The sequence below is a fragment of the Tyto alba genome, unplaced genomic scaffold (assembly GCF_018691265.1).
Source record: "Tyto alba isolate M040663 unplaced genomic scaffold, T.alba_DEE_v4.0 Super-Scaffold_8, whole genome shotgun sequence".
Lineage (NCBI taxonomy): Eukaryota > Metazoa > Chordata > Aves > Strigiformes > Tytonidae > Tyto > Tyto alba.
In genome coordinates this window covers 2,388,113-2,522,125 of record NW_024881329.1, presented here as the reverse complement: position 1 = coordinate 2,522,125, position 134,013 = coordinate 2,388,113, and the positions used below count along the sequence as shown (strand labels likewise).

Here is a 134,013-nt window from a genome sequence, read left to right as displayed (position 1 = left end):
GCCATTAATATGCTAAGGAGGTTTTTTAGACATTTTTATTACTTAGTAGAGATGTAGCAAATAAATAGAAATACACAGTATAAAGAAACATACTGTTTTGTTTCTGCTGAACAGTCTCAGTGTAATTACTTCCTTTTTCCTGTTGGGTTTCAGTCTGGGCTCCTGTGAAGAAATGGTAAAAAAAGCATATTAATTTCCATGTCCTGTATCTGAACTTTTCAAACAAAGCATTTAGATAGGATCAAAGGACACAGATACATCTTTGTAATACAAAACGGAGAGCCCCTTACCACATCAGAAAAAATCATACAGGCCCCCCCTGAAAGGTAAAATGTAATTGTAGAAAGAGACATTGTATTATAAATACACAGAGTTTGAAATCCAAATAACATTTCATGTATATCTGCTTTCTTTGTTTCCCTTAAAACTCACTATAAGGGTTTCTAATGAGTGGATCACAGCCCTTATTTCACTGCTGCACTATATATCACTAATATGTGAAACAATTACAAGAAGAATTCACAAAATATAAGAGAGCCATTTATTAAAATTGCTATGTAATATCTAGGTAATAATAAGAAAAGGCACAGAACTGGTTAAAAGAAACAAGGGACTTAGAGTTTGATTCGATAATGACTGCACATATTTATATGCCCATTTCTTTAGTACCTAAGCATAGGGTCTTTTCTTCCGGAGCAAATCTAAAGCCTCCGTCAGGGATCGAGATTTGCTTTACAGCTGGATGCAAGAAGGTATCTCTGAGTGAGAATACAAGGGCCCATAGTATGAGCAGTAACACAGGAGAAGTAACCCAAAGAACTAGGTTTCCTGTTCTACCCCTCTTCTCACTCTGATATGGTTCAAACTCACATCTTCTTTGCACAGAACCTTAGGAATCATACTGTAAGTCTATTTGACCAAGGGTTCTTCCTACCCCCACCTGAAGCTGACACACGGTGCTGAAGACAGTGGGACGGTAACAAAGGAGGGAAAAATAGGTCATGATCATGTGACCACATGATTAGTGCACTCAGCTACATCAAAAATGTCCTATTGTGTCTTGCTTCAAGGATTACTTTTGTACCTTGAGTTAAATGGCTACTGGGTCAGCTACATGAACTGTTTTCCAGATGAGTTCACCTTTTCTCTATCATGACTCCCTATGTTTTTAATTCCTTTTCATGCATGGCCCAGCAATACCATACCAGAGGAGGTATTGGCATAGACTTTTGAGAGATGACAAATATTGACCCGAACACTTTCATGCCTAGAAAAAAGACTGACCCTGAACTCCTAGATTGGTGCCTCTAAGCTCTTGTCTTTTATAAGTAAATATGGCAGGCATTCCCTGTAAAAGAAAAATGGCTACAACTTTATTTTGTGAAGGACTGAATCAGGTCAACATGTGATAACTGTGCTTGGAACATGTTGACTAGCATGCACCTATAACCTGCCAAGTCTAAATCCTCAAAGGATTTAGGTGCTGAAATTACTAATATCTGAATCCTGACCAGGATTATGTGAATGAGCACTCTAGGTGTCTAGAGAATTTCTCAGATAGGAACTCCCTATGTAATTTAGACCTAAATTAAGCCCCTTTTTTCCTTATACATTAGGTGGGAAGAGTCCGCTGACTCAGAGCTGGATCCATAACACCCATCTTACTGAACAGGGAATTGGTGGAAGAGGGGGAAATGATGAAGTCAGGGGTGTGCCATAAACCTCAGTCCCCTTTGGTGCTTACATTCCTTGCTGAGCATTTCCTCCACTTAAGAACCTCTGCTTAAGATACCTCCTCCACTTAAGAACCTCCACTTAAGATACCTCCATGAAAGCTGGACAACTACCTTTGCCTTAAAAGTTACTGGATTAGGAGCACCATTTTTAAAAATTATTTTTCTAATATAACTTCTGTCTGTGCCCACCACGTAAGCGGGTTGAGTACTTGATCCCAGAGCTGATGGATTCCTGTCTGAAGGGGTTCAAGCCCTCACTCCCAAAGAAGTCCCCAAGAGTCTACGGGCTTTGCGTAAGAGGGTTCTGGGCAGCCTCACCATAACTGGAAGTTGCTGCAGTATCTGCAGTTTCCTTCAGACCCAAGCTTTTAATTCTTTTCTCTTTATGCATGACCACTAGCATTGTACAAAGCAGTAACTTAGGACAGAGTTTAACCATTAACCACTACTTGTTAGTCTTTCAGTATCACAGATAATATTATTAGGTAAACATGTTCATATAATTATAATTGATACTGATCAAGTGAGAAAAATGCCTCTGTAAGTCTTAATAATAGGTCAGAATTTACTCTCACCCAACACATCTATAGGAATCTCAACAGGCATAGAATCATAGAATGTTTGTTTAGTCTGGCATGAGAACCTTTGTAACAGAGAAAAATAGTACATACATGTATTTTGGTCTGTTAATTTTTCTCAAGGAAACAGCAGGGGCTTTTCTTTACTTAGTAAACACATCATTCCCAAGGAAATTCTAGCTGCACGGGTTTATTTAGCAATTGCACAATGTCATATTGTTGACCATTATAAAAATAAGTGTCTCTCAGTTGTAAGAATAGTCAAGATAATTTACTATTTCACAGTTTGGGAACTGACATAATTATTAAGACTATTTCTGGATGCATCTTGCTATGTCTGTATCCAGCTGCCAATCAACATATGCAATTACCATTATGACCAATTTATAAAAGTTAATATTTGACCCAAAATATCAAGTCAGGCACAGAATATCTGTGGAGATGGCATGGGATTGGTCCAATATTCTTTAGTCACTTAGGACATCTGAAAATATTTTCCATGGATTGTGATTCGAATAAAGAGGAGCTTGCTGGACACTGTCTAACCACTATTCATTTTCCAAAGCAATTTATCAGATTAGTATAGCACAGCACAAAAAACTTTCTTGTTCAATGAATGGCTGAAGATACTTTTGACTGACATTGCATAACTCTAAATGTAAGCTTATATTCTAAGTGACTTGTATTTTGTGCTTAAATGAACTTGATAGTATTTTAGTGTTTATTTCACAATCTAAAATTGTATTTGCACTTGTCAGTATTTTGAAAATAATATGATAATGATAATGAAAATGATAAAATAAATTAACATAGGCAATCTGAAGATTTAAAAATGTTAGCTGACAGGGCAGTAACTACTGTACATGAATGGGACTGACTTAGCAAGTTTGTACTCATGCAAATAATTTCAGTTTGAGTGATCCCATTGAATTAATAGGGCTACTCATATTAATAAAAACAGCCAAGATCAGACCTGTATGATAAAAGATTCACAGGAGAAAAAAAAAACATACAAAATGATGGATTGCATGTGTCACATATATCTCCCAGTCTTGCTCATGGTCAATATCAGTAATTTATATAAATATTTTGCATAGGGTATTATCAATGCACAGTCAGTTACTGAAAATCATTACCTCAAGAATATTCCCTTCTAGTCTCTTTTGCAAAATAAGTTGCAAGAAATCTCGAATCTGGTATTAGCTCCTGGTAGGTGACAAAATACTGTAAAGGATTGACCAGTGGTCTGATCTAGCAACTGGAAAAAATAGTGGTTTAAATTCAGTAAAAACCATAACATTCATAATCAATCCTAATACAAAATGCAACGGGAATAAAATGCTTTTGTAAGGCATAAGCAATGCTGAAAACCTGACATTTTAAGACATAAATAATGGTTCTTTTTGATTTGATCTTCAAGGCTACCTTCCAAATGTAGTTACATGCAGTAGTTTGAGGCAATATTAAATTAAATCAGTGTAGTTAATAGAAAGACATTAAATATTTAATGAAAATTGAAAAGAAAAATACAAAGAAATCTTGTTTAAATGCAACCATCTGTTAAGTGAAACAATACAATGCATGTAGTGGTTTAAAATATATTACTAGACCTAAACAGAGTATTTTTTTCTTTTCCCAATAAAAAAGAGAACTTCTTACCTATTTGATGGATACAGCAAACTGCTAACAGGAAAGCCCATTTTGGTACCCATATCCTCCTGCCAAACCCCATCTTGAGTGGAGTCTGGCACAAGGATGACGGGTCTAAAGTTGGTCAGGAGGAGTAGTTCACCTGTGCTCTGTCAGTCCTATATAGTAGGTGACTTTGGCTTCAGTCCCAGATTGATTCAGAGAGTCTAGAAAGGTGGGGTTTGGGGGATTTTAGCAAATGAACAGGTAAACAGAGGATGCTTTTCCTTTCTCAGAAACTGGCCAATGGTATTTGCATTTTGGGAGGAGTATATACATATACGTTAGTGTATTTTGTTAACGTTCAGTCTAATAAAGAAACATAACATGACTGCAAATAACATACAACTCCTCCTCCACAAATAACAGGTCCTGGAACAAATTTGATTTGGTGTTGCTTTAGAGTTAGGCAGGTGGCATGCAAGTAACTATCCTAAGTTTTTCAATACTTTAACTGATGCCAAGCAGCTCTTTTGCAAAAACTCCACTGATTTCTGAAGTCTGAGGAGATGTGGATTATTTCATATGTGGGGACCCAGCATTAGGAAGTCATTCTGTGCCTGTTAGGGAAGCTAATCTTCTTGTGAAAAGAACAGTCTAATAACCTTCAAGAGTCCTGCACTACCACCCAGTCACACTGAGTGTATGCCATGGAAACCCTTCTGTGTGGCATTGACAAGCGTTAGGCACCTATCTGAGGAACATTAAGCCAGCTTCACCTAGACTGTATCCTACATTTATTAGAGACGGGCCTAAACCTGGAAATCTGTTTCTGAATTCTCTGCAAAATATGATTTTGCCTTCTTGTAGAAAATAGGAAGACTAATTTAATACAGCACTGGCTTTGTAGGAGAAAAAAAATGTTAGATTGATTATGGCCTGCGAGCATGATCACATTGTTTCAGTATTATTTCTGTGTAATTCCATTTACATCCATAACTACAAATTAGAGAAACAGGCAATGAATCAGGCTTGTAATGCCAGTAAATGTTTAATGTACTTTTTACCTGAATATTAGCTTTTTGGAATTATACTGGATTATCATTTTTAAAGTAGGAATAAATGTATACTTCAGTAAACACAAACATTATTGTTACTTTGTGTCACTTTATATAATTTTTTAGTTTGGCATCGGAAATAGGTAGGATGAGTTGCTCTGGGAAGACTTCTGACTCTTTCCAAGGTCTATAGACTTGACTTTATTATCGTAAAAGATGGACAAAAATGTCCAAAGTTAGTGAAAGCATTCTTTTAAAGCTGCTAGGTTTGGAAAATACGATGCACAGTCCAGCACTTAGTGTACACATAACGTTCGCCCTCAGTTCATCCTTCTGCCAGTTTACAGGAGTGAAAGCAGATGATGGATCAAAAAATCTTCATCATAAGAAATAGAATGAGAGCTGCTGCTCAGTGGGGGATTTAGCAAGAGGCACCTGGGTGATACGATTGGAGTGGGGGATCCACAGGAGAAGGAGAAAAAAAAAATATATGTGTACTAGGATACACAGAGATGTAGGAAGGACTTGCTTTGTGTAAAATAGGACAGTACTATCTTTTGCATATGTGGTAAGAGTCAGTTCAGCAGTCTCTACCGATGTTTGTCATTTCTGCTGAATCAGGGAAAAGAGACAAAGTTGAGAGGTGTCCTAATTGTAAAATTGTGATCACAGCTGGATGCCTGATTCCCTTGGGTTCTTATAAAAATCCTACCCCACAATTATAAATTTTTAAATATTTCCATGAAAGAATAGGACAGTGTAATACAATATTCCATTCAGGTGTTACTGAAGGGTGTAATTTTTAAAAAATTTATTTCAGTTCAGCCCTTATTTCCATTTTTGTTTAGCATTAAGTATATTAGATCCTCACTCATTTAGTATTATAAAATAAACAAAAAGGAGTTCCTTTATTAAGTGTTATCTGGATTTGAGTTTTGGACTGAAATCAGTGGTATCTTACTATGGCAAAGTTGGGGTACTTAAGTCAACCTATTAGTCTGCTATAGTATAAGACATGTTCTCTGTCAAAATATCCAGGATGTTTAATGAAGTTACATCTTCATAATCACTAGTAAGCTGTTTACACACACTAGATCTATATCTTCATGCTTCAGCAGACCAGGAGAAAGGAAAAGACTGGATTTCCTGCCCATAGAACATTGTTTTATTCTGTGCCAATACTCATAATGAATATAAATTCATCTGTACATAGAGAAGGCAAATGATATCTTGTTTACGTGACCAGTTAGCTGTATTAAATAAATATACACTAGTTTCACTTAAGCAATTAAACAAGCCACCCAAGAAACTAGGCTTTCAGCAAGTAATGTGCATATACCTTTAGCAGTGGGCTACATATAAGGGTCAGAAGTAGCAGGGCTTCCTTCCCTTCTCAGTTGCACCCACCTCTACTTGAGGGGAATAACAGAATACTAGGATCTTCTTGTGTTAATTTAAAACATTTTGAGAGAATTTCTTGTTTCTCATTGGGTATAATAGGGCAAAGGACTACTGCTAGAGGGAGGACTTTTCTGAGGGGCAATTAGTGCTTTTGAGATTCATCTGGTGAAGGGTGAGGAGGATGTCTGTACCTAGGATGACTAGGTATGTCAGTGGGGTCAAGGCTGTTTCTTCCTTTGTGTCTCCTTCATGTCTCTTTTACTGGAGTTAAGCTAAGCAGGGTGTTAATATCAAACACTTCTTTCTTCTAAGACAGTTTTTAGTTTTCACTCATTATAACTCTTTGTGACTACAGCAACGCATGTCAAACTTGAATATGCTACTTCACTAAGCATTTACCAGCACACAGTATTATATATCTGCTGCGAAGGTTGTCCTAGTTGTATCTGCGGGTGTTCTTCAAAAGACATCGCTCAGATATTTTTCTCAAAACTTTATATGTTCTGGAGTTGTTATGATTGCTACTGCTCAGACTGAGTTTTTTGATCTCCAGGGAGCAGACGCATTCAAATGATGTTCCAGCATTCAGCTTATTCAAGCCCACAGCCTCTTTCTCTCCCTCCGTCTCCACCACAAGGAGTGGGTAAAATTGGTAATAACTAAACAGGCACAAAAGAAATTCAGGTCTCTCTGTTAGGTGGCTTATTTTGAATGGAAGTTTTGAAAGTTATCAGACTATGAGATTGCTGGGGGAATCATATCTGTTAAAGAGAGTATCACAGAACCCGGAAGGGTTTAAGTAAACATGTTCATTGGTTACGTGGGTTGTTGCTCCAAGTGGCTTTTGTAGATTAAAAAAAAAAAAAAAGAGTAGTTGGAGAACTTTTGAGATTCTCAGAAGTTACAGTGAAAGCAGTCTACCTACGTAGGTAAGGAGGAGCAAGCACTTCAGTTGTATGAGGGGGAAGAAACCCCAGAATCAAGTTTTGAAGTATTTTAATAACAGAAACTTAAGCAGCTGTCTTTATTGCTAATGTACACCAGGAATCCACTAAGGGACCACAGTTTCGGTATTGCCTGGCACTACAACAAAGCACTTTTGTTTGCAGGAGAGAATGTTCAGGGAGGTGTTGAAAGCATTTTTGTTTCTTTCCTGCATTTTTGTCTTATTTTCTCAGTTTTAATGCTGTGTGAAACCCAGAACCTTATCTTGACATCTCAGCATCAAATAACATGGAAATTAATTTTGAGTAGGTCTGTGGAGTAGATACAAACCAGCTCATTTTATAGGAAGTTATTGGAAATTAAATGCAACAGCCAAGAATCTGCCTGCCAAATATTCTTCTGACTCTTATTTTGATGTTGTATCAAAAATCTGTACCAATGGACTGGTCAGTAAAAGCACCTTTGAATCTGATATATGTGTCATTTGACTCATAATTCTGACAATGTATATAATCTCTCCAATTCTACCATTTCTTCTTGGTTTCTTGCATAGGAGTAGGGACAAAATTTGAGGCACTGATTGTACCAATTTAATGTAAAATTTCAAATGCCAGATAAAATCTGTATATCATATATACTATAAATACCATAATTATAATGTGAAAGTAGATCATATAATATGATGATGGCAAAAGCAGGCATTCAGAAGTTAGGAAATGGTAGTATTAAGGCTATTAATGAGACCAAAATCCATCTGCCTTCTGTGTTCAAATTGCAGCTCCACTAGTGTTGAGAACTACTTCCTCAGAAGTGTGATAAACCAGAGGTAGCTGGGACCCGGGTAAAGCTGCATTGTGCCTCAGATCTGTGAAGGTCTTGCTTGCCATGTGAACTGGGAAAATGAATGAATAGTTGGATTGGTCAGCGAAGAGAATATTTATTGTGGTCTGGAAAGTAATGTAAAGTAATGACAGTCTACAATTAACGTAAACCAAGCTGGCATTAACTTAAGCAGGGGATCCGGCACACCCTTTCCACCTAGCTCTGTAGAGGTTTAATTGCTCTTCTTGGCTTGTCCTGCTTGTGCTTTTCTCACCTTTTTCTGATAGCCTCAACTGTTCTTTCCTTCCATCAGTCTACAGGTGACTCACCAGGGTTTTGCTTCCCAGCCCTACCCAGAGATTCTCACTCACTCTCTACCCTTTTTTCAACGGTCTGTTAACTTCCCCCTAATAAATATGTGTGCTGCCACTGTGGAAGAAAATGATGGACACACTCTGGCCATAGATTTCTTTCCCTGGTTCTTGGAAGAGATGATGCAGTCTGTTTTCTGTTTAGTAAAAAGTCACACCATTTGAGAAATCTTGGAGGTTTCTCCATGGAAAACAAAGCTGCACACAACCTCATGGTGAAAATCATGAGAGAGTGTTAAACTCTTACACTGAATGGCAGATGAGCTCTGTGATGTGTATGGCTGTTATGGCTTTTTAGTTTGTTACAGTAACTTTAGAATTGGTCATGTAAGGTACTACTGAATGTGGAAGAAAACTCTGGCTGTGGAGATTAGATTATCAAAATGGCAAACAAGTGAAAGCTAAGACTAGTGAAGGTTGTAAAAATTAAGTAATTTGCATCATTTGTCAGTGACATTAGTCATAGTTCATTAATTACAGAGTGACACATTAAGTGCACAGTTGTGCTGTCTGCCCTTTTCTTGATTCTGTTTTAAAGGATTTGGAAGAGGAACCTGTAACTGGTACCTTGAACTGTTGGCAGGCTCTTGCTCTGCTCACCTTAACTAAGAGGAATGTAAGATGCAAGAAAAATAATTTAAACTCATGTCTAACACCTTGGCAACAGTGGTTTTTGCGCATTTCAAATTGAATTAATGAAATGCGGTCATTCATGTTATGGTTTTCAAATGCAATAGCTCTTCTTAAGTGCACTGTTTGCTTGACTTCTATGTGGTCAGTATATAACCCAGATGAACTCAACACCTTCTTTCTCATTGCAATTCTCACTCCTGGGCTTTAAGTATGTGAGTATTCAGTTGTACCGGCTGAATCATTTTTTTATCTAACTTCCATCCTTTAAAAATACTTGGAAAAACTTTTAATAGCTTTGCTGCCAGAAAACTGACACGCCTTGTCTTATGTCAGTAATTTTGATTGTTGGGTGCTATTTTTTTAAGTTGGGAAAATGTATGTATGTATGTGGTTAATAATTTTTACCAGATGTAATGTCCTTATATTCATCGTGCACTTAATTCAGCTGAAAGCATAACTTTTCCATTGTACAAGTTGTCTGAAAAATCAGCTGGTAGATTTTTCACCTTCACTATTTACTCGGTTTTCACAGTGTTAAGATGGTGTTTATAGCTCTCATTTGTTTTGTCTGGCTGGATTTCAGTTTTCTCTTCTGCACAGTGCTGAGCATGCCTTTCTGGACTAATATCACCACTGATGCTTTGTTACTTGTTTGACGTTCTCTGTCCTACATGTTATTGTGCTTTTGCCTTTCCTGTGCATCTTTTCTTCATTTCATAAATTGCTTATTCTGTGGATATTAATGACATACATGAACGAAATCTGGCTTTTTGGATCCTTGATGGGAGACTTAGATATAGTTCTTTTTTTCCTTTGTTTTTCTTTGCCACAAGCTTGGCATAATTATTTCTCCTGGCCTGGTAATTTCATGTAGCCCTTCATTTTAATGATTCTTCTTCAAATGCACTCTCAAGTTTTCATTTGCATTTCTTTGTCTACTTCATAATCTGCTGTTGAACAGATTTTGGAGTAATTTTCCTTGTATTGTGAGGCTTTCTCAGTGATACTTGATGGGTCATTTCTGCATCTGTTCCACAAAAAACTGTTCAGATTTGAGTATGCTCATAAGTGTTGCATATATCCTCAACTTGACTAAGTTTATGCACATATTGGTAGGTAACTTTAAGTTCAGTTTGAAGACTGTATGTGGGGACCAGGCTCTAAGTTTAACTCCTGTCTGCCGTGCTGGCTGACTAGAGGCTGAGTCTGAACTTCTGCCTAAGGAGTCAAGATTATCATCCCTTCTTGTCTGGCATACTCTTCAGGTTAATGGAAGTTACCTGGCATCCATCCTGAGCAGATAATGCAATGAGTCAGTTTTCAGTTCATGGCTCTTCTGCTCCCTCTTTCTCTCTCTATTATTAATAGAGAGTGTGAGACAAATTGCAAGTTGAGAAAAGTCTTACGCCGACTAACTTCTGGAATAGCCCAATTTGAAAATAAAAGCTCAACATAGATAGTTTGTTGTGGGCTACCAAGCGTGCAGCAGTGTCCATCTATTTTGGGATGGCTGATGATAATGGTCAGTGTGGATGACCACAGTGGTTCCTCCTGCTGCTCTCCTCTGTGACATCCTGTTCTACCCCATTAGTTCCCAAGAAGATCAAACCCACCTAAAGCAGAACTGCTGCTATCTCCTTTCCCCCTGCACTGGCTGCACATGCCAAATCCCTCATTTGCTCCAGCCTTGGCACTCTTATGACCCCCACAGCAAACCAGGTCAGTGAATGACCTGGTTCCAAAATTTAATTGCCCTTTTGTGCAAGATTATCCATCATGAGTTTCATTCTTTTCTAAAGTTTTGACAGTTATATAAATCAATCATTTTTTGTGGTTTATGATCTATTGTTTCTCCAAATTCTTGGGTACATGAACTGAAAACACACCTTTTATAAATAACATATTTGCAGACTGAAATTTTTTGGAGGGAGCTTTTAGGACTTCATACAAGTCCGCCTTGTCGTCTTGTACCACATCTAGGTACTGCAGGACCACCTATAAGACTTTTTCCTTTCTACTAATTCTGTTTCAGTCTTCCTTTTCCTTACTTATTCCTATTTAAATTTCAGAGCTCCTCTTTAATGTTTAAAAATCACCATAAGATTGTTAAACGTGCTTCTGTCTGCTCAGGGACAGGCAATCAGTGTTCTAGTTTAACTCCTTTTTCTATATATAGTCATCTTTCATCAAATGCTTCCTAAAAGTAGGATTTTTGGAATCCCTAGGCATTGTACTGTACATAAGACATTACAAGGGCTGTGTTATCCATGGAGGACAGAGGCTGTGAACTGTGTAACTGTGGCTACATTACCCTGTTAAAATGCTCTTCGTATGTTATCTGTTAAAACACTAGTAAGTACTAGACATTCAAAACATGGTCCAGCCTGGTGGTGCGTACAGCAGCTGCTCTCTGAGTAGGTTCTGCAGCCAATAGACAGAATAAAAGAGGCAAAGAAAGGATGTAAATTTGGTGGGTTTTCTCTTTCCCCAGTCTGATCAGACAAAGCAGCCAGGCAGGAATAAGGGTAAGCTAGCTTCTGCTTTCCACAGACTGCAGCATCATCCTTTATTTTAAGACCAAGCAAGAATTATGGGACAGCGAAATGCTGCCTGCCACAGCTGGGGTAGGTAAAGCAGTTGAACTGAGTTTCAAACCCCTTGCAACTCATTCAAAGTACTTAGGAAAGAAAAGCTGGGTATTTCTGCTTATGTCTCAGTATGAACATGGATAGGACACAATTCACAGTACGAATCTTGATGTTTCTGTGACTGCGCTGTTTGAGTGCTTCTAGCTGCAGCAAAAGGTTTCAGAGTAACAGACCTGTATTAATTACTGTTATCTTTTTACTGCTGAAGTGAGTTTTAATTTTATGTATTGTTCTTTACAAACAGAAAGAACGTGCAAAACAAGTTGCACTTGGTTTAAATTAATTGCCATTCTGCATATGGTATTTAAGGGCCAGTCAAAGCAGAATGTTGATGGATCTCATGCAGTCAGGCTTTGCTCTGGGAGAGGCTGCGGTTCACCCATTCTATTTATTATTTGCACATCAAAACCTTTTGGTGTAGGCACCTATATGCATGCTGCTCTGTTAGTTTAGCATAATGAATATATTGCAAATGCTGAAAGAGATGATCCTGATAGTTGTAAGGGTTTTTTTTTCTTCACTTCTGGTTTCAGATTCCCAAAGACAATTTAAAATGAACTTCTCATTTCTGTGGCATACATCTGTAAAGAAGAAGAGAGTCTCCACAACTTTAGCAATTTTATTTCATCCAAACTCAACTGTATTTTAGAACCACATTCAATAATGGTGCTGACTGGTCTGTAGAGACATTTCAAAGAACAGTAAAAAATATTCTTGCAGCTTTCTGAACATAATGAGCAAGGTTTTGATCCCATTTACATTCTTGTATGTCATAGACAAAAGTACTCAGGTACCCTGCTTACAGATAAGAAGCTTGAGAATCAGATTAAATGCAGATAGTGTGGTATTAAAGTGGTTTAGTGAAGACAGAAGGTTATACAGTGCTGAAGAGGTGGTCTGAGATCCTGAAGGTCATCATCCAAATACCTGCCCATCACAGGTTCTTTATGAAACTCATCTCACTGCACATAATATTTCTTCAATTTTGTTGGTTAAGGTGTGAACTGTTTGGATCCTATGTAGGAAGGGTAGACTTTAATATGAAAACTAATCCCTGGGAATAAAAATCTTGCTTTCATCTCATTGTTGAGCCTGTTGGTTTTCTGTTAGGAAACAGCAGGCAATGGTATGAAGGGCTACACACTGCTGTGAGTTTTCTCCACCACTCTATTTTTTCTTTTCTGATGTGTTTCTATGCACCTCAGCTGCATACTCTGCAGCAGCCCTCTTTCCTTTGCCTAACTCTGCACTCCTACTGTTACCTACAGACTGCAAACAGCCTCCTCTGCCACTCCAAGTTATTTGTACTCACCTAAATGGCCTTCCAACTTCCTCTTAAACTCAGCCTGTACTGCCTGCAACACCACTACTTGCACTGCAGTATTCACCCTGCCCATTGCTTCATAAACACCTCCACAAAAGAGCATCTCATGCTGTCTGACTCTTACTGGGCATAAGATCCTTGAATATATGCTTGCTGTGTACTCCTGAAGCAGCCTCTCTTCTCAGTCACTGTTTCTGGCTGTAGAAGCATGTCTTACACTTCTGAAAGGAGGGAATGGAAAGAGGTATAATATGGGTATTAAAGAAGAGGAAATAAAAGGAAGGAAATTGCAGAAGCAGGAGTACAGTTCTCTTCCATAAAAGACATGTCTTCCAGCTCTGGTAACAGCAATTCCCAGTTGCAGTTTATTGTAGCTCAAGTAACTACTCAAACCTCTTAACGCTATTCTTTTGATAACATCTAAGTCATAAGTAAATACCAAAGCAGCTTATTAAATAGCACTGCATATAGAAGTGCTTGAAATTTCCCATCATAATGAAAAAAGGAGGATACAGATCTTTTCATTACATGTTTCTTAGGGTATCCTATACTATCCTGAGATAGTGTAGCTCATTGTCTAGGCAGAGCATAACATTTAAATTCATACACCCAGTGCTTAAGACTAAGTTGAAGTATTTTAAACAACCTGTCAAGCTCTCCCAACCCATCTGTTGATGGGGTAGGTAAAACAGTTGAACTGTCTCAAAACCCTTGTAACTCATTCAAAGTAATTAGGAAAAAAAATCTGGGTATTTCTGCTTGTTTATGAACGTGGATAGGACACAATTAACAATAAGAATCTTGATGTATATTACAAGTTATTCGAAAAGATATAAAAATAAATTTGCTTTAATTCAGAATCAAAGTAGTGGTGTGATCATTGGCAGAAGTCTGGTGGGGCTACAGTCTGTTACAGAAGTGACTATGGCAGTCTGCTGAGAGTCAGTAGTCATTGGTTTTATTTTCAACTTTGTGATTTCCTTGCAGAATGACAATGTGCAAAATTCCTCTGTGTGTCTGATTTCCCTTCTATCTTTTGCATGGCTAAAATAATTTTATTATACAAGTCTCAAGAAGGAACTAACAAATTCTACATTCACATACTAGTATGATAGCAACTTGATGCTGGTTGTTACTGGATTAAAAAACCCTAATTATTGAAAATTACTAATTAAAAATGCTAACTCTTTCACAGATTTTGGTGTGCAGAGGGCAGGAATGGGATCTTCCACCTGCAATGACTTTGTTGCATTTGGCACTAGGAGCAAATTAAAATGTCTTTCAGGATGTCCTAGTCTGAGCAAAGGAACTAGTCATCTCTTGTTCCAGTCATGGAAGCCATGTTTCACCTCCTGCTTTGACTGTATTGAGTAATGCTTAGATGAAGCCAAACATCTGCTCCACCATGTCCTTCTATACATGGAAGCATATGCAATGCCTTGCATCTCTCCTTTGTGGTTCACAGGTCAGTATCACAGCAGCCCTTAGTTTGGTACAGTGGTTCCATGGCATTTCAAACAATAATTTCAAAGTAACATTTAAAGTTTCAAGTCACAAACTTGTACAACTCAAGGACTTTCTAGGCACATTTTATACATTTGAGAGATAAATTAACTTATTTTCTGATCCCTTACAAGTTCATAGAGACTTTTTCCATTGTATTCAGTTTGAACATAATCATGTCAACAGTGAGGGAACCTTTTGGGAGTCTTGTATGTAATAAAACATATTGTTGGATTAACATCAGACACACCTTAGTTGTAAAGGTTAAGGTGGTCTCAACCACAGAGCATGTTGTATGTACACCCTGGACAATACACTGGGTTTTTCCATTTTGTGCTACTTTGCTCCTACCAGAAGCAACATCAAAGACAAATAGGACTTTTGGAAAGAATTTCCAGTTTGACCACTCATGAAATAACTGAATGAGCTCATTATGTACGTCAGAGACATCAGCTGTACCCTCTGTTTCTAGAATTATTTGCTAGGTTATTTGTGGATCAAATTTATATGAAAGTTCTGAATGGAGGAAAACCTTTGATATGTTATATTTTGAAATCAGGATAGGATAGGATAGGATAGGATAGGATAGGATAGGATAGGATAGGATAGGATAGGATAGGATAGGATAGGATAGGATAGGATAGGATAGGATAGGATAGGATAGGATAGGAAACTCTCATGGTTGTTCTTTTGGGTGTACCTGCTAACTAGTCACTATTCTTGCTAATATTTGCTCATAAAGAGAAAGGAGTGTAAGTATATTTATGCTTGCAATTTAGCCAGTTCTACACTAAAACTTATTATAAAAATAATTTTCCTCTGACCTTTTTTATTCAATGGCCCTTGAATGTTAATGTTGGGAAGTTGTTCCTGTGGGTTTACATGCAGGCTTACACTATCTGAATTGATTTAGTGAAGAACACCTTGGGAAAAGAACTGTCTTCAGGTATTTTTTCTGTGGTCCAGAGATCCAGATGATGAAAGTGATGACAAAGATCTATGCAAATTCATATTTTTCTTAAATCATGCTAGTTTGTTAAAATGTAAATATTTGCACTTATATTTTAGTGATTAACATTAGATATCTTCTCTTCTTCACAGTTGGGTAAGAATTTAATATATGTAGAACATGATTCACTGTCCACCAAAATCAATGAGGAGTCTTCTATGGAAACTCATACAAATTTTATTAATCCTTTAATAATATATACTTTGATAATGATTGTATCCTTTCACATACTGGTGTACTAAGTGGACAAAATGCTTTCTATCACAAGACAATGTATAATGCATAATCGTGGAAGCTAAATGACTGCTTATCTACTGACATGAATTATTATCTTGAGCCATCAGTTATACATTAGCTAGATTGACCTACTCTAGTTTTGATTTGTTCCTGAATCTTTATTGTATTTTTACCTTATAGCACTGCCAGATGTGATTATACAACATTTTCCATGATAAGATCCTTTTTCCAATTGCTATTACTTTGTCAAGCTTTTAATCATTTAGCTAATATTTCACAGACTTTTGATCTATTTGTGCCAAGTATTTTCGGAAGGAGGAGGTGGAAATATTTCAATCTGAATAATCCAGCTGTTCAGAATGTGTCAAGTGAATAAATTGCTTGATATATAATTTAACAAATCAATGTGATGCAGTTTAAGGGAATTTGGGAGGATCTCAGTTCTTTTTAAGAAGCATGTCTTGACAACTACACTTGAAAAGCAAAACACCGTTCATTAGAATTTACCGGAATTCAAGTTGTTCATACAACTGCTGATGCCATCCCAGGGTGTTACGTTTAACTCAGAGAGATCCCAGTATTTCTATTGTATGGTAAAGCATTTAATGGATGCCAAATCAAACTCTTAACCTCTCTGTAATTCAGCAGAAAAGTAAATTAGGTACTGGGAAATAGAATCAAACCTTTCTGACAATCACGTGTTTGCTTTGCTAATATATTGGAGGGTGTTTTCCCCCAACGTAAAACAAGAAAAATAGGTAGGTTGGTGTTGGTTTTATCTAGATGAGAACTACTTCCACTCTGTTCATTTAATATAAGAATGACCACAGTAAATGAGAGGAGATGTCCATCCAACTCAATACTCTATCCGTGTCAGTGGCCAACATAGAGTGTCAAGGAAAGAGTTGAACAAGAACAAAGTGATAATTCTGAAGAATACCCTCCTATACTCCACAAATATGTGGCTCAGGGAATCCTGTTTTGATGGCATTTGGTTCACTATCTCTATGACTTTGTTGTTGTTGTTGTTGTTTTTGCTGTTGTTATTAAGTTAAAAGGGCATATGGATCACGTTTGCAGTATGGAGATCATGTCAGTATGGAGAAGCAGCAAACTTAAAATAGAGGTTAAAAGACCTCGAAGACTGACAAATTTAACTCCCTTCATGACTTTCTGTTGCAGCTCAGCTGTTGTCAGCATATGAGCTTCCTCTATACTGCCTCTTTTCTTTTTGCCCTTTGCAGTTCCTGCTACTGAACTACAAGTGTGAGAGCTTCCTCTTACAGAAGCCAAAGGGAAATGGAAAGTGAAGCACTAGCTGGGTGAGAGTGGAGAGGAAGAAAGTGGGACTTGGGGATCATAAAAGAAGAATAGCTAAAAAGAATGAATGAGGAGACAGAATGCAGAGAGGTGTTAGAGAGAAGTGGGTATGTATAGATGAGTGAGGAATCGAGAATGTGCATGAGATATCAAGTGAAAAAAATGAGTGGGATAATGTAACTATCTGTACCTCCAGGTAGGAGGTAAACTAAATTAAACACAACTAAGGATACTGGCTTGTCTTTGAATGAAAGAGTTAAACAGCTTGATATAAAGAATTCCTTTCTGTAGTGTTCTGGGCAAGCCATGGAAAGGACGTCATGCTTCTGAATTTTATTTGTCTTAGAGGTGGTGTGCGGACATCCTTGTATCTCAGAGTCTCCTTTAAATGTCATTGTTTGCCAGAGTGTCAGAAAAGTTTTGATCCCTCCGCTCTGTTTGATGACTACTGTCCTGAAACTAGCAGAGTAGGGGTCACACTAGTACAGAAATAACCAACAAAATCCCACTTTCAAGCAGTTGTCTGTTTCCTTTAAGCTTCATAAATAGGACAGGTAACCTTAGGTGACTATTACTGTTCTCTCTCCTCTTCCGTGTCTTTATATTACCTTTTATCTCTAAGGATTCTCGTGTTTCATGTTTGTACAGCACAGCAGAGAGTAATTCTATGCCATTCTACTACAAGCACCACCATGGTTTAATAAATATCTAGATAAATAATAATAGGACAATGCAGAGAGATGTAAACAAAATCAAACTGTAATCTAGTTTGGCAAAGCATGTATGTGCGTATTTCAAATAATTGATTCAGACCACAGTATATTATAGTGCCTAACACAGGAAAATCCTGGTCTGTGTGAGTGGGGTTCTTAACTGTTAGCGTAACACCAATACCAAAGCATTTAGTTTATTCTGAAACGCATACATTCTTAAACTACCTTTCTGAATAAATATGTGGAATGGGAAATTAAATGGAGTCTGACTTTACAGACGTAAGTAATCCCACTTGTTCCAACACAGCTATTTGTGAGATTAGAGCTTCATAAATTTTCAAGCATGGTGCTGATTTGACAGCTAAGAACCAGTACCCCACAGCCCTATAATGGAAATGTTCTTAATGAAATGTAGTTAGAAAATTAGAAAAAAACAACAGACAATGGAGGGGAAAAAACAAAGGGAGAGAGGAGAGAGAGTAGGATTATCCTTTCCTCGTTACTCCTTTCCTCCTATAAAGGAATGTTACTCATCTTTTGCATGATTTTTACATAAATATTTCAACCAGTCCTTGTTCTGTGTTCCTGTAGCCTTCACATGGCTTCGAAACAGGGTGTCTTGATTACTTATATTGATCTTTTTATCAGAGATTACATTTTTGATGAGGATTTACTTTATCTACCAGCAATTATTTTACAAGGCTCTGATCTGTCAGCATGCACATTGTGTTGGGGTACAGCCAAGACCATGCCTCAATGACATTTTTAGGAACAAGGTTGAAGGTGACACAACTCATCTACAATGGCAGGCTCTGTCTTGACTGTTTGCTCTTTATGGACTCAGTTTGTGTGACGTGTGTTAAATATCTAAGCCTTTGTCAAAATGAATAAGAGATTTATTATCAGGGATAAAATGATAGCTACTCCCAACCTTTGCAGAACTCAACAGTAAAGCAGTTTTTCCAGTTAGAGGGAGGACTTTGTCTGCTACCACCAACTAATGATGTCACACACATGGATAGAAGTAGAGGATCCTGAAGCAACCTACCATGAAACCAGATTGAGTAAAACAAGCAACCACCATCGCCCAAAACACACTGACGTTAATACCAGAAAGACCAATTTTTTCTGCTGTGAACAATCCCTCAAGACCCAGGAGACTTGCTGGGGAGTCTTCAGAGGTAAAATACTGAGTGCTTGTTTAGAATTTGTTTATGCGGTTGTTGGATATGTATATGTTTTATATGCAGTGTAGAGACGGCATGCTCTACCTCAAGTAAAAAAAAAATACACCAGTACAGCTAGTGGGAGTGAGTCTTGCAAGTCCCTTTTACTTCTAGCAACATACACATATTACAGTAGTAGTACTAATTGTTTAGAGTGTCTATAGTGGAATAGAAGTATATGGAGAAAGCAAGCCTTGAAACATACCACTGAAACAATGCAAGATTTTTCTTCTAGTATCAATTCAAATGTCACATGCTTTCCTGAAGCTGACTGTGGGCCAATTCTGTCCTGACTATGCAAATCCAGTCCTCCTGGCTTCAGATGAATGGGCTAGGAGAGTAGGATTTGGCTGGTTTTCACCAGGTCTGTAGGTAGACTTATCTAAGAAATAACTCTCCGATGGCAAAATATTTAGTCATCTTTTTGGAAGCTGACTGAAGAGTTTCTGTGCCAAAAAAGCCTGTCTAATTTTTCTAATTATGCTAGTTGATCCAAAAAAACATTATCTCTATCTACAATCTTTATATCACCTGTGAACTTCTTTTGAGAGAGAGAAGGCTGGATAAACTTCAGAGGAGTAGTAGAAGTTCAGAGTAATAGCACAAGTAGCTCCAGATTAATTACTGAAAATAAGATGAAAAAATTTGGTTGAAATCACAAACAACAATAGACAACAAATCCACACTTTCCCTGTAAATATTTTCCCTTTGGGATCCTTGTGCACTAACCACAGAAAGTACTCTTAACATGAGAGTTCATCTATATGTATATCAAAACAGATTGCCTAACACAGCTGAAATGTTTGAGTTACATCCTAGATGACACACAACATTTTGGGAGAAAGGAACAAAGTAGCCTGTTGCCTCAAGCAAAACACTTTGTTTGCTATTGTATTGTATAAAAGTTCAAGTTTGACAAGATAGACCAGTGATCTTCTATGAAACTGCTGATAGATGAGTAAATCAAATGCACAGCTGGCAAACTTCCTGTGTAATTCTGAAAGAGGCTAGCTGTATTTCCTGGAGACTAGTAACAGTTCCTTCAGAAAAGTGAAAGTTTATGGATTTCATTTAAAATATAAATACACATCATTATTTAAAAGATAATATGCTTAAAATATGTATTTTGAAACTTTAAGAAAACATGTCAGTAAACGGAATTAAACAGTCAGTAGCCTATATTACGTAACAGAGGGAATGCAATATAATCATTAGTACAAATATGCATTAAGCTTCATGATACAATGGATATTAAGAATGAAACAAAGAATAAATAACAAGACAGACATAGCCTCAAGAAATATAAGCAAAAGATAGAATTACTTGTTCAGTAAGGTGGCAAACAGGTTGTCTTTACATACATTGTGCTCTTTCCTTGTAAGTGACCTGTTTCGTGTTAAGAGTTACTACTTTTGCAGTCAGGATACCAGAATTCATTGGCATGGCACATCAGATTCCCATCAGTGCCAGAACGCAGTTTGGCACACCTTAGAGAAAGGATATGTACTGCTTTGAGCCTTCCCTGTATTGCCCTGGTTCAGTCCATTGTCTAAATCAACAGAGCCCTCAGTCTTGCCTGAAGGCCAAGTGAACAGAACAGAGATGCGCACAAGGCAGAGACAGGGGAGCATTTGTGAAAGCACACATGGCTGTAAAATGCAGTACCTATGCAACTTTGCAGTGCCAGTCAACGAGGGTCAACCAGCAAAGCTTGTGGATAAAAACAAAGAGGCTGGAAAAAGGACATATATTCAAAAAAACAGCCAGAGGCATTTTTCGCTCTCTTCTCTTTAAAACCTGTAAAGAAGTTAAAACCATACAAAATCCAAGTGATGTTAGAAACTGGACTTTATGTAGAATGGCGGGGTAGGTTACTTTGTTCACCTGTGCATACATACTGTGTATTTTGTACCACCTGTATAAATACTGAGTGGTGTGTGCTTTGCCATGGAGGATACAGGAGGGAGGCAGGACATTGCCGTGCCCGGGTTGCAGGGGCCAAGGGAAGCTGGCCCTGGGGTGCAGCAGGGTCAGGGCAGCCCAACCGGGGTCTGGGGGTACTGGGGGGCAGGTTGCCACCAGAGCTTTTCCACCCTTTACATGTAATCTCGTGTATCAGTTAAGAGGTGATCTTGCTGAGCTGGATTTAGCTTGTGCTCCACTAAGTGGTTTCAGGGTGGAAAGACTGTGATTTTGTTTGGGGTGCCGGTTTGCATGAGGGGATGAGATTGTTCACCCCAAATTCCTGTCAGAAAAAAAAGGAAAAAAGAAGGGACAATTCAAAGAAAGGGGAAAAAAAATCCCAGACCTTTCGGGCACAGTTTTGGTTGCTATCCCAGGGGCAGAAGTGTGGCAAACTTACCAAGCCCTCTCAGAATAGGTTTCCCGAAGAGGTAGGAGTACCGAAGAGGCAGGTACGTACCTCGCTGCCGCTCTCCTGAAGAAGTGGTGATGGCGGTGACGTGCGATCCCCGGAGCTGTGGGCGCCCCGCGGGTGTGGTGCAGGGTGCTGCCCAGCCAGAGCCCGGCACACCCCGGGCGGGGGGCTGCAATGAGGCAGACTGTGCCCTTCAGCCCCCTCCAAGGGCTGTGCTTTCTCTGGGAGGCGGGTGATGCCTCGCATTTAGGCGGGCATCTCCCTGGCAGCGGCTTCACCCAGCCCGGCTGACAGCCAGGGAGCGCAGCAGGCCTCGGGCCGGCCATCTTCGCTGCGCGGTGCCAAGGCGCTTCCTGCCCTGGGCCTGTGGGTTTAAGATGGCGTACTTGAAGGCCACTTAGGGAAGAGGGGTCCTCCCTCTGTTGTATTTCTCCATATTTCTCAGGAGGGCATTCCTGGAGCTCAGTGAGTTTTGGATCAAGCCCTGGGAAGGACACAACCTCCTTCTGCCCAGCCCCTCACGGCTTCTGTGCTGCCACCTTTTTGCAGCATTATCTTCAACAGTTTGTGACAGCCATGGTGACGTTTTGAGTGTGGAAGACTCTCTGAAAGGAAGGCAGTGGGTGATTTTTCTTTTCCCTCCCTCCCTAGATGTTCTTACATCATGGATGAACAGGTTGTGGCACATCCAGATAAATATGTTTCATACTGTACTGTTTACTTTGAGCCCTTATAAAAGGAGGTTTCAAAAAGCCATGTGGGGCACAGTATGGTTTGATTCTTTATGATTTAATGGCATTTGTGACTAAATTATGTGTGAGAAGTTATTTGTAATGTTTTGCATTAATTCTGTCTTTGACATAAGCTTTTAAAAAACACATTCACCAGGACTGAAGCAATTTGCTACTGTTGCAACGACTAAATGGAAGAAGGATGGTAAACCTCATGCTCTGCTTTGTGTTTGATTCCCAGCATATGAAGGCCTGATGGTCCTGCTCTGTGTGCTAGAAAAATCATGGAATAACACTGCTGTGACCATGCCAGAATGAGTGAACCAAGACAGGAGAAAGTCTCTCTCTCTGGTAACTTTTGTGTATTTATTTGTTTCTAACTCTTGTGCGTTGCTCAAATGTGCTTCCTCAGTTTGGTATGTGAGGTGTGCTTAACGAGACATTTGTCATGTTTGGTAATTTTTTCAGTTTGGATGGATGAACTGCAAAAATGAGTCTCCAAGTCATTTTCATAGTTTCCTGAAAACCTCAGAGATTAGTCACAGTGCATATTTGTATTTTCCTGTGAGGTAAATTGAGATCCTGATAATGTCATGTCCACTGTAGTTATGTCGGTGTAATACTGACAGGTTTTTCTGTGTCCCTTCAAGTGCAGACTAGCTTTGGCTTTGTGGTTTAGGATTGCTGTTTTGTGTGAATTTCTTCTTTGGGAGTGCAAAAATGTCTTCTTTGATACTGAGGCAAAAGTGCTCATGAGCTTTGTGAGACTCGCAGGAGTTGAGCAGACTTGAACTATTATTCACCCTGTCCCTGCAGTGTACTCTGATCCTGGAGAGCTGAGAAGGGGCAGGTTAGAGTGGATCACATAGTCTTTTGATCAGCTGAAATGTTCCTTGTGCCAACAAAGTGGCTGATGATTTAAATCAATTTTATGGTGGAGTTGTGTCACTGGAGAACTTGTAGGAGTTTAACTACAAACAAAGGTTTGAACCAGATTTTTGCACAAATAAATCTCTGCATTCGATATATAAAGGCAATCTGTGTTCCCTCTGCTACCTGGCTTTTTGGTGATCCCACAGAAGTCTTCTCTCTTTTTCAGGGTGTGATTCAGCAGTGACTGTGCTGGTTTTTTGTAGGCCTTGGTTGCCCACTGCTATGGAAGTACTTCCTTTCATGGGTGAGTTCTTGCACTGGTGGAAAGGCACATGTAAATCCGTGTGGTCTGGTGGCTGACCAAATTTCATATGCTTTTTGGCAGCATTTCTCCTTTTTCCTCAAGCCCACTGTTCCTCTCACAAAAATAGCAACACAGAGGAATTCTTCAGGAAAGAATTTAAGAGCAGATCCCATAAATCAGTGCCAGACTAACATGGTAAGGGGCTATTATCCGTCTATGTAAAAAGCTAGATTTTGTGAATTTTCTGCTAAATGTTTGTATTCTGCTGGAAAGCTTGCTTCAGTAATGCCTTTTCTTCAGGACCTCTAGCTCTCTAGGTTGAAAAAAAATTACAGGGTACCCTGTTATTTCTCACTAGTAATTACTCTGAATTAACAGGCTGCGTGTGTGAAGCCTCTGGTGTTAATCATTTCAGACTGAAGATAAAAGATGAGAGGTAGGATTATTGATGTATTTGTCCTATATATATGTATTTGCTGGTCTTTACACACACAGACACACACAGACACATATAAATAAATACAGGATCTATAATGATGTAATATACTTTTACAGTGACTAAAAAACTTGTTTTTCTTTCATAAAATCCCAGTGTATATTGGAAATCTGAGAATAGTTTAGACTGAAAAATTACTTCTGTTGGAATCTCAACTGAGATTGAAAGACTGTTTGTTGAAATACTGCTCATTAAAAATCCTGCCTATGATTACTGAGGGATGAATTATATTGATCCCATAACTTCCTTGCTGAAGGTAAAGGTTTTTTACATGTCTCTGTGAGATCAAGTGTGCTGTGACACCTTCTCTATTGTGAATGCTATGCAACAGCACCTTGCCATGAGGTATGTGATTCAGTATAGTTTTGCATTATCTTCAGTCAACACAAATTTAGTGCAATTATAATGATCATTTCCTGTAATATAGCAGGTATCTGAATAATGGACCTGAATTTCCATTAGAATGAGGTTATAAAGCACGAAATCATTAATAGCAGAGCAAGTGCTAGAACCGCATCAGGCAGAATAATCTCATTCTCCAGAATATGGAGCAACCACCAGTGAAAACTAGTAACGGCCATGGGGATATCTTTATGGTTAGACTGGTGCAAGTGCAGAAGCAATGATTTAGTCTCAGGATTAGCTACTAGACTCATGAAGTTGTCTGCAGAATTTTGTGAGACTTAGTGCATGAGATATCTATGATTGTTCATGCTTAATGGCTCAGTTTTTGACTGCCTTGGCAGACTTCACTTTCTTAAAACAGAGGAAGGCAAAAGTGGTATTTTATTTGCACTCATGGCTGTAACAGCAGGAGAGGAGTTAGCAGACAGAGTAAGTTTCTATTTAAAAGTTATTAACTATGTGAATAAATGTTAGTAATAACAATTACCATAACAGTGGTGATGGTTCCTGATAACCAAATTGTATGGTTCATTATAACCATTTGCTGGTTTCTTATAACCAAATTGTAATTATAAATAAGATTTATAATGAATGACAAAAGAAATCTGAGACTCAAGAAGGAAGATAATTTTTGAAACAGTAAGGAGCAAAAGAATATGTCACAGTCACGAACACTGCATCATTTGCAAAAATGTACTTTCTGTGCATTTATAATTTTTTTATTATTACGTTATTAATGTTCAACTAGAACTAGTCTCCTGTTCTGTTATAAAACTCTGTTTGAATTTGGCTGGTTGCAACAGAGCTGCTCTTTTTTTGCAACAGTAGAATAAAACCTACTGAAGAGGAAGAAAGCTCCCTGCTTTGAGTTGGGTTTTGTTATTATCAAGTGTAGTTTCCAGTCTTGAATTGTCTTTTATCAGTCCTGCTCCTGGATTGTTCCACAGACAATCCCAAGTCTTTCTATAACTGTTTTCAGAACGTGATGTGGCTTAAAAGCTGGTGGTTGTGCTCTAGCTGTCAAATGAATTACCTGAAGTGGACTCCTAGGCAGTAAATCTTAATAGACACGTAATTTCAGGTTATATTTGATATGTTACTGATAATTAAAAGCATATCTGAAAAGTGATTAGTAGTGATTTGTTGTTTACACTGCAGAATTTTAAAATGCTGTGTGAAGAAGGGGAAAAAGTAAGCTGGTCATGCAGTAGTTAGGCTACATAACAGGAGTCTTGAGTGAAGAGCAAGTGTACAAATGCCCAAGGAAGGACTGCTGAGAGCCAATATTGAAATTAGACCCTGAAACCTTTGAATGTTTTTTGTACAGCTGGAATAAATTCTGTCATAAGTGAATGATTTCTCTGCTACAATTTATTTGTGTTCCAAAGATGATTACATGAGGAAAAAAAAAATCAGTGATGTATAAACAAGTCTTGGTATGTTGTGTGGATGCCTGTGGATTCAAGAGTAAGTTAAGAGCAAAGTTTATCTTAATGATTTGAAAGCAAGGCAGTAGTTACTTTTATCTTAATGATTTGAAAGCAAGGCAGTAGTTACTATGTGGCTCACTTCGAAGTGCCTTGAAAGAAACCCTCGGGGCAAAACCCTTTTCATACAGGCTTGTAAACTGTGAGCCTAGAGCCCTCTAGTGTTAGCGGTGCTGTAATATACGTTAAATATCTACACTAGTATAGTTCAATGTGACCTGCACAGTATTCTGATCTGTGTCAATAGAGAGCTACCAAGCCAATCACTTTCTTCCACCTAATTGTTTATTGACTTTATTATATACCTACGGTTTAAAAAATTGGCAATTTATTTTTGAGAGAGATAACTGATCTCATTCATCCCAATTTTTAGAAACATTTACTTTGGAGCTATTACCCAGACTGTGTCAGCAATAACTCAGAGCAAAGACAGATACTGTGTCAAGGAAAATTGAGGAACCTAGTCTACTACATCCACTGCAACTCCCTGATTTTCACTTGTTCCGTGTCTTGTTTCAGGGAGTCCCTGCAAGTCCTTCCACTTGCTTTTTCATGCTCAAATTAAGTTGTCTCCTGTTCTCCCTTTCTTGAGTTGAGGGTTCCCACTTGCTCTTTCCCAGCACTGGGACACTGATCCTTCCTTCTCCAAGGCAGGGTCTCCAGTACATCCTCAGCTACAGGTTCTGCATGCATCTATGGTTTGCCTTGGCTTGTGTTTCCCTCCTTTGTTTCCTTGCCTTCCTATCTTCCCATGCCAGGACCAAAGTCTGTCCATTCCTTTGCTTCTCTCTTTTTTTTTTTTTCTTCTTTTTTCCTTATGTCACTAAACTCTAGATTGGTTATCACCTCTCAGTCTTACCATGTGCCACATATGATGTGTTTCTCATTCCCTTCTTCTTCATCATATTAGTTTTCCCTCTTTCAGTGAGTTGTATGAAGTAGCTGGAAGTACAGACTTAATACAGAGTTTTCCAGGGTAGAACATAGCTGCTCGGATGTTGAGATACAGGCTTTGCATGGAAAAACAACTAATGATCTTGAAGCAACATTCAGAGAATCTGAACATTCAGAGAATCTGTTTTTTTCACAGGGTTTACCCATGGACAAGAAGCTGTTCTGGACCAAAGAAGTGTTTAATAACTGATTTTATGTTATAGACAATCTCTTTTCCCTTCTGCAGAATAAATGGGAGAAGAATAATTTCCTAGCACGCCTGGGAAGGACAGAGCATCTGTCACTTGCTGGACCAATCATGAATTCAGTAGTAATGCTGCATGGGGAAGCCTGGTGGGTTAGGTAGAAAGGAGGGAACAGAGCAGTATGAGCCTGGGGCCTCACTGAGAAGCAGAAGATCCTAGGGACTGGAAAAACTAGAGTGAAGTAACAATTTGTCAACAGGAAGCAGGGAGGAGGTAGGGATTTTTGCCAGTGAAAAGTATGACCTTACTAGTGATCCTCGGGGATAACACAGTGCTCACCTCTGAGTGGGGGAGTATAGGGATTGTTATTGTTCTGTGAAAGAGAAACAGGTGAGAAAGCAGCCTAAGCTGCTGTGGGGCACCCACAGAACGCTGATGATGTTGTGCTGTTACTCTCTCTACTGAGCTGTCCAAACCATAAGCTAGGAGAAAGGTCATAACTTTTAATTTTTTACTGTTTCCCCTACTGATCCTAAAGCAGTCATATATAAATTGTGTAAAACATGTTGCTTGGTGTTATACAATCTACAGTCAGATCTGTGGTGGCTGGTTCAAAGTATAGTGTAACTAAAGCTGCGTAGTAACCTGTCAAAATTTGTAGATTTACAACAGTGCAATTTCGGGTTTGAGATTTATGTATGTAGCAGTGGGCTCTAAAATATGAGACTAACTGGTTTGGAATATTTTGGATAGTTTCTGTATGTCAGTTAAAGGACTTTCAAAGCTACAAAATATGTACAGGCTCAAATATGTGCTTGCTTACTGGAAGCTCAGTAATTGATAGCATCTGAAGTGATGTCCTTGGAACACTTCCAGTATTTGCTTTTGAGTGTTGTTTAAAGCAGTATGAAAGCTCTGTAGGGCATTAGGTACCACAGTCTAGATTGACTTTTGACCTGGAGCTATTCAGAAATGGCTTTAGTGGGATGGGAAGCAAATATTTTACAGGGCCAGCAACTCTCATGTGAGGAATTCAGTGAAAATTCAAAGAAGACATGCTGTAAAATGCTTAAAATTTATTCATAATCATTTTTCATAAGGAACAAAAATAAAACAATATTCCAAAATAAGACAGGAGAAAATATACCACACCCAGATAACATGACTAAGAAATGTGATAACATTAATTCTGAAAGAAATGACCCAAGAAATCAATTTTCCAAACCCAAAATAAATAGCAGTGGTTCAACTTTTTAAAGTTTCCTAGGAACGAATTTACATATATTATTATTATTATTATTATTATTATTATTATTATTATTATTATTATTATTATTATTATTATTATTATTATTATTATTATTATTATTATTATTATTATTATTATTATTATTATTATTAACTTCTGTTTAAAAAAATCCTTCATATGCCCCTGTTGGCAAAAAAAAAAATATATATATATATATACTTCTGTAAACAGTTAACCACAAACAAAAAAATGTCCATATTTTCATACAGTTACTATGCTGATGGTGTTATGTAAACAAAGAGTAGTGTGCAGCAGCTTCTCATGATAAGATTTCTTTCTTTTTCTCACAAGAATATATAAGGAAATATGCCCATCATAAATTGTTCAAAACATGGAAGTTTACAGTTTTGAGAAGGTATGGCTTTCATCAGTCCAAGTTTTCCTTAATGCAAAAAGAAAAATAAAGTAACAGAGAGGTACAGTTTTCCTTGGGTTTTGATTGTTTGTTTGTTTTCTGGACTTTAGCTTTTGATTTGTATCAATGAACTGAAATGAAAATGTATAATAAAGGTCAGTCTACGTCAATGGAAATATTAGATAGTGTCAAGTGTCTATATTATGCCACCACAGGCAAGCTTCAAGTCAGAAAAGAATGCTGTTCGCATAATAAACTTTGTGCAAGCGTAAATCCAGTTCTCAGTGTTATGGTACAGCACTTCTCAGAAGACAAACAAACAAACAAAAAATGTCAAAATGACCTTATGCTCTACGTCTCAAGGTGTAAAAGAAAAGACATGAAAAACAATGGGAGATATATTGGTAATGAAAACTGAAATAATGTAGACAGATATATTGAGTTTGTATGTAGAAAATGTCATCCAAAATTTTAGCTGCTTTTGACATTTTGGTATTTTTCAGTCTTTTTTTTAGTCTTATGTTCAACCCTTGTTTGACGACTTCTTTCTAGTTCTAATTTTTGATGTTCACTTGTTCCTGAGAGGTCTTTATCCCTTTTACTGTCTGTTGCATGATGTCTTGGGGAATGCAATCAGCACTCACACAGCTGCATTTCTCCACATAGGTGTATGTGTGGTCAAGGTGGGTTCCATCACTGCATGTCAGAGTCACCTTTCTTTGGCTGGTCTTGATTTCCTGACAACATGAGCATTTGTGTTCCATCATGTTCGCCTCTGGAGAATATCTGATCGCAAAACCAACAAAATAGAAAGATTCAGAAATTATGTGAAAAATACCACTGTCCCTCCCACTCATTACTAACTATAACCAGAAGTAGTCGTGTTTACATGCGGGACTATTGTTTAGTATTACCATTCTTACATAATTGTGGTGAAACATAAGTATGTTGCTCCTCATTGTAAAAATGGGTGGACCTAGCTCTTCATTAAGGCATAGAAAAAGTAAATTAATTAATCCAGATCATTTAATAAGCCAGTCCAAAATGAGAAAATATTGAGAACAAATAATCTAATTTTTACATGGGCAAAATCAAAACTTGGGTCTATTCACTATGAAACTGAACAGACTGTTAAAACACTGTGAGTCTTGAGGTAATTAAGCTATATCATGTCTGTTAAAAACTCTAGTTAGCACAATGGAAAGATCTGGTGGCTGGGTGAATGTTGGACGTGCTGGAAAGTCACTTGGGATTTGCTTTATGTAACTAGTGTAAAGAGTAGAAGACAAGAGACCACAATTATTGTTTATACCACTTACCGTGCGTAAGCATCACAGCTGCCTTCACAGTATGTCATCTCAACAGGTGCAGGAGATACACATCCATTGTATTTGATGACAGTAGCAGTACTGTGCTTCATACAACCTGAGGTTGTCACAAACCAAGGGAAAATAGGTTAAAATCGATATGCATAGAAAAATGATTGACAGTTTGTAGTAGAAAACTGAGATGGATGAAGCTGAAATAGGAAATTAGGTCACAGTGCATTTCTCTTTTAGTTGCAAAGGGCAAATGATGACTCTTGCTGCTTGTGTTATCAATGAATTAAAAATTCCCTTTTGCTTATGCAACTTCGGTGCAGGATGCAGAAATAAAGAGCAGTATTGTGGCAACTGTTCAATGCACACACATCCCAGGACTGGCTTCACTTCCTTCCTTAAAGAGAACGTATCTATGGAAGTTGGACAATAGTCACAGTCCTCTCCCTCCCACACACAGGCTAACATGTGACAGCAGGGGACAGGAAAGTTCACCGTAGCCACCTATTCCAAAGCCCTTTGAGTGTGTGCTGGAAATGTTCTACTCTTTTTCCACCTGTTTCCTTTCTCACCCCAGTGTAAGGCAGCCGTCCCAAACTTGGACTGTTCACCTCACCTGTCTATACATCCACCATGCAGGATGGACTAATATACCTAACAGGGCACATATTATCATTACTTACTCTTCAGATTTGTTTGGCACTCTTTACAGCAGCCATCGTCAGAAAGCTTGATGTCATCCTTGAATGGGAAAACAGAAAAAGAAAACTCAGGTTTCATAGCTGCATACTAAAACAGAGACTTTCTCTGCTTCCTAAATTTGTCTGGCACCAGAAAGTTTTTTGCATTGACATGAAATCTACTTTCAAGCAAGGCTAAATATTAAGGTCACATATCTATTTCAATATTAGTAAGAGTTCTTTGAAAGCTGACATTGAGGGGGATGGGAACTGCTTTGCTGCCATCAGAGTTCAGTAGTAAAATTTCAGAAATAAACTTGTAGCACATGTGGGATATTTTGAGTGACCAATGTCAGTACAGGTGAAGGATTATATCAGGCAGGGTAACACAATTAGTGAAATAACTGACTCCCCAGATGTGTGGGGCTGGTTCTAATCTACCCTGAGCTGTATTAAGTTGAATGATGTTGTCAACTGAAGTAGCTTATTTTCCTGCACCTTTACTCTCAATAAGTGAACTCTAAAAAATAATTTATAATCTTAAATATTTAGGGAATAAAAATCCCATTGGTTTTCAATAAGTTTATTGCTATGGGTCACCTGACACTTTTAGGAATCCAAAACATTATGCTGCACCCTTTTTTCTAGTGCCTGATCCTCAATGAGGATTGATATATCCCCCATTTTAATCTTGATTTATTTTTCTGAAATGAAATTTGATGGGAACCAGATTCAGAGAGGATAAAATGAGAGCTACATCTGGTGTGATGCTTCTGCTGGGTATTTTCCTTGGACACAATGATCCTTCTATCACCAGTGTTAGCCACTGTAAGCTTTTCAAACATGAGAACTGGTAGAAGAGTACTTACTGGATGACAGTCATCAGGGTTAAAGTCAGGACAGCTTTTCTGTAAGATGACTGGAATGAACTGGTCATCATATTTTTCACATGTGTAAGTTGTACAGTTATCACCAGGTACGTTCCAGAATTCTCCAACCTGAAACAAAAATTCAGTTAAAATTAAACTGAACATAAAAATGAAACACACACCCTCCCTCTCCCCTCCCAATATCTTAGCATTGCTGGATACTGTGATTTGGTTATTCCAAACAATCTCCTTGAATTTGAGCTGGTAGTTACTTGTCATATTCTCATACTCCTCTAAGTCTTTTTCATTAACCAAGTGAAGAGGCTGCATTTTGATCTGGATATGGACATGCTTTTTGTGTGAACAGGATAAGTATGTGGACTCATTTGGAAAGATTAAGTTGTGTTTCAATGGTTTTGTCTTCAGAATTTATGGGTATGTCTATTTGGATCCATGGCAGAATTTCTGCTGGCTTCACTGGCTCATCCTGTCCTACAGCTCTCAACTAACTTGAGATTGGTCGGGTGGAGCAGAAGACTGCCTCCACGGATAAAACTACCCTCTAAGTAAAATGGGTGTTATATTTTCAGAACTGAAGGCAAATAAGGGCCCATTGCTTTCACCTGTGTATTTTTCTATGTTGATTTCTGAAAGCTATTGCTCAGTATCACAATTTCTTCCAGAAATCTTACTTAGAACTGGAATTTCATGGCTCAGGGAACTGTTCAAGCTGTGTGACAGTCCATTCCCTGCCTGAATAAGCGTTTGTCTAACATGAGAAAAGGTGCAGTAAAGAAACATGACAAAGACAAGGAGAGGAAAGAGTGAAAAGACTAGCAGAGTTCACAAAAAATGAACTAAACCAGGGATAGTTACTTTGAGCACGTGTGTAGTGTTGTCCCCCACAGTCACTACACAAGCCACTGCCTTGCAGATGCCGCAGCACTGTCCAGGTTTCTCTGTATACTTATAACCCTGGTTTGGAAGAAATAGAAAATGAGATTGAGTCAGGACACTGACCTTAACTGGTGGATATTTGAGCTGAGTGGGGTTACTAACTACTAATTACTAATTACTAACAGCAAAGCAGCACTCACCGCCGGGCAGTGTGTGTCACAGATAACAGGCTCGCACTTGACAGTAGCATGGTGAGGGTTTGAGTAAGAGGATTCAGAGCAGGTGCATTCTTCACAGGGGCCTGATGGAACAGCAGCTCCAGGCTAGGGGAAGTCAGGAAAAAAGTCATTATTAGTCAGTAAAAGCAAGTTACTTTGTTACGTACATCGCAGATAATACAAAGCTGAACTATGTATGGGCTAAGGTATCCTTAAATACAATTTTGGTTGTTTTATTTAAGCAGAGTTTCTGTTGTGTGTGATATCAATTTTGGAATTAAATTCTGCTCATGCAGAAAGGCGAGTAGGAAATAGTGTTGCTTGTAAGGAGGGGGTGATATGCTGATCTCAATTAAGTAATTAATAATGTTTTATCTCAGGCCTTTCTGCAAAATGTGGTCTATGGCAGAAGCCTCAAAAACACTGCATTGTGAACCTATGTGAAGGTGTATTGTTATAGTGAGTTACTCTGTGTACTTACTGCATAGTAGGTTTCATTGACTACACAGCCATGCCCTGTAAAGAAAGAAGAAAGGTGGTGTCATAAAGGTGTAAGTTTTAAGAAGCAGAAGCATGTGAAAAAATTGCTGCTTTGTTGTCCCAGTATGGTAACACAAATAATTTGCATCTTTCTCTTTTAAGGTTTTTATATTCACAAACTTAGAAAAATATAGCTGTGAATAACACATGAAGAAGGTGCATAGTACTTACTGCATTCAAAGGTAGGACAGCATTTTCCAGGCTGCAGAATTGTGACTACTTCCTGTCCCTCTAAGCACTGGGGGGTGACCTCAGGGCAGAGGCTAGTGTTGCAGTCTAATGTAAGAAAATATAGAAAATAATGGACTCAGAATTTTAAAATGAAAATAATTTTATTTTGCATGAACTTCATAAGTTTTCCCATGGGGCAAATACAGTTTTGTTTACACAAGCTAGTACAATGACTAATTCAGTATATTTGCCCAGCTATTTTTAAAGTGAATGTGCTTTTCTATAACCTTTGCAAAGCAAAGCAAATCATTGTCTGAGAATAGAGTGGTGATTGCTGCAAAGAGATACTTCCAAAGTGAAATTTGTACCAGTTGGGAAATCTGATGACTCTCAGAGGTTGAGGAACATTCTTGTGCAATTTTTAAATGTTCAAGACCTTTTTTTTAAGATAAATATTTTTTTTTTCATACTGGTCTTTGAAACCAGAAACGCTCATAATATTTTTTGAATATTTTTTCAGGGTGCTGGCAGCATTAAAGACTTTCAGTGTTAAAATATAGGGCATTTCCTGTTACTTCTATGTGTCTAACTATGTAAAATATTTTAATCTTTAAATTTGATCTCTTCAGGCATCTAGTAAATGCTCTGCAAGAAGGTCCTAAGTGGGATGATGGAGAAAAGCATTATGAAATCAATGCAAAGTATTAAAAAAAATGAGAAGTTATTGCTGCAGTTCCCCGAAAGAAATATAATATATTCCCATGATAAAGAACTTAGTACTTACAGCACTCAGTCCTGGTACAGCATGGATCTTCTGGTATCTGTATCTGAACAGGCACGTAACCTGGCTCATCGCAAAATACTTGCTGTGTCACAGAACACTGGTGTTTTGTACAGTGCACTTTAAGGGTATTTTTGTCACAGACACATTCCTGGCAATCTTTTGTCCATTTTTCCCCTGGCTATGTAAAAAAGAAAAAGAAAAAAGAGGAAGAAAAATTATATAAAAATTCAAACAAAAACAATTCTATTTACTTCTAGTTAACTTATTCATGGATACAGTGATACCTGATTATATCAGCCTTTACAAATTTCTAGCATTTTAATATTTTATAAGAAATCCTCAAACTGAAGCTAATTATGGAAAGATACTGGAGACCACTGAAGGTTCTGAGCTTTTTGACACAGCTATCACTTTATCAGTAGTGTTACTATGAGGGATACAAGAGGTCTAAAGGAGGAGTGATGGAGGATGCATTTTTGAAAAAAGAAAATATCATACCTCATGCTCGTTTGCACATTAGGGTACAGAGAGAAATTTCTACAATTTGTATGCAGCTGAGGGACTAAAAATTCAGAGTGCTAATGTTATCAGCAACAGGTAAACTTTGTTATACATCTGTCCCTTCATCTCTATTAATTTTAGTGAGCCAAATTTTTGGAAATAAAAGAAGCACATATGCCGAAGTTCCACTACTACCTTCTATCTCTTTTTATTTCTTTTTTTTGTTTGTTTGGGTTTTTTTGTTTGTTTCAGTATATGAGGTGATGATTATTGAAAGAACATCCATCAATTACCATTAAATTTTTTAGGGAATAATGTGGTTTCTGCTCTGGCACTCATAATTATTTTTAACACTAAGAGGGAATGAATATTTGAAAAAAAACTAAAGTCTCCCCCAACCTAAGCAAGGCTTTATTTTTGTGTGCTTCACTTGTCTGTACTTGATAAACCACACTGGTTGTGATACTCACCAATCTGGATACTCCATTTGGTTCTCTACAAGCTGGAAAAAAAAAAAAAAAAAAAGATGGAGATTTGCACCACTGAAAACTGACGTAAAGGAGTAAATTTTTGCAGTTTCAAATAGAAATACCATGAAGATAAAACAAGAAAATAGATATGAAGGCTAGTTCTGAAATGTAGGCTTCTACTATCTTGGTAGGTCCCATGTAAGAAAGGAATACAAAAAAATTATAATATCGATTATTACTTGATTTTTAAATGTGGAGACTAAAGGAACTTAAACGAGGTTAATCTGCCCATCATCTGACCATGTAGAAGGTGGCAATAGAACACAGGCCTCCTAGCAGTCCTGATCTCCCTTTATTCCCCAAACTAACTACAGATTACTTACAGCATTCAGAGACACAGATGTTGCTGTCTACACTCAGGAGTGTCTTTCCTTCAGGACAGAAACATCCTTCAGTTACTCCATAGCCAGGAAGTTCAACAGAGCTAGAGTGGGAGGAATGTATGTATTTGAGTATAATGGTTTTGCAGTGAAGCAGGAGAGAGAGCAGCATATGTAGGTCACCATGTCAGATACAAGGGAGACAAAAAATTTACATTTTTTGAAGTGCAACAGGAAGTGCATATTCATAGAGCTGGTTGATATTTATAAATCATGAATAAATTATCCAAATTCACAAGACATTTTATTATGATCTCCATTTGCTAAGGAAAGTAGATAGGTAAAAATAGAAAAAAAATAAAAATATAAGAAGGTGTTTTGGAGTGGGTTTTTGTTTTTCCATACCTTGGGTCACAGACAGCAGGGTTAATGGGCCCACATGGCTTGTATATTGTGCTTTCTGGACAGTTGTATGCTGTATGAAAAAGAAGAAAAAATAAAAAATTGACAGATGCATTTTTTGCAGCAAAAATGACTACAGCTTTGCCTTCTTCATCTGCAGCTTCTGTGAGTAAGGAAGTCGCTGTATTTTTGTAGACAGTAGTCAATTGTTAGATGTAAAAGGTGTTTACAGAATAAAACACTAATTACTACCATTTCTCACACACATTTTTGAGTTTTGCAATACTTACGGCATGTATTGTTGGTCTTTCCTCTCCAGTCAATGCAGACACCTCTAGCAGCACACTCTGTAGCATATATCTCCAAACTGGAGCACTGCACAGATACATCATCTATGCGACATCCATCGAAAACACAGCCTTTGAAAAATGGTTCTGGTGGTATCACAGCATGGCATTCTGCAAAAATCCTGCAGACAGAAAAGAAACCAAACCCTTTTATGTTAACCAGTCATTGTATAAAATTTGTTCCTCTCAGACAGCACTTTCCAGCTAATGGCAAGTGACTCTCTGCTTCAGGAAGGAATGTATTACAAGATACAAAACCCTAAGAGTGGACAATAATCTGGGAGATAGATTCAGGAAAGGAAAGGTTACGGAACTTGAAGCTCCATTTTTTTTCTAGAGAGGCTAATGATCACAGTATTTCTGTATGCGTATACAACTTTTCCTTAGTCTGACACCAGCAATTTAATGAAAAAGACATCTTCATCAGATTGAGGAAAAAAGGGATGATAAAAGTAGCAGAGAGATAGAAAAATTTCACATAAAAATATCTCATAACTTCTTAGACTCTACAGCAAGCATATGTAAGAGGGCCTTTATAAGTGAGCCAGCTGGAAAAAAGCTTTTGTCACAGCTCACACAAGCATAGGAAATACTGAAGAAGACAAGCCTTTGTGGTTTTAGAGCTCCATGTTTTACATAAAATGTACAAAGAATGAAGGACACTTTTTGGCTGAGAAGTTTCTATCTGCTTTGTTAGCCTGGTTGGTAACCATGTTCTTTATGGTTTGTACCGAAAGCCCACTTCAAATTTAGAGTTCAGTCTTTACTTAATAGTGTAACTAAGAGTGAGTGAGCATACCCTGGAAGGTGGGGAGGGAGAAAGATAGCATAAATCTGTGTGGTTGCAATCCAGGGAGTATGGATTTTAGCGTTTGTTGCATCCCTGATTTTCTGACTTCACCTCTTCTTGCTCAGTTATCTTTGTCATGCATGTTGCTAAAAAAGAGCCATTTCTTTTGCAAAGACCTTTTACTATATATAAATATATATCCTGTCACTAAGCTGACATTTTCAGCTATTATCATGTGCTTGGACTATAGTTGTTACTCTTTTTATAAGATACTGAGATAGTTTTGTCTAGAAAGAGTGAATTCATTCAGGTTTTTTTCCTTACTTGCTCCAGATTAGCTTGCAGAGTGGAGGTATTTCACACTGAGGCTTTGGTGAAGGTGTGGTTACAGCTGGTGGTATTGGTACTCCATGGCATGATGTGTCATTGCCAACGATCCAGTGATGAGCCATTTCGGGACAGGAAGAAATGATCTTACCACTCGGTAAGCGGCATTCATCTAATTCATTATTTGTACATGTTCCTGGAAGAGACAAACTATGTAAGTCTCATAAGCCACACCAGAGATGCACAATAATACACTGTTGTGCTGATATCATGTTTAGACGTGATATGCACATGAAATGTATAAGGTGTCTTGTTTCATAGGGAGTGCTTTCTTTACAGTTCTATGATCTTTAATTTTGGTTAGGGAGAAACAAGCAAAACTAAAAACCTATCACCAAAGAAAAAAATGAAATATGAAAGATGAAATATTGAGTTTTTGATCCTACAGAAGTTGAAGAGCAGATGTCTTGGTTTTGGCTGGGATAGATGTATTTTTTCTTCTTAGTAGCTAGAATAGAGCTGTGCTTTGGATTCACTATGGGGTTTGGTATGAGAAGAATGCTGATAACACACTGATGTTTTCAGTTGTTGCTGAGATATCAAGGACTTTCCAACTCCTCATGTTCTGCCCGTGCACAGGTGCACAAGAAGCTGGGAGGGAGCATGGCCAGAGCACCAGACCCAAATTGGCCAGTGAAATATTCCATATCATGTAATGTCGTGCTCAGTATAAAAATATGGGTCAGCTGTGAAGGGGGGGCCTCTCTCTTGCTTCTGGGATTGTGATTGTGGGATCTTGGTATTTCGGGATTGCTGACTGGGAACGAGCTGGGTATTGGTCAGCGGGTGGTGAGCAATTGCCCATTTTTCCTTTCTATTATTGTTATTGTTTTATTACAATTATTAAACTGTTCTTATCTCAACCTATGAGTCTCCCTTCACGCCTTCAATTCCCTCCCCCATGCCTCAGGTGGGGGGAGGGCAAGCAAGCGTCTGTGTGGTGTTTGGCTGCTAGCTGGGTCCAAACCATGACAAGAGAACTGTTTTTCATTTCCATTTTTCTGATGTTTAAAAATTTCTGTCAATCATGAGACTGCATAGCCAGAGTGGGTGAGAATAACCACGGCAGGGCAGAGAAAGAGTCCCACCTCCAATTAGTGCATCTGTCTTACCACACTGTCCTTCGGTGTTGTTGCCAAATTTGCTGTATGGGAGTTTCACAGAGAAAATCAACCCACTAAAGGTGATGGTTGCACCAATCTCTGGTATTTCAACAATCATGTTGATGCCAAGTGTGGAGAAAGAGATGCCATCTTTTTTGAAGCCTGGTTTGACAATCTTTTGATTGAAGTACATCTGAATACAGGGTTAAAAGACCCACAACTTCAGAATAAGCACTGGTTCTGTCTGATTGTTTTAAATACTGTATTTTCTAAACTTCATAACCATGCATAACTCCATATTGTTGTGCATCACATCCAATGCCCACTGTCATTGCAATAACAGCATAGAAACACATTAATATCTCAGCTTCTATTTATATATTGCTATAGTATGGTAATAATCTCAGTAGCCTCTACGTACCATGGTTGTGCACAGTGTATGCTAATGCACAGCATTCTAAATCCAGGTATTTTCTTTATGACCCTCATAATTTTGTTTACTGTAAACATTGTTCATATGAAAATGAATTGTAGTTTCATTTAACTACAGCAATATTCCTGCCATTTTTTACATAATACCTTTACTGCAAAATCACATTGTCCCTATACTACATGTTGCTTGGCACTGGAAGAGTTGACTGAATTCAAAATGAAGTCAAATGTCCCTGGTGCCAGTTTTTTGTAGCGGTCATATTTATCTGTTAATCTAAGCTGTTCCATTTGCAGTGTGTATCTTATATGAGCTGAAGAAAGTGGACCTATTTGCTGAGTAAATTTTTGTCAGGAATGATTCTGCAACTTTCTTATTGAATTGGGATAAAGAAAGAGTTAAAACCGTCAGTTACTGTTTTCTTTCACAGGGAATCACTGGATTAGGTGTTTCAGCAAGCTGTAGGTAAGAACTTGGCTGGATCTGTAGGGGGACAATGCATGTTGATACAAACTTTTCCTCCCACCTCTTTGTGTTCTCTGGTCAACTAATGAATTCCCCAGTGTAATAGTGGGACTGACTTTTTGTTTTCACTGGCTTGCCAGCACTAGTTTAGGATCATGAAGGTGAAGTGACACCCCCAGTCACCCATTTTATTCAGCTCTACCTCTGTTCTCAACAGGGAATTGAGGGGGAATCATGTCATGGCTTTGGTGCCTGAAGTTCCCTATGCAGAGGAAGCAGTCCCTAGTCATCCAGCTGATAAGGGTTCCACACCCATCTTCACCATGAGAGAATAATCACGCTTGTGATTTGCATTTGTGTTTCTGCATAATGTGTTTGTTTACATAAGCGAATGGCACAATGCACTAGATTTCATGAAACATGAATCAAGCAGCAGTGTAAGCATTCTTTCAGTCTCCTCTCTCCACCAACTGTATTAGTCTGTTTCCTAGTGTTATTTATATATACACATACATGTATGTAATATATTCATATCTGCATAGTGTTAAGCTGTTTCTGACATTTTGTTCTTAGAAACTGGTGCAAAATTTTTTTCCTAATTATACCTTCTGCCCTCATCAACTCCGTGATAAGATATTCTAACAGACTGTATTTCAACTGAAAATGGGGAAGGCCTATGGAACTTATTTCTTTTTTGCAAAACTAGATAAATAAAAAAAGTGTATTTACCACATTGGTCATCACACCATTCAGGAGTTTACGGGTCAACACCACTTCTGCAGATTTGTAGAAAATAATAATGGATTTAGGGCAGGAAAGTCCATCTCTTGCATCACAGTAATAATTGTCTATATAAACACGGAAGTTGTCATATTTAGGCACAATCTGTTTCACCAAGACGTAAGTGCAGTTTTCAAGGAAAGTATAGTAGATTCCATCAAAAGTAATATAATGAGGATCACCCCATCCACTGCACACACCTGGTAGAGAGAAAATATTTAGAAGATTAGCAGGAAATTTAATGTAGAAGAAAGAACTTAGAAACTGAAATCAATGTACTACAATTCATAGAGCAAACCTAAGAAAACAAAATGCCTGTATAATCTGTGCAAAGTATTGCTTTTTTTAAAAAAGTTTATTCCGTAATTTACTGGTGCTTACATTGACATTCATAGTGGTAACAGCAGCCATCTTCATCAGGTACCAGAATTGCTGGATATTTATTTGCACAGGTAATTTCCTTTACAGGTGGGCAGCGTGTTGGAACTACATCTACCTTGTTGTCTCCCTTACAGATGACTTCGGTACAGTTGGATAATTTGTGACTTTGTCCAGGCTGTAAAATGAACAAAAATTGCTGTCACTGGAGTATGTAAATAGATATGAACTTCACTCATAGTTATAGTTTAATGTTATATTTTTTGCACTAATGGTGGTGTTTGGAAAGGAAATTAATACGCGTTACTTCTCTTCAATTTGTGGTACTAATGCTTTCTAATATTGACTAGAGGTATTCATATTTCTAACAATGATATGCAGGATCAGAAGCTGTTTTATTTTCCAAATCTGAAGTAAAGACTGAAATGAAAATCTTCACTGATAGTACAAATTTGCCAATATTCTTTTTCAGTGATAAAAGGAGATGGAAACCTAAATTCCAGATATTTCCTCTGCATGAAGACCTCCTCTGAGGTTTGGGAGGATAGGTCTTAGGTTAAGGGAACTGATGTCCTTTATGCTAGCCATGTATGCCGTATTTTACTGTCAGCACAGAGAGTCACTATTGAAAAATAAAAAAAAAAAAGAATGTGTGCGGAAGTACATGTAAGAGGGCAGGAGAACATAAAAAGAAACAAGCCTCCACCGTAGCTTATATTTTTCTGTTTTGTGAACAAAAAAAATGCACAAGAAAACTTCCTATATTACATCAGTAAGAAGGTTAGTTATTTATGCATTGTAGTGCATTAGAAAGCGTTTAAATAGAACTGGACTCATTAGAAAAGATAGCTTGGTAGCTTGGTTCACAATATGAAAAAAAAATTATAAAGAGTCAAGGGCAAATTTTATCTCATGTATATTGTCTATCACTACCAACACTTCTACTGGCAATCTGCACATATAAGGCTTAAAGACTGAAAATGTTACTTTCTGGTATCAGCCTAACATTAGTGTTATTTCAACAATCAAAATGTAACACAGAAATTACATACCTGTAGGGGAGGATAAGTAGGTGAAACACAACCGTGAAAAATACTGCTGGAAGTCGTAGGTAGAGGAACTGATGTTGTTAGCGTAGAAAATTGAGGGGAAGTACTGGGTACAGGAGTAGTAACATTACAATGTACAGTGTATCGTTCAACTGTACATGTGGAGCTACAGATGGCATAAAATCTACATCCATCACTATCCATTCTGTCATAAATCACATCACCTGAGTAACAAAAAAAAAAAAAAAAAAAGAGTGAGGTAAAAGGAAAAAGAAAGTAAAAATTCAAAATCCGAGGACACAATTCAAAATATCCAAGAAAAACATGTGAACATATTGAAAAAAAAACTAAAGAAAAAGTGACAAAAACTAAGCATTAATAAGAGACATATAGAAGGATAATATCATGTACACTAACCAGGTGAAAAAATAGCATCGCCAACTTTGCAGAAACATGGTGTTGATACAGGGGTAGAGGAAGTGCTGGTGCAACAAGGTTCCGATGTAGTAGTAACGGTGGTAAAGCTGGTGGTGGTGGGCAGGGGGCTGGCGGTCGGGCAGTTCTCGTTGGGGACGCAGCAGAGGACGCGGATCTTGTAGTTGAGGCACATCTTGAATTTGCCGCTCTGGTCCTGGTTCCTGCAGACGAGTCCGAAGTGGACGTCGCACTGCACGACCTGTCCGACCTGTTGGATGGAAACGTCGGGGAAGTCCTCCGCCCGGCACTCGATTTCCTTTGGCTGCTGGCAGACTTCCTTGCCGGCGGCCCGGATGTGCTGGTAGGTTTCGAAGTCTCCCTGGTCGGGCCCGGAGGCGGGGAAGTCGACGTCGAACCACTCGCTCCAGGAGCAGACTTCGGGCTCACAGGCGGTGGTGGACTGGGTGGTGGTGGAGCTCACGCTGGGAGAGTAGACGGGAGCTGTCGGCGTGGGGCTGGTGGTGCTGGTGGAGGTTTGGAGGGTGGTTTCCGAGGAGGTGGGCAGCGTGGTGGTGGGCCGGGTGGTGGAGGTGGAGGTGGTGACGGTGGTGACGGTGGTGGAGGTCGGCGTTCTGCGCGTGGTGACGGTGGTGGGGCTGGTGGTGGTGGGCAGGGGGCTGGCGGTCGGGCAGTTCTCGTTGGGGACGCAGCAGAGGACGCGGATCTTGTAGTTGAGGCACATCTTGAATTTGCCGCTCTGGTCCTGGTTCCTGCAGACGAGTCCGAAGTGGACGTCGCACTGCACGACCTGTCCGACCTGTTGGATGGAAACGTCGGGGAAGTCCTCCGCCCGGCACTCGATTTCCTTTGGCTGCTGGCAGACTTCCTTGCCGGCGGCCCGGATGTGCTGGTAGGTTTCGAAGTCTCCCTGGTCGGGCCCGGAGGCGGGGAAGTCGACGTCGAACCACTCGCTCCAGGAGCAGACTTCGGGCTCACAGGCGGTGGTGGACTGGGTGGTGGTGGAGCTCACGCTGGGAGAGTAGACGGGAGCTGTCGGCGTGGGGCTGGTGGTGCTGGTGGAGGTTTGGAGGGTGGTTTCCGAGGAGGTGGGCAGCGTGGTGGTGGGCCGGGTGGTGGAGGTGGAGGTGGTGACGGTGGTGACGGTGGTGGAGGTCGGCGTTCTGCGCGTGGTGACGGTGGTGGGGCTGGTGGTGGTGGGCAGGGGGCTGGCGGTCGGGCAGTTCTCGTTGGGGACGCAGCAGAGGACGCGGATCTTGTAGTTGAGGCACATCTTGAATTTGCCGCTCTGGTCCTGGTTCCTGCAGACGAGTCCGAAGTGGACGTCGCACTGCACGACCTGTCCGACCTGTTGGATGGAAACGTCGGGGAAGTCCTCCGCCCGGCACTCGATTTCCTTTGGCTGCTGGCAGACTTCCTTGCCGGCGGCCCGGATGTGCTGGTAGGTTTCGAAGTCTCCCTGGTCGGGCCCGGAGGCGGGGAAGTCGACGTCGAACCACTCGCTCCAGGAGCAGACTTCGGGCTCACAGGCGGTGGTGGACTGGGTGGTGGTGGAGCTCACGCTGGGAGAGTAGACGGGAGCTGTCGGCGTGGGGCTGGTGGTGCTGGTGGAGGTTTGGAGGGTGGTTTCCGAGGAGGTGGGCAGCGTGGTGGTGGGCCGGGTGGTGGAGGTGGAGGTGGTGACGGTGGTGACGGTGGTGGAGGTCGGCGTTCTGCGCGTGGTGACGGTGGTGGGGCTGGTGGTGGTGGGCAGGGGGCTGGCGGTCGGGCAGTTCTCGTTGGGGACGCAGCAGAGGACGCGGATCTTGTAGTTGAGGCACATCTTGAATTTGCCGCTCTGGTCCTGGTTCCTGCAGACGAGTCCGAAGTGGACGTCGCACTGCACGACCTGTCCGACCTGTTGGATGGAAACGTCGGGGAAGTCCTCCGCCCGGCACTCGATTTCCTTTGGCTGCTGGCAGACTTCCTTGCCGGCGGCCCGGATGTGCTGGTAGGTTTCGAAGTCTCCCTGGTCGGGCCCGGAGGCGGGGAAGTCGACGTCGAACCACTCGCTCCAGGAGCAGACTTCGGGCTCACAGGCGGTGGTGGACTGGGTGGTGGTGGAGCTCACGCTGGGAGAGTAGACGGGAGCTGTCGGCGTGGGGCTGGTGGTGCTGGTGGAGGTTTGGAGGGTGGTTTCCGAGGAGGTGGGCAGCGTGGTGGTGGGCCGGGTGGTGGAGGTGGAGGTGGTGACGGTGGTGACGGTGGTGGAGGTCGGCGTTCTGCGCGTGGTGACGGTGGTGGGGCTGGTGGTGGTGGGCAGGGGGCTGGCGGTCGGGCAGTTCTCGTTGGGGACGCAGCAGAGGACGCGGATCTTGTAGTTGAGGCACATCTTGAATTTGCCGCTCTGGTCCTGGTTCCTGCAGACGAGTCCGAAGTGGACGTCGCACTGCACGACCTGTCCGACCTGTTGGATGGAAACGTCGGGGAAGTCCTCCGCCCGGCACTCGATTTCCTTTGGCTGCTGGCAGACTTCCTTGCCGGCGGCCCGGATGTGCTGGTAGGTTTCGAAGTCTCCCTGGTCGGGCCCGGAGGCGGGGAAGTCGACGTCGAACCACTCGCTCCAGGAGCAGACTTCGGGCTCACAGGCGGTGGTGGACTGGGTGGTGGTGGAGCTCACGCTGGGAGAGTAGACGGGAGCTGTCGGCGTGGGGCTGGTGGTGCTGGTGGAGGTTTGGAGGGTGGTTTCCGAGGAGGTGGGCAGCGTGGTGGTGGGCCGGGTGGTGGAGGTGGAGGTGGTGACGGTGGTGACGGTGGTGGAGGTCGGCGTTCTGCGCGTGGTGACGGTGGTGGGGCTGGTGGTGGTGGGCAGGGGGCTGGCGGTCGGGCAGTTCTCGTTGGGGACGCAGCAGAGGACGCGGATCTTGTAGTTGAGGCACATCTTGAATTTGCCGCTCTGGTCCTGGTTCCTGCAGACGAGTCCGAAGTGGACGTCGCACTGCACGACCTGTCCGACCTGTTGGATGGAAACGTCGGGGAAGTCCTCCGCCCGGCACTCGATTTCCTTTGGCTGCTGGCAGACTTCCTTGCCGGCGGCCCGGATGTGCTGGTAGGTTTCGAAGTCTCCCTGGTCGGGCCCGGAGGCGGGGAAGTCGACGTCGAACCACTCGCTCCAGGAGCAGACTTCGGGCTCACAGGCGGTGGTGGACTGGGTGGTGGTGGAGCTCACGCTGGGAGAGTAGACGGGAGCTGTCGGCGTGGGGCTGGTGGTGCTGGTGGAGGTTTGGAGGGTGGTTTCCGAGGAGGTGGGCAGCGTGGTGGTGGGCCGGGTGGTGGAGGTGGAGGTGGTGACGGTGGTGACGGTGGTGGAGGTCGGCGTTCTGCGCGTGGTGACGGTGGTGGGGCTGGTGGTGGTGGGCAGGGGGCTGGCGGTCGGGCAGTTCTCGTTGGGGACGCAGCAGAGGACGCGGATCTTGTAGTTGAGGCACATCTTGAATTTGCCGCTCTGGTCCTGGTTCCTGCAGACGAGTCCGAAGTGGACGTCGCACTGCACGACCTGTCCGACCTGTTGGATGGAAACGTCGGGGAAGTCCTCCGCCCGGCACTCGATTTCCTTTGGCTGCTGGCAGACTTCCTTGCCGGCGGCCCGGATGTGCTGGTAGGTTTCGAAGTCTCCCTGGTCGGGCCCGGAGGCGGGGAAGTCGACGTCGAACCACTCGCTCCAGGAGCAGACTTCGGGCTCACAGGCGGTGGTGGACTGGGTGGTGGTGGAGCTCACGCTGGGAGAGTAGACGGGAGCTGTCGGCGTGGGGCTGGTGGTGCTGGTGGAGGTTTGGAGGGTGGTTTCCGAGGAGGTGGGCAGCGTGGTGGTGGGCCGGGTGGTGGAGGTGGAGGTGGTGACGGTGGTGACGGTGGTGGAGGTCGGCGTTCTGCGCGTGGTGACGGTGGTGGGGCTGGTGGTGGTGGGCAGGGGGCTGGCGGTCGGGCAGTTCTCGTTGGGGACGCAGCAGAGGACGCGGATCTTGTAGTTGAGGCACATCTTGAATTTGCCGCTCTGGTCCTGGTTCCTGCAGACGAGTCCGAAGTGGACGTCGCACTGCACGACCTGTCCGACCTGTTGGATGGAAACGTCGGGGAAGTCCTCCGCCCGGCACTCGATTTCCTTTGGCTGCTGGCAGACTTCCTTGCCGGCGGCCCGGATGTGCTGGTAGGTTTCGAAGTCTCCCTGGTCGGGCCCGGAGGCGGGGAAGTCGACGTCGAACCACTCGCTCCAGGAGCAGACTTCGGGCTCACAGGCGGTGGTGGACTGGGTGGTGGTGGAGCTCACGCTGGGAGAGTAGACGGGAGCTGTCGGCGTGGGGCTGGTGGTGCTGGTGGAGGTTTGGAGGGTGGTTTCCGAGGAGGTGGGCAGCGTGGTGGTGGGCCGGGTGGTGGAGGTGGAGGTGGTGACGGTGGTGACGGTGGTGGAGGTCGGCGTTCTGCGCGTGGTGACGGTGGTGGGCTGGTGGTGGTGGGCAGGGGGCTGGCGGTCGGGCAGTTCTCGTTGGGGACGCAGCAGAGGACGCGGATCTTGTAGTTGAGGCACATCTTGAATTTGCCGCTCTGGTCCTGGTTCCTGCAGACGAGTCCGAAGTGGACGTCGCACTGCACGACCTGTCCGACCTGTTGGATGGAAACGTCGGGGAAGTCCTCCGCCCGGCACTCGATTTCCTTTGGCTGCTGGCAGACTTCCTTGCCGGCGGCCCGGATGTGCTGGTAGGTTTCGAAGTCTCCCTGGTCGGGCCCGGAGGCGGGGAAGTCGACGTCGAACCACTCGCTCCAGGAGCAGACTTCGGGCTCACAGGCGGTGGTGGACTGGGTGGTGGTGGAGCTCACGCTGGGAGAGTAGACGGGAGCTGTCGGCGTGGGGCTGGTGGTGCTGGTGGAGGTTTGGAGGGTGGTTTCCGAGGAGGTGGGCAGCGTGGTGGTGGGCCGGGTGGTGGAGGTGGAGGTGGTGACGGTGGTGACGGTGGTGGAGGTCGGCGTTCTGCGCGTGGTGACGGTGGTGGGGCTGGTGGTGGTGGGCAGGGGGCTGGCGGTCGGGCAGTTCTCGTTGGGGACGCAGCAGAGGACGCGGATCTTGTAGTTGAGGCACATCTTGAATTTGCCGCTCTGGTCCTGGTTCCTGCAGACGAGTCCGAAGTGGACGTCGCACTGCACGACCTGTCCGACCTGTTGGATGGAAACGTCGGGGAAGTCCTCCGCCCGGCACTCGATTTCCTTTGGCTGCTGGCAGACTTCCTTGCCGGCGGCCCGGATGTGCTGGTAGGTTTCGAAGTCTCCCTGGTCGGGCCCGGAGGCGGGGAAGTCGACGTCGAACCACTCGCTCCAGGAGCAGACTTCGGGCTCACAGGCGGTGGTGGACTGGGTGGTGGTGGAGCTCACGCTGGGAGAGTAGACGGGAGCTGTCGGCGTGGGGCTGGTGGTGCTGGTGGAGGTTTGGAGGGTGGTTTCCGAGGAGGTGGGCAGCGTGGTGGTGGGCCGGGTGGTGGAGGTGGAGGTGGTGACGGTGGTGACGGTGGTGGAGGTCGGCGTTCTGCGCGTGGTGACGGTGGTGGGGCTGGTGGTGGTGGGCAGGGGGCTGGCGGTCGGGCAGTTCTCGTTGGGGACGCAGCAGAGGACGCGGATCTTGTAGTTGAGGCACATCTTGAATTTGCCGCTCTGGTCCTGGTTCCTGCAGACGAGTCCGAAGTGGACGTCGCACTGCACGACCTGTCCGACCTGTTGGATGGAAACGTCGGGGAAGTCCTCCGCCGGCACTCGATTTCCTTTGGCTGCTGCTGGCAGACTTCCTTGCCGGCGGCCCGGATGTGCTGGTAGGTTTCGAAGTCTCCCTGGTCGGGCCCGGAGGCGGGGAAGTCGACGTCGAACCACTCGCTCCAGGAGCAGACTTCGGGCTCACAGGCGGTGGTGGACTGGGTGGTGGTGGAGCTCACGCTGGGAGAGTAGACGGGAGCTGTCGGCGTGGGGCTGGTGGTGCTGGTGGAGGTTTGGAGGGTGGTTTCCGAGGAGGTGGGCAGCGTGGTGGTGGGCCGGGTGGTGGAGGTGGAGGTGGTGACGGTGGTGACGGTGGTGGAGGTCGGCGTTCTGCGCGTGGTGACGGTGGTGGGGCTGGTGGTGGTGGGCAGGGGGCTGGCGGTCGGGCAGTCTCGTTGGGGACGCAGCAGAGGACGCGGATCTTGTAGTTGAGGCACATCTTGAATTTGCCGCTCTGGTCCTGGTTCCTGCAGACGAGTCCGAAGTGGACGTCGCACTGCACGACCTGTCCGACCTGTTGGATGGAAACGTCGGGGAAGTCCTCCGCCCGGCACTCGATTTCCTTTGGCTGCTGGCAGACTTCCTTGCCGGCGGCCCGGATGTGCTGGTAGGTTTCGAAGTCTCCCTGGTCGGGCCCGGAGGCGGGGAAGTCGACGTCGAACCACTCGCTCCAGGAGCAGACTTCGGGCTCACAGGCGGTGGTGGACTGGGTGGTGGTGGAGCTCACGCTGGGAGAGTAGACGGGAGCTGTCGGCGTGGGGCTGGTGGTGCTGGTGGAGGTTTGGAGGGTGGTTTCCGAGGAGGTGGGCAGCGTGGTGGTGGGCCGGGTGGTGGAGGTGGAGGTGGTGACGGTGGTGACGGTGGTGGAGGTCGGCGTTCTGCGCGTGGTGACGGTGGTGGGGCTGGTGGTGGTGGGCAGGGGCTGGCGGTCGGGCAGTTCCTCGTTGGGGACGCAGCAGAGGACGCGGATCTTGTAGTTGAGGCACATCTTGAATTTGCCGCTCTGGTCCTGGTTCCTGCAGACGAGTCCGAAGTGGACGTCGCACTGCACGACCTGTCCGACCTGTTGGATGGAAACGTCGGGGAAGTCCTCCGCCCGGCACTCGATTTCCTTTGGCTGCTGGCAGACTTCCTTGCCGGCGGCCCGGATGTGCTGGTAGGTTTCGAAGTCTCCCTGGTCGGCCCGGAGGCGGGGAAGTCGACGTCGAACCACTCGCTCCAGGAGCAGACTTCGGGCTCACAGGCGGTGGTGGACTGGGTGGTGGTGGAGCTCACGCTGGGAGAGTAGACGGGAGCTGTCGGCGTGGGGCTGGTGGTGCTGGTGGAGGTTTGGAGGGTGGTTTCCGAGGAGGTGGGCAGCGTGGTGGTGGGCCGGGTGGTGGAGGTGGAGTGGTGACGGTGGTGACGGTGGTGGAGGTCGGCGTTCTGCGCGTGGTGACGGTGGTGGGGCTGGTGGTGGTGGGCAGGGGGCTGGCGGTCGGGCAGTTCTCGTTGGGGACGCAGCAGAGGACGCGGATCTTGTAGTTGAGGCACATCTTGAATTTGCCGCTCTGGTCCTGGTTCCTGCAGACGAGTCCGAAGTGGACGTCGCACTGCACGACCTGTCCGACCTGTTGGATGGAAACGTCGGGGAAGTCCTCCGCCCGGCACTCGATTTCCTTTGGCTGCTGGCAGACTTCCTTGCCGGCGGCCCGGATGTGCTGGTAGGTTTCGAAGTCTCCCTGGTCGGGCCCGGAGGCGGGGAAGTCGACGTCGAACCACTCGCTCCAGGAGCAGACTTCGGGCTCACAGGCGGTGGTGGACTGGGTGGTGGTGGAGCTCACGCTGGGAGAGTACGGGAGCTGTCGGCGTGGGGCTGGTGGTGCTGGTGGAGGTTTGGAGGGTGGTTTCCGAGGAGGTGGGCAGCGTGGTGGTGGGCCGGGTGGTGGAGGTGGAGGTGGTGACGGTGGTGACGGTGGTGGAGGTCGGCGTTCTGCGCGTGGTGACGGTGGTGGGGCTGGTGGTGGTGGGCAGGGGGCTGGCGGTCGGGCAGTTCTCGTTGGGACGCAGCAGAGGACGCGGATCTTGTAGTTGAGGCACATCTTGAATTTGCCGCTCTGGTCCTGGTTCCTGCAGACGAGTCCGAAGTGGACGTCGCACTGCACGACCTGTCCGACCTGTTGGATGGAAACGTCGGGGAAGTCCTCCGCCCGGCACTCGATTTCCTTTGGCTGCTGGCAGACTTCCTTGCCGGCGGCCCGGATGTGCTGGTAGGTTTCGAAGTCTCCCTGGTCGGGCCCGGAGGCGGGGAAGTCGACGTCGAACCACTCGCTCCAGGAGCAGACTTCGGGCTCACAGGCGGTGGTGGACTGGGTGGTGGTGGAGCTCACGCTGGGAGAGTAGACGGGAGCTGTCGGCGTGGGGCTGGTGGTGCTGGTGGAGGTTTGGAGGGTGGTTTCCGAGGAGGTGGGCAGCGTGGTGGTGGGCCGGGTGGTGGAGGTGGAGGTGGTGACGGTGGTGACGGTGGTGGAGGTCGGCGTTCTGCGCGTGGTGACGGTGGTGGGGCTGGTGGTGGTGGGCAGGGGGCTGGCGGTCGGGCAGTTCTCGTTGGGGACGCAGCAGAGGACGCGGATCTTGTAGTTGAGGCACATCTTGAATTTGCCGCTCTGGTCCTGGTTCCTGCAGACGAGTCCGAAGTGGACGTCGCACTGCACGACCTGTCCGACCTGTTGGATGGAAACGTCGGGGAAGTCCTCCGCCCGGCACTCGATTTCCTTTGGCTGCTGGCAGACTTCCTTGCCGGCGGCCCGGATGTGCTGGTAGGTTTCGAAGTCTCCCTGGTCGGGCCCGGAGGCGGGGAAGTCGACGTCGAACCACTCGCTCCAGGAGCAGACTTCGGGCTCACAGGCGGTGGTGGACTGGGTGGTGGTGGAGCTCACGCTGGGAGAGTAGACGGGAGCTGTCGGCGTGGGGCTGGTGGTGCTGGTGGAGGTTTGGAGGGTGGTTTCCGAGGAGGTGGGCAGCGTGGTGGTGGGCCGGGTGGTGGAGGTGGAGGTGGTGACGGTGGTGACGGTGGTGGAGGTCGGCGTTCTGCGCGTGGTGACGGTGGTGGGGCTGGTGGTGGTGGGCAGGGGGCTGGCGGTCGGGCAGTTCTCGTTGGGGACGCAGCAGAGGACGCGGATCTTGTAGTTGAGGCACATCTTGAATTTGCCGCTCTGGTCCTGGTTCCTGCAGACGAGTCCGAAGTGGACGTCGCACTGCACGACCTGTCCGACCTGTTGGATGGAAACGTCGGGGAAGTCCTCCGCCCGGCACTCGATTTCCTTTGGCTGCTGGCAGACTTCCTTGCCGGCGGCCCGGATGTGCTGGTAGGTTTCGAAGTCTCCCTGGTCGGGCCCGGAGGCGGGGAAGTCGACGTCGAACCACTCGCTCCAGGAGCAGACTTCGGGCTCACAGGCGGTGGTGGACTGGGTGGTGGTGGAGCTCACGCTGGGAGAGTAGACGGGAGCTGTCGGCGTGGGGCTGGTGGTGCTGGTGGAGGTTTGGAGGGTGGTTTCCGAGGAGGTGGGCAGCGTGGTGGTGGGCCGGGTGGTGGAGGTGGAGGTGGTGACGGTGGTGACGGTGGTGGAGGTCGGCGTTCTGCGCGTGGTGACGGTGGTGGGGCTGGTGGTGGTGGGCAGGGGGCTGGCGGTCGGGCAGTTCTCGTTGGGGACGCAGCAGAGGACGCGGATCTTGTAGTTGAGGCACATCTTGAATTTGCCGCTCTGGTCCTGGTTCCTGCAGACGAGTCCGAAGTGGACGTCGCACTGCACGACCTGTCCGACCTGTTGGATGGAAACGTCGGGGAAGTCCTCCGCCCGGCACTCGATTTCCTTTGGCTGCTGGCAGACTTCCTTGCCGGCGGCCCGGATGTGCTGGTAGGTTTCGAAGTCTCCCTGGTCGGGCCCGGAGGCGGGGAAGTCGACGTCGAACCACTCGCTCCAGGAGCAGACTTCGGGCTCACAGGCGGTGGTGGACTGGGTGGTGGTGGAGCTCACGCTGGGAGAGTAGACGGGAGCTGTCGGCGTGGGGCTGGTGGTGCTGGTGGAGGTTTGGAGGGTGGTTTCCGAGGAGGTGGGCAGCGTGGTGGTGGGCCGGGTGGTGGAGGTGGAGGTGGTGACGGTGGTGACGGTGGTGGAGGTCGGCGTTCTGCGCGTGGTGACGGTGGTGGGGCTGTGTGGTGGGCAGGGGGCTGGCGGTCGGGCAGTTCTCGTTGGGGACGCAGCAGAGGACGCGGATCTTGTAGTTGAGGCACATCTTGAATTTGCCGCTCTGGTCCTGGTTCCTGCAGACGAGTCCGAAGTGGACGTCGCACTGCACGACCTGTCCGACCTGTTGGATGGAAACGTCGGGGAAGTCCTCCGCCCGGCACTCGATTTCCTTTGGCTGCTGGCAGACTTCCTTGCCGGCGGCCCGGATGTGCTGGTAGGTTTCGAAGTCTCCCTGGTCGGGCCCGGAGGCGGGGAAGTCGACGTCGAACCACTCGCTCCAGGAGCAGACTTCGGGCTCACAGGCGGTGGTGGACTGGGTGGTGGTGGAGCTCACGCTGGGAGAGTAGACGGGAGCTGTCGGCGTGGGGCTGGTGGTGCTGGTGGAGGTTTGGAGGGTGGTTTCCGAGGAGGTGGGCAGCGTGGTGGTGGGCCGGGTGGTGGAGGTGGAGGTGGTGACGGTGGTGACGGTGGTGGAGGTCGGCGTTCTGCGCGTGGTGACGGTGGTGGGGTGGTGGTGGTGGGCAGGGGGCTGGCGGTCGGGCAGTTCTCGTTGGGGACGCAGCAGAGGACGCGGATCTTGTAGTTGAGGCACATCTTGAATTTGCCGCTCTGGTCCTGGTTCCTGCAGACGAGTCCGAAGTGGACGTCGCACTGCACGACCTGTCCGACCTGTTGGATGGAAACGTCGGGGAAGTCCTCCGCCCGGCACTCGATTTCCTTTGGCTGCTGGCAGACTTCCTTGCCGGCGGCCCGGATGTGCTGGTAGGTTTCGAAGTCTCCCTGGTCGGGCCCGGAGGCGGGGAAGTCGACGTCGAACCACTCGCTCCAGGAGCAGACTTCGGGCTCACAGGCGGTGGTGGACTGGGTGGTGGTGGAGCTCACGCTGGGAGAGTAGACGGGAGCTGTCGGCGTGGGGCTGGTGGTGCTGGTGGAGGTTTGGAGGGTGGTTTCCGAGGAGGTGGGCAGCGTGGTGGTGGGCCGGTGGTGGAGGTGGAGGTGGTGACGGTGGTGACGGTGGTGGAGGTCGGCGTTCTGCGCGTGGTGACGGTGGTGGGGCTGGTGGTGGTGGGCAGGGGGCTGGCGGTCGGGCAGTTCTCGTTGGGACGCAGCAGAGGACGCGGATCTTGTAGTTGAGGCACATCTTGAATTTGCCGCTCTGGTCCTGGTTCCTGCAGACGAGTCCGAAGTGGACGTCGCACTGCACGACCTGTCCGACCTGTTGGATGGAAACGTCGGGGAAGTCCTCCGCCCGGCACTCGATTTCCTTTGGCTGCTGGCAGACTTCCTTGCCGGCGGCCCGGATGTGCTGGTAGGTTTCGAAGTCTCCCTGGTCGGGCCCGGAGGCGGGGAAGTCGACGTCGAACCACTCGCTCCAGGAGCAGACTTCGGGCTCACAGGCGGTGGTGGACTGGGTGGTGGTGGAGCTCACGCTGGGAGAGTAGACGGGAGCTGTCGGCGTGGGGCTGGTGGTGCTGGTGGAGGTTTGGAGGGTGGTTTCCGAGGAGGTGGGCAGCGTGGTGGTGGGCCGGGTGGTGGAGGTGGAGGTGGTGACGGTGGTGACGGTGGTGGAGGTCGGCGTTCTGCGCGTGGTGACGGTGGTGGGGCTGGTGGTGGTGGGCAGGGGGCTGGCGGTCGGGCAGTTCTCGTTGGGGACGCAGCAGAGGACGCGGATCTTGTAGTTGAGGCACATCTTGAATTTGCCGCTCTGGTCCTGGTTCCTGCAGACGAGTCCGAAGTGGACGTCGCACTGCACGACCTGTCCGACCTGTTGGATGGAAACGTCGGGGAAGTCCTCCGCCCGGCACTCGATTTCCTTTGGCTGCTGGCAGACTTCCTTGCCGGCGGCCCGGATGTGCTGGTAGGTTTCGAAGTCTCCCTGGTCGGGCCCGGAGGCGGGGAAGTCGACGTCGAACCACTCGCTCCAGGAGCAGACTTCGGGCTCACAGGCGGTGGTGGACTGGGTGGTGGTGGAGCTCACGCTGGGAGAGTAGACGGGAGCTGTCGGCGTGGGGCTGGTGGTGCTGGTGGAGGTTTGGAGGGTGGTTTCCGAGGAGGTGGGCAGCGTGGTGGTGGGCCGGGTGGTGGAGGTGGAGGTGGTGACGGTGGTGACGGTGGTGGAGGTCGGCGTTCTGCGCGTGGTGACGGTGGTGGGGCTGGTGGTGGTGGGCAGGGGGCTGGCGGTCGGCAGTTCTCGTTGGGGACGCAGCAGAGGACGCGGATCTTGTAGTTGAGGCACATCTTGAATTTGCCGCTCTGGTCCTGGTTCCTGCAGACGAGTCCGAAGTGGACGTCGCACTGCACGACCTGTCCGACCTGTTGGATGGAAACGTCGGGAAGTCCTCCGCCCGGCACTCGATTTCCTTTGGCTGCTGGCAGACTTCCTTGCCGGCGGCCCGGATGTGCTGGTAGGTTTCGAAGTCTCCCTGGTCGGGCCCGGAGGCGGGGAAGTCGACGTCGAACCACTCGCTCCAGGAGCAGACTTCGGGCTCACAGGCGGTGGTGGACTGGGTGGTGGTGGAGCTCACGCTGGGAGAGTAGACGGGAGCTGTCGGCGTGGGGCTGGTGGTGCTGGTGGAGGTTTGGAGGGTGGTTTCCGAGGAGGTGGGCAGCGTGGTGGTGGGCCGGGTGGTGGAGGTGGAGGTGGTGACGGTGGTGACGGTGGTGGAGGTCGGCGTTCTGCGCGTGGTGACGGTGGTGGGGCTGGTGGTGGTGGGCAGGGGGCTGGCGGTCGGGCAGTTCTCGTTGGGGACGCAGCAGAGGACGCGGATCTTGTAGTTGAGGCACATCTTGAATTTGCCGCTCTGGTCCTGGTTCCTGCAGACGAGTCCGAAGTGGACGTCGCACTGCACGACCTGTCCGACCTGTTGGATGGAAACGTCGGGGAAGTCCTCCGCCCGGCACTCGATTTCCTTTGGCTGCTGGCAGACTTCCTTGCCGGCGGCCCGGATGTGCTGGTAGGTTTCGAAGTCTCCCTGGTCGGGCCCGGAGGCGGGGAAGTCGACGTCGAACCACTCGCTCCAGGAGCAGACTTCGGGCTCACAGGCGGTGGTGGACTGGGTGGTGGTGGAGCTCACGCTGGGAGAGTAGACGGGAGCTGTCGGCGTGGGGCTGGTGGTGCTGGTGGAGGTTTGGAGGGTGGTTTCCGAGGAGGTGGGCAGCGTGGTGGTGGGCCGGGTGGTGGAGGTGGAGGTGGTGACGGTGGTGACGGTGGTGGAGGTCGGCGTTCTGCGCGTGGTGACGGTGGTGGGGCTGGTGGTGGTGGGCAGGGGGCTGGCGGTCGGGCAGTTCTCGTTGGGGACGCAGCAGAGGACGCGGATCTTGTAGTTGAGGCACATCTTGAATTTGCCGCTCTGGTCCTGGTTCCTGCAGACGAGTCCGAAGTGGACGTCGCACTGCACGACCTGTCCGACCTGTTGGATGGAAACGTCGGGGAAGTCCTCCGCCCGGCACTCGATTTCCTTTGGCTGCTGGCAGACTTCCTTGCCGGCGGCCCGGATGTGCTGGTAGGTTTCGAAGTCTCCCTGGTCGGGCCCGGAGGCGGGGAAGTCGACGTCGAACCACTCGCTCCAGGAGCAGACTTCGGGCTCACAGGCGTGGTGGACTGGGTGGTGGTGGAGCTCACGCTGGGAGAGTAGACGGGAGCTGTCGGCGTGGGGCTGGTGGTGCTGGTGGAGGTTTGGAGGGTGGTTTCCGAGGAGGTGGGCAGCGTGGTGGTGGGCCGGGTGGTGGAGGTGGAGGTGGTGACGGTGGTGACGGTGGTGGAGGTCGGCGTTCTGCGCGTGGTGACGGTGGTGGGGCTGGTGGTGGTGGGCAGGGGGCTGGCGGTCGGGCAGTTCTCGTTGGGGACGCAGCAGAGGACGCGGATCTTGTAGTTGAGGCACATCTTGAATTTGCCGCTCTGGTCCTGGTTCCTGCAGACGAGTCCGAAGTGGACGTCGCACTGCACGACCTGTCCGACCTGTTGGATGGAAACGTCGGGGAAGTCCTCCGCCCGGCACTCGATTTCCTTTGGCTGCTGGCAGACTTCCTTGCCGGCGGCCCGGATGTGCTGGTAGGTTTCGAAGTCTCCCTGGTCGGGCCCGGAGGCGGGAAGTCGACGTCGAACCACTCGCTCCAGGAGCAGACTTCGGGCTCACAGGCGGTGGTGGACTGGGTGGTGGTGGAGCTCACGCTGGGAGAGTAGACGGGAGCTGTCGGCGTGGGGCTGGTGGTGCTGGTGGAGGTTTGGAGGGTGGTTTCCGAGGAGGTGGGCAGCGTGGTGGTGGGCCGGGTGGTGGAGGTGGAGGTGACGGTGGTGACGGTGGTGGAGGTCGGCGTTCTGCGCGTGGTGACGGTGGTGGGGCTGGTGGTGGTGGGCAGGGGGCTGGCGGTCGGGCAGTCTCGTTGGGGACGCAGCAGAGGACGCGGATCTTGTAGTTGAGGCACATCTTGAATTTGCCGCTCTGGTCCTGGTTCCTGCAGACGAGTCCGAAGTGGACGTCGCACTGCACGACCTGTCCGACCTGTTGGATGGAAACGTCGGGGAAGTCCTCCGCCCGGCACTCGATTTCCTTTGGCTGCTGGCAGACTTCCTTGCCGGCGGCCCGGATGTGCTGGTAGGTTTCGAAGTCTCCCTGGTCGGGCCCGGAGGCGGGGAAGTCGACGTCGAACCACTCGCTCCAGGAGCAGACTTCGGGCTCACAGGCGGTGGTGGACTGGGTGGTGGTGGAGCTCACGCTGGGAGAGTAGACGGGAGCTGTCGGCGTGGGGCTGGTGGTGCTGGTGGAGGTTTGGAGGGTGGTTTCCGAGGAGGTGGGCAGCGTGGTGGTGGGCCGGGTGGTGGAGGTGGAGGTGGTGACGGTGGTGACGGTGGTGGAGGTCGGCGTTCTGCGCGTGGTGACGGTGGTGGGGCTGGTGGTGGTGGGCAGGGGGCTGGCGGTCGGGCAGTTCTCGTTGGGACGCAGCAGAGGACGCGGATCTTGTAGTTGAGGCACATCTTGAATTTGCCGCTCTGGTCCTGGTTCCTGCAGACGAGTCCGAAGTGGACGTCGCACTGCACGACCTGTCCGACCTGTTGGATGGAAACGTCGGGGAAGTCCTCCGCCCGGCACTCGATTTCCTTTGGCTGCTGGCAGACTTCCTTGCCGGCGGCCCGGATGTGCTGGTAGGTTTCGAAGTCTCCCTGGTCGGGCCCGGAGGCGGGGAAGTCGACGTCGAACCACTCGCTCCAGGAGCAGACTTCGGGCTCACAGGCGGTGGTGGACTGGGTGGTGGTGGAGCTCACGCTGGGAGAGTAGACGGGAGCTGTCGGCGTGGGGCTGGTGGTGCTGGTGGAGGTTTGGAGGGTGGTTTCCGAGGAGGTGGGCAGCGTGGTGGTGGGCCGGGTGGTGGAGGTGGAGGTGGTGACGGTGGTGACGGTGGTGGAGGTCGGCGTTCTGCGCGTGGTGACGGTGGTGGGGCTGGTGGTGGTGGGCAGGGGGCTGGCGGTCGGGCAGTTCTCGTTGGGGACGCAGCAGAGGACGCGGATCTTGTAGTTGAGGCACATCTTGAATTTGCCGCTCTGGTCCTGGTTCCTGCAGACGAGTCCGAAGTGGACGTCGCACTGCACGACCTGTCCGACCTGTTGGATGGAAACGTCGGGGAAGTCCTCCGCCCGGCACTCGATTTCCTTTGGCTGCTGGCAGACTTCCTTGCCGGCGGCCCGGATGTGCTGGTAGGTTTCGAAGTCTCCCTGGTCGGGCCCGGAGGCGGGGAAGTCGACGTCGAACCACTCGCTCCAGGAGCAGACTTCGGGCTCACAGGCGGTGGTGGACTGGGTGGTGGTGGAGCTCACGCTGGGAGAGTAGACGGGAGCTGTCGGCGTGGGGCTGGTGGTGCTGGTGGAGGTTTGGAGGGTGGTTTCCGAGGAGGTGGGCAGCGTGGTGGTGGGCCGGGTGGTGGAGGTGGAGGTGGTGACGGTGGTGACGGTGGTGGAGGTCGGCGTTCTGCGCGTGGTGACGGTGGTGGGGCTGGTGGTGGTGGGCAGGGGGCTGGCGGTCGGGCAGTTCTCGTTGGGGACGCAGCAGAGGACGCGGATCTTGTAGTTGAGGCACATCTTGAATTTGCCGCTCTGGTCCTGGTTCCTGCAGACGAGTCCGAAGTGGACGTCGCACTGCACGACCTGTCCGACCTGTTGGATGGAAACGTCGGGGAAGTCCTCCGCCCGGCACTCGATTTCCTTTGGCTGCTGGCAGACTTCCTTGCCGGCGGCCCGGATGTGCTGGTAGGTTTCGAAGTCTCCCTGGTCGGGCCCGGAGGCGGGGAAGTCGACGTCGAACCACTCGCTCCAGGAGCAGACTTCGGGCTCACAGGCGGTGGTGGACTGGGTGGTGGTGGAGCTCACGCTGGGAGAGTAGACGGGAGCTGTCGGCGTGGGGCTGGTGGTGCTGGTGGAGGTTTGGAGGGTGGTTTCCGAGGAGGTGGGCAGCGTGGTGGTGGGCCGGGTGGTGGAGGTGGAGGTGGTGACGGTGGTGACGGTGGTGGAGGTCGGCGTTCTGCGCGTGGTGACGGTGGTGGGGCTGGTGGTGGTGGGCAGGGGGCTGGCGGTCGGGCAGTTCTCGTTGGGGACGCAGCAGAGGACGCGGATCTTGTAGTTGAGGCACATCTTGAATTTGCCGCTCTGGTCCTGGTTCCTGCAGACGAGTCCGAAGTGGACGTCGCACTGCACGACCTGTCCGACCTGTTGGATGGAAACGTCGGGGAAGTCCTCCGCCCGGCACTCGATTTCCTTTGGCTGCTGGCAGACTTCCTTGCCGGCGGCCCGGATGTGCTGGTAGGTTTCGAAGTCTCCCTGGTCGGGCCCGGAGGCGGGGAAGTCGACGTCGAACCACTCGCTCCAGGAGCAGACTTCGGGCTCACAGGCGGTGGTGGACTGGGTGGTGGTGGAGCTCACGCTGGGAGAGTAGACGGGAGCTGTCGGCGTGGGGCTGGTGGTGCTGGTGAGGTTTGGAGGGTGGTTTCCGAGGAGGTGGGCAGCGTGGTGGTGGGCCGGGTGGTGGAGGTGGAGGTGGTGACGGTGGTGACGGTGGTGGAGGTCGGCGTTCTGCGCGTGGTGACGGTGGTGGGGCTGGTGGTGGTGGGCAGGGGGCTGGCGGTCGGGCAGTCCTCGTTGGGGACGCAGCAGAGGACGCGGATCTTGTAGTTGAGGCACATCTTGAATTTGCCGCTCTGGTCCTGGTTCCTGCAGACGAGTCCGAAGTGGACGTCGCACTGCACGACCTGTCCGACCTGTTGGATGGAAACGTCGGGGAAGTCCTCCGCCCGGCACTCGATTTCCTTTGGCTGCTGGCAGACTTCCTTGCCGGCGGCCCGGATGTGCTGGTAGGTTTCGAAGTCTCCCTGGTCGGGCCCGGAGGCGGGGAAGTCGACGTCGAACCACTCGCTCCAGGAGCAGACTTCGGGCTCACAGGCGGTGGTGGACTGGGTGGTGGTGGAGCTCACGCTGGGAGAGTAGACGGGAGCTGTCGGCGTGGGGCTGGTGGTGCTGGTGGAGGTTTGGAGGGTGGTTTCCGAGGAGGTGGGCAGCGTGGTGGTGGGCCGGGTGGTGGAGGTGGAGGTGGTGACGGTGGTGACGGTGGTGGAGGTCGGCGTTCTGCGCGTGGTGACGGTGGTGGGGCTGGTGGTGGTGGGCAGGGGGCTGGCGGTCGGGCAGTCCTCGTTGGGGACGCAGCAGAGGACGCGGATCTTGTAGTTGAGGCACATCTTGAATTTGCCGCTCTGGTCCTGGTTCCTGCAGACGAGTCCGAAGTGGACGTCGCACTGCACGACCTGTCCGACCTGTTGGATGGAAACGTCGGGGAAGTCCTCCGCCCGGCACTCGATTTCCTTTGGCTGCTGGCAGACTTCCTTGCCGGCGGCCCGGATGTGCTGGTAGGTTTCGAAGTCTCCCTGGTCGGGCCCGGAGGCGGGGAAGTCGACGTCGAACCACTCGCTCCAGGAGCAGACTTCGGGCTCACAGGCGGTGGTGGACTGGGTGGTGGTGGAGCTCACGCTGGGAGAGTAGACGGGAGCTGTCGGCGTGGGGCTGGTGGTGCTGGTGGAGGTTTGGAGGGTGGTTTCCGAGGAGGTGGGCAGCGTGGTGGTGGGCCGGGTGGTGGAGGTGGAGGTGGTGACGGTGGTGACGGTGGTGGAGGTCGGCGTTCTGCGCGTGGTGACGGTGGTGGGGCTGGTGGTGGTGGGCAGGGGGCTGGCGGTCGGGCAGTTCTCGTTGGGGACGCAGCAGAGGACGCGGATCTTGTAGTTGAGGCACATCTTGAATTTGCCGCTCTGGTCCTGGTTCCTGCAGACGAGTCCGAAGTGGACGTCGCACTGCACGACCTGTCCGACCTGTTGGATGGAAACGTCGGGGAAGTCCTCCGCCCGGCACTCGATTTCCTTTGGCTGCTGGCAGACTTCCTTGCCGGCGGCCCGGATGTGCTGGTAGGTTTCGAAGTCTCCCTGGTCGGGCCCGGAGGCGGGGAAGTCGACGTCGAACCACTCGCTCCAGGAGCAGACTTCGGGCTCACAGGCGGTGGTGGACTGGGTGGTGGTGGAGCTCACGCTGGGAGAGTAGACGGGAGCTGTCGGCGTGGGGCTGGTGGTGCTGGTGGAGGTTTGGAGGGTGGTTTCCGAGGAGGTGGGCAGCGTGGTGGTGGGCCGGGTGGTGGAGGTGGAGGTGGTGACGGTGGTGACGGTGGTGGAGGTCGGCGTTCTGCGCGTGGTGACGGTGGTGGGGCTGGTGGTGGTGGGCAGGGGGCTGGCGGTCGGGCAGTTCTCGTTGGGAACGCAGCAGAGGACGCGGATCTTGTAGTTGAGGCACATCTTGAATTTGCCGCTCTGGTCCTGGTTCCTGCAGACGAGTCCGAAGTGGACGTCGCACTGCACGACCTGTCCGACCTGTTGGATGGAAACGTCGGGGAAGTCCTCCGCCCGGCACTCGATTTCCTTTGGCTGCTGGCAGACTTCCTTGCCGGCGGCCCGGATGTGCTGGTAGGTTTCGAAGTCTCCCTGGTCGGGCCCGGAGGCGGGGAAGTCGACGTCGAACCACTCGCTCCAGGAGCAGACTTCGGGCTCACAGGCGGTGGTGGACTGGGTGGTGGTGGAGCTCACGCTGGGAGAGTAGACGGGAGCTGTCGGCGTGGGGCTGGTGGTGCTGGTGGAGGTTTGGAGGGTGGTTTCCGAGGAGGTGGGCAGCGTGGTGGTGGGCCGGGTGGTGGAGGTGGAGGTGGTGACGGTGGTGACGGTGGTGGAGGTCGGCGTTCTGCGCGTGGTGACGGTGGTGGGGCTGGTGGTGGTGGGCAGGGGGCTGGCGGTCGGGCAGTTCTCGTTGGGGACGCAGCAGAGGACGCGGATCTTGTAGTTGAGGCACATCTTGAATTTGCCGCTCTGGTCCTGGTTCCTGCAGACGAGTCCGAAGTGGACGTCGCACTGCACGACCTGTCCGACCTGTTGGATGGAAACGTCGGGGAAGTCCTCCGCCCGGCACTCGATTTCCTTTGGCTGCTGGCAGACTTCCTTGCCGGCGGCCCGGATGTGCTGGTAGGTTTCGAAGTCTCCCTGGTCGGGCCCGGAGGCGGGGAAGTCGACGTCGAACCACTCGCTCCAGGAGCAGACTTCGGGCTCACAGGCGGTGGTGGACTGGGTGGTGGTGGAGCTCATGCTGGGAGAGTAGACGGGAGCTGTCGGCGTGGGGCTGGTGGTGCTGGTGGAGGTTTGGAGGGTGGTTTCCGAGGAGGTGGGCAGCGTGGTGGTGGGCCGGGTGGTGGAGGTGGAGGTGGTGACGGTGGTGACGGTGGTGGAGGTCGGCGTTCTGCGCGTGGTGACGGTGGTGGGGCTGGTGGTGGTGGGCAGGGGGCTGGCGGTCGGGCAGTTCTCGTTGGGGACGCAGCAGAGGACGCGGATCTTGTAGTTGAGGCACATCTTGAATTTGCCGCTCTGGTCCTGGTTCCTGCAGACGAGTCCGAAGTGGACGTCGCACTGCACGACCTGTCCGACCTGTTGGATGGAAACGTCGGGGAAGTCCTCCGCCCGGCACTCGATTTCCTTTGGCTGCTGGCAGACTTCCTTGCCGGCGGCCCGGATGTGCTGGTAGGTTTCGAAGTCTCCCTGGTCGGGCCCGGAGGCGGGGAAGTCGACGTCAAACCACTCGCTCCAGGAGCAGACTTCGGGCTCACAGGCGGTGGTGGACTGGGTAGTGGTGAATGTGCTAGTGGGCTGTTGTGTTTTGGTCGTCAGTGTTGTAGGGATTGAGGCTGTTGTTGTCTCTGTTTTAATCTGTGTTTGTGTCGTTGGTTCTGATGTTGTTCCTTTGTGAATATGTTCTGTTTCTGGTGGAGGTGCTGGTATTGTAGTTGTTTTATGTTTCGTTTGTAGTTCTGGTGTTGTCGATTCTTCTGTGGATGTTGTACTTTGCGTTGAAAAAGTCGTGGTTGTTTCTGCTTTTTTTGTTGTAGTATGTGGTGCTGTACTCGGCTGGCACGGTACTGTTATATTTGTACAACATTTAAATCTTATTTCATAGTTGTAGCAGATAGGTGGTAATTGGTCTTTATTGTAGCATATCAACCCTTCTTCTGTGTTACATATTATTTCTTGCTCCAGGAGGGGATATGGCACATCAGGGAACCTTACTGCTCTGCATTCAACTTCTTTTCTGTTTTCACAGACTTTGTATCCCTTTTTTCTAATGTTCTGAACTGTATCAAAATCTCCATCATCATATCCAGACCCTGGATAACTGACATCATACCACATTGACCAGTAACATTCTTCTTCAATGCAAAGAGCAGTTGTTGATGGAGAAGTGGTTACAGGTGTTGACACTTCATTTGTGGTTGTGGTTGTTTCTTTAGTAGATGAAGTTGTGTATGTTGTACTTTCAGAAGTTGTAGTAACTGGTGATGTTGGAATGGTTGAAAATGATGTAATTTCTACAGTTGGACTTGATGTTTCTGTGCTCTTAGCTGCAGTTGTGATTGGTGTTGATGTGCTGGACTGTGTTGTGGAAGAGCATGGTACAAAAACACAGCATAAGATTCTGATTTCATAATTGTAGCACATTGTTGAAATTTGATCTCTGTTGTAACATATAAGCCCAGCTGTTGTACTACATTCTACTATTTGGCCAAGTTCTTTCAGTGGTATGTTAGGGAATTTCTCTGCTCTGCACTGAACAGCCCGTGGATCTTTACAGACTTCATATCCTTTAGCTCTCAAATCATCAAAGGTTTCAAAATCTCCACCATCATAACCAGGGGTTTGCAGACTCCCGTCATACCATTCTGACCACTCACAGACTTCATGAACACATACTGATGTAGTTGGTGACACTGTGAAAACAAAAGAGACCATGAAAGTTAGAATAAATTCCCATGGATATTCTACTTTTTGCTATATTAAATGGACTGAAAATTTTCCTAAAGTCATTTACTTGCCTTGTTAGCCCGTAGTGCATCAGTTTAGTGTACTTATAATTCCATATGAAATAGAACAGCAAATCCATCACTCGGCAATTTAATGTACTAACATACTTGGAAATGTAACTGGAAAATCTTTTACAAAGTGCTGAAATAATTCTTGGGCATAATTTATACACATTGGAGAAAAAAAAAAAAAACCACCTCACATTTTTTTTTGCATTTGATTCAGCGTAACTGCTTGGCTTGTATCTTGTTTCAATATTTACTAGTCTCTATGGAATGTAAAAGCCTGATTCAAAGCCAGTGGAAAGAATAACTTTTAGTCTATCCATCAAGATTCTTAGGTACATTTTTCTTCCAAATGAGTTGACTCCTCATGTAATGTGCTGCATTGTCTTTGCTCCTCCATTTGAAATAAAAGATATCCGGTGCAGCGGTATTAGCACCCCTACACTTTGTGCTTTATCTCTGGTCTTAAGAAACTATTTATTGGTTGGGGACCAGTCCATAAGCTTTTGCAGGTGAATTTTCATTGTGAAATGGCTGGAAAATGGCTAATGAATTCCAGCAGTGCTAATTGTTTCTGTGATTTCAAAACCTATAATTCTAAATTTTATACTAAATACTTGTTTCATTAAACAACTTGTGCCCATAGTATTTATAGATTACCAACCTGAAGAATGCTGAATTCTAGAAATGAAAATTTCAGTATCTCAGTGCCCATATCTGAGCAATCCACTTAGTACTGCAATTATAAATACTGTGAACTCTATCAGGAATTTTACAGAAAGCAATAATTCTGTACTTTAATAGGAAAAATAATGAATTATTCATTCAGTAAAGATTATTCCAGTATAGAAATAGTTACAATTACAGATAATAAATCTGATGCTGTTTTTTAATCATTCACTATGAAGATAAACAAAATAATAGTATCAAACCTGTGTGCAGTTGTTTTCATTTTGGTGTTTCACAAGTGGTTTACTTTCTATGTCTAGTTCCTTGTATCTGTTTGATTACCAAACACTGACTGAAACCAAATGCTAATAACAAATGAGACTTACTGACATTTATTTTGTGGTTCTCTTAATTCACTTATGTTGTCATTGTGGGCATGGTTTTATAGCTGTATTGTACTCACTAATGAGCAGAACCTGCTCTTAGGGGCTATAAAGGTTGTACCTGTGGAAGCAGTGGCAGGTGGTGTAGTGCTGAAGTGAAACGTTGTTGTTGTTGTTGTGGGTGATGTTGAGGTTGGGCATTCATAGACAACCCTCTGAATTGTTCCATTGGGACCACAGGTTGCAACAATACACCCTCCTGTGCCATCTGTAGTATTGTAGATCACATCCTTATAGTTGTATTTCTTTCCCTCATAAATGCAGACACATTCTGTAAATCAAAAGAGAGTGTTATTCCTTGGTAACCAAAACACAGAGTAGAGTACCTCAGATACATCCTATTCAGATAAAAACAACTTTGTCAACATACCATATTCATCATATTTGCATTTTTTGCCATGAATTGTGCATTCACTGGAAAAGAGAAAGAAGGAAATTATGAATGTGAATATATTGGTTCATGACATAATTTTATTGTTTCAATTTTTTCTAATGATCCTTTACTATTCATTGTGTGTTTAAATGTAGAAAGACCCTATCTTCTCTGAGTTAGATATTTAGTTCTGTTGTACACATTCAGGCTAGGTAGGATCACTCCGTTTTCTGGCAAGAAAGGCAACTCTTCTATGCCAACATACTAAATGTGCAATATGGTTACCGGTGCTTTTGGGGGCTGGGCAAAGATGTGGGGAGGGGTGATTTGAAATGTTCTTATCTCCCTAGATAGGTATGCTTATTTTGGGGAAGGGAAAGTGCAGTAAATCTATCATTTGAGAAAAGATTATTGTATTATGGATGTTGAGGTTGTCTACACAGAGAATCTCTATCAGCCTTCCTAAAGGCACAAGAATGCATTCTGTTTTTAAAGGGAATTTATCTATTATCTGTTAAGAAATGAATCTCGATATTTTTATTAACTAAGGGCATCTGTACGCTGCATAAATTTAAGTAAATATAGATAGGTACTTAGCAAGTTAAGTTTAGTGCAGTTAATGACATAGATGATGTATACAAAGCTGTCTATGAACTGCAAAACATGCCATGAAAGTTGGGTTAGTTCTGATGGGCTTTGCCATTCTGACTGCATTGCTTACAGTATTCAAGTGTAGCTACTTTAAAGGTATCTTAGGACATTCGTTAACTGCTTCACAGCTGATTCTGCTAACTTTCTGCTATTTGGTAGTGCTGAGTAGCACTTGTCCCAACATGTCATCAGTTCTGAGAGAATGTGTGGGAATACTTGCTGACTGTTTCAAATATGCAAGTACCAGTGTAATAACAGAAACAAGCTGAAAATAATGAGGATTAGTTGCCCACTACCTTCTAAATAGCTTTACATAATGATTTTAGGGATATCTTAAAAAAAAATTCTCAGACTATTGCCATAGCTATTATTATTTGGGTTTACTTAATAATGATAATAATAATTTAAAAGTACTGTAATAAGGATATGGAATAAATAGTAAATTAATCTCTATATGGTAAAATGTTTCACCATGTCATCATTTAAGTTCCAGGAAATGGAAGAAAATTAGACATTATTCAGCAGCCTATGACTGGCCTAGTTCCTGATGGCAAACAAAAAAAATAATGGATGATGAATTATGTTCCACAACTTTAAACTCAATGTTTAAAAATCTTTGTTAATCCTACCATGATTGACAATTCTGATTTGAAGGCATCTGCATTCCTGGTTTGTAATTTTTTCCATTTTCATAACAACCACAATTAGAAACACAAGTCATGGTTTCTTCATCAAAATAGGGCTTATTCTTTGGACATTGTGGATAGCAGCCTACAATAAAAAATTAGAATTATGTTGACACTAGGCCTTGCACAAGTAGAAGCAACCCTATAATCTGCTTACATCTGTTTTCCCCAAATTATCCTATATGGTAAGTGGAATTTCAGGCTCTGTTACTGCTATTCCTTTGATTGCACAGTAAGCTTTGGAGCATTTGTCCTCATCTTCACTTCAAATAAATTCATGATTCATTATGGAGTAAGATACTAATTAGAAAATCACTCTCTATAATTTCTAATATAAACATGTCATATACTGAGTAATATAAATTCTATTAATCATATTGCATTTTAACTTTTATAAGTTGAATGAGATATGCATAATTATGTTTACCTTCTAAACCTCTCAACTCATGAAGGCATTTCCCACTTGGATTATTGCAGGTCTTCATACAAGGGGCTCCACATGGCTTGTAGTGCCACTCACATTCCCCTTGTGGGTTGTAGTAATCGCAGAACAGAGCTAGAAGAAGGAGAAATGACAGAAGACCTTTGATCATTTTGCTCTACAGTCCTTCAGTTTTGTTGGGTAAAAATCCCGTGTCATCAGCATCATTGCATAGGTAGTAGACAGTATATTGTCTTATTTCTAATTTAGTGCAATTGTTACACTTCTACCACCATTTGACACCAATAAAGTTATAAAGCATAGAACAGAGTTACATACTAATCATGAAAAATCACTGATTTTAGCTAATATGCATTAGTATTCATTTACACTGAGATGGATGCAGACAGGTGGGAGGATAATATATTATAGTTCACCAGTTGTGTATCATGACTGGTGAGTAAATCAGACACTAATGACACCACTGGTAAAGTTATTATCAATGGTTTCATTTTAAGAAGATAGATTGGCTTCCAGTGACTTACCCAACTTGTTTTGTGTTTATTTTTTGATACTTTTAGAATACAACAGTTTCTCTTACAGACACAATTTTACCATTCTTTCTTTAATTGTTCTACTTCTTTTTCTTATTTTCTTCTCTATTTTCTTTCCCTCTGGACCCCTTCAAAAAATAGTAGGGTGAAACTCACGACAAATGGCTGGGGTTCTCCATGAAATGCAGATGTCCAGCTCATTGCACGCTTGAGCATAGGCAGCTACTGCTGTACAGAAACATTCACAGTCTCCTCCAGTGTCACAGGCACAAGCATCATCCACGCATGCTTGATAATATTCATTTGGTTCAACCTGTTGGAGAAAACATTTGAGTTTTCATGCACTTGTCCTCTTTGAAAAGGCATTCCCTGTCCTAAAAAAGTTGAATAAAATATCTGAAACTGACAACTCTGTGAGAGAAAGATAAGAAAGGAAGAAACCATGAGAATGCTTTGAAAAATCAAGATGAAAATGTAGAATAAAGCTGTTACTAATAAGTTGTAATGCTAAGAACTATTTGATGTTGAAGATACACTTGCAGATAGAATATTGTTACATTACTACAAGCTAGCACACAGTCATATATGTCAGGTGGCTGATATTTATATTAGTAGAAAATTATGCCCTTAGAAAATAAACATATCCTGAGATTTATTTGTGATTTTCCTTTCTATTAAAAAACCCCAACGATTGATTTCTTTAGTGTACTAGTTCAAGTCACAACCTGAGAAAATGAAAATACTGTCTATGCATTCTCGCTGGAACTTGGTCTGATTTCACCTTGTCATGCTTGTATTGTAGTGTATTTTTCAGCTATCTCACATAAAAATTAATGTAATTACTGGCTTATGAGAATTTAAGCCTGAAGTTTTTGTCATACCTGGGAGTGACACTTTGCAAACACGTCACTGGTAATGATGCTACATTGTTTCTGTGCCCAGGCTTTCCTGTATGGGTTTGCAGTGCATGGATCCTTGGTACGATTGGCATTTGGGCAACTAGAAGACACTTTCCAGCTATTGGCAAACTCTAGCACATTTCCGACCACAGACTGACTGCGAGTAGTGAAGTCATTATTTCCATTGCCATCATAGTTTCCACAAAGTCCACAAACATGTCCCTGCATGGGGATAGACAGAAAATGACAAAGATCAGTAAGGTACAGTTTCTCAGTACCTGTGAGTAACGGACCTCAGGGTGAATCTTATTTGAAATTATATGGGCCTCTTCAGTAACAGTCTTGGACAATTTGATAAAATACCTTTCATGAAGAGATGTCTCTAACTTGTTCTTATGAAGGATAAAGATCAGAAGCAGAATAGACTTGTGGTTTTTGTTCTTAGTATCGAGCAAATTAGTTTTACCTAATCCTGAAAATACTTCCTCAGTGAGGGCTTTTCAAGAAGAAAGCTACTGTTGTAGTTGCTATTATGCCATTGCTGAATAACACAATTTAAGGAAAATGTGTAGTACACAAGCTAAGTCAACACTACATGGATAATAATACACAATTGCTGCTCTTTCAGTCTTCCAGTTACAGCCTAAATTTCCATTTTCTCCTTTGAGAGATAACTTTAATATGTTTCAGAAATAACTTTATCCAGGATTTGTATTTTAAAATGTACCTGAAAGCTGGGACTAAGTTTAATGAATATACTGGTTTTCTTGTCCCACATGAGTATCAGGCCAACAGTAGTGTCAACCACCAGGTAGATGCCCATGGAACGGATTTGGAATGGCATTTTTCCTCCAGGTGTCCTCTGGATGACATCAGAGTGTCCATCACTCAGTACCAGCTCATAGTTCTAGGACAGGAAAAGAAAATGTTAGAGGCCAATTTAAAAAGTCATCCATTAGGTACAGTTTTATATATTGCCAGTAACTGTTATTGAAATAATAGCTCTATTATCAACAACATGATTCTATTCAACAACCATACGTTAAAAATTTCTCTTTAGAATTCCATCCTTTGCTTTCTCTAGCAGAGAGCAGAATCGTTAGCAGTGAGCAGAGAAGTGCAGTAATATTTTCACTGTCTTGGAGGACACGTCTGTGATGCTGTCTATCTGGGACAGCTTTTTCTGTCCTTCTGCACATTAGGCCCGGGGTACAACTTATTAAAGAAAATACTTACTCCTAGGAAAACTTTAATAGACTTAGAGCAGGTGGTTCCTGTAGTGCCACATGGAATGTTCTCTGTGATGACTCTGAAGGTTCCCTGATTCATACTTTGTTGACCACAGTAGTTCTGAAACGGGGGAATGATATTCAGTGTTAACTATGCTACGTGGTCATATGTAAAGTGCAAGATCATTTGATAATGCAAAAATCTGGGAAGGACTCTGTTACCTGGACCAGAACATATTCACAGTCTCCTTCAAAATCAAAGCGTTTGCCATCAAAGGTTGTGTAATGCCCATCGCCATAAACAGAACAGGTTTCCAGGCAAGGCTCCTCAGAGCAGTGCCATTTTCTGTTTCTACATGTGCTATGTAAGACAAAAGGCACTCCAAATGTAAAAACCAGATATAAACATAATATTGCTATATGTACATTCCTACATGTACATCAATCTGATTTTAAAATGTGTTAAGCCTATAATGAAAATTAAGGTTTGCTTATTCTCAGAAATGCAGCATAGCTCAAGAGCCTTTGGGATTTACCCAAAGTCTGTGTTATTGCATGATGTCATGAATAATTTGGGTTAGAAAATACTTTAAATATTTCATATTTCCAAATCTTGTTGTTTGTATTGAAATGTAGGGATTGCTTGTGAGGAAAAGCTTTCTTGACTCAAATGAATATGACAGCATCCAAACCATATTGTTCTCCTGACCATTTCCAACTTCAGTGCTGTGTGCCATTGTATAAAATAGACAGAGCTTGGTTTTTAGGTACTAAATCAATCATCTTATGTAGGATTCCTTCCTATCGATCTTGATACTGCTAGAGTCAAATGCTGTAGTTCATCTTGAGCTTAAACTATTCCCTTTCAGATGCTTGAAAATAATAATTTTCAATATGCTCTTACCAGTTGTTACAGCCAACTCGGATTGATTCCCCTGGTCTGTAGAAATTCCCGTTGTGAATACATGGACAGTCTTCTGGAGCTATACAGCCACCTTTACCATCCAACACTTGATTATGAGGACATACACAGCCAGAGACACAGTGGGTTTTGTACTGTAAAGACCATATAGAAAACATGACTTAAAATATTTCTCTGATGGAAGAGTCCAGCTGCAGCTGGTAATTGTAAAAGAGATCCAGTTTAATGTGCTTTCAACAGGGTATAAAGAGTCTATACTTACACATTCCATATCTAGAGTCTGACAGCTCTTCTGGCATCCTGCTCCTACCACGTCTGTAGTGACATTGCCACAGTCAATATAGACCATGGGAAGTATGCAGACTGAAAGAGAGAAAAGCCATGAGTAATGAGAGATCAACTATATATTTATACGGTTGTGTTTCCTTAATGCAAACTGTAGGAAAAAAAAAATAAAAACCACTCCCTTGTGGGTTATGTGTACTTTAACATAATGCATTTGACCAGAAAGAGAAACAGATTATTGTTTTGAAGTCATGCCCATCTGGTTTTTGTGCTTATGTTTGGACTACTCATAGAAATTAGTGTTTAGTTAGCGTTGTAAAATTCTTACTCTCAGAAAAAAAGAACAAAAAGCAAACAATAAGAAAATAAAGATCCTGGTTTATTTTGTTGTTTTTTTTTTTGTTTTTTTTTTTTCTTTAGGATTTTAGTATTTTATTTTAAATGTAGATGGTTTTCTCCTCATGTTCAATGAGGTGACCAAGTATTCTTTTCCTCTGTGTAACCCAGGGGATTATAACTTTTTTCAGCCATCCGAAAGGTAAGACAGTGTTTCTTTACATTTGGGAATATCTTCTATATTACAAAAGTCATCAGTTCATTTCCTTGTTTGATTTCAGAATTGTAGAATTTTCATTAAAAAAAAAAAAAAAAAAAAAAGAGAGAACTAAAAAAGGTGAAGGTGGAAAGGGAGAATTAAAGAAAATCTTAAGTGATATGTTACCTGGTTCAGGTTTCTCTCCAATGCAGCTCAACTTTCCATAGGTACAAGTGCTATAAAAAAAAAGAGAATTATTTTTTTTTGCTTTTCCTTGCTAATTTTCATCTTGTTTCCTAATGAATTTAAAATAATGAAAAATTACTGTGTGATAAAACAGAGAAAATATATGTTTTATCAGAATGGTTTTTGCTATTCAAAAATATTTTATGTTGGAGCAGACCAAAATACAAGTATATTCTATATAAATACAGGTTTGCTCTCTCTGTTTGCCTGGTTAAAACCTGTCCTTCAAAACAATTCAGATTCAGTTTATAATGGGAGTTATCTGTAATGGGATTACCAAGCGTTTTTTGCCATGGAACAAGTCTTTTACAGTCATGGATAAGAAAAATATGTGTGGTGGGGAGGGAGTGAGTGACTGGGTGCGAGTTTGGCAGTTAGCCAAGGCTAACCCACCACAGTGTGGTTTGCTGAATTCCTGTAGTAGTCTGAGTACAATCTTCCAGACATGGAGAGCCCTAACAATTTTTAAGGGTCTGTGATTTGTTGTATTGAAATTATTAGGGAGATAAATCCATTTGATTTTAATAGATTGCATAATGCATATGTGGTTTCACGATTGCCTATATTCAATCTTGTTCTTTACAAATCTCTTACCAGACAACACCGTTATCATGAATAACTTCTCCAGAAGACAGGGGCATTCCCTTGTAGTAACAAGGACAGCTAGTAGCGGGCACACATTTGCCACTCTCATCCATGTAGGTTCCATTTATGCAGGTGCAGCCATCAACTGGGACAAACGTGATGCTGCAGGTGACATCAGGCTCACTCAGAGACCGGCAGGTGGGTTGACAGGATTCGACATTGTAAGTGTACTTCAAGGATTTCGGACACAAGGTGGTGTATTTTGCTTGAGAGTAAAAAGGTGAGTTACATGTGAAGTTCATTTAAGAATGAATATAGATATAAATGCAGTATTTGAGGTAAGGTATATATGATAAACATAGCAATGTATGTACATGTGCTATATTGATATCCTTGATAGTGTAATGTTGGGGTTTTTTTACTGCTAGAACACAATTTTCCCCTATAAATGTGTCACATATGCAAATGTTTTGTCCAGGTTAAAAAACGAAAAAAGTTCAGTTATATTGATGCATAGTACGTTTTTTCTTCATTGTTATTTTTATGCTTTTTGATAAAGTAAATTGAGAAAGAGCCTACTTATTTTACTCCTACTGCAAGGATACTGAGGGCCATGTTGCATCTGCTGGTTCTGAGCAAGTAATCTAACAAATCCTCTGTATTATATTTCTCCCTGCTTACTGCTTATCTTTTATGGTATTTCCATCTTCTTCAAAATCTTGAAACTCAATTCTAGATTTAAAACACAATTTAACACAATATGCTGTGGGCATCCCTGAGAGCTGCTGTGTGGGGCCTTCTGGATGTATTTTCAAGAGACAAAGGGATATAGAACTTACTGCAGGCTTTGCTCCTCCATCCAGTGAGGAGAATTCCTTTAGCGGCACAGGCCCTGACATAGCTGGAGAGGGCAGCACACATGCAGTCCTCACTCTTCTCACAGTTACACGTGTCAAACATGCAGTTCTAAGGACAGAGGATGACATAGGATCATCAGATTGTCACGTCCAAGCCATGGCTCTCTATACTTTTTGGAGTGTCCTGTTCATTAGAGCTAAAAGCAAGAGTAATCCATATGCATAAGTAAATATATGCCTGGTTTTGATTTGAAGATTTCATTGGGATTTTTTGATTGAAGATTTCACTTTCAAAAAAGATTCTTTGCAAGGAGAGAGAGTAGTTAAATGTCCACAATTTTAAAATACTTTTTATTTTTCTTGTGTTTTTTTTTTTTTTTTTTTTTTTTTTTCGGGTGTTAGTAGCTTTCCCAACTACTTCCAGTTTGTAGGCACTGTGCCTTATATACTTAGAAAAAGTAGAGGGTATTTGATGCCACCCAACTGTAAGGGCTCAGGCTTAGGAGCTTGGGCTATCTGCATCAGAGGAATGAAGAAATCAAGAAGTCATTTAATGTGTTGCTATGCTGGGCAGGTCACTATAATCTTGTCATTCCAGAAGATGTTTGTTGAACATAATCTTACAGATTTCCAATAACAAGGAGGCTTTGTAAAGTCCCCAGGCAGTCTGTTCCAGAGCTTCATCACCTTGGATTCCTGGAACATTTTTCACATCTTATCTAAATCTCTTTGCTGCTTCTTATGCACATTTCTTGCCATCTCCTTGGATATATGCAAAAGACTTCTGAGAGCAGTTCGGAACAACTAAGCAAAGCACTAGTTAAGATTCTGACTAAAGTTTTCCTTATATCTCAGGAGGGACAGCTTTTGTCTTTTGACCTGATAAGGAGTCCAGGGAGTCAAAGCTCCTAGCTTAGACATTTAGGTTAATATCTAAAAATATGGGCATTACAGAAATACACCTGTAAATTTATCCTCTTAGGAATGGAAAGAACGATAGTTTTACTGAGGAGTAATTATTATGATGTGTATATAAAAATGAACATTTGGTTTGAAAAGAACTATCATGAATTCATCACCTCCCAGTTGGCAAGTTATTCTCTCAGGTGTTAGTATCAGAAATTTTATATTTTTCTTTTAAATAGGAGAAAGATAAGAGCTGAGTACCTTCTCATAAACCTCTGGATTCACTGTTGAGTGACATTCAGCAAAAGGTCCCATGGTATCAGAGAGCAGTCCACACCAGTGCTGAGCATACTGGTCTGTGAATTGAAAACATGGTAAGAATTTCTATTGTACTTCATTATCCAAACTCTTGTCCCAAAGTAACTGTACTTCCTGCAGAGAAATTGCAGAAGCTTAACTTCACAATTGAATTCACCTCTGCATTTGCTGAAAAACAATCTTTTACTTCCTCTATACAGAAATATGAACTCTTCATAAACTGAATGCTCTTAATTCATGGTAGTTGTCATGGAACAAGGTAAGACATCCTTAGCTGAATTTTGAAAAAGAAGGTTCACATTGTGAATTAAAAATATTTTAGTTCATCTCAGAAAGCAGAAGAGTGGCTTGTGAATGCTGAAAAATTACATATTTCATTGGCTGAAATGGAACCTGAGAGCTATGAAGCTCTGAATTATAAGTCTGGTTCACAGTTTAACAATGTAAAGACCACACTGAGTCCAGTGTTCCATGGGGTTATGCCCAGCTTTCTTCTTGTATGACAATCAGTCCTTTCCAGAATGGATGCCTGATACTCTGTAAGGTTCCAGTTTCCTTTAAACAAGTTGGTAAAAAAAACTTGCTTCCTTTATCCAAAAGAATATTTTTGAAGAATCAAAATATTATCCTAGTCATTATCAATTAATTGAAGACTTTTAGTGACAACTGAGGAGAATTGTGTGTGTGCAAACGATCCACTGTTACTTTGGCTAAATGCTTGGTGGCTGATCAGCTTATTCCTTCTTTCCATCCTAAAAGAGAGGTTGTTATATGCTGAGCTTACCATTTTGTATGCTGACAGTACAGGGGTCCTCGAAGGTATTTTTGGCATCAGGACAGTCAGCCCGAGTTTTCCAAGTATTACCAAAGGCAGCTGAAGTACCCTCTATTACACCACTTGTGGTTTTGAAATCATCTGTCTGCACGTCATTGAAGTTTCCACAAAGACCTAAAAGGAAGCATGTGGGTGTGAAAATCTCCTACAGAATGAAGCATACTGATGAAGGCAGTTGTTATAAGATCACTTACCACAGGTCTGGCCTTTATGTGATGGGTCTAAGTCTATAAAAACTTGCATGAGAGGCACGAGCTGAATCTGTAGTTGAAGACCAAAGGTTGTTTGCAGAATGATGAAGAATGATGATGGTCTGAAGATGGTGACATTCGCTAGGGATATAAGAATATGAGAATTATAATTTCATATGAAATGAGCAGTTGAAATAACTGTTCATTATATAGAGGTGTGTTTGATATAATTCCAATTTCTGAAGAACTGGGGGAAAAATGATCCATACAGGTTTTCAAATCTAGCACCAAAACAGGCTGTCCTTACCCTAAACAACAAATGTATAAAACCCCTCCACTTTCTGTCAGGTGTTTTGAAATAAGGTGAAGAACACAGACTTTTGCTGCTATTTAAAAGACCACCTTTGCTTGATGAAAATGATATAGCATTATTTAGTGGTAGACTCCAAGCAGGACCTATTCTGTCCTTTCATGGTTTGCTTTCTGTCCAGGTGCAGTAGTATATGAGAAGAACTGGTGTGAGAGAAACTCTCCAGTGATGAATGTGCACTAAGCAAAGGGACAGAAGGAACACAGGGAACTAAACAACTTGAGATATTGGAGTCCTGTTGAGTATCAGAATTTTTCATTCCTCTCTTCTGACAATGTTTGGATTTGGAAGTGTGCATTGATGCTATTTGCTGGAATTGAATCTCAATTTAATTAGATATTGCTAAAATTAGGCCATATTATAAGAGTTGAATAAGCAAACCTTATTATTTTAAAAATGAGAGACTGTGCTCCATTGGATTACCTTATGTTTGCTGCAGTGTCCCTAAAGGTAGAATTTGGCTTTAGATTAACCAATGTAAAAAGCATTTTAAAGTCAAAACCTGAAAGCATTACAGAAGTCTTCCAGAGGAACTTACCTGCAGAGAATGGCAGCTGTGTGTAGATCATATTCACAAATACACTGCCGGAAGGCTGGATCACAATATTCTGTCCACAAGAAAAGTTAAAAATTATCAAGCATATTTAGGAAAGTTAAAACACCTTCCAATTATTTTCTACCTAGTATTGTTCAGGATAAAGGAAAAAAAAGGAGGGGGGAGGATGTGACAATGTTATGATTCCTATACTATTTCTTTAATCTTTATTACTGTGGTCCACTGACTGTCAAAACAAACAAGCAAAAGCTTAATAACTAAAAGACAGAAAATAACTAGAATCTTGTCTTCCAGTGTACCTATATTATTCTTATTTTTTCTTTGAATAATGTTCAAATGAGATAAACCAAAAACAATAGTGCAGATTTCCTGTGCTGTTATGTGTCATTTGCAAACTACTTGTCTTTTAAGCTTTGAAATCAACCCTGCAGAATGTTAGATGTCCACATTTGCTACTTACAGTTTGTCCTCCACTTAGGCTGACAGCTATACCCTTGAGGCATGTCTCAGTGTCAGTCAGGCCACACTTATGGATATCTCCCAAAACAGTGAATTCATTGCCGTCACAGAGCTAGAAGAAGAAAACAAAATATATTGTTCAAAGGGTTTGTTATATTAAAATATTGTTATGTTAAAAGCTTCACATTCAGATGGCATTCTTAGTAAAGTGAGTCTTTTAAAATGTTTATTCCTTTTCTTCCTGTTTCCTACATATATGTTCTGACATATATGTATACAGTCACTAAGTAAGCTGGCATTCATGCAATCTGCACAGTGGAAGCTATCCATTAGTTCTGGCATTCAAGGGCAAGTTAGACATATTAAATTGAACATTAAAACTTCCTAATGTTTATGTAATATTTGTTCCTACTGTTTAGGCAATACTGGTTTAATACACTAGAGGAAAAGAAGGAAGTGTGTCTTGGTTGTGCCACAACCCATTGGTTGTGGTGTTTATCTGGGAGAGGACAGAAATTGTTTCCAGTCTCGTCTGCACTGAACAGGTTATCAAAGAGCCTGTCAATCTGGACTTTCTTTCAACAGGTAGGAAATATGCATTTAAATATCCTCTCACAATCTAAAATGACTCTTCACTGAGCTACTGAATAAAGGCAAAATTCAGCTTTTCACTTGGTTCTGATTTTCAATGGACTGAGTTCTGTGAACTGTATTCAAAGTGTGCCTAACAGCCAAGGTGTTAAAGGGAAACATGCAGAAGGCTTTGATTCTGAATGTGTCTTATTGTTTTCTTGACATAATAAAAATTAAATTGAGGACAGTTGAAATGCAGAATTACAGCCATGTGGAAATGTAATGCTGAAATTGTGGGCTTTTGGACATTTTGTTTCCAAGTTCAGGGATTTTCTGTATCTTCAGAGCCTCTGAAAGTCTAGTTTTATATGTTTGTGCCAAAAGAGTTTAACGAGTGTCTGATCTATAATTCCATTGTGGATTGAGACCAGTGCTTGTGAATCTCATCAAAAAGTTTCATTGATTTAATCTAATCTATTTCTAAATTACTTCATTATATCTCATTTCTAAGTTTTTGTGGTTCTCTTTCTTGGTAACATTCAGTTTGAGCTTTTTGAGAACAGATTTTATTTAATATGAAGTCTTTATGAAAATTGTTTCCATCAAACAAACAACAAATGTACCTAGGGTTCTGAAATCTGCAAATCTATAGTCATTATTTTAGATATATCTACTCAGAATTCAGACCCTATTGATCTAAAAACTCCAGTAAATCTTAGATATCTTTGTCAGTCAGTCATCAATTTCTAATTGAGGTTTCAGAATACATGTATGACTTCTTAAGCTTTTTTTCTTTTAAACTCTAGAGTGTTCAATGTTTACTGGGAAAGACTGTTTGGAAGGCTGACCATCTCAGTGAAATAACTCCTCTCACATGAATTCTGTATAGTAATAATTCCATTATGAATCCTGTTAATCAAATAAGCTATTGAATTAGCTGTGACAAAAAGAACAGTACCGATGGATGTAATAAACACATTGCTCAGAAATAAGTAGTTATAAAACACAAGGCAGGCAATATTTAATTAAAAAGTTTATGGGAAGCATGGAGATTGTTTCATAGAACCTAAAAGCTCAGTGCAATTCTTAAATGATAATTAAAGAACACAAAACTACTACAATATATTTATTTAGTATAACCCTAACAGAAACCCTACTGAAATCCATTTAAGACTTCATGCTGACCCTCTAAGTTCCAGAATGCTGATGTGATTGACAGTAGTTTTAATTTCACAACATTATATATAATAGAAACATTTTCCTTTGACATATTGCTTCAGCAAGGATTATGACTCTTTTACCTTGGTTAGGACATAGCTACAGTCTCCGAAGAAGGAATAGTATTTCTCATCAAATGTTGAAATGTGGGAGCCTCCTTCAATACTGCAAGTCCCAGGGCATGACTGGGTGATACAAGACCATTCACCTCCAACACAGGTACTGAAATGAAGAAGGCATTCAGTAACCTTGGGTAATACAAGCGTAAATTAAATAAGAGATAATAAGAGCAGTTGAAACCTTACTTTTCCTCTTGAAACATTGATCATACTGTCAGAGGAACCAACATCGCTTTGAAATCTCAGATTAAGTACGGGGCAGGTGAATTTATATTAGTGATAATTTTTTATATATTGTTGTTCATTTCCAGTCCTTGGACAGAATTCAGTCCTGGTGAACCTGGCATCCATTCTTCTGCATATGAAGGATTGCCCTTCATCTCCATTAACATGCCTCAAGCTTCAAACATGTTAAGTATTTCTTGGAAAATAACATGCATGTTTGTAGTTCTTGTATTCAGAGATAGATAGGTCCATTTGCATATGCAGTAATACTTCAGTAATTATAGTGAGATTAGAAAAATACATCATATCTGTCAAACACGCCTTTTAAATGTGACCTCCTACTCTGTCTAATGCAACACGTCCCTAAATGTCACATCTTCCATAGTATCAACATGAGTATTAGACTGTAGTGCTACAAAGGACATAACACGGTAATTCACATTTTTAAACACCTCCAGTATTTGATTTTGATTCCTTTAATTGATTGATCTTTAAATTGGAGTACCTATATCTAAACTAAAATTTTTGCTTCCAAACGTGAGGAGAAAACAGACGTGTAAGTATCCTCTAAAAATGTGTGATCAAGGAACTTCTATTGATAAGTAGTTCCTCGTTTCTTTTTAAGGGGAAATTAGTAATTTTTCCCTGTCTTCAAAGTGTTACAGTAATGCACCTAAAAAAAAGAAGTATGGGAAAGAGAGTATGTTACCATGATCTGCATTTAGATGAGAAGGAAGCACCAGGAGCATAAGTTTCACCTTCATAGGTACAATGGCATTCGTTACGGGGAATGCAGCCAGCACCATTAATGTCATCAAATACCATTCCTAGGGAAAGAAATGGACTGTTACTCATTCTGTGCACTGCAGAACCTGTTTTTGTACCCATACCTGACAGATACCTGAAAGCATGTTCCATTTCTTCTGTATTACATAGAAAATGAAGTGCTATAAAATAATAGGATGTCAGCTGTGTAGGGATGAAGTGCTATATTCCAGAGGCCTATCTAAAATTTTAGGGTCATCAAAAGAGACCTCTAGGGAAATACTTTTCTGTTATGGACTTCATTAGAATTGAATTAGGATTAAAATTACTAGATAATGAGGTGGAATAGATGAACCATTTGTAAGACTCCCCAGGGACATATTTGTACCGTAAATATTTTTAGACCCAAAGGCAGAGAATTATCTAAGAGAAGTCAATGCTATTATACAAACAAGTGATGGTAAAATCTGTGAGACATAATGGAGGACAGGCAGGAGAGCTGCAAGAGCTGCAAGCATGCACAAAGAGAACACATTTGCATTGTTTGTCTTGTACTGATACTCAGTTCTCATGTGTAATTCTCTGAAGTGCCAGATTTTACACATTGCTTAATGTTCCCTCAGCTCCTGTTGTTTAGCCATGCAGCACTGGACAGGAAGGGTTTGGCAATTGGGGGAACCAGACACGGCTTTGTTAACACCAGGAGTTATCATTGTTGGAAAAATGTGATTAAACATTACATACTTCCTGTGGACTGAATATGGATGCTGAGAATAGAAGACTTCCCCTTACTGTTAACAGCAAAGTATCTTATTCTCAGTTCAGTCATTATGTACATCTCAGGCATGTTTGTTGTTTAAAAGAGCATTTTTAGTAACCTGAATAGAAACGATGCATGCATGTGAAGGAAGAAATGGAGCTAATACTTTGGTGATAATGAGAGCGATGACATTATGAGAGTGATACAGAGTAGGAAAGTTGTTAAATGTGTACAGGTAGGTGTTCTAGTGGTTTTGGCTATCAGAAGAGGGCAGGAAATAAGCTTGCCTGGAGGACAGACGCAGCCATCTGTACAGTGATCTTCACAAAGTTCAGATCGTTCCGGGTTGCTGCATGTGTCAGAGCAGGGGGAGCCACACTCCTGGTAGTGCATGTTGAAAGGACACAATTTGGCTGAAAGTAGAAATAGTATTATAATGTTGACTTTTCCTTTGAAATGTTGAGAAAACTCTATTTGTAAATTAGAATGTTTTCTGTCAAGATATAATGGGGAATACTGATCCAAGTGGAGGCTGCAACATTTTAAACTTTATGGTATACATTAAAAACCCTTAGTAATGCAAAATCCTCTAAACTTCCATATTCCCAACAGCTTGAATATGCTCAGGTCAAAACTGATTTCATGAAAATTACACGCACCTTTAAACAGCTGTCTTCTTCAGGGAAATTAAGACACATATTTGAAGATCAATAGATATGGGTGGTAAGAGAAGGTGAAAGCCCATTCCCGAGATACTTACGACACAGTTCTGGGGTTCTCCAGTTCAGAGGCTGTCCACCTGCATGAGCGCACTGCCGGGAGTATTCAGCAAAGGTGTTGCACATGCAGAAGTCAGCCATGGAGCTATCACAGTGGCATAGGTCTTGTATGCAAGTTTCAATGTAGTCCTGAACATTTACAAGTGCATTACAGCTTGTAAATGCTTTACTGGTTAATACTGTCTCACAGATAGAAGCCTAGGAGGGAAAATAGAGAAGGTAGAACAAGTGTTTAGAAAATATGAAACTAATTATTTAAGGCATGCAGCAGAAGAAACCAAAGGTCCATCTGGTCCAGAAACCTGTCCAACAGTAGCCATAAGCAGATGTTTAAGGTAAAGTATAAAAATATGGCAAGTACACTTGGAAGTCTTTTGATTAACTCCCATATCTTCCCGTATCTTGAGCTACTTTCAGCTCAGGTGACTTCCCAAGCATTATACAGCTTCTTTGTATTAATATATCCTCAGTGAATTTCTCTTCCATGAAAATACCCAGTCTTCTCTTGGAAGGGGAATGCAGCTTTTTACCACTTACTTTAGCAAAGGATAAAAAACTAAATTTAGAAAAATTTTCTTTCCAGACCTATGATTGACTCATATTCATTCTATATTTTTTTCTGAATCTAACATATTTTCTCCAAAGGCAGAGAAAATGTATTTTACACTGAGAAAACAAATTTTGAGAGAGAGGTTCTTACAAATTCAGATGAGCAGTTCGCCAGAACAATAGGAGGAATAGGATCAGCACACTGCTCTGTGGGTCCATCCATCTTTTGCTTATTCCCAAACTGTATAGGAGTCAGTTTTGTGTCTGTAAGAAGCAGTCCAAATGTTAGAATAATATTTACTGGTTTACCACTTTTTGCATGGATATATTTTCTTTTGTGACAGTACCCACTATGACATGAACAGTGATTACCAAGAAATGTCACTATAATATGAAAGGCAAAAGGAGATAAAGAAGGTATGCAAGGAACTGGATCCTAACTATTGAAAACAAGTAGAAAGTTGCACGTGGCAGGTCTTAAAAGATCTAAGAGTGATGGTTGGAAGCAACCTAATGCATCTCAAAGCCCTTACTCTGTACATAACTGACATCTTAGAAATACATAAAGAAGTATCACTAGTTTTGGAGTTAATGCAACCCACAGCCTGTGTTACAATATAGTGCTAAAAGAGAGAAAAACAAAGTGCCAATACTTAATAATGCTTTTTATTACTTACTCTCAGAAAAAAATTCATTGCTAATTGGTATTCCATTGAAGTCCCCACAAAGCCCGCAAGTTTGATTGGCATATTTCTTATCTAGTTCCACCTAAAATAAATGAGGAAAGAGAGCTTAGATTCATAGCAATGTCAGCCTTGATGATTAGGAGCACAGGCTACATCAATATTGCTTATGTACTCAAAATTTGACATACATATGCTGTGCAGACCGTATCATGCGGTAACAAGGTAGGTACCATTCAGAAGGTCAGTGACCAGCAAGAAAAACTTGGTCTTATTCTAGCCCTGGGGTTGTGACCATGAGCACATTGCCAGGTTGGGAATCTGAGGAGTACTTCACTGTGAGGTGGGAATGTTATAATTGGGGGTCTATTGATCCTGAACTGAGCAGGAAAAAAGAAATGGGGAGAAGACTGGAAGATAGAACAGTACACTAAAAATGGACGCAAATCCAAAAGTAACTAATGCCTGCCTGGCTGATTAAGACTGCAAATATGTAACCAGATTATTCTCAAAATACAGGCTCTCTGACTTGTTATGGATTTTTTTCTTACCAGGAGGGCATCCTCTTCATTCCAAAGGAAGGTCAGACCTAACTTGGCAGAAACTTTCAAATAGCTGTTACTTCTCTCTATGAAGACTCCCATATGGCTGTAGGGCACCTGAACCCTGGGGAAAGATCACAGTAACTCAGTGGGAGTAGGGACAGAATAGCCATTGAATATCCACACTGATATCCTTTCTCATTCTCTTTGCAAATCTTCAGCATGCATAGGTGAGGAAACTAGTCAGAGCAGTACCTAAATACAGACAAGGCAAATTTGCAGTGGTTTGGTTGTTGCCTATGCAGTTGCTTCTCATGGTGCAGATGGATCAACCTTGCTTTCCCTGCCGTTCCTTCTGGCAATCTCTGTTAATTAAGTTTTACTACATAAAATATTGCCATGTGTCTTTGGTTGTATTGTTCAAAAAAGTGCTGGGAGGTTCTGTTTTGCATGTAGTATGCTTCAGGATACTGCTATTTACTCCTTAAAGCCCTTGATAATAAAGGGATAGGCTCTTTAGGCTTTCTGTGACATGAATGCCATTCACAAAGGTGTACCGAAGGTAACTTTGAGACTAGCTCGTAGTACATAGCTGTTATAATACACTGCTCACTGTGGAATAGCTGCCCAAATATTTGCTGGCCTTTTGGACAGGTTTCACACCCTAGGCCAAAGTCAGCGTTACCACTGCTACATAGATAGCAAGTTTCCAGACTAGCTCATTTTAAACGAGCGCAGCTACAACCTGCAGTCACTGCTTTACTGCATACTGTTCAGTGCAAGGACAAAAGCCGTCAAAAGGTCCTCTCAAGGATCTTGTTCTGGTAAAATTAATGGAAAGTAGAAACTTAAAGGGTGTAAAAAACTAACACTTTTCTGAATCCAGTTTATAGGCTTAATTGTATATATAAATACACATTTGTGGTAGTGGGGCAGCATCTGGGATATAGTTTATCTGAACAAAATGGACACAGGGATAATCTGCAGAAGTGGCACTTAGCTCCCTGTCAGGCCCTCTGATTTTTGTTGATACTTCAGGAAGGACCTGACCCTCCAGCTGCTTGGGAGCAATGTGAGATCAGATGAGGGAAAGGGATACTTGCTCAAAGAGCCCACCGGGAGTAAGAGCAGTGATGGTAGTTTCAAGTTATGGACATACAGTTTGCCATCAAGCAGGACAGAGTTGCGGGTCAGTTCAATCACTGCTCCTTCCAGCTTCATGATGACGTGAGTGATCACAGTAGCATTTCCCACCATTGTACGCCTGATCTGGATGTTGAAGTCCTCATAGGGAGATTTACAATTGGATGCAAAGATGTAATTGCAGACCCCAGGGAAGTAAAAGATGTCCCCGTCAAAGGTCTTGAAGTGGAAGTTCCCCCATGTGCTGCACACACGGCCATTGTGGGAGGGGTTGCCAGCTGTGGATTCAAAATAAGCAGTAAGAATTTTCTGTAATTTTCTATAAGTACCTTCCCTTTAGTTGCTTTTCCCCTTTCATTTCTTTCACTAGCCTCTCTCCAAAAAGCCCATCTTCTGTTTTCCTTCTTACCGAGCTATTTGTTTATCAAACTGTTATTTATTTAGTTCAGCTACCTTTTGTGCTCAATCTGTTTTGCATAGGGATATAAGACCTAAGATCAGAAAAGACCTTCCAGGTCACTATGTCCAATGCTCTGGTTCTGCTGATAGTCTTATTCCACAAATCCTTTCCTAAATATATGAAGTTCTAAAGTGTCACCATAAATCCAGTTTAAAGTTAGTTTAAAACTAGCTGGTACTCCCACTAGGGAAGGCCACTCAAAGCTCCACCCTTTGAATGGCTGGAAGACTTTTGCCAGCATCTTCCAAAGTGTATTCCTGTCTCATGTATCCCCAATTGTTTGTGTGCCAGTATTATGCTTCATCTTAAAAGGGTTCCACCTCTGTGGTCTTCCCCCCACTCGTTATAGAAACCACTCATCTCTTTTCAGTCTACATTTCCTTAAAAGCAGGCTCTCCTACCTCCCTGATTATTCTCACAGGCCCTCTCTGCACCTTTTCCAGATTTATACTCACCCTGCTTGAACATGGCTAGTCAGAATTGTACTCTATACTCTAGATAAGGTGTCGCACAAGTGATTTGAATACATTAATATTTCCCTCTCTTTATTGGAAATACTGTGCATGATTTACCTCAGTATTATTTATATATATTTATTTTTAAAATATACATTTTTTGGAAATAATTTTTTCTAGCAGCTGCACCATATTAACAAAATACAGGCTAAGTATTGGAGTCGCATTTAGAACCGACTACTTTCCTTGTTTATTTTTTATGATTTTAAAGGATCTTACATAATTTATTGATCTCTTCAGTCATTCCATGCTCTACCTGTGTGATCAACAAGAACGCAGACATCTGATCTGTGACATTTAACTTACCCTTTACTTTCAGTGTGTTTTGAAAAGGTGGAATGATTTTCACTTCTTGGGATTTTGAAGCTGGTAGAAAATCTAAGGGGGGAAAAACCAGTCAAGGTTAATCTTATTAGAAGCCCTAAAAAATCAATAGTTTCTTTAGCAATTAACATTTCCTGCTACTAGTTACAATCCAGGGGGAAATTTCCACAAGGTTTTATTGATGGTTTTTACACAGTGCTTTGTGTTCTGCCTTTCTATATTTTTCACTAACAGTCAAATCCAAATCCCAAAGACCATACTCTTTGGCTGTAGAACTTTCATTCATTATTTGTTCAAGACTCCCATCTGATGCTGGCCCTGATGTTCTGAACTCAAAAGAAGCAATGTGATCCTCAGAGTACTGTATCGTAATAGTGATGCATAAAAAACAGAGTTAATGTCTATGTCTGAACCTTTGTCTATCAGTGGATGTAGAAGCAGAAAGTTACTGAAGAATATTAGAATCTGGGGATGAGAAACAGGAGCTGTTTTTTTCTGAAGCTCATATTTTTCTTTGTGCTGAGACATGCACTTTTGCAAAGCCAACTCTAAGCAGATTTTTTTAAAAAGCAGTTTAAATTCTGTGAAACGTCAATCAAGTGCTTTTCATGCAAAGACTTCAATTGGTAGGATCCAGCCCTAAATTTTCCATGTTCAAATCCAATGTTTTCTCTTTGATTCCAGCAATGAAATGAATAGAATACTCAGAGAACCTGCAATGTGATTTTCTTAAATGCGAGTCTGAGGAATTGATAGAGTTTCTCCCTTGAAAGTATCAAAATAGTAAAATTTTGTGACTTCCAAACTGTAGATACTGTAATATCAACATCCAACTTCTTCATTTAGACAAAAAAATATCACTAAGACAAATAAGTGTTTTAAGAAAACAATATCATTTAGTCTTGAAGTAAGGATTTTAAGGGAAAGCACACATATCACCTTCCTTGACAATCTGTTCCAACAATGAAATACACTCACTATTATTATATAATTTGTGTTACACTTCCAATTTGGGTTTATCACTGTTTTAATTGCCAGCCAGTGACCTCACAAATTGCAGATTGCAGGGCAGGCTTAGTGATTAACTGTTTCATCTTCTTATCACTAATATACCAGTCAGCACTGTATCCTTCCACCCTTATTTTGCTCTCTACAGTTACAGTGTTTGCTCTGTACAGTTATGTGTCATGCCTGATCTTGTAGTGTTTAATTATTCAAACATTTAATGTACTTACAGTTTTCTTATTCTCTCATGAGTGATGCAGTCATCTTGACACAGCATAAAAGATGTGTCTTTTATTACCTACTATCAAGTACCTTGGTGATATGTATGTATACACACACCTCTTCTGAAAATACACTTTTAGATAAAAGGTATGTACCTTTCATGAAGTTAAATATTAGATAACTGTATTATGTCATTAGACTAGATCCACTGGGCCAGATCTCAGAGGAAGTTCTCCAGTGTACAGCAGTCAGAGATTGGCTTGGAATTGGATATATTGTACAGAGGATTTCTCTCTCCCTTTTTTTTTTTTTTTTTGTAGGGGTGGGGGGGAAGGGAAAATATGTTCTAGCTAGGAATAAATAATTTTACTATTTATTGATTTAATTTGGGATAAAATCTCAGAAATACATTAACATAAAAATACTTACAATTTTGTCGCTGCAGGATGGATGGAGAAGCATAGTTTGATTTTGTTTGTTGTTCATAATCCTGGGCTTGAACTGCATCAAGAAAAGTAGACGAGAAAAACATTAGTGTCTAATATTCTTGAGTTCCCTCATCATTTCTTGATTATATCTGTTGAAACATGCAATAGTCGGTACATCAAAAATCAGCAAAGCTATGTTCTTGTACAGAAGGTCAGACTTGCATCAGGACCTGTGCTACATGCAACCATGATGGACATATACCACTCCTTCAGCTTTTGTTTTTCTGTTTTTTAGGGGGGTTTTATTTGGTTGTTATTTTGGTTTTTTTTTTGCTAAGAAGTTACTGCAGGGGAGTCATCAAAACCATGCCTATGATAATTTGAGCAGATCCTTATTCTATTATTGTCACAGTACTCCTCAATTTCCTCAATCAGCTTTTCAGATAAAGGACCTAATTTTCTTAGTTTTTATGATCATTGTGTGCTTTAAGCATCATTAAAACCACACTGGGGCAGCTTGGGCCCAGCTGCGGCCCGTGGGAGGACACAGTGTGGAGAAGGTTCATAGAGGACTGTGCCCAGTGAGAGGGGAGCCACATGGAGCAGAGGAGGAATGCACGGCATTCACCCCACCTCCCGAGAAGGAAGGAGAGGTGAGATGAACGTAATCCCCATCCCCTGACCCCTGCACCATGGGGGAGGAGGTAGCAAGGTTGGGAGCAGAGCTGAGCCCAGGAAGAAGGGAGGGATGAGGGGAGATGTTTTTGGGATGTGGTGGTGCTTCTCACTCTCCCACCTTGTCTGTTAAGTGTTGTCTTTGATAGCATTTGAATTAAAGCGATGTTTTCTTTTCTTCCCCGAAGGAGTCTGTCTTTTACCCGTTTCCATAATGGGTGAGCTACTCCTCCCTGGTCCCTAGATGGATTCACATTCTCCTTCCCATCAGGAAGGGATGAGTGAAGGGCTGCGTGGTGCTCAGTTGCCCTCTGGGCCTAAACCACGACAGAGGGAGCTCCCTGCATCCCTTTTTGCACCAGCTGGGGGTCTGCGGCTGGTGTTGGAAGGACAAATCGTACCCATTTCTAAGCTATGAACCATTCAGTGCATCTGGGCTCCTCCACTGCCTAGCCTCAGAGCAGAAGCAGCTGCCTGCTTCTCTCTCCATGCACTGTGTGGCTCCAACACTCTGCCTCATGTCATATGCACACAGATTCCAGTTTCCATTGCACAGTGTGGTAATGTTACAGCTAGTCTTTTGATAGGCTATTCTTTGACGCTACCACTTTTTAACATAAATTAGTGTGGGATTACCTGGAAGTAGGAAAAGGTAAAATAATACAACAGGATCTGCATCTGAGATCAAAAGGCACTAAAAACTAACATTCTTATTACCTTAAACTTTAAGGGAAATTAACAGGTGAAGTATACATAAAAAATATTTCCACTCACCTGTGAGTATTAAGAGCTCTCTTAGAATATTTAAGGCAACTATTTGTTTTCAACCCATCAAAAACCAACCCAGTGCTCTGAGCTTTTATGCAACCTCATGTGCAAGAACAGATAAACTTTTAAAATCTGTTGTCCAATGCTTTTCAAGCAAAACCCCTCATTTTTTCAATACCGTATCATCAGCTGATAAAACAAACAAAATATTTAATAATGCATGCAGACTCCACTGATTTGTTCCTTCCTAAAGCCACTTTTGCACCTTCTGGTTTGCGCATTTAGAAATTCTGTACTGCCTTGGACATCAAAAGCTAAATGCTAATCTTAAGGTATTTTTATAGAAACATGAGTTCTGAGTGAGTTCCACTGAATTCGGTGGAGTTATTGCAGATATCAACTGGAGAAAACAGGATGAAAGCATGGACTACAATATAAATTTCCAAGACAGTTAATTTTCTCTTCTAAGGAAGGAAAGTATTTGTAACAGAAAAGAAAGCCTTGCATAAAGGTAACAGGTTTGTTAGCTTCACAAAGCGAAGAAAAAAAAATGCCTCAAACTCTGAAGCAAGTTATACATGCTTTAAAACAGTAAAAATGCCAAGCAAGTGAATCTTCCTACCTTTGATCTGTACGAAGGCAAGTGCTAGTACTGATATCCATAGTGGTATTTGCGTCCCACCACCTGTGCCCATCTTCTGGAAGTCCGGTAGAAACTACCGAACAACCTGCCTCTGAGGAAATACCTGTCTGCTCCCAAGTCTTATATAGTGAGAGAGTAGGTTTTGGCTCAGTTCCCAGATCGTTTCACAAGGTTATTAAAAGGTGGGGCTTCAGACATTTTAGTTTTCCTTTGCAGGTGTACAGGTAAATAAAGGATGCTCTGACTTTCCCTAAGGTATTTGCACTCTAGGAGGAGTCCTCTTTCTACAGGTCTTTTTGATGAAATGTCAAGAAGTGAGCAGGAAGAATTTTTGCTCAGGCTTATCCTTCCCAAATTTTTATGTATTAGGGGATAAATACAATTTAAGGGACTTCTGAGTGACATTTGAGCAGGAGCTTGGAATGAATGAATTCACATTTTAAAATTTTCCTCCTTATGGTAAATGATGGCAATTTAATTTCTCAAAAAACCCAAGGAAGTTCTATCTGACACAGATTTTTTTAAATGAGTTTGCACCTGTCTATCTAGCTGCTTTGCCTGTGAAAATGGAGAAATCAAATGACGTCTAAGGTCAGCACTTATCCACAGGCCAGGCACAAAACAGAACTAGGTGAAAATCCTTCAGCATTGGAGAGTCAGTGATATGGACCTTTGTTTAAGGGATTCTTCTTCTCACTTAGGCATTTTTATTGCTACTTCTGCTCTTTCTCTTCTGAGTAATGAAGATTTCCCCATAACAAATTTGATTGAGTCTACCTGCAATAAAAAAAGTATGGATTTTCTTGGTGATTGCTGTTCCTAGAGACACAAAAAGACTGATTTGCAAGAACATGCCTTGGAATGTTCCTTATCTTAGGAACAATGAGAGAGTGAACAATGTTTCATGAATATGTTAATATATTTATTTACAGCTATATTACTTTGGTGAATTAACCTTTTATAGTGTTTAACCCTGGGGTGTAGAGAAACACAGTTTTTCAGTAGGAGGATGGATTCCATAATCCCACATGCAGGATCAACCAGTTTTTGCAAAGAAAATACTGGGATGATCTCCATATTCTCTGGCCAGAGGACAAAACACAATTAGATTCAAAACAGGGAATGAGATATAGGTTAGACATTGAGGAGAAGATTTCTTTTTGCAAGGATGGTGAAGTACTCATATAGGTTGCCCAAGAAGACAGTTGAATTTCCATCACCGGTGGTTTTTAAAAGCAGGTTAGAAAAACACCTTCCTGAGAACGGGGTAAGTGCTGTTGATATTGCCCCGGGGCAGGGGAATAGACTAAACCGCCGTTTGAGATTTCATCAAACATGATTTTCTGTTATTCTTTCTGAAAAATACTATGTGTTTTTATGCCCTGTTGGACCAGTTATATTTGAGAAAGTAACTTCAACATTAAGAGAGGAAAAAAAGTCATATTTTTATTCTATAAGCAGTAAACAGAAGCAAGAAAACATGTTGTCTTTCTTGAACATTTTTAAAGTACAATTGGTTATTAAAATTTAAATCAAAGTGAGTTAACTAAATAAAATTGGAAGTGTTGAGGAAAAGAACTGGTTGATTTCAGTCATGAGTTATACCTCTGGCAACTTCACTGACATATAGGTCTATAGAATTTACCTCACTATTATTTCATGAAGAAGACAAATACAGAATTCTTGTATATACAGAAATAGATGCAGTGAAGATTTAGGGGAAATGTTATCACCTCTAACAGTTGTTATCGAAGTTCCAGGATGAAGATCTAAAAAGAAAAAATTTAACAGATGTAACTGGTGCATAGTTAAAGTAATTATAAAATAGTACGGTAAACTCAGCTGGGTAGCATGCATAAACTTATTAAGTGATTCTGTTGATGAGAAGAAAAATATGCTTAATGAATCATTACATGGCTTACCACTAAAAAAGTCAATTCATATCAGCAGTTGCTATGTTTTCATATACACAGGTTAACATTTCCTGCACGTTCAGGGAAGTACTATGACCTCTCAAAGATCACAGTTTGGTCACTACCGATGATTCCCTTTGTGTGGCCATCATAAATTAGGCTGAAATTGGTTTACAGTTAAATTTAACCCCTTTGACTGAGCTTTAAGACACTATCAAAAGTGATTCCATGTATCTGCATTTTTGGCTGAAAGTCTCAAATCTCTTATATGACATAGATCACAATATCCTTATACTCCTAACTTAATTGATTAATCCCCTTGCCATGTTAAATTCTATTGTCTTGTGCTGATTCTTTTTGGAAATCATTATAAAATGTGTCAAAATATGAGATTTGCAAAAATAATTACCAAATATTTATAATAAAATAATTTAGCAGTATTATTCAAAGAAATAATTCCACTACAAATTGTATTTCACCTCCATTCAGTCAATTTACCTACATGAGTGACATGGAAGAGTATTTTTTTAAGATTGGTTTGGAGTAACATGTCCAGATTTATGTAACTGTTTATGATCAAATCAGTGTACATCTCACTGCATAAGCAGAAGTATTAATATATTACAAAAATTAATTGATGTATGTATTTCTATTTTTTTTAACAGAAAAGATAAAAGATTCTTACACTGCATTTGGTCTGAAAACCCTAACACTTCGTTCTATAGATTCTTTCTTTTTCATGGGATTGTATCCCTACTCTCTGTGTTTGCAATATTAAATTGAATTAAACATTTCAGTAAAAGAGTTGTTAGCATTTTCAGATTTGCTCTTTTTAATCCTACATGATCAAATGGTCCATGGTGATAATGTTATTCACGCATCTTACTCATCCTTTCTGAATCTGGTTCTTCATAAGAAAAAATGAGACCGTCATATCTTGTTTTCATACATCCTCTCCTGTAGAATGCAAATAAAATGTCATAGCAAATTTGATTAACATTTGGGTGCAGTAATGACTGAAATCAGTGTCTCCATTTATATTTCTAAGAGAGAGAATGCTGGACTCATAAAGACATGCAGGAGGTGTCTAGTCCACCTAGTGCTATACTGCAGTAGCTTCATTTCAAGGGAAGGTTGAAAACATTTGTAATTGATAGAAGCTATGGCACTTCCTTTGTGCCAACACTAAAATGCAAGTTAACAAGTATCTGTCTGCTGAGCTTTTCTCCAGCTTGTTGTTTGCCTGCTGCTGAGGCCAAGTTTAAGCTCCAGAATTGGTTCTGGGATATTGGGCTTTGCATTCAGCTGAAGTACCATTCCGATTGTCCTTAACTTTTGATCTGAGCAAACTCAAACCCACAGTTTTTATCTGAAAGTTACTATGGAAGAGTGAGGCAACTGATAGTTGTTCATTAATTTTATAGATATTCTCTTAATTATGTGAAGATAAACTACATTCAGACAGTTGCAGTAAGTATTTTATGGTACGATACAATAGTCTATCTAAATTAAAGTTATAGTTAAATACTAAAGTAGTGATACAACTAATTTTATGTCCTTTACTAGGTCTTAGCCAAACCTGGTGCCATTGATCCATTCCTTTACTTCCAAATTCTTAGACAAAACTCACTGATTGAAAATCAAAACACATTAACACCGGAGATTTGAAACCCTGTTTCATTAACATGAGTGGTTCTCCTGCTGTCTTTTAGTATGTACATTGTAGAGGACCAAGTACATAACACTTTGATCTTCATTGCAGCCTCAATGCTTTACTGTAAAATAGGTAATGTGTAATATGATTAGGATCTATTTCTGGTTTTATTTCTATTATCTGTTAATTTCAAAGTTTGTAGTGTCATTTAGAAGAGCCCAAACAAAACATAACAAGTTAAATCATGCATTCGAAACTGTCTAGCTGCAGCATAAGAGACTAGTTTACACCAATATGACTAGGTAGTAAAATATACTGAGTATAATATCTCTCATTTTATTTAAGTTTCCCTTTGGGAAGAAATTCAGTCACAGAATATCTTGGCGTCCTGTATTAAGACATTCCTCCTACACAAAGTTAGTAAAAAGACCTCATTTTATAAGTATTTCATGTCACCCATATATACCCATGCTCTTATATTAACTGAGTTCCCTTTTCCTGGGAAAGATCTGAAATGTCATGGCTGGTGTGGGCTGGGTCAAGTGGACAATAGTATTAGTCTTGGCACAATAATGAGAGATTACCACACATTCCCAGAGTAATCCTGCACTGGTATGAGGTGTTTTCCTCGTAATAAAACATTCAGAGGTTGAACAGCATTGTTTTAGCCCATGCCTTCCTTCACACCTTTTCCGCAACTCGAGTGCCAAATTTCAGGTTGTCATTCCCAGGATTTTTGCATACAGAATAACCCTTCTCATGACTGGCTGCTTCTGCCATCTGTATCACTGTTTCTTTGCTTTGGACCTTCCTTCAGTCAACGCTGCTCTGCATTCTTCTCTTCCTCTTCTTCCTTCAGTGTCCTTTATCTTCTTCTTGACATATCCAGTTGAAGACAACTTGGGATCTGGAGCTTTTCCAGAGTATATGGCATTACATACAATGCCATATGTTCAGTATATGGCTCCCATTGGTTTCAGCAGTAACAGAATGCTCAGCATTTCTGCATATTCTGTCTCAGTGTTTCGAGATGATTGTCCAGAAAATGAAGAATGCACCATTAAAAACCACATCTATAATTTGACATAAATCTTTTAACTGGCATCACAAATGAACTTTATGACACTCAAACAGCTTGATGATACTGTCCTTGATCTTTTCAGTGTTTCCCTCATTCAAATTCCCACTTCAAATTCAAGTTCAGTAACAAAATATAGACAAACAAATCAGAAAATCTTAAAGAAAATTTTACCAGAAAGACCCCTACAATGCTCTGAGTAAGAGAAGGTTCTGCAGAAAAAATAATGTGCATCCTATACCATGAGGAGTATGAACATAGGGGCCAGAATAAGGTTTCCATGTTGTCTGAGCAAATCCAGGATATCTCTGTGTATTAAGGGGATAAACACTTAAACCTCTTTATAGCTTGTAAACACAGACACCACAACAGTGCAATACTAATATTTGCAATTGGTATTATAGACTAAAGCATTGATGCACACACACACATACTTGAGGACATATTTACACTGTGCAGTGGTGCATGTCGCAGAGATCCCTCTGCTAGCAACAGCCAAGGTAATTTACAATAGGAAATAGTGTCACTACATTGGTATGAAGTTGCACCTAAGGGAATTTGCCTTTCTCTGGAGCACTAACACTGCGACAATGCATTTGGGATCTAAGCTGATATCTCTACCCAGGGCTATACTGTGCCGTATGGTCATAGCAGCACTGCCTAAAGTCAGATGAAAACTGGATGCTTAGGTAGTGCCGTAGTGCCCCAAAATAAAAAATCAGTCTTTAGAAGCAATTGGTAAGTACTTACAGGCTCAAATAAATGGTACAACTAGTAGAAAAGTGGGTGAAATGGAGTGTTGAGCTGAGCAGTATATCTAAATTCTCACAGGGACCTATTAGTGATGCACAACCTCAAAAAAGTCTGCATGTTAGAATACTCTGTTGAACATCATTCTGCCAAATGACACTCAGATATGTTTGTAATAATATACACAACAGCTTCTGTAAGAAGTGAATATATGTATGTATATATACACTATTACCACTATCAAGTGTTGTCAGAAGTCTTATTACCAGTGGAAATTGTATGGTACTTCCTCCACTGGACCCTTGCAAATATACGCTTAGTTTAACTCTGTGTCAGAATTTCTTTATCCAAAAAGTGCATGGAAGATATAATCAAATGCATTTAAACAAAGACAAACAGGGAGAAGGAAACAAAATCCTTTAGTCCATGTATGATTCAAGACTCTGATAAATTAATTAAATTTATAACTGGGTATTAAAGTTGGCCGAAACCTTTATAGTATTTCAATTCAATTATTGCCATTTATTTTAATAATTAAAATTTCTGTCATGTCATCCTCCTTGAGGAGAGAAGATGTCTCAGGGTCTGTGTGTGTGTTGAATCTCTATTGTAAAATAACTTCTAAAAGTTCTTTTTCTGTCTTTAGTATTTCAGTTTACAAACTTAGAGAATAGTATAGCAGAAAGAATTAAGCTAATGGAAGCTGTTGGACAAAATACAGGGAGGTACAAATAGGCCACAAATTAATTTCACTTGGAAATTTGAATAAGATTTATAAGTGTCAAATGATTACCTTCAGTTCTGCAAGACCTTATTCCAGTAGCAGGGATCAGGACCATAAGTCCTTTGAAGACAATCCTGATGGTCACTCAAGTGGTTATTGGTATGATGCTTTATATTAACATTGCCTTCATCCAGTGTTTTATTTTTAATTTGGTAAATTTTATGCAAAGCTTCTATTTTTATAAAATACCATTAAGTTTGCAAGGTCAAAACACTGGGAGTTATTGATGTTAAGACCACTTCTGTTTCATGAGAGAGTTTTAAATTACATGAGTGAAATACTGTTTCTTCGAGGGTTCTTGTTTTTTTTTTTTTTTTAGACAGAGCTTAGATAATGAGTATCTCTTGAGTCATTTGTTCAATTATTTTTAACTATGTGTCCTAACACTTTGTTTCTGTGTGTTATTAAAACCTTACTCTGAACACAGATTCATCAATTTCCTCACTTACTTTTCTGTGATGGCCATCACTGGAGTGCCTGAGAAGTTAATCAATAGTAATGTATTGCTTTTGAAAAGACGTTTGGAAATATTTGTTGTTTATTATCTTTAGATATTTCTAGGTGAGACATAGAAAAATTATGGGTATCCAGAAATTTGGGGTGAACAGTCTAACACTCTTAGGTTTGATTTTTCAAATTGAGATTTATTTTGGTAGTATGCATGTTTAGAGTGTAGACTTCAGGTAGAACTGTGAAGATCCCACAGTTCTGCAGCTGAGATGCTGAAGTGTCCAGCATGGCACCTGGAAAAAAAACAAATCACTGACTGTGAAAATTGCAGGTTAAACAGATGGGTGCATCATTGAAAAAGAACTATTGAAATTGAGGGAGAAATTGAATCCATTTCAACATGGTGACATCTGTGTTCCACATGCACTCTGCAACAGCCAAATTCTCTAGGCAATGAAAGGACTGTGAATAACCATCATGCTCACAACATGCTCTCCTTCAACCTCAAATCCGGGTTCACCCTCCCTGCAGCAGGTGCTTGATGTGCACCCAGTGAAATAGAAACCGAGTGGAGAACAGCAGGATCCAATCATTTACTTAGAGACTGTGTATTACTGCATGTGCACAAAGATGGCACGTTATGACTTCAGGTAGCCTGCACTCATTCCTCATGTAAGTAATCCTTCCTCACTGAGTCTGAGCAGATAGAGGAGAACTTCTCGTGAGAAATTCTCATTTCTCTAGGCTCTATGTTGTAAGTTATCACAGACTGTGGGTTTTAGATATATTCTCTAAATACGCATCATGGAGGTGACTAATTGGTCTGCATGGTTTGCTAAGCTGAGCTGTCAGCCTCCTTATCCTTTTGGAATGCCAAAGTATGATATAAAACAAGAATGCTGTCAAACTTGAGCAGCTAGACTTGTACTGTATTGAACATTCAATACGTCAGTGGATGAATTGTCATTGACCTCTTTTATAGTCAGTTTTTGGTTTTATTGATCTGAAAACTATGAAAATCCTTATCTGATTTTATCCGCTGATGCAAGTGACTAAAAACTGGTGTTGCACGTTCATGTTTTGTACATAAGAACAATATTGACTGAAACTTCTCCCTTGACCTGAAATGACTGCCAGAGTTATAGATAAGTAGAAGATGAGTCTGTTTCTTTCTATTGTCATAGTCAGGCACACTTTATGAATGGTAGTTCAATTATCAAAGTCTTCAGTAAGAGTGTGATGTTGTACGCTGATGATGACTGCTGTAGCTATTGTCTGATTTTGACAGAGTACACCTTCTATCTCTGCAGCTCCTTCAAGTGTTAACAATATTTCTGACTGAATGAAGGCAGTCTGAATTATTAGGAATGAAGTGAACAGAGAGAATCCCAAACAGACTTCAGATCTGAAGCAGATTTTGGTGAGCTGCTGATTAGGAAAGTAACTTCTGATTAGGAAAGTATCAAAATAAAGATATTTCTAGATTCCCTGCACACTGTAAATCTCACCTAATTTTCATATTAAAAGTGGTATTCAAGTATTTAATTTCTAGAGGATTGATTTGCCTTTTCATTTGCTTCTCTAGGTTTTCAAACACTTGATCTTCTGTATCTCATCTGTCTCTTGAGACAATGGCCATTGTGGTAAGGTGGAATATATAGAAATTTTTCTGTCAAATTTTATCTTTCTGATACCTTTGTCCTACATCATGTTATCTTAAGACTTACTTGGTGTGTGGTTAGTTCTGATACACGCTTGTGGGCTGAAACCATTATACAGGTAGAAGAGCTATGATTCCTTTTGTATGACACAACAAAGCACATCTATCTCTTGTTTATATTGCCCCACAACTAGCCTCAAGGAAACACCCATCTCTCAGTTCATCATGTGTTTTCTGTACATTTTTTCCTTCTTTTGAGAATATGGTATGTGACAGAGAAAAAGTAATTTGTGCTAGAATGTATTTGGCTTATTGGCTGCAATATACTATCTGTGTATGTTTCAATTTCATGCCTGAAATAATAGTAGATCCTGCTTCTTGGTGAACGCACGAAGCCCTGTTGTTCAAGTAATGTTGTGGAGGGCAAGCTTTTGACTGTCGACTCAGACTAAGCTCAACACTCTTATCCATTTCCCTCTGAATAAAACAGGAATGTTACTGTTTCTGGGAAGTATTTTAGACACTACAGATAGAAAGCACTGCATTAGCGCATATAAAATATGCAAAAATGAATGCATCAAATGCATCTCTGAAGAGACAAGCTTACAATCTCTGCCCAGTGGATGCTGAAGATATCTAAAGAAAGCTTGTCCATTGTAGAATTAATTACATAATCATGGAAATGGCTGCAAAATATATTACTGTAAAAGGCTGACTTTTTTGGAAATTGAAGGTGAAGTTGGGTTTCTTAGTTGAAGTTTATCTCAGATTGATATTGACACAAAGGGTTGTCTTCCGTTATTAGCCTTATCAATGCAATAACATTTTTAATAGAGAAAATGTTGTCATGAAATGAGGAGACATTTTTTCTGTCTTTACAAGAAGAAACAAATAAAGTAGTCTACTATAATCCTTAGAAAGAAATAGAGAATTTTGACATATGCTTCATAGCAGACAGTGAGCTCCTCAGCTTTCTGAAACAAGCACAATCCAGAAGGATGTCCATCTCCATTTTCTGTTTCTGTCCAACAAGAAGAGAAACAGGAATAGTAAGTTTGCTTTTATGGTGTGGATCCTGCAGTTTTGGAACTCCTTTGTATGCTTATTTGTTCTCTCTGAATCATTCTTGCAAACAGGTGGAGAACGCTTTCTTTTCTTACAGGTTTTGGATTGAATTCAAGACTCCAGGAAACTCATGTATCTTATGCTGGTGTACTTTCAAAGTAGTTCAGCATAACTCAGTTGAGCTGCACAGACATAAATCTGTATGAGAGTTCCATGCTCTTTCAATGATATTCCAAAAAACTGCTGTTACATTTCAAGACTCAAAGATTTAACGCCATGAGAGATCATTGCGATATTTTTTGCTGAAGTAGTCCTCCTCTATAACCCAAACTACACTCTCATACACATTTATCCTGTACTTTTGTCATGTAACTTAACAATTTACATTTGATATAGAGCAAAAAATTTAAGCAAACATTCCTGCTTGGCTCAGAGATTCCCCAAAACAGAGAATTGTCTGCATCTGTTGAGAAGCTGTTCTAGTTGTTGTATACTCAACATTGCCAAATGACAGTCTGATTTTTCTAAGGGAAGAGTCGAGGGGAGGAAGCATACATATATTAGCAGCTGAAGTATTAGCCAGCTGAACACTAAATAAGTTTGCCAAAAGATTGATGTTAAAATTTGGCTAAAACAGGTTTGACTGCCTTGTTTTTCATGAAGAGTTTCAACTTGAGGGAACTCAGTCCATTTTTATCCCACACCAAATGAAGGTGGATCAGATCAAGACAAAATGCTGTCTTTAGGTAAAAAAAGTGAGAGAAGCCATACACTATGTTAGGAATCATTTGGGTTGCATGTATCCAGAGGTGTTTTGACCACATTGGAGCCATACAATGATCGCTTCAGCATACTCTTTTAGGCTTTGGGGTGTATTTCAACTTCTCTGTAAATGCTGCTTATCAAAACGTTCGTATGATTTTTTGTTTTGTCTTACAATTTATATAACACATAGTAATTACTGAGCTATTTATGCATGTTATGGCTTGAATTTCCACCAGGTTAGACCCTTGTTTGAACCAGCTTGTCATTCATGGCTCACATGAATTCATTGTATTCACACTGATTAAGCTAGCTAAGGAAATAAAGGATGCTTTCTTATTGCAATCACTTTCTCCTTTAGTGGTTCCAAGCTGAACTTCTAAGTATTACTAAGAGTTCATAATGCAAATTTTGTACATTTTCTCTCATGCAATATTATAATAGCCTAGATTCTTAAGTCGTAGAAACAGGTTTCAGTGCATCTGACTTACAAAATCTTCTTATATTCAAACTTTGTCCACTGAAAGATTCCTTTGCACATATTCACAAAACTTACTATGCTGTTCTGAAAGCCAAAAGCAAAACCTTTGCTCAGCTTGTCCTCAAATCTACAGGAAGTAATGATTATCTCTGCGTTGTGCAATCCATTAAATTCAGTGGGCCTGGGAGATGATCCACCTTGATAAGCAATCTACTTTGACAATCTACTTTTCCACTAAAGAAGCTAGAGGGAAATTCCATGGGCTTGGAATATGAGTCTTTTTAACTTCTAAACTGAAAAATGTGTTGTTTTGTTTTGTTTTGTTTTGTTTTGTTTTGTTTTGTTTTGTTTTTTGTGTGTGTGTGTGATAAGCAAAAATAGATATGCACAGTTGGCTTCTAGCTCATAAGTTTGAAAATTAGAGGCATTGAAGGGAAGGTGCTGGTTCCCACCTTGGTAAATAAAGGGATAGGGTAGAAATGTCTGAGAAACCTGGTCAGACCCAGAATTGTAAATGAATAGGTAAATAAATGGGTCTAAGGACACTTTCTCTGTGTAAAGACCAATGGCTGTTTTACACAGTACAGTTCCAACATAAAAGATTAGCCGGGACAAATCCCATAAAAATCTTAAATACACAACAAGCCTAGCTGCTGTCTAAGCTGGTGTACAACAAAGCTCAGTATTTAATAACATAGAATGGCAAGCTAAGTGCTAAGAAAGGGTGGAGACCAGAGCTATGGCATTGATGATGATTTTAAGTGCCCAGACTCTAGGTGCATGAGTTCAATCACTCTTACCTTTGCCATTCCCTGGAAACAAGGTGCTTAAAACTCAGAGCCACATTTCATAGTGTGAAAACAACATTTGTTGAAATACTGGAAGTCTGAAACAATGCTTTTGTTGGCAGCCTTCTTGACGTGCACCTATTCAAAGCAGGGAAGGAATGGTGTGCTATGCAGTATTGGAGAAACAGCTCCACATAAAGATGTCTGCATTGCTTTTTCTCTTCATTCTAATAACCCCAAAGAATAAAACTATCCTTGATGGAAGTGCTGCCACAGAACGTACCCCAGCAGGCATACAGAGACTTTTCTTGTGTCCCTCTCATGGTAGTTTTGGGAGATAAAAGAGGAAAAGTGAAAGGGAATGATAGTTGTCAGTAGCATCTTGTAGAATGGTAATATTGTGTCTTAAGCTCTGGCCACAGTCACAAAAGAGATTTGCTTACTGCACACTGTTTCTTGAAGGTACTGCAACACCGATTAATGCGAGCTGAAAGAGCACCTTCTGGAAATGCAACTGAGAGGGACAGAGCTGAACTGAAGGTGTTACGAACAGACTTCTTTCTTCATGTGTCACTATCATAAATTGCAAGTAACGTCTTTGAGCTTGAAAAGGTTTACCCTTACAATGAACAATGTATTTAGAGAGTCATGAAGCTATCCAGCTTACCGGCAATTGCTCCTCATGTCCCTAACACTCTGGTTCTCATTAGTATATTCTTGACAGCTTTATTTGAGGACAGTCATAAGGCTGATGGTGATTCCTGACACTCTACTATTGCTATCAGGAAATGTAATCATTGTAAGAAACACTGGTACTTATAGATTGAATTGTGATTTGAGAATTTCTCTAATAAAGATGAAGCTGCAGTATAATCCCCAGCATCTTGCACACATAAGACTGTGCAGCTGTGCTCTGAAAGCATTGGAGTTTCAAATTTAGTTAATGGCAAAGATAGAATAACTGAATGGAAGTAATGTGGTGCTATTTTACTAGCATGCTAACTGGGAATTACAGCAAACTGGATGCCACTTTCCTGCCTGGCTTTTGGCACCTAATTCCCTCTGTAATTCCTAAATTCCTTTTACCAACCCCAAATCAACTGTTCAAATAGTTTTAATGTTCTGGCCTTAATTTTAGATATTTTTCCAGTTTATCTGGATAATTTTGATGTCAATTATTTTTTTCCAGAGTACTTGTTGCCCATCCAAGGTTGGTATCCTCAAGAAAGTCTATTATCCAAATCATGAATGAAACACTGAATGGAGCTATGTCCAGAACAGATACCAATTTACATGTTCATACAAAGAACTAGAATGATTTATGATATTAGTATAATATATAATAATAATTTGTTACATTAGTTTAAGAAAATATTAATTTTTATAATTCCTATTTTAGCATTTTCCCATTCTGTTATTAGTGCAAAATCTGTGCTGTTTGAATACGTCAATATTTTCTATCATAGTGAAGAGCAGATTCTTATCATGACAGTATTTTTAAACAAAATATTTAGCAAATACACAGCTATAGAGAATGCACAGAACTGCCAAAATGTTGTTCTCTGTGGTGCCAGAACACTAAATGAACATCTTCAAGCCAAGCATCTGTGAAAACAAAGACTAGCTTGTTCAAACCATTATCTAGGAGAACAAGAACAATAACAAAGAATAACATGTGTTGATTAGTTTTCACTCAGAAATGTATGTTTAATGCTAAGCCATGCTGTGCAGACAGGTACCTGAGAGGAAATTTCTCATGTTCAGTAAGAACAAAATACAGAGCTCCCCATTTCATTTTATCCTGGTTAAATGCCAAGCTTTCTCTTGATAGTAACCATACAGCCCATAACCATACAGGTCCCAAATCTGGAATTCTTGTTCAGCCAAAATTTCACATATCAAACACCACAAGCTTAAATCTATTCGTTTCTGCAATGACTGCAAAACCCAAAATTACAGTTTGCCCTGATGGGGTCTCCTGGTCAATCTAATGTAAATAGAATAATAATTTACTCTTGGAGAGGTTGTTGAGCAATAAGGAATTGAAATATGCTGACTTGAATACCACATTCAGGCAGCATATATATAAAGCATGCCAGTTACATCTGGTTTCTGGGGGTGTCAGACAGCATCTTTTACACAATAGAAGAGACAGATGTTACTGTATCTGTCACAGGTCCTTGGAAACAACCCTGAACATCAGCATGAGCTTTGTCCTTTTGTCCTTGACTGACTAAACAGGGAGCAACACACCTGAAAGGGCATGTTCTGGTTGATAGCTATGCTGCAGCAAGAGCAGGAAATAGAGTCAGTCCTTGGAAATCTGTCTTGCTACTGCGCATGTCTCAGGTTCTTTCCAAAATTACATTCATTTGCAGATCAGTACATTTCAGTCAGAAAATTTAACTCTGTTTTGAACCAAGACATCTTTGTCAGGTTAAACTCCAGACTGTGAAGTGTATTCTGTTTTTATCTGTTGTAAAGACTACAAGTGAAATAATGAAACATATTGACCCTATAGGTCTTGTAATTAAATACATCGAACATCTGTGTAATTATCCCGTGACTTCTGATTGCTTGCTTGGCTGTTTGAGAACACTGTTACCTGCAGTGTGCAACCTCCTGTTGACAAGATTGCACATTTTCATTGCTTGGAAAAGTAGCACTTTAAACGTGGAAAATACTCTGGTGCTGTCCCAGTGAAATTCAGTCTAAATCGAGCCTCATTCCACGTCCCATTTCCTACTTGTTTGGCAGAGATTTGGCTGATGAGTCCTGACTATGACTCCTAGCAGGGCTACAGGGAGGCAGCAAGACTCTCTGCAACTGGGGAAAGGCAAAGTCTCTCTTTAGTTGCTTTTCTGTACTGGCAAGGTGTGAAGGAGGGATTCAAGGAGCAAAGCTCATGTGAGAATAGATTGATGACACTGAGGGAGTTGGAACTGGGCAGTTTGCATGAGACAGACTTCTTTTGTGGCACAAAGGGGAAAAAGGCAATTTTTCTAGTTGCTAGGGTCAGAAAATGAGTGAGGAAGGTTTTGACCCTTCTCACCATAATTTATTTCCTTTTCAAACACCACTTAAAGAGGAAATTCTGCATTAGCATGACCTTAATGATTGATAGTTGTGGCTAGAGGTGCTTATTCTGGCACTTATTTGTTTCAGTGAACAGTTTCCACATCACCTATTTGTATCTGCCATCTTTGGGAGTTATAGAATATTTGTCTACTTTTATTTGTTTAAGTTTCCATATTTGTTCAAAGTGCCAGCTGGGAGGTGGCTTTTGGTAAGAACAGAAAATAACACCTACCTTATCATAGAAAAATTTAAGGTTACATTTCAAACAATTCTTACAATGGGAAAAAGGGTGGAGGTGGTGCCTTCCATGCTATAGTGCCATTTTGGGATTATATAGGAGAGTCATGTTTAATGCTGTTTGAGAGGAAAACACTCCGTTAAGAGCACAGATGCTGGAGTACTTTGTGTTTGTGACAAGACACTTCAGTCTCTTACTGCATGTAGCAACCAGTAGAGCAAAAGGTTGGAAGGAGAACTCTAGACTCCCCAAGGGTGAGGCAACAAGAAAGGCTGCCTGAAGGCATATCAGTCATGCAGACCTCTTGCTGGAGGAGAAGGAAATCATCTTGCTCTCAACTAAATTGAAGGGAATATACAAAACCTTAGAGAAATGCTATTTTCATATGAAAGCATAGAAATACAGTTTGTCATATGAATGATTGGATGGAAGCAGAATTTTTTGCAGAACACTTCAGGTTTCTCTTTTCCTCTTCTGTTTGATTATTGACCCTTAACTAGCTGAAGCAATGAAAGCAGAGTAACTATTGGCCAGCTTAAATTTTTTATTAATGGGCATAAATCCTCTGACTTTGATTTACAAGCACATAGAGCTAGGCTTGTATTTAGCCTACTCTATAGAGGGGAATGACTATGAGTGTATAGACAATTTTTAAACCAGATATAATGCTTTAGGATGGAAAGGAATTCTTTCCTTTATGCCAGATTCAGTGGATGTGAGGTAGCTATACGGAATCTGTATTTCTAATATGTGATTTCCCTGGGTCCCTAAAATGAGGTCCATTGGTCCCTTAAATGAGGTTTCAGAACAAAGGTTGTGATACACTTCAGTCTCGCACTTAAACCCTCTAGATATTTAAGTTAAAACAGAATTCCAGCAGGATGTATGTTCTCTACTGTCTATCCATGAAAATTAGATTTAAGCCAATGAGAATATTCTTACATCTGTGATAGTCCTGCAGTCTTGTAATACTGTCTGGTACAAATTGTCCTGAAAAAAACCTGAAAAATTTACATTAATTTAAATAAATATTTACATCAAATGTCATAGGCAGCCATTATTTGGAAGCACCTGGCTGGAAAATTTCTATTCTGTTACCAAAAATTAACGGAGGTAAATTCTTAGGTACTGTAAAGCAGCCCTGTTCTACTTATTCACATGTTGATTTAATGATGAGGCTGGTCCATGCTGTACTGTAAGAGAGGAGCACACAGCCATTAGAACTATCCTTTAAAAGAGATGCTAAATTAGGATTCTCTACCCTCCACTGTGGTGCCTCAAATGTACATCTGAACATTAACACTGAAACCATAATTTATGTCTTCCAAAAGCCTAAGAAATTTTGGATCTGGATCACTCTCTTTTCTCTTACCTCTGGTTACAGACTGGTCTTTGCATATTCCACATTTATGGCAGGCAAAAGTCTGCAATTTTATAATACATAAAGAGCAATACGTAAATACAATCAGACCATGTGTCTAGTAAAAATTAAGTGTTGGGAATTGAGGGAAGATGGCCCAGAACAGGAACTGAGAAAAAAAGGAGAAGGAGTTGGATGACCTACAGACAGTCTTGAGTATGTTGTTCTGGAAGGTGGTATGAAGTCATGGACATATACAGAAAAGCTGAACTGCTGTCCTTCATCTTTAAATATATATATATATTATATATATATATATATAAAAATAGACCAAACCTTTGCTCTACTAGATGTGTAGAGGGCAAAATATTTCTCTCAGCCGCAAGGGTCTCGTGACCAAAGAGCAAAACAACACACAGCAAAACAGGCTGCAAATGGCATACAAGTAATAGGGTATAGGGAAATGGTCTTAGTTAAAAACAAATGCAAAAACTAGAAAGTGTGGGAGCAGGGTATAGTGCAACTGTTCCATGGAACATTCACAGAGGACAACTCTTTGAGTAAATATTAGCAAAGAATTACTGCTGATATTTATCCAGGTCCCATGAAAGTGGATGTGTGTGTGAAATCGGCTGATCTGTTCAGCCACTACACACCTGCTCTCTTGGAGGCATTCCTTTGGTTGGAAGGGGCAAGTGCAAGACTGAAATGCCAAAACATCCTGCCAGAGCCCGTTCTGCCAGGCTCATGGAGTTGCATAAGACGCTCATAAAAGAAGAAACTCATGAAGCTGCGTGCAAAATGAAAATACCCTGCAGGAAAATTGTCTGCCCCCTCTGAACATTTACCTCCGATATGTTACAGTTAAGGCTGGGACTATGTCAAGGAGGGAAATCAGCTGCATTTTAAACTTCTTTACCCTCCAGTTATTTGTGCTCAGTCAGTCACCCACAGCTAATGTTTCTCCTTTTTTTCTCTCCCTTTTATGACAGACCTGAGCTAGACAGGTACCATTTGTAGAAACAGCTCTTCAGTGATTGAGAAGGTCCATGAGGACCTCCTTCAGGATATATTCATTGTTTCATGATGCTGATCGAAGAGGCTCTCAGCCAGTGCTCACACTGATTGCTCACACTGATATTGCTGCTTCAACAGCCATGTCAACAGAGCAACGATCAGAGTGGAGAATGGTCTTGATAATGACCTTCTTTATTAAAAAAATTTTTTTTTTGCAATATTGGTCTTAAAAGCAGATTTGACAGTGCCACACAGGTCACTAATTCCCAAAAATTTTGCTGTGACAGTAGGAGAGATGAGATTTGGAGCAGAGAACAATCTCATCATAAACGCTTCTGGTCTTCTGAGTGCTGGTTGGGAAGTTGGCCCCAGGCTTTCAGGCATTTCTGTTGTGGTGAGCTCAGAGGGGCAGGGAGCGTGTTGGGCTGAGGGGAAGATGGGAGGTGAGAGGGAGGAAGGACATAGTGACTGGGCTGGAAAGAGTAAGAATAAAGAGAAATCCAATGAAAAAAGGCTGGAAACTAGCTGCTTTTATACTGGGGTGGGAAAGGTGATGTGATTTAAGTGAGATAACAGAAAAGATTGGAAGTTTTTTTCAAGTGTACTGGGATTCACTGATACATATGTAAACATTTAGTTAGAATACCAGATTAAAAAAAAAAAAAAAGATTCAAAAGCTACAATGGAAATTAGATTCCTGGATTTCCATGTGACGTTGCTTGAAGAGTTGTGAACATGTGTTTTACTAGTGTGATGCTTTTGATTTGTGGCAAACAGGTGAAAATCTTTTGGAGAAGCTCTGAATTAATTGCTGAAAAGCTCTTGGATCTTTCTGGGTAACAATCTGAAACAACAACTGGAACAGGACAGAGTTCAGTTCAGGTAAAAAGGAAAACGGTATGTGTTTTTTTTTATTTTATTTTATTTTATTATAATTTTAAAGACCTGCAGGTTAGAATCTCATAATGCTGAGCACCACACACAGATAGAGTGAAATTTAGTCCCTCTCTGGTCCAGCTCACACTCTGAACAGATACGAATACTGAGAGAGATCAGTCATGTAGCTGTAACTGTGTAGAAAAAGAAATTAATAATTTTTTAATGTAAAAATATGAACAGAGGAAAGTATAAGAAAAAAAACCCAACAAAATATAGTTTAATTTGAAATAAATTCCTTTGGGAACAAAACTAATGGAAGTGGCTTGTGAAAGACATTATTTTCATATTAACAAGAAGCAGAGATAAGCTAAAAGGAAATATATAAAAATAATGTACAGGACTAAAGATGATAGTTACAATTATGACTTCTTTTCTTTTATAGACTTGTAAAATACTCCATTCCTCCACCCTTTTCACAAGATTATTTTCAAAGTACATAATTTTTTCTTTTTTTTTTCTTTCATATTCAATGTTATCATAATGTAGTGCAAGCATGTGCAAGTGCTTCTTCAAATTCCCATTATTCATATCTCTAACTGTAATGCCGTGTAGCATTAAAAATGGACTTCTTCACTCACTTGGAACTTACCTGTCTCAACCTGCTGCTCATTTCATGTGCAGCATTTCAGTGTAACTGCCAAATCCCTTGGCTTTGCCTCTGAATTAGAGCAGGTGTTTCTCAGGGAAGCATTTACACTGAGATCATCTCTAAAAGTCCCCTTTATAGGTTCAAAAGAATGAATATTCACAGCCAAGTCCAAATAGAGTTTCTCTCCCCATCACTGGAATATACCTTTCTTGCACTAGGGTATGAATGCAAATACTTATTTCCTTTGATGTCAGGAGACCCCGCCATTTACTATCTGAAAATGGAGGTGAATGAAGAACCAGGAACCTCAAACAAACCTAAACTCTCCATTGACTGGAAGATCCTGATCTAATGACCCAAAACAATATTGGCTTCCATGACAGCTTAGTAAGGTAGGTGCTATAGGTTGTTTTACATGCATGATAGAATAATTTGTAATCCTCTCTTCACCTCTGTGACACTTTCCCATTAAAACTCTGCTCACTTTAAAGTAGGAACCACTGCTGTAAGAAAATCCATACAGTGAGTAGAAAGCATGGTGGAAAATCACCTTTCCACCAGATAGGTAGTAAAGATGTGTAAGGGATATTGAATTAATATCTTCAGTACATTCTGCTCCTTAACCTTTCAGGTGTTTATGAGAATGGGAATGGAAAAAAATGTCATTTCTCTTGTTTTTTTAATTTTCAATTCATTTGGAGATGTTTTGGTTTTTTAAAGTGAATTTATATTTAATCAAAAGGCCATTTTTACCTTTAAAACTGATTCTGATGAGAAATCTTTTGACTACGTTACTGTATATTATACCTAGAGAAGTAAAAGAAGTAGAATTTTTTTCCTGTTCTGTCATTTATTTTATGTCTTTTGATCTTGTCTCTGTCCCGGGGTTGATATTACTGTGAAAAGCCTGTGGTAAATCACCAGGGTGAGAAGGGAGCTTAGGTCTTTGAAATGAATGTAGTCAAATTTGCGTTACACCCTCTGTGATCTGATAACAACAAATTTAACATGCAAACCACTGTAGAGACATATACATGGAAGTAATCGACTTATTTGCAGACTTGAATAAATATTGACAGAAGAAACACCGTACCTGTGGGTAATGACCCACCACACTGATGACAGATCACAGCCCTAACCAGACCTTGTGCGTGAAAATACTGGATGTACAGGGCTTAGCTCCATCTTTCCAGCAGTACAACGTGTTTTCTTCTTTTGCGTTAAAATTGATCAACTCAAAGGAGCGATGCTGATCTCCCTGGGTCAGGTGTCAAAAGCTCCTTCTGAATGCTGCTTTAATGGTGTTTGCTACAGAATGGTAACTTCAGGTGTTAAGTATAAGTATACATGTTCCAGTCAGATTTGAGGTGGTGCATATTTTGTAGGTGTAATGCCAATATAGAGCTAAGTGGTCAGCATACTGCACCTCAAAACACGGGCCTTTCTGAGTCTCCCCCTGAGCATTTCTAAGGTGCTAGATTCCTATCAGTACAAGATCTTCTACTACAACAACTGTCCAGGAACATTATGCCAGGATAATTTTGCTAACAAGACCTTTCTAGCAACCAGTCCACTCCAAAAAAGAAGAAACTGACCTCCTCCATCCCTCCCCACAAGCCAAAAGAAACATCTTTCCATCTGCTTGCTTGGAAGGCTCACTTTTTACCTTAATGTCAAAACCAGCAAGCAAAGACTTTGCAAGTTGATTCCTTCCTCCATATATTTTCACTTTTTTTTTTTTTTTTTTTTTTTTTCTTTTCATCCAGATTTGGGGTGAACATTTATCCAAGCACATTATAACTTTTTCTTTTTTAAAATCAAGAAGGTATGTCTCTCTTTAATACATCTCTAATTATGTTCCATAACTTGCTGAAGTGAAGCTAAAATTATACCTTTTGTAATGGTTGTAAATCAACTTTTCTACCTGTTTGGGTGGATATGAAGACTTGTGTCCTTCTGATGCCATTGATTCAGAAGTGCTAAAGGAAGTCTGTGAAGGAAAGTCTTATCACTTGACATTTCTGACTTGCTAATCTGATTTCAAAGAAAAATTGTTTATAGGAGTTCCTGGTTCAGATCCTCTTCCTTGCTAAAGTTGATGTCAAAGCACGTGCAGCAGTAACTGGATGAGCAAGTCAAGCTTGCTGAGTTCAGACCCAGATATGCTAACAATTTACTGATTTAGCAGCTCTCAGATGCCAGTTAATAACCAGAGAAATAACAACCCATTCAAAGTTACTGAGCCAGACAATCTGACTTCTTACTGTACTGGTGCCAAAACCCAAGTCTGGGTGATGTTCCAACTCAACAAATCTTTGTGTCAATGATTATTTTTATCTGATGCCCCTGGCTAGATAAACTGATAAAAAAAACAGTCTGCATTTTCTCCCCTCCAACCCCACCCCCCTTTACTTCCCATTGCTACTTTATTACCCACACTGTCTGTCTCTTGCAGCATAGTCTGAACAAGCAAGTGATATGGTGAAAGAGGAATGTAACTCGGGCTACTTTTTGTGTGCCCACCCAGCCTCTTCCTGGTAGCAAGGTGGGAGTATCAGCAATAATAGTCTGCACTCAGACACGTCAAAAAACCCACCTGCTTGGGAAAATCATGAGAGGAGACAAGCTACACGGCACCCTTCACAGGATCAAATGGTACAGTTAAAGAAGATGATGAGTCCACCACACTTTGGACAGAATAGTTAATGTGTTCCAGATGTTTTCCTTGTGCCCCAAATCAAGCTTCAAGTTCAGTTTTTAAAAGAAGTCTGTATTCCAGACAACATATAAAATGTATTACAGGAATTAGGCATCTGTGGTCATGAAAAGAAGATAAAAGTTTTCATAAGTTTTCTCTCTTTTTTTTAAAAAAAAAAAAAAACAGCTGTATAAAATAATCTCCTTAAAGTATTGACTTGACTTGTTCAAGAGGGAGAGGCCTTGAGAAAGTCGATAATCGGACTCTTGCATATTCTTCTTTACTCCAAAGTATCAAAGGCTTCACCTTTGTGATGCCTTTAGGAACTCTATCCAAGCAGTCAGAAAGAATCTTCTCGTTGATACCCTTGGGCATGCCCATCAACAGAAAGCCCCCATCACTCAGGGTTAACAGGGAAGTGAAATCTTCTGGGAGATTAGAGATGCAATTCTGCATGGCTGGTGTCAGCACTCACAGCCCATGGGGACAGTCAGTCAGCTTGTCTGCACCCATGGCCAGCGGCAAGCCACACTCCTTTATGATAACACCGACTACACATCAGTTCCCTGCAAGGAAAAAAAAAAAAAAAACAGGTATAAAGTTATCCCCAGAGGTGGGCCACTTGTATCCTGTTGGCACGATCCACATTCAGGGTTGTTCCTATTTGGCTCCATTCCCTTGGAGAGACAAGGAGCAGCTGTGCACCCACACTGCCTAATGCTTCCTCCTGTACAAACAAAAGGTGAACTGCACTGCCCAGTTAAAGGCATGCATGGTGGTGCTGGAAACAAATCTCCTCATGTGTGTGACCACCACATGACACCAAATGAAGGCTGCCACGACTGGTGGTCAGGCTGGAGATGTCTCATAGCTGGGATCTGATGTCCACAGCTGCCAATATTGCAGAGGCTTGTGACCTGACATACCCGTCTCCTAGGCAGCAGCCCCACTGAACAAAAAAAAAAAAAATAAAAGGGGGGGTGGGGGGGCTGTTGTTCTTGTCTGAAGACAGAGTTAGTTCCAGTTTTCTGCCAAAATATCAACAAATTTCAGTTACTTTAAATCCATTACAAACAGTTGTTAAGCCCTTTTCTGCCAATTATTCTAAAATTATGTGGGGTTGTTCCTTTATTGATTTTTCAGAACTACCAAAACAATAGTGAAACTCCCCTTGTGCCACATCACTATGCCAACACTGAGAAGAAAAATAACAATATAAACCCAAGCGTATAAGAGAAAAATATGACAGTAAAAGAACCTGTGTTGTCTTATTATTATATTTGTCCTAAAGAGAAGAAGGGCTTGGCAATGCAGAAAGGAAGGGAAGGAATTCAAAGGAGGAAACAAAACTCTGATCATCTGACACATTCAGAAGAATATTTTCTAAGTATGCTTGAAGGAATGAAAGTATGTTTGACTTCAGTGTAAAACAATTTCTGACATCTAATTTTTGATAGGCTTGTATGTGCTTGTGTGTGTGTGCATGTTTAAAACTGTAGACATTAATACATAAAAAGCTGATATGAGATGCCAAGTTTTAGCTGTGTGATTATTACAGAGGAGAGTGAAATCAGTTTGTAGACATAAACGCCATACTATGCCTTCACAGCTGAAGACATCATCCAAACCATCTCTGACTGCCAAGGCTAGTTTCCTCTTCATCAGACTGGCCACATTCCTGTTGGGAAGCTCTTGACCTAGATTTCCTTTAGGTGCTATGTGTGGCTTCTGTGGCACTAAAACATAATTATTCTGTGTTTGGTTTGGGCCTTTTTCAGTCTAAAGTGCACAAATCGATGGGAGGGCAGAGGGGTGTCTTTGACATGACACAACACCAAACACTTAAGTTGTTAGCCCTGGGCACGGGACTAGGATGTCTGATGATTTAAAACCTGGTTGGATAATGCTGAAGGACCATATATGTCAGAGAGAACTGGTCCTAACATGGGCTTCTCCATTCTGCTTTGGGAGGATAGGTCCCAAATGGAGGTATCCCTCAAATCCAGGTTTCACCCTGGGTGGAGTTGGTCTATTTCTAAAAAGAGCCTGGGAGTTCAGCTGGTACACGTGCACCTCGAATGAGCAATTGAAACCAGGATTTAGGAATGAGTATGAAGGTGTACAAACTCAGTTAGATTTCTTGTAAAGGAGGAACTAACATCTGATTTCCCAGACTCATAGCACCAGGGTTGTGGAGTAATTAGACTTGACAATATATACTTTCAACATTTTTTTTTTTTCTGTTCTGTGTTGAATTTTTTGGCAGACTGCCCACCTGACGACTTTTGTTGGCCTGTGGAGTCCTATTAGTCTTTAGGCTGAACTGTAATTAAGGGCTTTTCAAATCCATGGGTGGATTTTGTCCAAGTGACAAACACACTGAACCATTAAACACAGTCCTGTTTATTGCAGTATCTCTCTGCCTGGAAATCCTCATTTCTATTTTGTCAAAGTATGAGCAAATATTTGAAGCAACGTGAAAATGAGATTGTATAGATTCTTAAAGCATTTTGTTGCTCTGAATCACTATTAGTAAAGAAACATATACTGCTTTACTCAAAAAGGGTTGAGTAGTGTTCATTATAAAGTGTATGAGATGTGAGACAGAAAATGGGGAGATATTTTGTAAGATCCAGTTTGCTTTACAGTGCACATACCTGTAGCTTTTTCTAGTGGCTGCAGATGTGGTAAAACATAAACAGCAGTTTTCAAAGGAGCAGTTCTCATTCTCAGTCATTTACTGTTACTTTATTTTTCTTCTTTAGCTTCTTAGCTTGAGTACTTTTCTTAACTTACCTGCAAGATGACCTGAAAACAAGAGGGAAATATTTTTCTTTCATGAGAATATTCCTTTTACCACTGCATATTGCAAGCTTGAGTTACTTGAAATGTTCATGCTTGACAGTGGATTTCATGCTTTATTTTAGTGACCAGAAAAGTTGATAGTTGGATTCATAACAAGATTGACCCAGGGTGAGATATGTGAACATAAGATTAAAGACCTTGATGAAATGCAGATAGGTTTGTAAAAGATGAAGCTGTTGCTTTTTGGTGGAAAATTACTTGGTCTTTAAGAAACCATTACATTTCACATAGAGATGGGAATCCCGTCTTTATGATGTGACTGGCTTTTCTGATGATACAGTAGGTCGTTACAGTTCCAAAAGCAAGTACCTTGTCATCACATCAGAAGGTGTTGTCACAGAGTGATTATATGGAGTTAATGAGATCTTTTTCCATAAAGAAGAGAATAAACACAGATAAAGGGAAAAATAACAAGCTGGTAAAAAATAAAGTTATAGATCCATAAAATATGACTTCCTCCTTTTAGAAATACACTTACAAGTGTTAACCCAAAAGAAAACATTGCATTTTATTCACCAACACAGAGAATTTAAAGCATTAGTGGCCAGCTGAAGGTTCTGTCTCATATTGTGAAGTCAGATATGATTTGAAAAATGTTTGTAATGATAGAAAATGCAGATCTACAAGCAAGGTAGAGTTCGAAAAGGCATAAATGGTTCGCATCTTCTATCTACCTTACAGTATAAATTTTAATATATACCAAAGAATGGAAAAGATACTTCAATTTTATTTATTTCCTGTAATATTTAAATGGAAACAACAGGCTCAAAGAATGAAACACTTGGTGTAATAGAAGGGAAAAGGCATTACTTGTCAGCTTGCTTTTAATGAATAATTGTTTATAATTTCATTTTGCAAGCTTTGTTGATGCAGATACAATTTATTTATGTTTTCATGGAATAGTAGACCATGGATACTATTGCAGTTCTGTCAGGGGTTACAGAAGGGCTTTCCCAGACTGTACAGGGCATGGGCTTGTGCTTGCAGTGAGAATTCAACCTCAGCAGGTGTAAGCCATTGACACAACTGCCCAAGCCAAAGTGGATTTCAAAGCCCAGAGAAACTACTGGACTTGTACACCTAATACCTTCCAGTGAGGTAGAATACCAAGAGCAGAATTTGTCCTCTTGCTGCAGCATCTAGTGCAGCAAGTACAGTACCATGAACGTATAAATATTAAGCAGCAATAATTTATATTTGGTTTGCATCTTAGCAAGTATATTGGAAGCACATCACATATTACTATTCTGAAAAAAAAAGTAGTGCCTGTTTCATTCTTCAAGAATGCTTCCTTTTTAATCTTTGACAAATGAACTAAAAAAAATTGTCTCTTGATGTATCTGTTTTATTACTGTGTACCTATGACTACCAATAACTTAGGCTTGGAAATTTAGGCTGTTATTGTCTATATGGCTTGAAAACAGGAACTGGAATTTTCCATGGGATCCATTGACAGTGGGTCAGATGAGATTGATCTTGGATGGATGTTGCACCATTTTTATGGCTATAGATAATGCATCACATCACATTTTTCCTTTACATTTTTGTACATTCTTGTGCCCTCTTTCTTTTCCAAATAAAGTTGAAAGTGGAACCTGTTATCACTCAAGAAACTACTTGATAATTTAGCAAGCAGTTGTTACTTAAGAATGAGAACAAATGCTTCCTTCCTCAGCACTTTGTTATCCTTTTGCATCTGGGAGCACTGGGGATTCCCAGACACAGCTTTATTTTGGACATCCTTCTTTGGATCCCTAGAAGTAGGATTTAGTTGCCCAAATATAGTGAGAATGAAAAAGCCTTGTAACTGTTTCAATGGCCCAGGATATCTGAGAGGCATAAACAGGGAATTTGTGTCCTTCTACCTCTGCAACCACAGACAATGCCAGATACTTACAAAGGGCATCGTGTGCCTGTGTTCATGTGGCTGAGTCCCACCTCTTCCACTGCTTGGGGAGAATAGCAGGACGCGAAGTTTGATGCTGTAAATATTCACCTGGAGCATTTTCCCCTTGATTCCCTCCATTTGCTTTAGAGGGAATGTGGTCTTCCACCTCAGGTGTCTAAGTTGTAACCCTGAAGTTGAGTTTTGTGGTTATTCACTGCTGCTGCAGAGTTGGACAGTTGGGAGAAGGCAGCAAACCTAGAACCTCATGATGGCCACTGCTGTGCAGCTGAGCCAGCCACACCATTGCCGTAGCCTTCAGCAATGGCTCACTTTGTCCCATTGACAGTGGGAGGAGAATTCAAGCCTGTGGAATGAAGAGGTGAAAGAGAGCTTAAATGGGGTTTTGTTCTTGTCTTACCTTGGTATCACCTATATTATTTACGACTGCAAGGGTTATTAACACAGGCTGTTTAACTTCCAGTCAGGCATTGAGCTAAAAATCTGCCTGAAATTGTCCCAAACTACACCCATTATTTCCCTGATGGAACAAAGATGCTATCATAAAATTCTGTGGGTTGAGTAGCTCTCAGTGTAATCTTCTGCATATAGCTTGAGCAACATAACTAAAAATCTGAGCTGCATTCACCTCCTTGGAGACCTGGAGATTAGGTCATTCTCCATGACTATATAAAGAGCTGCCTTTCTGGAAGGCTGTTAGCAATGGTGTGGTTTGATGGTAGCTATCCTAACAGGAAGCCACTGAACTACAGCATAGGTGAAAGAGTACCATGTAGCAGTCAGGAGATAGTAAATCACAGTCAATGGAACTTAAGCTTGGCGTTGCCTTGGCGTTAGTAGAAGTAAAACTTTACATTTCAGTATTAATTCTCTAAACCATTCAGTATTTGTACTTCATTATCAGGATAAACCCGTGTAATCTGAGATTATCCAATTATCATTTGGACAATATAATCTTTATTTACTATCTCATATATACCAACTAAGTGAACTAATCTTCTCCACAATTTATTACTACACGGTCTTTAGTATGACAGAGTTACTCAGTGACACAAGGAACTTGTGTGCATGCACATATGTCATGAAACAGTGAAACAAGTTCCAGCTTTGATGGAGAGCCTCTGCAAGGACAGTGGAGCTTTAAAAATCTAAGAAGCAACATTCAAATTAAACTTTTGGCTTCTTAGCTGAATGATTTCTTTTTACTGCACATAATCTTTTAATCAATATTTTCAGTGCTGACTTAAGCTGATTTAAGGCTAAGGGCAGTATGCACAGAATGGGTCTGATGGCAGTAAGGTGATAGGATTTGTTTTGTCTAGGAGGGTAGAAATTTTTTCAGTATAACTTTAAGCTGTTCAAAGTCAGTGGCAAGTAGAAGATCTTTGCTTAGGGTTTCTTTTTCTCTCAAAGCCATTCAGATTCTCTGATAATACAGTTAGGGATCTGAGGCACTTATGTTGACTGAATGCTTCCTTTGCAGTCTGTTGGCTTTAGTATTGTGTGGGATGGTCTTCTGCAGTTTTTCACCTTACTTGAAGCTGAAGCTTCAGATCATTTTGTAGCATACACTGGGAGGGATTTTTTCTTGCAAATTTATAATGAACATAATTGATTTAAGCTTTAAGGCTTATGAATTTCCTCTGTCAGCTGATAATTTCTGTTCTTCTGGTCATTCTTGTTGCATTGTGTCTTGGAAGTATTTCCCTGATGCTGTTGCTCCTTTTTAACAGAAGAAAGTTATTTATCCATTAGACACAATGTTTGACACTATTTCTGTCATTAGACAAAACATTACACTTGATATGGCTGACCAGACTACTGCATTAAGTAAGTAAGTGGGAAGAAAGGTGGAAGAAGTCATAGTCTCAGTGTGCCTGGTAGACCAACCCCTGATGGTGTTTGTAATGAAACAGTGAAGCTGAGTCGCTGTGTACTCTATGTGCTAGGGGTGCTATACAATGAAACCCAGAACACCAGAACAAGTTGGGCACTTCTGCCCTGTGTGTATTTGTCAGGTTGAAATTCAGTCCTGAAAGGCGGGTATCTAACTGCCACCACCGATGCATTAGACACCAATAAGTTGGACTTGATGATCCTTATGAGTCCTTTCCAACTCGAGATGTTCTATGATAAGAAAAACCCCTTTCATTCTACCTTTTAAATTTGCATAATTCTATGTTTAAAAACATTATTAAGGGCTTGAAAGTGAAACATTTCCAATATGTACACAAGATGTTTGAATCATCTTAAAATTTTTATTTGTTTTAACTGTTAATTTCAGAAAGAAAATTATTTATATTCTGATCTTGTCACTGGCTCTTGTCATACAGTGCATTGCTTTCTCTGACTTAAAGCATTAACAGCTAGATGATAGTATCAATATGGAAGTATTTTTTTGTGACTGGGCTTTGCTAGTATTCTCCTAAGTGTTAGCTAAACATCTTGGGTTTGTTTATGGACTCATTCTCTCTTAATTTATAGACAAAAAAAAAAAAAAAAAAAAAAAAGGAAACTAAGAAAACTCTAAGGCACTGGTTTGCGTGTAGGAGTATACCACCAAGAAGTAAGGTACTTTAGACTTATAGAAAATCAAAGCCAAAGCCTTGCCAAAAGTCATACAAGAGTTCAGGTATGAAATCAGGAGTCATCTCAGTCTGATCTCCAACATAAGAAGTCCGGTACTGACTGGCAGCCATTCTGAAGAAAAAGTGTTGGCAAAACCGTGAAATACTTAATGCATAATGTTAATTTTTCTCTAACTAATATGAGTGAGTTGTCTGCCAGTTTAACTACACAAAACTCAGTGTTCAGAGAACACATTCAGCTGAACTAAATCAAAATCTCAGCTATGGGGCAATTGCAAATCAGTGGGACTATGGTTGTTTATGAGAAATTGGGCCCTGGGTTCAAAATGTCACACAGCATTGCCAAGGCAACAATATCAAATCAAGATTAGCAGAGTTACTCTGGACAGTAGACATAGCTTAAAACGAGGGCAAACCAGCTTTTTCTGAAGGTCGAAGAGGGCCACAACACTCACCAGTTGCCTTTAAGTAAACAGCACCTACAATATCTTTAGCTTCTATAATGCATAGCATCGCCTTTGTGTTAGATATCCTATTGACTCTGCATGACTCATATTTTATGACCTCACCACTGAGATAAAAGCCTTATTCGATAAAAGGCTATATCAATTAAGAAAAGCCCTGGTGTCTGATAACCTGATTAAGAGCTGAGTACTCAGGGTGGTGTTGTGAGATCTTTCATTTCTAATCACTTCTGGCTTCTTGTTGAGCAGCTTTATGGTATTATCCAGCCTTTGGCAAACTTTCGTATGATGTTATTGCACCTAAAGATAAATTATTCTTTATTTGTTCAATTTGCTGCAAGGTGGGGCCCATCTGCTTGTAGGGATCAGTATTCTAAAGACTTTGTGTCCGAAAGTTCATTTTCCATTTGAGTGCCCTTAGGGCTTTTGCATTTTTGCCATCTTTAGAAGTCAAAAAAAGGAAATGAAAAAGAAAAAAGTAATGCAGAAACTTGAATATTAAGATCATAGATGTAAATGCTGGTTTATAAGTTCTCTGACCAGAAATGTCAGCAATTTATCTCAAATTTGAGAAAAATTCTCAAATCTAGTACTGAAAGCAAGGTCTTCCTTGTTTATGTAATCCAGTAACTGTAGGTCATAAAATATAGTTGTTATCCCAACAATGTGGCCAAACTCTTTTCTCTGTGAAACTGTTGTCACCCATCACTATTACAAAGTAATAGAAAAATTGATACATATTGCAAGACGCACTATTAGGGCTTACCTTCCCTTTTCCAAGGGTGGAAATATCTATGGGGAAAATGCCATGTACTTTACTTCATAGGTTGATTTTCCTTTTGTTGCTCCCCTTTGAATGTCTAATCTTGGGATCAGAGTTGAACTTCTACTAACATGGCCCTTAACAATGCACCTGTGTAGGAAGGAGATGTGTTCCTTTTTTCTGTTTCAGTTTAAACAAGAAAAACTTCTGATAGTACAGATGTAGATAACAGTGAGGTTTTGCTCCTTGATAACCAGCAGTGTTTTGTGGTGGTAGCTGGAGCTCCGGGCAGCTCTGGAAGTCATTGGTGAAACACTGGCACTCGGGATAAGCCTGCCTCTGCCCTGCCTAACAACATGCAGGCAACCAGAAAACATGGTGCTGTTTTTTTTTTTTTTTTTTTTTTTTAAGATTCAAGCCCATCTGTTTAAAACCTTCCTGTTACTGAGCTTGTTTCTGCTGTTAGGATGACCACAGTTTTACTTCATGAGCTGAGACCGAGTTTAGAGACTTTCCTCTGATAACAACCTGTCACAACTATTTTAGAAGCTACTAAACAACATCCTTTCTCTTAGGCAAAGACTGTTGGATCAAAATTCAGTCCTCTCAGGACCTCTCAAAGTCCTGTGTCAATTCTTAAATTAAATGTGGATTAGGTCATATCCTTCATCTAAATCAGACCTTTTTTTACCTGTGGTCCCTTTTGTATTTTCAGGTCTCCTGAACCATGAATATTCATTTAAATGCCACACTGCAAAAGCAATGCTTAGGTGGAATAGGTATCTGCAGACATCTGACACTAGAATCGAATTGTTGTTTCTCACACAAAACCTCCCTTAGCCAACTCAGCTGATCAGAAAAGCAGTTGTTAACAGACAAGTAGCAGTTATAACAATAAAATATATATACAATAATCTTTAAATATTTTGTCTTCATTCATCAAATCATGCCTTGGTAAAATGTTTGAACAATACATAATTTTACAACAGTATTCAGAATAATTTATGTGAGAGCCTGAAGACAGAAAAGCTGTCAGTGCCAGCAGGCTTTGAAAGAAGAGAGTGCCTGGAAAAGCTTTTGCAGGGTCTGGAGAGCATGATGTCAGGTACAAACTCCAATCTAGGTAGATCAGGCAGGGATGGGATCAAAAAAGCCGCTTGCCACTGCTGGCAGAAGCACAGACCAAGGGAACATCTGTGGGCTCTCCAGAAACGGAACAGAGACCTACACCAGGAATGTGGATGTTGTGGTCCAACAAATATTCTACTGAAAATATAAGAACTGAAAAAGTCTGAATAACTGGGTGAATAGCAGAAGACAATTACAGAATATTGTGAGAACAGGGCATTCCTCTGGGACATCTCAGCCATACCTTACAATAAGCAGTTTAGAAACCTCCTGGAACATGAAAAACAGCAAGAAAGTAGGCCATCAGATATTTATATACATGGCTAAGGCACGTCATGAATCTTCTCTCCTCCAGGTTAACCAATCCCAGCTCTCTCAACCTCTCCTCACATGACAAATGCTTCATTCCCTTAGTCATCTCTATGGCTGTTTGCTGGACTTGCTCCAATACCTCCGTAACTCTCTTGCACCAAGGACCCAGAACTGCACGCAGCACTCTGGATATGCCTTACCAGTCCTGAGTAGAGGGGAAGGATTCCTCCCCCTCTCAACCAGCTGACAACACTCTGCCCAATTTAGCCCAGGATGTTGATAAGACATAAATTGTACTGGCAGTACATGGATTGGTGGGCCAACATACAATAAAAGTATTTGGAGGCAGTGGGCAAACGCGGTTGCAAGCAAAAGCAAATGCAGTGGGCATATGTTGTTGCAACACGGAAGAAACTGGATTCAAATTCATGGCATAGAATCATAGAATCATAGACTGCTTTGGATTGGAAGAGATCTTAAAGATTGTCTAGTTCCAACTCACATGCCATGGGCAGGGACACCTTCCACTAGAGCAGGTTCCCAAAGCCCCGTCCAACCTGGCCTTGACTGGAGGTGTGAGTATCATAACTATGGGCCCAGACCAGAATTGTACCAGGATGTAAGGATGTATGGCAAGGAGACAGTCTGGTGAAGTTAGGACCAGGCACTTTTGAGATTATGTTAATCATATCACATCATACCATATCTAATAGATACCTGTAAATATATACACATATATGTACAAGCAAAGGCATAGAGGAATGATCTTTACTGGCAAATCTGTAAAGAGGAGGAAGACTTCCCCAATTAGCATGGTCACAGTGGTAAATTTATAGTCTGGTAGTGGTGAAAAATCCTTCATGTATACCACGGGTCTGCATGGACCCCAAACTGCTTAATAGTGCATTGAAAAGCAGTCATTAGCTGTTGCTGGTAGAAGTTATAATATTTGATTTACCCTGGGCAAACTGTCCAGAGAGGGTGGTGGCACATTAAGTTAGATGAGACATCCATGGCATACCTTTCACTTGTTATCAGCTGTGGATGAAAAACTGATCCCAGAGAGGTTCCAGTGTAAACTCATCTAGGAATATTGCAGACAAAGTCTCTATTTTGCAATAAATAAATATTAAGGAAGAGTCAGGATAGTACCTTGTTATCAAACAAATGAGGGCCAATATACAGTTATAGCAAAAACAGCCAATGGAAATTGTAGAGAACTGAGACAATGTTTATTGGCTCTAGAATTAAGCAGTAAGGAAACACTTAACCAAAACTAGAGGGTGGGAGTCCAGAAGCTGTGTGGAGATCTTTACCAATTATACACACCTTATTCTTGTCCTGCAGTTTTGTTTCTCCTGCAAATGCTTTCACTTTTTTTTCCTCCCCCTCTTGAGTAATATGCCAGCTATGAAAAATGTTTGATCCTGTGAACATTCAAAAATTGATTGTGTTTTCTGGCCTTGCTGAACACCAGCCAACCAGTGTCTGCAGAAACAGTATTTTCTAGAAGCAGCAGTGAGTATGCACAGTCGTGTGCTCTGCTTTGATAAGGGCCTTGTGAATGTGTCCAGAAAAGAGAAATATTCCTGGTCAGTCAAATCACTCCAATGTTTACCATCAGGAGTTAATAGAAAAGATCCTCTTTTTAAATAATTACCTCTACTTATGAAATATGTGTTATACAATAATGTGTACCCAGGTGTAAACATCTGTCTGTTCTCTGGAACTTTATCTGGACCTTTAGCCAGTTTCAATCACATTTGGCAGATAGATAGATGTCTCAAGTTTCTGTAAGGCTAGAGAAATTAGTTAGCCAAGAAACTTTATTAGGATATCTCTCTTAAAGACCTTCCACTGCAGGAGAAGCTTCAGTATTAATTTACCCCTATTGCACACAGAATCAACATGAGAGCTTAACATCAAAATACTCATATGTTGGAAACAAGGCTTCATTGCCCCACACCTTAAAAAACCTCTGACCTGATTGGTGGATTTTGTGCTGTCTACTAAGATGTACATACTGACTGAAAGCTGGTGTACTCACAACATTCTTAGCTTGGATGAATTATGTTAGTGTAGTTCAATTAAAAGTCCATTTAATGCAACTAGATTAAAGTTTCTGTGAACCAAGAAGAGAGAACCCTCTAGGAAACTAGACTTTTTTAGGTCCAATGCTTGTGAAACTACTGTTCAGCAATATTTTTTTGCCCTGGAACTAAATGAATCCACTGTGGTCTTCCCTCATCATGCACTAGTGTTCTGAGAGGAATGAATGAGCTTCCCTTCTAGGTGTAAAAAGAGATTTTTTATGCGATCATGTACTTTCCAGTGATTGTGAGTCATGAAGGCACTTTCAACTGTCCTGCCCTTTCTTCTCCATTCTTCCTTCTCTGCAACACTGAGAACATCTTGGGTCTCTGCACTAGGTTGTGTGCTCTGTTCTGCCCTGTGTGCACACAAGGATAGTGTTCTTGCTTGTCTGTGACTTCAAGATCTTCACCCATCTTACTACTTTCAGGTCTTTGTTTCTGGTACTTTTCTTGAATTGCTATTCCTCCTTTAGAAATCCAATCTGAACTTCAAATTTTTCTCTTGCTTGGCAAACTCTTTGTTGTTAATTCTTTTCTCTTCAAAATGTTGTTTTTTTTTTTTTTTTTTTTCAGTATTCAGTCAGTTCTTCTGCAGTCTTCTCTTTGGGTCACAGTGTTAAAACCAGTGTGTTTAGGAGGTTATTTTGAGAGATACAAAACTTGAGGAATCCCACAAAAAAAAAAGCAATACAATTTCAGAGCCAGCTTTGTCCACCTGTGTTCATGAACAGGGTTAAAATCCACACAGTGCATCAGAACTTGCCACTATCAGAAACAAGGCTGCTTTCTCATTGTCTTGCTTTTCACTGTCACTCATCAGTGATAGCTATGGAGATAAATGCTCCTGAAATCTCTTCTTTCATCTTTATAGTCTTACCACTCCATTTCCCCAGTGGGATCTTTTTATTTTGCTTCCATTTATTTTTCACTATGCATCTTATTCAGGAAACAGTTGAGAACCAAATACAGTCAAATTCAGAGTGACTCTTGACAGCTGAATAGAGGCATCTGCAATGGCTCTTCTCAGTTTTTTTGTTTCTTAAGCCACGTATTGAAAAGTGCATTTCTCAGAAATACTATAGCAGATTCTCTGCAGAGCAAGTAAGAAATCATTTGCACAAAATCACAGGCGTGGGCTTCAAAGTGAGCTACTGAGGAACAAAGCCCAGTGTATTACCATGAGGGTGCAAGCTGTAGTAAGAAGAAGAATGATGGACCTACTGCAGATGTGAGGATGTTCCCTCAGACCTGCCTGTGGGAGAGAGTGAGCACTGCTTCCCCTTACAGATGTGTGAGACAGGGAGCTCTCGGCAGCTGCTATTCCTTCCAAGTGCATTTCAAACCTGGTCCAGAATTCCTTCTCATGGACTTGGGACGTTTAGAGGTAAGCTTCATCTTTATTCAAGCAAGTTTTGATACTTCTGGTGGAGGCAGAACTGTGGGAACAGCGTACAGGTTCTGCGAACTCTGATGATCTCCCAGGCAGCTTTTCCCAGGTGAATCCATAAACATATCTACCATCACATTCACCCAAAATAAATCCTGCGCAACACAGTGTTGTACATCAAAGTGAGGTTCTGTATCAGCTCTTCTTGTCTCCCAGCAAACTGGGGTTTCCATTCCGTGCTGAAGTTAGCCATAGTCATTGTCTGGACAGTATTTTGGCTTTGTCACATGCTCAAAGCTCAATCCCATAGATGACTTCCTGCCAGTCCTTAGCCTTGTACAAGAAATAACCCCCTCTAACATGCTACGACCTGAAAGTTAAGTGACCAACATTTTCAGGAAACGGGGACTGCTCTGTCATCCCCATAGTGCACAGGAAATTACTTACACCCTGTTTGGTACTTAAGTTTGAATGCCTGTAGATGAAGAGGTGCTATTTCCTCAGTCAAATGCTTGATGGAGAGTGAGCAGGATGCAGGCATTTCTGTCAGCATATCGGATGGAAAAGGCAGCAAAGACACACACTTTCTTGAATGAACTTATAGCTCCTGGACAAATTGGGAAAGCAGGCTGGGGACTTTTAGCTCTCCATGAGACAGTATTTTCATTTGTGTTGTTCCTGGTATGACATCCACATTTTCCCCTTTCTTCTCCTCTCCTTAATCCACATGAATGATTTATCAAAGTGCTACACAAAGGTCAATACTTCAAGTATTTGTCAAGTAATGTGACATATTGTATTACACCACATGAGTTACTGGTTTTTGTCATGCTCCTGGGGAAAAGGGGGCGGGGGAGAGGGGGTGTTGGGTTGCATTACCAGCACTGTAAATTTTACTGTAGACACTGTGTGACATGGGGATTCAGACTCTCTTCCCGGTTCTGCAAAAGTTACGCATTTGTAAGGGCCACCTCAGTAAGTCCTTCAGCAGCTGAGAAGGGAAACTGTGTTTCAGTCACAACAAAAAAGTTTTATGGAAAATACAATATGGGAAATTATATAATTTATTTGTTTTCATGTGCCAGGGGGACCATATTAACTCCACAACTTCAGCATGGGTAATATTCAGCTCTAGATTCCTTCAGTTCACTTCTTTGTCTCTAGCTAACTTATTAAATATGTGTTCCAGAAGATGTATTTCCAGATTTGGTATCCTGATTTTCTTAGCACATCAGCACAGTAGCAGAGCATATGGTCTGACAGGCTGTGGCATTAGAAAGTGGGAAGGGGCAAAATGCAGGATGAACAAAGGTTCTTGGTCTTTCTGCTTTAAGAGAATAGAGGCAAGGAACAAAGTGTAACTGAGAACAGATGGGACAAATTCAGAGTCATCTTAAAAAAGGAAGAAAGCTGCTTCAATACTTATTTGAATTGAAAGAAAAGACCAAAATCTGTAGTAAATGGATTGTGTGTTTCTTTTCCCAGAGCAGCTTCAAAGTTCTGAAGTTTGCAGTTTCATAGAGTGAGACACAGGTCCCTCTGCACACTTGGCTTGGATAACTCCTCTGGGTCACCTGTATTTAAAGAAAAGAGTAAGATGGTTATAAAACCAACCAACCAACCAACCAAAAAAAGACCATAAGTACCATGGCTCTGGGATGAAGAGCAGCCTGCAAGAGCTGGACTTAGAATCAGTCATGCTTCTTTCCATCTTTCCTATTTCATATTTTTCGTAAACTATGGCCTTTGTGGAGAAAATTCTTTTCCAGAAATAGGATTGAGAAAGGTAAACAAAAGAGTTAGAAGTCTGTTTTTCAAAAAAATGACATTCTCTTTATAAAAAAAATAGGAAATATAATAGCAAAATTAGTTTCATTTTGATATGAAATAATGTCTTTTGTTTCTGGTAGGAGGGAGGTGATTAATACTATTTTTCTTCTTAGTGTAATGAAGCCCAAGATTATATTTGCCTTAGTGACTTAAATATAAATGATGTCTCCATAGCCCTGTATTTCATATAACTGTGACTCATTTATTAAAATAATAATAATCTTATTTATATTATTCCTCTCAACTTCTTATTTTATCTATATGTTTAGCTAAGGAGGTAACACATCATACCAAACAGAAAACAAGTTCAACAGACGAAGATTGCAAAAATCATGAGAGAAGTAAACACAAGAAACATAACGATATGTAAAATAGGAGTTACTCTCCAGCATACCTAGGTAGATGCAACCCTACAACCCTTATCCTGTTTGTCCTTTGACTTTTTTTCTGCCACAGTGAAATAACATTATGTGGTACCTGGAAATCCTGGAAATTCTCCCTGGCTTATATGTCCTCTCTACCTCATTTCTGTCAAAAAGGTAAGAAAATATGGGCATGCCTTGAAGGAGGCACCTGCTCAGGCTGTATCTGTAATTCTTGCCGGCAACCCCTGCTCCTTCTGCTTCACTAGGCTTACCTTGAATTTTAGCTAGTGAAGGATCTAGTCTATTAACTTTCTAAATGTTTCATGGAGATACACTCCATGTAGAAGTTAAACTCTCCACTGGGAGGTTTTGTGAGGTTTTGCTGGTGATGGAGAAACTGTAACAGGAAAGTGCAAATTTTTTCCTGGTTTTAGTTTTGTGTTTGTGTGACTATAAAGGTAAGTTCCAACACAGCTGTAAGATGAAGATATACACAGTCTCTAATAAATATTGTATGTGTCTTAGAAATTGTGTTGACTAACGAGAAAGTCTGCAATGCTGAGACAAGTAGGGGAGCAACTCTGCCATCTACCTCTGCAATCAAATGTGTTCACAAGGCAGTGCTGACAGACTGAAAAGCATATTAAAATACTACTGAACTACGTCTTGATGGTCATAAAAACACCAATTACTTATGTTGGAATTTGGGAATATAATCATCCCCCAAGAAACAGTAGGGAGGTGGGTTTTAAGGTAAATATAGGGATAAAGGAAAAATATGAATAAGCTTTTCTAATGAAAATCCTCAAAATTAGAAGATTTGAAGAGCCTGGGATTTCTTGTTAGATTAATTTTTCAAGATGGGTTTCAATTTTTTTATAAATTATTTTTTTAATCTCAGTGTCTTGATAGATTTGGATCTGTGTTTGTAATAAACTGTACACTCAGGAAAAGCTTCTAGGGGACATTAGTTTGCATACTACTTTAATTTCAATCTATACACCTTTGCTCTGCATATTTTTAAGGCATTAGAATATGAAAGGGAATATTTTTAATCCTTTAATTCTCTAAATTAGACATTGTTCAGATTTGAAGAAAACTGATAATGTCTGAAGGAGAAAGGAATGCTAATCTGAATCCAAAATAATTTTCAGTGATCACAGAGGGAGATATTCTCTTTCAGAGGAGTTGAGTCTTCCACAGGCTGGAACTGTCTGTCTCTCCTACCCACGCTCTGGCTTCACAGGACCTTCTTCCCTCTCTGCACAGTTTGACTATCTGGGGTATAAAATAGCCCTTCCTCTTGGAATAAGATGAATTGATGTTGGCAGACTCCCACGTACAGTCTTCTCAAGTGCTGGCCGTCCAAGAAGCCCTTATATGATTTCTTGGGAATTTCTGCGGAGCAGTTATGGCAGGAAAACACCAAGAACATATTTATAAAGAGGTGAGTCAGACTAAATCTGGTAGCCAAGCCTGTAAATCCTGTAAGCAGTCTTTGGCCAAGTGATGCCTTCCAAGGAAACAGCAAGAAACCTTACAACAGACAGCAAATAGCTCACCAATAAAAGGAATTTACTCCTACCTCTCCTCAGGCAATGGGGCCTGAAAGTTTGTGTAACGGTATCTTCAGTATCTGTCTACTGGCCCGAGAGACGCGGCCGCCCGCTGCATGGGGTTAGGGGCTCTGGGGTCAACCAGCAGCTTTGTTTACTGCTGTTGATATGGATGTAGCTGCTATGTAGCTGACCTGAGTACAGGAGCTTCAGTGGTATTCCAAAGAGAGGAAAATACATGGGTTTGAAGGATATTTAAATGAGCAGTAAAGACACGGAGAGTGATGAGCTTGTGGCAGGGTTTGGTAATTCTGGTGGAGTTCAAGGTGAGGGGTGAGGAAGGATGGAGATGCAGCACGCTTTGTGTGAACCTCTGTATGTACCTCTAATGAACCAAGGGTGTCCCTGATATTTTACCCTGGGGCTATACTGAGCTAGCTTTGTCAATCTCAGAAATAATTCTGCTACTATACTGTAATGACATCTCTAGATTGCGACTAATACTCTGGCTATAAGTAAACATGCTGGATCAAAAGCATATATGTGCTACTGTTCACGTAAATGGTGTTTTATCAGTTTGCTTAACTGCTGACTCTGAGCTTATAAAACACTTGAATTTACTGTATAATACAGTCAGCTTCAAGAAACTGCTTGTAAATAAACGTTTCTGATGAAGACTGATAAGTCTCAGAGCCACAAAACCACTTTTGTTTGCCAGTTAAAATTCAGTGGCCTGAAGAATAAGTAGATAAGGAAATAGATATTTGTTCTCTACAAATTGCTTCGTTTTAATTTTGGTAGTTCACATGTTTGAGAAAAACACCTGATAAACAGGAATAGTTTCAGATTCTTTCTACATAGTGCCCAAGGAAGGGAAACAATGCCTTCGAGATTTTGTGCTGCCTTTTTAACTGTACCACTTATTTAAGAAAATATTGCTGATGTGCAGAAACCAGCTACTTTTTTAAAAATTAAAGATCTGAGAATTTCAGAAAGAACCTAGAACATAATGGTTTTCAATATGTAGTGTCTAGTTTGTTTCATGGGTTTATTTTCAGTTGTTTTTATTACTTTAAAATGGCATTATAAATTACTGAACAAGTAGTACACTCAAGCAGTACTGCACAGTGTACACTCAGTGGTACCCAGCCTACACTCAGCACATTCGCTGTCAAGGCTTCAGGGCTCTCAACACCTCACATGAATCACCAAACAAACTGACATCCCATTTCCTAAAGGCATGTCTATCCTGCTGTCACTCCAACAGCAGCAAAGTGCAGACGTACCACAAAACATATGTAAATTGAATCTAAATTAGCCTGTGCTGCTGCAGCTGATTTATAAAAGTATTTGTATATTTTTTAATATAAGCTAAAATCTCTAAGGATATATGCTGTCATGTTAATCAGGACTCCTTTCACTTACCGTGAGCTATCTGAAGCCAGGATCATACAAATGTGCCTTAGTCCAGAGAGTGACATGAACACTTCTAGAAGATGACTCCTCTCTCTTGGGGTGACCAGGATAGGGGAAGTGAGGTGTTTATGTTGTCTTATGTGCACAAAATTAAAATCCCCACAGTTAGGTGAATAGAGCCTTCTGCAATGTGGTTTCTCTGTGTTTTTATCCAGTTAATGTGCACTCACATATCCCTCCAAATCAAGACTAAACCGGTTTTTCATGTGACACAAGAGCCCAATAAGGTCCCGTTGGGTGTCCTCACTGAAGGACCTAACACAGTTCTGTGAAGAACAAACTGATGCAACGCTGACAAGGTGCACATACAAAATGAGAGCTGAAATCAGTAGCCTGTGTCAGGCTTTTTAATGTATAAGTACATGAATGTAGAAGGCAGTTAGCTGGTCATACAGAGGTATTTATTCACTATATTAAGCTTCTAACTCTAATGGCCATAGAGCTGTGCAAACAGAAAGCAGTAAGTGTTTGAGAGGCCTTGCTAAAAGCTGCATAACTACCTGGACAGACAAAAGAAGGTATGAGCATTGAACATGTGAATAAAATAGCTATATTATGGTTTACCTTGATATAAGAACAGTCACATGGCTGCCTTTCAAGGAATAATAAGAGCAATTAATCTTGTAGTGCATTCATGTGGTAAGATTGAAATCTTTATAAATTACACAGTAAAGATATTTTAGCATCAAATATCCTTTTAAGTCCAGCAGTATTTTTCAAGGCATTTACAAAGTTAATAGTTGACATTATGTTTCTAGTGATATTAATAATAAAGAAGTGATGTAATTATAACGTTAACCAATAAAATAAGGCGTACAAATACAGAACCAATGCAAGCCCCTTCAAAGCAATTAATCAAATAACTCTCTTTCCAACATCTACTATTCTTGCTTCTCTTAAGCAAAAATCTTTGTGAGTATAAGAAAAGCTCTTGTGATATGATGTTATTACTGAAAACTTCTAGAGTATTAGGACTGCTGAAAATAGTTCCTATTATAATGTAATAACCATTGTTATTTTATTGAAACATAATACTAATTTTAATAAACAGCTTTTTAATTAACCTGTCATTATTTAACATTCTATGCATGTATTTCTATATCATTGATTTTAAAAAGTTTTAATAATTTGAAAGCCTTATTTAAATTTTTAGCTTTTACTCCACATTTTCCATATTGGTAGTCTCTGATCTTTGTTACAGTCAAGTATTCCTGCTATCCCTAATATTCGAAATATATTGACACTGTGACCTTTAACAGATGTTTTTGTGGGCTTTCATGATCACCTGCATGTGCAGGTAAAATTTTGAAAGTTTAACAAGTACCTCTTGTCTGTTTTTTTGACAAGCTCATGATCAAGAATTCCAACCCAAAACCAAACTCTGAACCATTTTAAAGGAAATAATATAGTCAATTATTTTCATGTAAACCTGAAACCCTTTAGAAAGAGCCATCAATGCCAGAGAGCTGTCTGGGGGACCCCTGCTTCTAATAAAGCCCCAGGCTCAGAAGCCCAGAAAGTGTTCAGTGAAAATGGCATTCCTGGATATAATTTTTACTGAGTAACTGGCACCCTGGGAATAGGCTAGTATTTTAAAACACCATGTGCTAGCTTATGAACTAAAGTTTTCTTTGCATTTTCAGTTGTTTTTTCTTTTGATCAGTTTGGTCAAAACCTTTCCCTTTGTTCTTTATCAGCATTAACAGTTACACTGCAGTCACTGGAGTGATGATGAATTATTTTTTTGCAGTATTTGAAGATATTAAATCTGTAACTACGTATATACAGTAGATACTAACTTGAAGTATTTGTGTTCTGGTGACAGCTGTGGAGGCAGATATTCATGGTTTAGTTTTATTTGCTGAAAAGCAGAGACAGCAAAGTAGTAAAGCTGAGAACAATATTTTTGTAAGTATTGCATAGAATATCTACACTTGGAAGAAAATATAGACCTGGTACAGTCACTTTCAGTCAGTCTATCTTCTGATCCTTTCCATGCAGTCTTCCTTTTTTGATGTAATTTTTAGACTTGGATTGTCCAAGAAATAGAGTTGTCCATGTGGTAGTTTCCTCTGTTTTATTTATCACGAGATGGAAGTTCAAGTAAAACTTTGATTGCTGTTTCAGCAGTGACCGCTAGTTTTCAGTGAGATGCATTCTTAATGTCAACAAAGTGGCTACTTGTAATCAAAACATTTTCATGGGCATGGGAAAAAAAAAAAAAAAATTACTTGGCAATTGCACAAGCATTTGTTTATGTCTTAGTAGAAATGTTACGTATTGACCAGAAAAAAATCATTCCTTCTTTTCTATTAACTGTAATCTAACAACCTAAATACTTCTAATTGATTTGCCACTGAAACAGTCCCAGATTGCAGAACACAAAGTGGTATCATCTTACAGCTCCCACATGGAAGGTGGTGTTCCTTCTACACCTTGGAAATGAATGAGGAACTGAAGTTATTTCCTGAGGATGGGCTGAAAGGAGTGGTCTTCATTGCTGGGTCTGGTTTGCTTCTGTGTGACACATGACTGAAGTGGATGCTTGGAGAGAAATGCCACATTACAGCAGATTCATTTTACTCTAACATATGCCAGTTGATCATTGTCACTGTGAGTCAAGATACTGTCTGGGAACAAGGAGAGTTTGGAAGAGCTGCACCCACCAGGTGTGCAGAGTACATGGCACAGAGCCGACTCTTTGGTCATCCTTTGCTGGGGAGTCTCTCAAAAGTTTCCTTCACTCGCCAGCAAGGTTTTTTACACCATTCCTTTGTCCTACAAGGCAGTTGACCTTGAGGCAAGGGGGAAGCTCACTGTGTGATTTTTCCAAGTAAAGGGATTCTCTGTATGCGTGAAGTTCATCGCCCAAGAGTGTACAAAGAGTTGGTGTGGAGGAAATCTCAGGCTCCCTTTTTGCACAGGCAAAGCAACAAACCTTTCATTTCTATCTTGCTTCACTGCTCCCCAGCCACATCTAGGCTCCTCTCCCCTGCTGCTCTCCACAATGGCCTTAGGCTTGCTGAGAAAGCTCTGCAGCAGCGCTACACCTCACTGCTCAGCACTGGTCACCCCTTCCTTGGCTCTGCTGCAGGACCTGTCAGAAAATGCGGATAGCTGAAAGCCACAGGGCCATTCAGGAGATTCAGATGCACTAAGGGCATTTTTGCATCTCTACCTTCAATGCCTTTTTCTATCTCAGGTTGTGGTGCTCCATTTCATTGAGGTACTGGACTTGGGAACAGGAGGAGGAACAGAAAAGCAGAATTATCAGACAAATGTAAATTTAAGTGGGTATAAAACCCCAATGCTTCCATCTATTTACTGTACTGAATAAAACTGTCTCTTTTCCTTCTTGCTTCAGGTTTTTATGTGGGAGTTAAGGTCATTCATTCAGTGATGCAGTGTGGGTCTGTCTGCCTATTTCTCTGCTCTTCCCAGACAACACCTGAAGTCAGTGGCTGATTTCAGTGAAATCAGAGGTATGTGATCCCACAGGCCCTAAATTTTTGCAAGATCCATGAAAACAGGGGGTCAAGCAAAAGAAAAAATGTCCCTAATAAAAGAAAGGCCATTGTGTGAGCTCCACCCTTGTTATCTATCAGAGCAGCCATGAACTAATCACCAATAATGCGGATCTGCATGAAACCAGGCCTTCTTGTTTCACAACCCATGCAGCATGTTGATTTTTCCCTCATAACCTTGTTTATTTTGTTAAATTTTACATGTATCCCTCCAAGCGGACAATGTTTTTTTGACTGGTTATTTTTGCTTCAGAATTGCTTTGTTTATACACAGTAGACATACACCTTTACCAGAACAGAAAATGTAGCATGGCTGTAATTTGTGTGGTATATATGTGATGTGTTCATAGTGTTTATTTCTGCACTAAGGGGAATCACTTACCATAGAGTGTAATACCTCTATACTGCTATAATCATGGACTGGACTAGTACAGCAATGACAAATCATACCACAGGAGAATGTGGCCTATTACTTTTCTTATTTGAAGAAATGGGTATTTTTCCACATGAACTTGCCCACAAATCAGATGAACCGATATAAAAAAGGCAAATGACTTGACATACTTATGAATAATGAATTTTCACCTATCTAGAGGTTGTAGTACAGCTCACTTGGCAAGTCACCCATCTGGCATATCCTTACTCCTTACTATCCAGTCCTTGTGCTGGGCACTGGATTTTTATCTTTATTATATCTATAATATGTATTTTTTACTGGAGGAACATATTTCACATAATCCAAGAAAATCCTGAAAGTTTGTTCTGTGCCACACCATCAATATAGTCTGTGTTTCAGCTTCTATGTGATGAAGTCATAGGTGCATTACAGACTTTCAGATATTCATCAAAAATTCTTCATAGTGGAGTGATTTAATGTGAGGCTTTAAAAATTACTCTGTGCTGTTGCAAGCCAGATCAGTCAGATTCAGAGCTGGTGATCCATTGAGCTAGGAGTGTAGATGGGAAATACAGCTTCTTACTTGCTTCTCTGACTGTGTATGACACTTAAATATAGTCACATATAACGATCATTCTCCCTTTAGTGTAGTATTTACTCCATTGACTAACTAGTATCAAGAGATACTGTACCCATGCATGGAGGAACAAAACCATCAGGCTAAAGTTGCCTCAAAAAAGGCAGGGGGTGAATGTGTAGATCTTTATCTTTAGTAACCATAACAAACCTCACTACATTGTACTGCATATTTTTACATTAACAATATTGAATGAAAGAGTATGACGTAAAGGAACACCTCCCAATAGATCTGTAACAAAGATAACAGTTTTAGTTTGTGGCTACTATTTCTAGAATGTAATTAATTAGGCAAAAAGAAGAAGGGTAGACTTCATCTTACACCCTGTCAGACATCTGCAGTGTTTTTATCAGATGTCTGTGCTTCCCTTTGCAACGTCTGGACAGAAATGGGCTCTTTTATAGCACTGTTCACACAATACAGTTCATAACGTTCTGAAAGAAAGTTGGATGAACTTTATCATAAATGTTGTGGTCTCAGGGCTCATGGAAAAGAGGTTGTGTAAGGAGAGCAGTACTGCTAGACCTTCTCAAAGACTGTACAATCTCATTGCACTTTAGTCCTCTTTCCATATAATCCAA

The 134,013-nt window shown here is 41.9% G+C and overlaps 1 protein-coding gene across 1 annotated transcript; it reads right to left on the bottom strand.

Annotated features, from left to right (window-relative positions):
- Positions 1-29,183: 29,183 nt before the first annotated feature.
- Positions 29,184-84,725, bottom strand: LOC104356796 (mucin-5AC). The gene is given in 52 exon segments (XM_042784874.1): positions 29,184-29,415; positions 29,949-30,054; positions 30,632-30,689; positions 31,498-31,626; positions 32,595-32,717; positions 33,094-33,128; positions 36,151-36,329; positions 37,322-37,520; positions 38,497-38,680; positions 40,112-40,362; positions 40,544-40,718; positions 42,056-46,618; positions 46,666-47,716; positions 47,764-48,266; positions 48,314-49,028; positions 49,075-52,010; positions 52,012-52,650; positions 52,698-53,084; positions 53,134-54,294; positions 54,407-55,612; positions 55,651-56,152; positions 56,199-57,031; positions 57,079-58,939; positions 59,035-63,352; positions 64,625-64,834; positions 64,934-64,977; positions 66,217-66,358; positions 66,701-66,829; positions 67,405-67,561; positions 68,130-68,369; positions 68,875-69,054; positions 69,384-69,497; positions 69,599-69,737; positions 70,281-70,432; positions 70,561-70,661; positions 71,305-71,354; positions 71,959-72,214; positions 72,789-72,915; positions 73,974-74,068; positions 74,815-74,979; positions 75,060-75,197; positions 75,965-76,034; positions 76,443-76,553; positions 78,316-78,454; positions 79,286-79,403; positions 80,389-80,514; positions 80,862-81,078; positions 81,581-81,693; positions 82,107-82,197; positions 82,664-82,778; positions 83,814-84,075; positions 84,713-84,725. Coding segments are annotated over 52 exon segments (26,160 nt in total).
- Positions 84,726-134,013: the final 49,288 nt, after the last annotated feature.